General features: G+C 34.6%; 14 protein-coding genes across 15 annotated transcripts; 3 read left to right on the top strand and 11 right to left on the bottom strand.

Annotated features, from left to right (window-relative positions):
• Positions 1 to 21643: 21643 nt before the first annotated feature.
• Positions 21644 to 26930, bottom strand: LOC132608950 (aldose reductase-like). 2 transcript variants are annotated; one of them, XM_060322768.1, is made up of 8 exons: positions 26592 to 26926; positions 24787 to 24837; positions 24216 to 24289; positions 24017 to 24104; positions 23727 to 23933; positions 23577 to 23648; positions 22794 to 23030; positions 21644 to 21981 (listed from the first exon to the last, which is right to left on the bottom strand). In XM_060322768.1, exons 1-8 carry the CDS (start codon positions 26730 to 26732, stop codon positions 21892 to 21894), a joined length of 960 nt encoding a protein of 319 aa, XP_060178751.1. In that variant the 5' UTR covers positions 26733 to 26926; the 3' UTR covers positions 21644 to 21891. The 2 variants fall into 2 exon arrangements, with proteins under 2 accessions (XP_060178751.1, XP_060178752.1); XM_060322769.1 differs by lacking the exon at positions 24787 to 24837 and having other exon boundaries at positions 26592 to 26930.
• A 7935-nt stretch (positions 26931 to 34865) lies between these two features.
• On the bottom strand, positions 34866 to 36091 carry LOC132609395 (extensin-2-like). The gene has a single exon (XM_060323368.1). The coding sequence runs from the start codon at positions 35853 to 35855 to the stop codon at positions 35313 to 35315; it is 543 nt and encodes a 180-aa protein (XP_060179351.1). The 5' UTR covers positions 35856 to 36091; the 3' UTR covers positions 34866 to 35312.
• Positions 36092 to 37053: 962 nt separating this feature from the next.
• LOC132609394 (uncharacterized) lies at positions 37054 to 38543 on the bottom strand. The gene is made up of 2 exons (XM_060323367.1): positions 38341 to 38543; positions 37054 to 37819 (listed from the first exon to the last, which is right to left on the bottom strand). The coding sequence occupies exons 1-2, from the start codon at positions 38488 to 38490 to the stop codon at positions 37238 to 37240; spliced, it is 732 nt and encodes a 243-aa protein (XP_060179350.1). The 5' UTR covers positions 38491 to 38543; the 3' UTR covers positions 37054 to 37237.
• Positions 38544 to 50014: 11471 nt separating this feature from the next.
• LOC132610329 (signal recognition particle subunit SRP54 1-like) lies at positions 50015 to 51719 on the top strand. The gene has a single exon (XM_060324630.1). It carries the CDS (start codon positions 50067 to 50069, stop codon positions 51552 to 51554), a length of 1488 nt encoding a protein of 495 aa, XP_060180613.1. The 5' UTR covers positions 50015 to 50066; the 3' UTR covers positions 51555 to 51719.
• Positions 51720 to 62681: 10962 nt separating this feature from the next.
• On the bottom strand, positions 62682 to 63836 carry LOC132609583 (GATA transcription factor 16-like). The gene is made up of 3 exons (XM_060323641.1): positions 63552 to 63836; positions 63366 to 63470; positions 62682 to 63082 (listed from the first exon to the last, which is right to left on the bottom strand). The coding sequence occupies exons 1-3, from the start codon at positions 63570 to 63572 to the stop codon at positions 62846 to 62848; spliced, it is 363 nt and encodes a 120-aa protein (XP_060179624.1). The 5' UTR covers positions 63573 to 63836; the 3' UTR covers positions 62682 to 62845.
• A 2198-nt stretch (positions 63837 to 66034) lies between these two features.
• On the bottom strand, positions 66035 to 68580 carry LOC132611696 (uncharacterized). Its single transcript, XM_060326082.1, has 3 exons — positions 68168 to 68580; positions 67008 to 67388; positions 66035 to 66402 (listed from the first exon to the last, which is right to left on the bottom strand). Exons 1-3 carry the CDS (start codon positions 68565 to 68567, stop codon positions 66035 to 66037), a joined length of 1149 nt encoding a protein of 382 aa, XP_060182065.1. The 5' UTR covers positions 68568 to 68580.
• Positions 68581 to 72178: 3598 nt separating this feature from the next.
• Positions 72179 to 78033, bottom strand: LOC132609073 (protein FAR1-RELATED SEQUENCE 11-like). The gene is made up of 4 exons (XM_060322903.1): positions 77822 to 78033; positions 74705 to 75758; positions 73249 to 73692; positions 72179 to 73151 (listed from the first exon to the last, which is right to left on the bottom strand). Exons 2-4 carry the CDS (start codon positions 75671 to 75673, stop codon positions 72291 to 72293), a joined length of 2274 nt encoding a protein of 757 aa, XP_060178886.1. The 5' UTR covers positions 75674 to 75758; positions 77822 to 78033; the 3' UTR covers positions 72179 to 72290.
• Positions 78034 to 91765: 13732 nt separating this feature from the next.
• LOC132610479 (uncharacterized) lies at positions 91766 to 92829 on the top strand. The gene is made up of 2 exons (XM_060324793.1): positions 91766 to 92119; positions 92418 to 92829. Exons 1-2 carry the CDS (start codon positions 92036 to 92038, stop codon positions 92652 to 92654), a joined length of 321 nt encoding a protein of 106 aa, XP_060180776.1. The 5' UTR covers positions 91766 to 92035; the 3' UTR covers positions 92655 to 92829.
• Positions 92830 to 93575: 746 nt separating this feature from the next.
• Positions 93576 to 95555, bottom strand: LOC132610575 (uncharacterized). Its single transcript, XM_060324894.1, has 2 exons — positions 95228 to 95555; positions 93576 to 94333 (listed from the first exon to the last, which is right to left on the bottom strand). The coding sequence occupies exons 1-2, from the start codon at positions 95441 to 95443 to the stop codon at positions 93962 to 93964; spliced, it is 588 nt and encodes a 195-aa protein (XP_060180877.1). The 5' UTR covers positions 95444 to 95555; the 3' UTR covers positions 93576 to 93961.
• Positions 95556 to 100227: 4672 nt separating this feature from the next.
• Positions 100228 to 101179, top strand: LOC132609842 (uncharacterized). The gene has a single exon (XM_060324008.1). It carries the CDS (start codon positions 100391 to 100393, stop codon positions 100964 to 100966), a length of 576 nt encoding a protein of 191 aa, XP_060179991.1. The 5' UTR covers positions 100228 to 100390; the 3' UTR covers positions 100967 to 101179.
• Positions 101180 to 104662: 3483 nt separating this feature from the next.
• Positions 104663 to 106505, bottom strand: LOC132609707 (hydrolase 3-like). Its single transcript, XM_060323818.1, has 2 exons — positions 105934 to 106505; positions 104663 to 105313 (listed from the first exon to the last, which is right to left on the bottom strand). The coding sequence occupies exons 1-2, from the start codon at positions 106445 to 106447 to the stop codon at positions 104841 to 104843; spliced, it is 987 nt and encodes a 328-aa protein (XP_060179801.1). The 5' UTR covers positions 106448 to 106505; the 3' UTR covers positions 104663 to 104840.
• A 9586-nt stretch (positions 106506 to 116091) lies between these two features.
• LOC132610906 (2-hydroxyisoflavanone dehydratase-like) lies at positions 116092 to 116941 on the bottom strand. The gene has a single exon (XM_060325316.1). It carries the CDS (start codon positions 116753 to 116755, stop codon positions 116207 to 116209), a length of 549 nt encoding a protein of 182 aa, XP_060181299.1. The 5' UTR covers positions 116756 to 116941; the 3' UTR covers positions 116092 to 116206.
• A 1657-nt stretch (positions 116942 to 118598) lies between these two features.
• LOC132610905 (2-hydroxyisoflavanone dehydratase-like) lies at positions 118599 to 120294 on the bottom strand. Its single transcript, XM_060325315.1, has 2 exons — positions 119724 to 120294; positions 118599 to 119331 (listed from the first exon to the last, which is right to left on the bottom strand). The coding sequence occupies exons 1-2, from the start codon at positions 120198 to 120200 to the stop codon at positions 118858 to 118860; spliced, it is 951 nt and encodes a 316-aa protein (XP_060181298.1). The 5' UTR covers positions 120201 to 120294; the 3' UTR covers positions 118599 to 118857.
• A 10842-nt stretch (positions 120295 to 131136) lies between these two features.
• Positions 131137 to 132468, bottom strand: LOC132610160 (hydrolase 3-like). The gene has a single exon (XM_060324448.1). It carries the CDS (start codon positions 132318 to 132320, stop codon positions 131343 to 131345), a length of 978 nt encoding a protein of 325 aa, XP_060180431.1. The 5' UTR covers positions 132321 to 132468; the 3' UTR covers positions 131137 to 131342.
• Positions 132469 to 144179: the final 11711 nt, after the last annotated feature.

Below are 144179 nucleotides of genomic sequence, written 5' to 3'. Positions count from 1 at the left end.
GTTTTGTTGAACTTCAATTTATCCACCTTCTCACTACTCTTCTTATCTATGTTAGCCGTAGGTTGGATTCCTCCGGTCGTCCGGGATCTCAACGAATGGGTTACTGCTCTCCTCAGCCAACATGCCCATGACGATCGAACGTGGGGACACCTGTCACGTGGCCGATAGGTCGCCAAAACCACGGTAATGCCTGGCTTATATCCGTATTCATTGCATCTTCTACCCTTCTGTAACGTCTTCGATTTTCAGGTCTACCTAAGGGCTCGGTGGATCCAAGGCCGGAGTCGGCAGCAGAACCAGCAACGTCGGCACCCGAGTTCGATTCAGCGGGTGCATCCCGTATCCTTGCTGCTGCTGCCAAGAGAAAAAGGCCCTCGGACAAAGGGCAGAAACCAAAGAAAAGGGCGAGGAGCGTCGTTAGGACTTTAAGGGATGAAGCAGAGCCCGAGATCCTCGTTTGGAGTATTAGTGCGGCCCCTTCCGTGGCTCCCATTCCGGAGGAGGGCATCACCACTTCACCCCTTCCTTCCGCCGAGGAAGGACCTTCGGTTCCGGCATTACACACAGGTGCGGAAGAAATTCTTTACCCGACTCCTCTAAGGTCGATTGAATTCGTCGATATTTCAGGTGAAGCTTCTTCCGAAGAACCCACCTGCAAAGGACAAGAAGATCCCGAGGAGGGGGGGGGGCAGCTGCTGCCGAAGCTGGTCAAAGAACTGAGCCGGCCCCCGAGAGCGAAGCTCCCACGGCCATTGGCCCGTTGCCCGATTACGAGACTGCTGCAACTACGGAGACCCCTGCCTTTGCTGAAGCTACTGAGGCCGCTCCAAGTTCTCCAACTCCGGCTTCAAGGTCGGATGAGTTTGAGGACATGTTCTCGGGCACTCCTCTTGCAACCGGTGAAGCTGCTGGTTTCGGACATCTCCCGATCCCTTGAGCAACGAGTGCTGCTAATCGGACCACCGAGTTCGGTGCCAGGGATATCTTGGTCCGTACCTTTCCGGCCCCAAGTGTGGACCCGAGGAGGATAAGGTCAGCTGTGATCACCGTTCCCGAGGATTGCAGCTTTCTTTCTCGCCCGGTGGGCGTGGCGAGCTACCTGAGGCCCCTTGTCTCGGACTCGGACAAACGAAAGATGAACGGAGTCCCTTGGCAATGCCTCATCAACGAGGGTATGCACGCGGGCAATCGGGTAAGTTTGTCAACCATCCTTGCATGATTTCATTGAGAATTTTAATCTCATTTATTCAAGTTTTTGACTTCATTTGCAGAGTGTGGTGCTTGTCAACGAGGCTTTCGTCCGTGCCCAGCAAGAGGTGGACGATCTCAAGGGCCAGCTGGACGCTCAGAGCCGAGAGACGGAGAAATTTCTGCACCTTCTGCGGGTAAAGGAGGATGAGTTGAACCAAGCAGTTACTCTTTACAACCTCCGACCCGAACTCGATGCAACAAAGGCCGAAAATCGTCAATAAAAGAGTGAGCTGGCCGAGATGGTCGAATATAACCGATATCTCGAAGCGGACAAGATCGGCCTTAGCCGAGACAACGCTCACTTATCCTCAAGGCTTGGTGAGCTTGAAACCACCGTCACTCAACTCTGGGAGGAGCTGGACTCTGTCAAGTCCGATGTTACGAGCATCGCCGAGAGGCATCAACTGCTCGAATCTGAGAATGCCTGGTACAAAGAGCGTATGAGGGTGCTCGAAGAGAAGGCGGAGAAGAGGGCCCAGAAGGTCGATGCTGATGACACTCTCAAGGCCGAGCTCGAGTCGTACATTCAAATGCGAGGTGTCCTCGAAGAGGCTCGGGATGTTCTGGTGGCAAAGCTAGCTTGGGCCGACGCCGATTTGGAAGAAGCTCTAAAGAGCGTGGAGGCCGCCAAGGCCAATACTACTATTACTGTTGAATATGAAAAGTGGAAGTCTCGGAGGATCACCCTTGAGCAAGCCGAGCATGGCTTTGCGGATCTTCCGCCCCTGATCCTTGAAGCAAAAAGAATCGAGAAAGAGGCTAAGGGCGCCCTCGGGGCTGACTCCGACCACTCCGAGGGGACAGTGTCCGAGCACTCCGGATCCAGCCATACCGGATAGATTAAGGCTTGTACTTAGCTTTTTATTTTTTTTGTCTTTGCGGGAGTCCCCAATGTAAAATCCTTTGTATAAATAGAACATGCGTTTTTCTTGATTCTTTACTTTGTTTGAATGTTTGCTATGATTTTTGCCCGAATTGTCGGTCCATTTTAGGGTGTCATTATTTCTGACTGTGCCTAAATATCAACTTTTCTCTTCATCTGGTATATTTTGTCCGGGAATTCTATGGAGTTTTTGCCCGTGGGACTTATCTTATGCTTTGTGAATTCAGACGTCTCCGAATCACGTTGAAAATTTTTAGGGCCGATATTTTTCGGCTATTTTTTTTTATATAGGGCCGGTATTTCTCGGACACCTTAACCTTAGCCTTAGCTAAATTTTGATGATAAAGTCCCCGTTTGTGGGATTAACGACTTTGGCTCGGTTCACTATGACCTTGTTGGCTTTGTCGAATTTCGACCATAGTTCCCGGAATCGGGTATATGAATGAAGCAATGCCAAAATACGGCGACAATCATTGGGGTAAAGTGTTGTAACAGGGAGACATCCGAGATATCGTTATCCAAACTTTCGATAATTTTTGCATTGCAAGTATTTATATACATGAGAATGAATTTTCTCCTTCTGCTTTTGCCGTAGCAAATACTAAACGGACACGATTCATTCTGATCGTTTGGTCCTTACATCGAAACCTGCTGCAGAAGGTCCGGTCTTGGCTTTGCCGTAGAAAATATTGAGTGGACACGATTCATTCTGATCGTTTGGTCCTTACATCGAACCTAATAGAAAAGGTCCGGTTTTGATTTGTTGAGCTTCTCCGTTTTCCGTTGACAAGAGTAAACTTCGATATGGGTAGGCCTGTGCACAAATCGGTTCAATCCGAATTTCCGAACCGATACGAAACAATTCGGATAATTCAATTTGGATAATACAATTCGATTTCAATTTACAAATGCAATTGTAAAATATTACGGTTTAACGGTTCGGATACGGTTGGCTTCAATTATCAACCGAACCGATCCGAACAAACCGAATTTATATGCCACAAGTGACTAATATGACTAATTTGGTATATGTAATGTGGTGTTGGCGGATTTGTATGCTTGCACAAGTTTTCAAGCTCTTGTTTTGCTATTTATATGCTATTATGCTTGCAAGTTTATGATTTTTTTCTTGGTTAATATCTTGGTTATAAGGCTGCAAATTTAGGATCTCATGCTTTTTTGTTATGTTTACTCTAAAATTGAAATGAAATAGTTACTTGTTTAAATTTCGAATAAACCGAACAAATCGATTTGTGTAACCGAACCGAAATAATAAAAAACAAATCGAATTGAACCTAGAATGGATCGAGTTTGATTGAAAATTTTAGAAAGTTGAAATTCGAAATTTCAACTCGATAATGGCCAAAACTAAACCGAACCGATTCGTGCACAGGCCTAGATATGGGCGCAATAGTCCCCTAGCGCTTATCCGAGCAGCAAGATCGGGTAAGTGCTATTAAGTCCCCATTCGTAGGGTGTGACCCCGAGTTTTCGGGCATTTGTCCTTGTCTTCGTCGAGTAACACGTTGTACTTGTTGCCTCATTAAAAACCTTGTCGAAAAACCCATTTTTGGGACAAAACCGTACTAAGGAAAAGAGTGCAACACGTGTTTTCAGACCTAGATTCTAACTTTATCCGGTATTTGACCTCCTGCAAAAGAAAAAAGGTTAAAAGAAAAACACGGGGATTCCAAACCTTAGTAGTAGTATCTTTTCAGATGAGCCACATTCCAGTTATTGCGCAACCGTTGCCCGTCCATGGATTCCAACTGGTACGATCCGTTTCCCGTTATCTCGGTTATCTTGTACAGTCTTTCCCAGTCCGAACCTAGTTTTCCTTCGTTGGGATTCTTGGTGTTCAAGGTAACTTTCCGAAGCACCAAGTCCCCTACTTGGAAGTGCTGAAAATTGGCTCTCCGATTGTAGTACCTTTCCATTCTCTGTTTCTGGGCTGCAATACGGACCAACGCGTTTTCGCGGAGATCATCCGTGAGGTCGAATTTGACTCATCGGTGGTATAGCTGAAACGGAAAGTCGGTTCACCAACTTCTACGGGAATAAGGGCTTCGGCCCCGTAGACCAACGAGAAAGGAGTTTCCCCCGTGTTAGATTTCGATGTGGTTCTGTAAGCCTACAATACCTCCGGTAATATTTCTCTCCAGTGATGCTTTGATGCTTCGAGTCTTTTCCTCAGATTTTGGATTATTGTTTTGTTCGTGGATTCCGCCTTTCCGTTCGCACACGGGTGATATGGAGTTGATACAATTTTCTTGATCTTCAACCCTTCAAGAAAATCCCTGACTTTGCCGCCCACGAACTGAGGTTCATTATCACAAGTTATTTCGGCCGGGATGCCGAAACCACAGATGATGTGATCCCATATGAAGTCAATGACTTCCTTCTCTCTGATTTTTTCAAAGGCCTGCGCTTCAACCCATTTGGAGAAATAATCAGTCATAAACAAAATAAAACGGGCTTTACCTGGTGCCCAGGGTAATGGACCGACAATGTCCATTCCCCACTTCATGAAAGGCCAAGGTGACACCACCAAATGCAGCAACTCCCCGGGATGATGAATAATCGGAGCATGTCTCTGACACCCGTCACACTTCCTGACGAAATTTTTCGAATCCTCCTCCATCCGGTTCCAGTAGTAACCGGCTCTTATAATTTTTTGGACCAAGGCTTCTGAACCGGAGTGGTTGCCGCAAGTCCCCTCGTGGACTTCTCTTAAAACATACTCTGTTTCTCCAGGACCCAAACACTTGGCCAAGGGTCCGAAGAAAGATCGTCGATATAATTGGCCATCTACCAAGCAGAAACGCGCAGCTTTTGTCCTTAGCGACCGGGATTCTTTTGGGTCACTCGGGAGCTTTCCATCTCTTAAGTAATCGACGTACTTGTTGTGCCAATCCCAAGTTAAACCCGTTGTGTTTATTTCGGCATACCCGTTCTCTATCGTTGTATTCATCAAGCGCACCGTACCGGGGTTAATTTCTCCCCCTTCGAGCGAAGATCCCAAATTGGCCAATGCATCGGCTTCGCTGTTCTGCTCCCTTGGTATATGCTGCATGGTCCATTCTTTAAACCAGTGTAGTATCACTTGTATCTTCTCCAAATACCTTAGCATCCGTTCATCTTTGACCTCGCAGACGCCATTCACCTGGTTAACGACCAAAAGCGAGTCGCACTTTGCTTCAATTATTTCAGCCCCTATACTCCGGGCTAATTCCAAACCTGCAACCATAGCCTCATACTCGGCTTCATTGTTAGTCAATTTAACAGTTCTAATGGATTGTCGAACGGCATCCCCAGTCGGGGTTCTAAGGACGATTCTTAGCCCGGAACCTTTGAGGTTCGAGGCCCCGTCCGTGTGCAGTGACCAAATACCCGAGGCCTCCCCCGAGGTTAAAAAAAGTTCTTTCTCAACCTCGGGGACCATAGCCGGGGTGAAATCCACCACAAAATCGGCCAAGATCTGGGATTTGATGGTCGTTCTAGGTTTTTATTCAATATCGTATCCGCTAATTTCTACGGCCCATTTAGTTAGTCTAACCGATAATTCCGGTTTATGCATGATGTTTTTTAAGGGGTAAGCAGTCACTACACATATCGGATGGCACTGAAAGTAAGGCTTGAGCTTTCTAGAAGCACTTACCAATGCCAGTATCAATTTTTCCAAGTGGGGATAACGGGTCTCCGCATCCCCCAAAGTTCTACTTACATAATAAATAGGGAATTGCGTACCTGATTCTTCTCGGACCAAAACGCCACTTACCGCTACCTCGGACAAGTATCGCTTTAACTCTTGCAAAGCTCTTTGACACTCTGGTGTCCAAACGAAATCGTTCTTCTTCCTCAGTAAGGAGAAGAAACGATGACTCTTATCCGAGGACCTTGATATGAAGCGACTCAACGCCGCTATCCTTCCGGTGAGCCTCTACACTCCTTTGACATTATTGACTACCTCGATGGCCTTGATCTTGTCCGGGTTGATTTCGATCCCCCGGTTTGACACCATGAAACCCAAAATTTGATAGACCGGACACCGAAGGCACATTTTTCCGGGTTGAGCTTCATGTTATACTTGCGGAGTACATCGAAGGTTTCCTGCAAATGTTTCAAATGGTCCTCTGTTTCCAGGGACTTGACTACCATGTCGTCAATATAAACTTTTATTATTTTCCCTATTTGTTCTTCGAACATCCCATTAACTAGGCGTTGGTAAGTAGCACGGGCATTTTTTAGTCCAAAAGGCATGACATTATAACAGTAAGTCCCATATCGGGTAACAAAAGATGTTTTATCTTGATCCTCCGGGTGCATCCGAATTTGGTTATACCCGGAGTAGGCATCGAGAAAACTTAACATCTCATGCCCGGCCATCGCATCGATCATTCTATCGATGTGAGGCAACGGAAATGAATCCTTCGGACATGCTTTGTTTAGATCCTTGTAATCAACACACATTCCAAATTTATTACCTTTCTTCGGCACCACTACTACGTTAGCTAGCCAGTCCGGTTACTTTACCTCCCGGATAGAGCCTATGTTCAAAAGCTTTGTTACCTCGTCTTTCACGAAGGCGTGTTTTGCTTCTGCCATGGGCCTTCTCTTCTGCTTTACCGGGGGGAACCTCCCGTCCAAACTGAGCATGTGAGTTGTTACTTCCGGTGGTATACCTGTCATATCTATGTGGGACCAAGCAAAGAAATCGGCATTAGCTCGAAGAAATTCAATTAACTTGTTCCTGAGCTCCGAGGTTAACCCCGTGCCCAGGTATACCTTTCTGTCCGGTAAATACTCGAACAAGATGATCTGCTCCAGCTCCTCTACTGTTGACTTGGTTGCATCCGAGTCATCTGGCATGACGAATGATCTGGGTACACCAAAATCATCTTCTTCATACCCCGAATCTGACCCCGACTGCTTTGATTGCTATTTTGTGTCCTTTTCCCCGGTTGAATCTTCTTCCTTTCAATCCGATTTTTTGGGCTGAGGCGTCGCTTCCTCGACCGCGAACATCTCCCTTGCAGCGGGTTGTTCACCTCGGATGGTTTTTATCCCCTCCGGAGTCGGGAATTTTAGCAGCTGATGCAATGTCGACGGCACGACCCTCATGCTATGTATCCAGGGTCTTCCCAGTAATGCGTTATACTTCATATCTCCTTCGATTACATAGAACACCGTTTGCTAGATAGTGCCATTGATGTTTACCGACAATGAGATCTCCCCTTCGTGGTTTCGCTCGCCATGTTGAACCCGCTGAGTACCCGGGCTATCGGGACAATCTGATCGAGTAGCCTTAGCTGTTCGACCACTCTCCACCGGATGATGTTGGCCGAGCTACCTGGGTCAATCAAAATACGTTTAATTTGAGTTTTAAATATGAGAATAGATATTACCAATGCATCATTGTGCGGTTGAATGATGCCTTCTGCTTCCTCGTTGCTGAAAGAGATGGAACCCTCGGATATGTAATCCCGGCCGCATTTTTCACGCACAGCAAAGACCTTGGTTCGTTTCATCACCGGCCCTCGTGGGGTATTGGTGCCCCCAATTATCATGTTGATTATATGCTGCGGTTCTACTGGCTCGGCCCTTTTAGGGGTCTCCCTTTCCTTGTAGTGACCTTTGGCTCTTTCACTCAGCAATTATCGAAGATGGCCATTCTTCAGTAACCGGGCTACCTCCTCTCTTAACTGGCGACAATCCTCAGTTCTGTGTCCATGGGTTCCATGATATTCACACATCATGTTCGGGTCCCGCTGGCCCGGATCCGACTTTAGAGGTCTCGGCCATCTTACATCCGAAATACGGCTAATGGCCGATACGAGGTCCGAGGTGTTGACGTTGAAGTTGTACTCCGATATCCTCGGCGAATCTTTGTTGCTGGCAGAGCTTCCGGTATCACTCCTGAATGAGAGACCTCGACTGTTCGACGGACGCTCGACCCGTTTATCACCCCGACCGGAGAAATGGCTTTGGCCAACCCTGGATTTCTCCGACCTGAAGCTTGGTTTCTCCGAATGAGAATATGGCCGATACCTTTCCCTCGATGACCTCGCTTCCGGTTCGTAATTTTTCCTTGGTCTCTTAAAACTTTTGTTCATGTTTACTAGCCCCGAGGGAAGCTCGAGTTTGTCATCCTCCACCCGAATCTTCGACTCGTATCGGTTATGGACATCTGCCCACGTCACAGCCTCGTATTCCAGCAATCTTTCCTTTAATTTGAACGAAGTCGTCGAGCTCCGAACATTGAGCCCCTTTGTGAAAGCTTGTGCAGCCCATTCCTCCGGAACCGGGGGGAGCTCCATTCGTTCCCTTTGGAACCGGTTGACAAATTCACGCAGTAACTCATCGTCTCTTTGGGCTATACGGAAAATATCCGCCTTCCGAGCCTGCACCTTTTTGGCTCCAGCGTGTGCTTTTATGAACGCATTGGCGAACATTTCGAAAGAAGTGATTGAATGCTCGGGCAGATGGTCATACCAAGTCAATGCTCCTTTTGACAGAGTTTCCCCGAACTTTTTCAGCAACACGGATTCGATTTCATCCTCTTCCATATCATTGCCTTTTATAGCGCAGGCGTATGAGGTCATGTGTTCGTGAGGGTCCGTTGTGCCGTCATATTTTTGGATATCGGGCATTTTGAACCTTTTCGGGATCAATTTCGAAGCCGCACTCGGAGGAAAAGGCATTTGGATGTACCTCTTTGAATCCGGCCCTTTCAAAATAGGCGGAGCCCCCGGGAATTGATCCACCCGAGAGTTGTATGTCTCCACCCTTTTTTCGGTCGAGTCTACCCGTTTCGCCAACGTTACGAGCATTCTCAGGACCTCGGTGGATGAACCAGCTCCGGACCCATTGCTTTCAACCATCCGTGCCTTTTCTCTTCTAGGTTCAGCAACACCCTTCGCTTTCTCCGGGGTCGTTTTATCTCTTCCGTTTTGCAACTGGGCTATTGCGATTCCCTGTTCGGCAATCGACGCTCTCTGTTCCTGCAATATTTCTAAAATTAAACGTAAGTCAATATTATCATTCGGGGTATCCGGTTCTTTCCGGCCCTGTGTCCGGGACAAATAATTGAATTGTGAGTATTTAAAGGGTCAGTGGCCGGCTGGGCGGCATTCTCCTGGTCCACGGTGTTTTGTCGGTTGAGGCCCTCCCTCGAATTAACGGGGTTAGGGTCAGCGGGGTTTGGTAATCCTCGTGGCCCGCTGCCTTCATTTTCGGCTACGATCTCGTTGTTGTTGACGTGACCAGATTGCCCACTGTTAGCCATTTGGTCCGTTTTTTCAGAGACGAACAGAGGATGTTTTTGGTTTTGATGGGTAAGGTAGAGATCAAGATCAAATACCACTATTATCCTAGCCCCACGGTGGACGCCAAACTGTTTACCCCGAATTTGGATAATCAATTGAATTTATGAGTGAGGTATACGATATGTGGTTGTGCCTTAATCTATTTGATAGAGAAAAGAAATATACGAATATGCTATGAAGGAGCAACTGATAATTTGCGGTGTACTATAGGTTTTGTATCTACTAATATATGAATATTGTTTGATCAAGCAGATTTAAAAGATGAACACGATGATCCGAGCCAAAATCAGATGTTAGAGAGAGAAATTTTATATATCTTTCTATTACAAAATGTTCTTGGTATGAGAAAAACCAACCCCTCAAAAGTAGGGCAATGAGCCCTATTTATAGTATTGCCCCATGGGCTTCATACAACATGAGAAACTAAAAAATAAAGAAAAAACTCTGAAATGGGTTAGGTTGGCCGTACGGTCTGACACCTGTACGATTGGCAGTTGAGCATGGCAGGACGTTATCGACGCGTGGCAACTGCGTAACGGATCTCCCGGCCCAACGGCCACGATCAAACGGACTAACGGCCACGATCAAACGGAGGAACGACCATGATCAACTTGGCTATGGGAAAATCGGACCAAACAATGTTCTTCCCTTTCCTCGGTTCGAGCACTCCTCCGATCCAGAAAGTAAATCTCCATACCCGTGTTGATCTCTTTCTTCCCTCGGTCACCGGTCTCACCAGTCTAACATATATTCGATTTTTACCGTATACAGTTACATGTGCTTGCCAGTGCTAAATCATATTAGGGCCGGATCGGGTCATATGGTCCAATTTTTGTTAGGAGCGCATTGTTGTTGGGCTTTTATGGTCTCCTCTGTGCAAATAAATTGGGAAAAATTAATAAAATAGCCACTTTTCAGCCAGGTTTCGGAGTTCTATTTGTCGAACTTGATGAGTACATGTATCCAATAATAAGAAAATTTAAGTAATACCAGCAATGACGTAAAAACTAAGCATGTGACTCTTGAATTACATTTGAGGCACTTTGTCTAAACCTGAAACTTATATGTATTTATTTGGATAAAACAAGGAATTACATACACAAACATTAGATATTATACAACAGTTAAATCTCATATTACTATGATTTTTGTCTGGTTGGATATACGAAGAAACTCTGACACTAAAAATCAATAAGAATCTCAGGAGTACGTAAGGCCTCTTAAATTATGTAGACTTGACCTAAAATGAACGATATGACACCACATTAAGGTCTATAGGGGAAAAAGGCATGCAATGGCAAGAATGAGAAAAGTAACGAAAGGATGACTTTTGAATCGAGTGGATTTATTAGGGTAAACTGAAGATGGCGCAAAATAAGGGTATATGTAATAAGGCGGTGTTCCAGGCTGCAGAGAGCAGTCTTCGGGGCAAGAACGTCGGGCTGGTGGTGGAGGTGGCGGTGGACAGTTAATGACCGGTGCTGAGGGCGGAGGAGGAGATGGTGGAGGCGGGCATGGTGGTGGAAGTGGTGGCGATGGTGGAGGCGGGCATGGAAGAGGAGGTGATGGTGGTGGTGGAGATAAAATAGGTTGACATGGGTTCTCACAGGCTTCACACATTTCACAAGCTATTTGGTCTTCGGAAATTGCTGTGATTGTTGACATGGCTTGAATTTGGACAATGTTGAGCGAAAGGAGAAAAAGTAAATTGATGATGAAGAAATTGAGTTGAGAACTTGGAGGAGCTCCCATTTTGAGAAGCTAGGCCCTTAAACTTCAATGTATCAAATGGACAAGTACAATAGGTTGATGTAAAAAGTGGGGATATATATGAGAAAAATGCGTGTGGGGTTGATGGACCGGTGCATCTTACTGAACACCGCATTATTCTTAATCATTGAAGACCGCCCTATTCCTAGTCTTGCATCTTCGCTACCTAATAAAGTTAATAAAATTAGCAAAGACCATTTCAATCTAAGTGGTAAAAGAAAGTCATAAAACAAATTAGTAACGTTAGAGTTGAAATTTGGACGGTGAGTTACAAACTGAATGTCCCCAGAGAGCGCCGTGCCTGCTGGAAATTCCAGAAAACTTAAAGCTTCTTCGTACCTGCTACTTAATTACCGGTAAAAACTTGCAAGTCCCGGTGCAAGCCTCCTAGACAAACTGCCTACTTTGTCCTATATTATATTATATTCGGTTTGAGTTTAAGTTATATCTATAGTAAACAAAAGCGGAATCAGAATTTAAAGCTTATGATTTCGAGATTTTAGTTCTTTTAAGTTATTGTATTTTAAATTAATAATTTATACTTATTAATAAGATAAATATAGAATTTGTACCAAAGCTACTGAATTCGACCGAAGTGATCTATACTCTAGCTATTATTATCAGATCACCTAGCTAGAAGACATTTATATTAAAGGGACATCAGTACAGAAAGATTGTACCGAGTACATAAGGCAGACGTGAAACATAACAATAAGACATATCAATGAAAGAGATACGAATTAACTTGAAACCTTTGTATTGCCACTGAGGGCCATGATATGCATAACGATTATACTTATGTATGATGCTACTCTACAGGGATATATTATTTATATCGAGCCGCCCTTCGAAGCTAATAGCAACAGCGTAACCCTAACTGCTCGACTGGCTGTAGCTCGGTGGTAAATGCGTAACTGCCCAACCGACCGTAGCTCGGTGGTAAATGCATAACTGCCCAATGCCTGTAACATAACAAACATATACTGTAAAGAGGAAAGATAAGAATCAACCTGTAAACTTCGATCTTACCACTGAGCTGAAGGCCATAACGTGTATGGTACTACGACCTCCTACATATAACTGTGATATGTCTTATACATCTATAATGTTACTGTACTGATTACCTCATCATCGTAACGCCATCTGCCCAACTAATCAGGGGTAACTGCCCATCTGATTATCGCTCGATGGTAGAGCGTTATTCATGTATATGCATATGTTGCGGCGTGCAACAAGATCCAAATGTCTGTACTTATGTTACGGCGTGCAACCCGATCCAATAATGTGTATGTATGTTGCGGCGTGCAACCCGATCCAATTATGTGTATGTATGTTGTGGCGTGCAATCCGATCCAATTATCTGTACGTATGTTGCGACGTACAACCTGATCCAATTATCCCCTATAGGTACCCTTTATACACTTCCAGTGTTCATTCTTTATCTATTAATTTCTATGTAACCCTTAGTCTTGTAAACGTACTTCTAAATTGTTAGAACACCTTCCGAATTGACCCAACCTTAACTATTTCATAAATACGTCATGAGCTTTACTTTCTCATATCATATGCCCTATTAGGGATCTTATAACTAACATAGTAACTTTTATACTCCCGTGATGGTCACTACTTATCTGTTAACGTCAACATGGTTACCTGGAACTTACAATCTACAATTCCGAGTTCTTAAGATTCCTTCTGAAGTAACCTATTCTTATTCATCTCCTGATTATGCTACAAGACTTAATACCAACGTCATGTTTCTCATTAGGGACTTACGAACCCTCTGCCACACATGTTTCATAATGCATTTCTTAAGAGCATGATTCTGAACCTATCGGAGTGACGTAAGGACATTATACTTCCAGTCACATTATGAAGGACCGATATCAATATCATGAGTCTCAATAAAGCTTAAGATATGATTCGTATCATATTTGAAGAACATCGCTAAGTGTCGAACAACACTGATACCCTTAATTTTTAAGGATGGAGCTTTTGAAACAATACTCGTTTACATCTCAAATCATTTTAAAACATGCCAAAAGAAAGAAGGGTTAGCCTTAACATACTATCGTTTATCTTAAGCGTCTTTCCTATTTGACAACGCTCTATGACCTCTTTCATTATACTTCGTATACCATCCACGTCTTCATATTTATGGGAAACTCTAATTTCTTCATAACTACTTGGAACTCGACTCTATGAGTAAATGCTTGAGTGCACCAAATCTGGACATATACCATTTCTTAAAAGGCTTGCAGGACTTACAATATGAAGGCAACACATTCATAAACTCTAGACACTCATGGTTCATATAAGAAACAAACGACACACGTCGTGCCATAGCGGCGAGTCAAGAAATAGACTTATGTACCTTGAATCCGTCGTTTGAATGAGTACAACAAGTCAATCCTTCTGATAGACGAATAACCTTGATTGTTAAAACCCCAACTTTAACCTTTTTAATGACTCTTGAATTTCTTCCTCACAATCTGAAAAATCCATGACGTAAGAAGTTGGAATACACTTTGATCTTTGTCTCATTTGATCCCTAAAGTCGTAGCTTAAGATCTCCAATTTTCTCATGGTGCAAAAATGAATTTTTGGAGCCACGAAAATGGTCGTGCGTTTCCTCTTGACAGTGCCTGCACCCCAACTTAATCTTTGCTTACTAGACTTTAGAAAGTGGTTGTTGTGCTACTGAAAATTTCAGCTCAAGCAAAGCATCTTTTATTCTCCATTTCAAACACTTCTTCACACGTTCAAATAAAAACAAGTGGCAGCAACATTGCTGGACACATTTTTGCCTAGGAAACTAAGCAAACCAAATATTTTTTGACTATTATAGAACCCACTCTTCTATTATAGTAATAAAAAATAAAAAAATAAAAAAATTAAGGTAGGATGGACGTGAAAAATTAGGAGATAATTGCAAAAAAAAAAAAAAAATTAAGGTGGGGTCCACGTGAAGAAGTAGGAGACAATTGCAAAAAAAAAAAAGTAGGACATTTAAAGAATGATAATAAGTTCAGAAAATGGTAAAGGCACGCTTAGAGAAAATTTAAAGAAGAGAAATTCAAGAAAAAAGAAATAACGATTTAAATTGAACACAAAAACCGCTAAAGAAGTCATAAAACTAAAAGATTTAAAACTTACACCTTTGGGTAAGGATAAAAATGCACAAATTTTAGACACATACATCTCACACAAATAATGAGGAATAACATCAAGAAGACGAAATATAAACGGTCAAGAAACGTATGCACATATTTTCTTAAAATGATGAAGTTGGTCTATACTTTAAAATTTAAGACTACAACAGATGCTAACACATGAAAGCGCTTTTCAGTGTTGTTAAGTAGAAAGAGACGATGACATGAAACTCGGTAGGAGAAGGAGTATTTCAAATCTTTCAATTGGAGAACCAAACCAGGAAAGTCATATATGGGAGAAGCGGACTAAATAAAATAATTTATTGATATTTTCAATTAATTGAATTATAATACTTTCTATAATAAAAGTTCCATAATTATATTACTAAAAGGTACTCTCTCTGTCCTAATTTATGTGACATAATTTGACTAGGCAAGAAGTTTAAAAAAGAAAGGAAAGATCTTTGAAATTTGTGGTCTAAAACAAGTGATAGATATTTGTGTAGATTTAAATCATTTGATTAAAGGTAAAAATGAAAGTTTCAAGTTAAATGATTTCTAAACAATAAAATATATTATTTTTTTAGATAAACTAAAAAAAAATGTGATACTTATTTTTGTGTTGGGATCGTGCTTTTAGCACGATCTTTCATCATCTAGTATATTTATTTTTATCTAATACACCACCAAATGACCTTCCTTTTTAAGCTTATCACTTACAGCTAATTTTTCATTTTTCTATTGGGTGGACCCACTTATCCCTCTTTATAGTACCAATGTAAAAAAATAAAATGGACAATGTGCTCCATTTAAAACTATATTACCAAGCACAAGGGGTTTGTCCCCTTCATTTACACGTTGCAGCAATATTAGCATAATAACACGTATGAAGGCATTTGAAAATATTCCAAACTTACTCATCTATGGGCAGTAAATTATCCAGTGAAAAGATAAGACATATCTACTAAGTTTAAGCAATCTGTGGCTAAAATAATTTATTTACAACCTTATCATGGTAACTATTATACATGGTAGTAAAATAAAGACACCAATCAATTTAATAAGGTGATGAGCAAAAATATAAAACTTCTTGGTGGTGAAGTAGTCGGTAGAGATATCATATATTACTACATCGGAATAATATCTTATGGTATCGAGATAGTCAAATTTACGGGGTCTTACAATAATACTATCACAAACCGTCTATAAACTCATGAATAACTTTAATCTCTTCAACCTCATGTGGATTTACGACGACGCATCCTAACACCAAAATACGAGGTGTTACATCCTTCCTTCCTTAGGAACATTCGTCCTCGAATGTTGATTGTAACTCTGGACTCTAACACACATTTGTATATCTTAGGAATGTCTGATCTGAGAAAGACCTTGTGATTGCTTATCACTTTAGTCTTAGTCACACGAGTGGAGTGATCTCTTAACCTTGCTCTATTGCACAATCTAGAATGTGAAAGAAGGGTAACATTTCCTAAATATCCTGTAGCCTCTCAATTAAAGTGTGGCGCGCAACACACTATAAGTAGGACTCTACTAGACACAACTTCATAGTCATTTTTTCTTAAAATGAGAAAATATGTAATCTTGAAATTATAGGGGTGTTCATGGTCCGGTTTGACTCGGTTTTTGGTTAAAACCAAACCAAATCAAACAAATTAAGTCGGTTTTTTCTAATATTCAAACCAAACCAAACTATTAAAGTATAAATTCTATCGGTTTCGGTTTTGTCGGTTTTATCGGTTTGGTTCGGCTTTTGCGGGTTTTTTCGGATTTTAAGAATGTATTAATACAAAGAACCTTTGAATCAAATGGTAACTAAATACGGCTTTGATAGTGATCCATTCAAATCTAAGAATCTTCTTAATTAATTCATTAACTTTATTTAGGTATAGGCATATGGCTATGGGTATAGGAATTATAGAAGCATAACATTTACTTTTCATGATTGTAGTTACGTCCCTATATATAGCCTTTTGATATTACGCAGCCCCTCCGAAATTTTTGTTATCTAGATTCATCGTGTTTTTGAAGCATTGAGAAGAAAGCACAAAAGTTAAAACAAAAAATGATAAACAGAAAGACAAAGTCATCTATCAAATCTTTTTAAATTCCAATTGTGCCGTTTTCTTCCCTTTAATTTGTTACGGATAAAATGCTAGCCTATTAGTAATAATTCAGATGCCATGTAAATGAGGGAACCGTAAAACTGAATAAGGGAGAAATTCTATTTTACCTTTAGGAAATTTCTTTTTATTAGCTACACTTTTCTTACTAATTATTTGAATTTGTATTCTTCTTACTAATATATATATATATATATATACCGGTTTGGTTCGGATTTTTTTGGTTTAACACCAAACCAAATCAAATGTTATCGGTTTTTTAAAATTGAAAATCAAATCAAGTCAAACCAAGCCGGTTTTCGGTTTATCAAATCGATTTGATTCAGCTTACCGGTCGGATCGATTTTTCAGTCTCATTTAAACACCCCTATTTAAAAATAAAAAAAGTTACTTGCTACAACCTACCACAATTAAAATGTATTACATTAATTATATATATAATTTAAACTCCAGTTTATGTCACAGAGAATAGGTAGCGTAGAAGATGCAACACTAGGAATAGTGCGGTCTTCAGTAAGATGCACTAGTCCATCAACCCCACACGCATTTTTCTCATATATATCCCCACTTTTTACACCAACCTATTGTACTTGTCCATTTGATACATTGAAGTTTAAGGGCCTAGCTTCTCAAAATGGGAGCTCCTCCAAGTTCTCAATTCATTTTCTTCACCTTCAATTTTCTTCTTCTCCTTTCACTCAACAATGTCCAAATTCAAGCCATGTCAACAATCACAGCAATTTCCAAAGACCAAATAGCTTGTGAAATGTGTGAAGCCTGTGAGAACCCATGTCAACCTATTTTATCTCCTCCACCACCATCAGCTCCACTTCCGTGCCCGCCTCCACCATCACCACCACTTCCACCACCATCACCGCCTCCACCATCTCCTCCACCGCCTTCAGCACCGGTCATTAACTGTCCACCGCCACCTCCACCACCAGCCCGACGTTTTTGCCCTGAAGACTGCTCTCTACAGCCTCGAACACCGCCTTATTCCATATACCCTTATTTTTCACCACCTTCAGCTTACTCTAATAAATCCACTCGATTCAAAAGTCATCCTTTCGTTACTTTTCTCATTCTTGCCATTACATGCCTTTTTTCCCTATAGACCTTAAAACCTTCGGGCTAATTTAGCTTAAAGACACTATAAATATGGTGTCATATCGTTCGTTTTAGGTCAAAGTCTACATAATTTGAGATGCCTTATGTGCTCCTACGATTCTTATTGATTTTTAGTGTCAGAGTTTCTTCGTATATCCAACAAGACAAAAATCATAGTAATATGAGATTTAACTGTTGTATAACATCTAATATTTGTTTACGTAATTCCTTGTTTTATCCAAATAAATACATTATAAGTTTCAGGTTTAGACAATGTGCAGAGAGGAAGAAGAAATTAAGGGCAAGAAGTGGTGGATCAAAAAAGATGGTGTGTCAAATTGCCATACACAAAGAATGTGGATTCGGAGGACATCTCATATGCTTAATTCTAATAGAAAGTAGGAATAGTCTTCTTGTTCACTTTAGGTAGTGGAATTCAATAAAGTGCCTCAAGTGTAATTTAAAAGTCACATGCTTAGTTTTTACGTCATTGCTGGTATTACTTAAATTTTCTTATTATTGGATACATGTACTCATCTATTTTATAATGAAGCATTAGAATTAGTTTTTATTTCTTTTAGATTATTTTTTGGTTTTTGGTTTTGTTCATATGCGGGCTAGAAGTCCTACTGGGGCGTAAAACATTACATGCTAAATTAAAGGTGATTTCATTCTCTAGAAACTCAAAATCATAACCCAACCTATAAATCATTGATAATTCATTATGTTCATGTTTCAAAAGCTTCAATTATCGACATATCGGTTCTTTGCCAATCACACAATAAAAAAAACAGTGGGAAGGTTATGCTTCCAATAGTATCCTCCAGATCTCCACATAATCATTAAAAGTAAACTTAGTGGTCGTTTGGTTTGAGGTCAAAATAGTCCCGGGATTACAATCCCGGGACTAATTTATACCATCTGTTGGTATTATTTTATACCATCTGAAAGATGGTATAAAATAATATCAGTATAAGTGGGTTAAGAAGGTATAAGTTGAGTTATTCCAGCACTAATTTTTATATCACGTTTGGTACAAGGTATAAAATAATCTCGGGATAAATCTATACCTTATACCAAACGTGGTATAAAAATTAGTACCGGCATAACCCATGTTATACCTTAAACCAAACGACCACTTATAGTATTATAATATTTTCGGGTGATCTTGGAAAGTTGGAATAAAGATCAATTTTGAAAGTGTGATAAAAGCGCATCTAGAATAAGGATAAAGTTGATATAAATGATGTATATCTTCTTTTTTAACGGCATTGGGTACCCGTTTTAAAGCCAGACTAATTTAAATTTGTGTAAGACCTATTATATGGGGAAGTTCTTCCTACCAAAATTTTGTTCATTTTTGGGTCATACTTGAGACCTCTAATTAAGGGTCGAAGCAAATTTAAAATAACATGGGATAGTATTAAACTTTATTTTAAAATTTGAACCGTGGAGAAGAAAATTGTCAAGTGAAAAGATCTTGTCCTATATATTGCAGGAGAAAAGACTTCGCTTCCATTTATATTTATTGATGATCAAACTGTTAAGTTCCACATCGGTGGGATGAGGTAAATTTGGATTTCTTATATGTATTTGGGCAAACCTCCTTTCATGAGCTAATTTTTTGCATTGAGTTAGGCCCAAGATCCATTTCTTTACATGATATCAGAGTCAAACTCATTCCAATTTTTACAGATGTTGGGCAGCCATATTAATTTATCTACGCTCATATGTCCAGTCCTGGGCGTGAGGCGGGGTGTAAAGTCCCACATCGGTGAGATTTTACTATAAGAGAAAAAGGAAAATTCATCGAAGGAAAGAACAAACAAATTGAAGAAAAATTGTTAGTTTAATGGAAAAAGGAGGAGTATATTTTTGTGCAAAAGAGAAAGACGTTCCAGTTGTCTATTTATTCTTATTCCAATTTCGTGGCGGTCAGCCTGAGAATGTTGATAAAAAGGGTGGAAAAACTTACTTTTATAAATTTAGTGCACATATTTTATTTTATTTTGAAAATAAATCACGAGTAGTACTGTTATATTCTTTCTTCTCTTTTATTTCTTCCATGTCTTTTTTTTTCTCAGTTCATTTGTCATATCAAATTGATTCAAGCTTACCTTCTTCCGTTTTGTGTTAGATTAGGACACTGTAAATTTAGTGCTCTGTTATACTTTGTTACTATTCAATTGACTTTAATTACTCTGCTGTATTTAGTATGTAGTTAAGGAAGAATTATTAGGCAGAGAAATGTGAATAATGAAATGAGTTCGATTTTTGAAAAGTTGTAAAGATAATGTGAGATGGTTATACTTTTTAACTTTTGAGGCCTAACTAATTAAGTATTCATTCTCATTTATGCTCGACACACAATTTTCCTGCAATTATAGCTAGGAACAAAAACGAAGCTTTGAGCATTATACGTTCCAGCAGGGATCCGTCCAGTTCCTCCATTACCCCTTTAAAATTATGACATGTGTCCTTTTATTAATCTAACGGTTCAGATTTATTTGATCGTTTATTGCCCTTTGATTCCTATTTATATTTGTTGGGTCTTGTCTTTCCTTTGCCTTGTTTCTTGGAAGCCGAGGGCTTTCGGAAACAGTCTCCCTACCTCCAAGGTGGGGGTAAGGTCTGCGTACACTTTACCCTTTTCAGACCTCACATTATGGGATCCCATTGAATATGTTGTTGGTTCAGATTTATTTGGTTAATTAAAAGAGTTTAACCATGGTAAAAATTTGCTTTAATAAATCCTTTCTTTTCTCCCAAATCTTTCCAGAATAATCATCAACTTGAAGAAATCTTTCATTCTCCATTTCTCTATTTCCCTAATTGCTGCTCCCTTCCTTCTTCACATGTTGAAGAATGCCTCATATCCTTCTCTTCATCATAGTTTTCCACTTCCACATATTCATGCTCTTTGACTAAGTTTACATCGCAAATAGACATTAAAATTTTTAATAGATAAATCTTGAATAATCCAGAGAAATAGATGAAAGTGAGGTTGCTATGAAGGAGGGCTTTCAAAGAAGCCAGATTTGGAAGATATCCAAGACGGAAGAAAATTGATATGAAGAAGTTTAATTAAGCAAATCGTTCCATAAAAGTGACGAGAAAGAACTTTTTCGAAAAAGCAACTCGTATAGAAAATCCAAATTACAATTTCTGAAAGAAAAGGTAAAAACATCAATTGGAAAACAAACACATCACAAGAAAGAAGCCTCTGCGAATAATTATAAGAATTTGAAGTCCCAAATATCAACACCACCAATAAAAACCCAGAAATCCATAACCTTGCAAAAATGAATTTGAAGAGACTTCTTTAGGTAATGGTGAAATTAGTCTATAAAAAAAGTGAGAAGATATTTTACTTTAATTTAGAAAAACTATGCAGAGAAGAAAAGGATAATTCAAAGGCATAGTAAATAAGGGAGAGAAATGTTTACCACAGTTAAAACTCTTTTAATTAATCAAACAAATCTGAACCACTAGATTAATAAAAGGGCACATGTCATAATTTTAAAGCGGTAATGGAGGAACTGGACGGATCTCCTACCGGTAGGAGCCAAGTCCGATACATAGACATGCATGCATGGTGGGAAGCAGCTCCCCTCCAGTACAGGAGTGTCCAGTTTGTCCTGGGGGATTGATTTGCTGACATCTGGACACTTACAGATCTAAGGACCAGCAATTGTTTAACCAAAACAGCCACTTAAACCATGGTTAAACCACACATTAATGTTAGGCTTAATACCCAGATGGACCCTTAAACTTGACATGTTTTGTAAGATAAGCATATAAACTTATAAGGTGACCAGATAGACACTTAAACTTACTCAAAGTGTATTTTTCAATTTTTTCAGTTGTTTTGAAAACAAAAACTATATTTTTTAAACACTCACAATTTTCATGGCCAAACAAGCCCTAAATATATCACAAAATATTTTTTTTAAAATACAAAAATAAAGCAAACGCATATACATGAAACTATAAATGTGCACTTAAACCAATAAATACTCGCTAATCGCAATTTTATAACTTTCAATTAACTCGATTTTTTTTTTACACTTGAATAATTAAAAAACAATAACTTTAACCAATAAAAAACCTTAAAAAAAGACTTCAATTACAACTCTACTTCCTTTCAAACATGGTCCCAATAAAGAGCACCAGTTTCTTCAACAAAAGAGGACTCAATAATTTATTAGAGGGAGAATAAATTATACATATTACAAGAACGCAGTTGTAAACTAAAGGAAAACTCAGACTTCGTGGTCCCAAATATCTGCAACGCTTCTGAAAGGCCCATCAGTCTTGTTCACGAACAACTCTTCCCCATCTAGTACTCGCATCTGCACAAACGAAGAATAGTAACTTAGATAAATCCTGCATTTTTTCTATCAAGGTTCACGTATGGTCACCAAACTATATCCAATATATCATTAAGTTCACAAAACTCTCTTTTGCCATATTTCCATCATGGAAATTTACACACTACACACTACAAGTCTACAGCATTACTTTCATAAAAATAACTACTTTTTTGTAACATTACAATCAACCTTTACCCACCATAACTAAGTCCATGCTAATTTAGTCACAATGTCACTGGATTTTAACCATTATATTAGTAAAGTCAAAAAACTATTTTTGACTATACTAGAGAAGTCACAAATATCATCCACTACAATAGTGAATTCAACTTGACGGATAAGTTTTCTTCTTATAGTGAGTACTGTTATAGTAGGTCAAATTCAATTACTTAAATGTGACAACAAATAATTTTGTAACTTCTACTGTAAATGTAAAATTCAATAACTACATGGTAAATTAACAGTGCATTGACATATAACTTTCCTCAAAATTCAACACTTGATACAAGTGAAACCAACAGGCAACATTGTAGTATGATGCTTAAAATCTACTAGTCGGTTCAAAAAAGAATTAACTTGAATTAACTTTCTATATTTAGTAACAATTTAACTTTACATTTTTCAATTTTACCTTCTATGAAATGATTTATAGCCACATATTTCTTTAAGGCTTATTTTTTACCATAAGTTTCAAAAAGTTCTCTTTTTTCCTCAAACATTATATCCAGTCAAGCACTATCACATAAATTGAAATAAATTGGGATGGAAAGAGTAAATGACGAGAAAACTACCTGATCTGGGATATCAGAGATAGCTTTGAAATCTAGCTCTGGAATTTCCCATGAGAACACTTTAATGTTCTCTTTGATTCTTTCAGAATGATCGGATTTAGGAATTGTACTTGTTCCTCTTTGTAAAGCCCACCTCACAAGCACCTGCCCTGGGGTTTTATTTAGCTTTCCTGCTACCCTCTCCACTACCGGATGATGGACAAGATCAACTTCTCGTGAACCTAGAGGTGAATATGCCTGACATACATCGATAGTTAATGGAAATGCATTAGGTGGCACCAATATTGGCGGATGCAACCTTGTTTATTGGGTTAAACTGACTCAATAACTTCAGCACGTAGCATAAATATGCATGAAAAACTAGTAATTCTGAATGTACAATTTCAGAAGTGCAATAAAATCAATAAGAAGACCTTAAATGTTAAACTCATCAAAGTATTAAATTCTGAATTCCCCTCTAATTTTATGCTCCATGAAACATAACAGATGACAAAAGGTACATGTAGAATGGCTCATTCCACCACCTTTATATACCATTGGCCCTTTGTAGGCTCGAGCGAAATTATAAATAAACAAGATTATTAGGGGTTCAAGATTAGATATACAAGTACAGAGGTAAAGTATGACGTTTCTAGTCCATTACACTTAAGCTTGTTAGCTACCAAATCATGTGTAATTTCTTTTACTTCAAACTTTATTCTACAAAAGGAACATAACTTAGGTCCAATATCGATCCTCTTTACACTGTAAATATATGTCATGCACAGAGCTTCAGTTACTTACTGTGACGTGGATTTTATTCTTCTTGCAAGCCTCCAACATCTTTTCATTTCTCCATCCAGGGTGCATCTCCATCTGAGCACGGAAGATCACCATAAATACAAAGAAAAAGAAAGAGGACCATTAAGTGAAATACAAGAATATCTAACTAACCTGGCATACAGAAGGCACTATCTGGGCAATATCTAAGAGCTTATTAAGTTTTCTGACTGTGAAATTACATACTCCAATATCTCGTACTAGTTTGTCTGTCACTAACTTCTCCATTTCTCTCCAAACGCCTTCATAGTCAAAGTCGGACACCTCCCCTCCTTTGGGAGGTCTGCTCGCTCCGTCCTTTAGACGGAAGGGCCAATGGATCTTCAACATAATATGTTCAGATTCCTTAATTAGATTTCAAGACTACAACAAAATACCACAGAAAGACGGGATTGTGAAAGTACCAGGTAGAGATCAAGATAATCCTGTTGCAGTTCTTTGAGTGTCTTCATCAATGCGGGTCGAACTCTCTCTGGTGATAAATCAGTACACCTAGAACAACCAATAAAATCTCCTTATATCCACATATAATTTGTTTAAATGCACATTGAATGTAAAATACTACAAGGGATGCTAAATAAGTTAGCATAGTTTCTTTAATACCATAGTTTAGATGTCACAAACAAAGCTGATCTCTCAAGTCCTGCCTGTATAGCCGCCTGGATTCCATGACCAACCTATAAGAACAAAAAAGATGTAATTGTTAATGACAAATAAGACTGTTAAACATCTGTTTAAGCTGATAAAATTTCGTACTTGCATGTCGGTTTTGGAAACTTCAGTTCTGCAACATTCTAAACTATGTGTAGGACTAACAACATTCTAAACTATGTGTAGGACCTTACTGTAGGCAGATCCAGAATTTAATTTAAGCTCTATGAGTTTTAAGGTTTTTAACATTGAACACATTGTATTTCTAGAATTATGGGTTCAGGCCTACTATTTGTTGCCATTTTAGCACTTTTTACACACAAATTTATTTTTCGACTAAAATATACTGGGGTCAGATGAACCCAGCAGCAATACTCCATCCATCCTTGTTCATGAATCATAAGAAGCATTTGTAGGCCTCTTTTTCTATGTGCTTCTGCCTGCATGCTAAGCAACTTGTAGAGAAAAATATTACTTGGATATAGATCAACAACTTAAAAGAGAAATCACATATGAAAAGAACCTCATCTTGGATTCCGTACTCTGCCGCTGTGTCGACATGCCTGTAGCCAGCCTGCAGCGCCAGTCAGAGCATTCTCATTAAAAAAAAGTTTCCATGATCATCAAATTTGTAATCAAGTTATATTTAGATTACCACCTGAGAACCGTTCCTCTGGAAGTAGCTTTATGCCTTTTTTTTTCCCCTCATAAACCAATTATCTGAGAGATCCTAGACCATGTTTTTTCTTTCAAAGAACAGGTTCTCGGGAACATCTTATGAAATTTTCAATTATGGCCAGTTAAACTGAGACATTCCACTATGATGATGCCAAATGAAACCACTAGAAACCACTAAAAATTTAAGGAACGGAATAGATTGCCCATATATCAAAGTGACACAAAACATACTATCAATCCACATATTGGAATTCTGGGTTAACTCCACACATGAACCCACAAAAGCATGGTGTGGGACACTAGCAATCACTTAAAAAAATGTCAATGGATCATAAACGCCCTGAATTAAACAAGGGGACCAACTACCCAAACTAATAAAGATTGCATCCAAGGAAATATTCAGTGGCTGTAACTGTCCTAACATATGTATAGTTTAAAGAGTTCAGATATAATTCTAACATTATGTTATAGACATAATTTTAAATAAATATATAGACATAATTAAATAAATATTTGACATAATTTAAATAGATAAAAGCATGTTGTGTCTAACAACTAAAACTTTAGCTTTACACACTCCAAACTCCAAACACATTAACCCTAATTTCCTGCAGGGACTAAAATTTATGTTTTTATATAAAACTAGTACTCCCCTGTTTCAGTTTAGGTGTCTTAACATAAATATTAAGTTTGTGATGTTGAACTAACCCAGATAGATAAGAGAAAATAAAAAATACCCCTTTATCTCATAGTACTCTCTCAATACATAATCTAATGTTTTGAAATATTTAGGAACTCCTTAATCCCTAAAATCACACTATCACATACGTTTAAGACCACAAGTTAGAAGAGTATTTTGGTATACATACATCTTTCATTTAAAAGCACGAAATTCAAGAATCTTTCAAACTTTCTTAAACTTCATGTTTAGTCAAACAAATGGTGTGGTTTTGCTAGGGAGGAAAACATTTTCCGGAATATGTTTACCCATCATTTTTGGTAGGACAAACATTTTCTTTCAAAAAAAAAGTTCCTTAAAAATGATAAAAATGACTTCAAGGAAACCAAGTTCCCTAATGAAATTCCAATTATTATCTCCTCCCCACCCACCCCGCCCCCACCCCATCCCTTGACTATCCTACCCCGCCACCCCGAACCCCCACCCCCATAGTGTTGCTAGATCAGATATAAATGCAGTATTTTTAAATTTACTTACCAAACAATAGGTAAGAAACTCACTTATTTTCCAAGAAAACATTTTCCATCATACCAAACACACCCTAAAAAACATAAATGAAACAGAGGAGTATAAATAAGTGCTTACTCATTTTTTTCTTTTATGTTTTTAAAAAGAGTTTGAATTGATTGTCCTATCATATTTAGTTTTGAATTATTAATAAATCTTTTAGTAAAATTATCAGTTATGGTACAGTTCAGTCGAATCAAACAAGAAAATTGTTATTAAATGACTACAAACAATACAGTCAACCCAATCAACATTACTCCAACAACACAATACAATACATCTATACCATACAAAATGAAATTGTAAGTACCATCACTACACATGATAAATGATTTCAGAGAAACAATCCTTGTACCCAGCATAAATCAAGAAAACCAAAAAGAATAAGAGCAGAGAGCAAGTACCTTAACAATAGCAGTAAAAACATCGTCCCTGGCATTATGAGCTCTCCAAGTGCCCAAACCAATAGCAGGAATCCTGTGACCACTTAACAGCCCAAAATCCCCCACTTTCTCGCCTAGTTGGTCTATTGTCATCTGAGCCATCTTTTTCTTCTTGATTTACCTATCTAGTTTTCACTACTTGGGACTTTCAGCTCTATCTAGTTGTGGAAATTTATATGGCATGGGAAATGGAGAGGCTGAATTAAGGAAAGGTACACGTAACTTTGCATGTTGTGACACGTTCGCACTTGCTAGACGTTTTTGAGCGTCTTTGGACACGTTCGACCGCTCTCTTCTTGCCTTCTTTTTCTCTCTCTTTTTCTCTTTTCTAAACGGGAATGATCGAGAAATTTAATAGATGAGGAGAAGCTTCTCGAGAAAATGAACTGTGGGTACTTTTAAAGTGTTAGAATTAACAAATTATGATTCTGTTAATTAGCTGTGGTTAAAATTCAGAGTTATAATCTGGATAGCCAGGCAAATCGATTATTATATTCACTCAATTTTATTTTATCTTTAAAAGTCACTCAATTTTGCTCAATTGAATTCTATGGTCATTATGTAATTTTTCATACCTATTTAATAACGTGACAGTTATAAATTTTTAGAAAAAAAATATTAAAATATTAAAACATTAAAATCAATATTTAAATTTATTAGATCCAATTCATTCTAAATCCGACCCGCTAAATTAGTTGATTATATGAGAGATGCCTTTAAACTTTAATAACATTTAACTAGAAGAATCATAATGGTTCTTCAATTCTTAGACAAAAAAAAAACAGATAAATTATAGGTGTATTAACTTTGTTATTCCTTAATGGTTTCAATACGTACTTACTAACTTAGATCGTTCTTATTTTACTACTCCCTCCTTGCAAAAGTAAGCTTCATTCTCCTTTATCATATTCTTTACTCTTTTTACTATATTTTGTTCTAGTGTTAATGTTTGTGCTTGTAACGATCCGTTTGGTCGTTTTAGACATTTTACTCTTTTTTCTCAAAATACTTTTTCCGCAGTCTCTTTTTGGTATTTATGACTTGCAGGGATGGGTGGCGCGGTTCCCGAGGCTATCGGGCGAGTCTTGTTTGGTTTTGACGATTTTAGAGTATTCTAAGTTGAATAAGTGAGAAAGAGTTGACCAATAGTTGAGTTTTGGGAAATTGCATCCGAAATCGAATTCTGATAGTTTTATTAGGTCCGGAAGGTTATTTTTGACTTAGTTGAGCCTTTGGTTCGGGTCTCGAGACGTCCGTTTGGGTTTTGGGTTGTTGGTTGGAAATGTTGATTTTAGTTGGTTGGAGTTGACTTGGATCAACACCGGGTCAATGTAACCTCTTTCGGGAAATCCAAGTGCGCGAGTGACTTCGTAGCGTGATTTCTGATGAGTTAGCGTGTTTGGTTGTGTTCATGGGGTTCCGAATAAGTCTTGGGTGTTGGACCGGACTTAGTGAAAACCAGAATTTTTTGATGCTGGTGTGACCGCACTTGCGGGGTTTGGTCCGCAGGTGCGAGAAAACGTGGGTTTGGGGAGGGCCGCAACTGCGAACTCTTCCCCGCACCTGTGCATTTTGTACTTTAAGTAACGATCGCATCTGTGGCCTTTTCTCCACAGGTGCGAGCCAACACCTGAGAGGAAAGGTCCGCTGAAGTGGAAATAACAGAGATGAAACCCCTTTTCATTTTCAAAAAATGAACTTAGATTTCATGAATTCATATTTTGGGTTGAGAGCTCTTGTGGAGGCGATTTCAGGTGTTTTAGGCTTCAATTCTTCTTGGGGGTAAGATTCTAAGCTCCAAATTTGTATTTTCCGGTAGTCTAATTATTTATTTAACCTTGTAATTATATTGGGTTTGTGAAATTGAGGATTTTAGCCCTAAATCCTAAGAGAGGATTTTTCTTGAAATTAAAGATCAATTTGATGGCTTTTTAAATGGGGTTTTTTGGATTTAGACTAGTAAGGCTTTGGGTAAACCATTTTTCAATTAAAATTTCAGTTTTGCCCTTGTGTGCCCGGGTCACTTTTAAGGTCAATTTAGAGTTCAAATTAGAAGTATAGCAATATGGGTATCCTTAGATTCGTATACTAACGTAGAGTACTTATTTGATAGACTTTTATCGTTCTGAAGCTCTCTGCAAGGGGGAGGCGTTAGCTTGATTGTTCGTGACTCCCGCTCAGCCTTCGAGGTAGGTTATGACTTACCCTTGTTAGACTTCGATTGGAGAATCGTATGTAGATGGTAAATATTGACGAGGAAAAAATGACAGGCCTTCGGGTATGGTTGTGGTGATAAATCCGCTGGCTTGGTTTGGATGTATTATGTGGGCTTGTCGCCATGTTTGCTAATATGTTGTGATTGTTGATCGATTTACCTTATCACTTGATATCTCACTTATCTCATGAAACTGGGAGGTTTATATTAACGACTTGAGTTGTGTCAGCATTCATGACATGCATCTATTGGTTTCATGATTTTGCGATGTTGTTGATATTTGATTCCATGCATTGACATACCATCCATTTACATACATGATTAGTTACGATGGTGAGAAAGTGGTGATAGCCTGTGTGGCAATTGAAAAAAATGATAGCATGTGTGGCAATTGATAAGAATGATAGTCTGTGTGGCAATTGATAAGAATGATAGCCTGCGTGGCAATTGAAAAGAATGATAGCCTGTGTGGCAATTGGTAAGAATGATAGCCTGTGTGGCATTTGGTACATGGACTTCGCGAGTCCCCCATGGTTCATGACTTTGAGGCATAACCCTTAGTATGTGTGTACGATAGTGGAGAGTTGGCCTGTGTGGCACTGCATTGCATTAAATTCATTCATTTACTCATGAATGCTTACTTGGCGTTTGATATACTCATTCTGAACTTATACTTAAAGTATGCTTTTGTGACTGTACTTGATTTCCTTATCTGTTTACTTGTTGATTTCTTCTAATTGACTAGATGGCCTATGCCCATACTGCGCATGGGTCAAACACTTTGAATCATAGTGTATTTATGTATATCTAGTTGTGTTTAGATAGTGATAATATATATATATATATATATATGTTCAAAATACGATTAATATAACATTGTAGTTTGTGCTTTGTATTTAAAATTTTATTATATTCGTGTTTGCTACGAAAATTTATTAATACTTTTTAAAAGAGAAGATATGTTTAAAAGAAAACTATTTTTCTCTCTTTGAGATAAAACAATAGCAATATTTAAGCATCAGTTGATATTTTCAATTTTAATTTGATTAATTTAAAGGTGTAAAATACTTATTATTTTTTATCAAATTTTGATTTGGATAATTCTAATTCTAATTATTAAATTAATTTTATATGTTAAAAACAAAACAAAGTAGAAATTGATTTTCTATTTAAACGAAGAAATGCTATTTTTTAATTTTTGTTAAATATTCTCGGTTTAGTTCATTTTACTTGTTATGTTGTTTTTGCATGTTTTTTTAAGGAAACGTGAATTAGAATTATAATTTGACTAATTTACCTTATTCATTATTTGATCTTCATTTGATATTAATCTCTTTTCACATTTATTAGAGTAAGAATAAAAATAAAAAAATAATTAAAATTCTATCTTATTTTAAAATATAAATATTTTAAGTATATTTATTTGAGTAAACATAACAAATAAATGACATGGCGGAATAACAAATATAACAATTAAATATTTTGAAGAAAAGTAATAATATGGGGTCCATGTTTTTTGCTGTGCAATAATTTCATTTGCTTCCACTAATGGGTTAACATGGCAATGAATCCACTATTATTGACTTGATGGGGATACTTTGGGAATTATATGAATATTATTTGATTTTTTAATAAATGGGGTGCACGTTTTTTTTTTTACATTGCTTTTTTTTTTTTTTTTTTTTTTTAATATGGGTTTCACTTTTTTTTTCATGAGTTTGGAGAGGGTGGGGTCCGCTTTTTTTAAAAAAAAATATTGCTTGGCGTTTTAAGTATGGGGTCCACCTTTATTTTTTAAGAGTGACTGATGACGAAGCATGGGTAAACCGATGCTTCTATATAGTAGAAAAATATAAATATAATAAAGTATTTCTATCTACTTTTTTGAAGAGTTGGTAATATAAAGTATAAAATGTCATTTTTTTGCCCTTAAATAAAAAAATGGGTGGGGCCACAAAGGATTTTTTTGCCCTTAAATAAAAAAGTGGGACCGAACACGGACGACGATCTTGCCTCTATAAACCGGCTCTTCTATATAGTAATAAAGTAATACATATATTATGTTCAAAACATGATTAATATAACATTGTAGTTTGTGCTCCCTATCCAAAATTTTATTATATTAGTATTTGCTACGAATACAAAGTTGGCAAAAATTTATTAATACTTTTTAAAAGAGAAGACTTATTTAAAAGGAAACTATTTTTCTCTCTTTGAGATAAAACAATAGCAATATTTAAGCATCAGTTGATACTTTGAATTTTGATTCGATTAATTTAAAGGTGTAAAATATTCTATTGTTAATGTATGTAGATTGGACCTAAACAATACCTATTATTTTTTATCAAATTTTGATTTGGATAATTTTAATTCAAATTATTATATTAATTTTACATGTTTAAAATGAAACAAAGTAGAGATTTGACTTTCTATTTAAACGAAGACCTATTATTTTTTAATTTTTGGTGAATATTCTTGGTTTAGCTCATTTTACTTGTCATGTTGTCTTTTGCATGTTTTTTTTAAGAAAATGTCAATTAGAATTATAATTGACTAATTTACCTTATTTATTATTTGATCTCCATTTAATATTATTTTTTATTTTACAACATTAATCTTTTTTCACATTTATTAGAGTAAGGAATAAATGGAAAAGTAATTAAATTCTATTTTATTTTAATATATAAATATTTTAAGTATGTTGCTTTACAATAATTTCATTTGCTCCCACTAATGGGTCGATACGCATGTGACAATGAATCCATCATTATTGATTTAATGAGATACTTTGGAAATTACATGAATATTGTTTGATTTTTTAATATGGGATGCATTTTTTTTTACATTGTTTATTTTTTTAATATGAGATTCATTTTTTTTAATATTGCTTGATTTTGTTAATATGGAATCCGCTTTTTTTTTCCCGTGAGTTTGGAGATGGTGCGTTCCACTTTTTTTTTTTTTTTTTTTTTTAATATTGGTTGGTTTTTAGTATGGAGTCCACATTTTTTTTTTTATTTTTTATAAATATTGGTTGGTGAAAAGTATGAGGCAACACTTTTTTTTTATTGGAACGGACGACGAAAAAGTTGGGCCAAGTGGCTCTTCTATATATTATATTGTTAATATGAAATCTATTTTTTTTTTCGTGAGTTTGGAGATGGTGAGTTGCATTTTTTTTTTCTTATAAATATTGGTTGTTGAAAAGTATGGGGCAACACTTTTTTTTTTATTGGAACGGACCACGAAAAAGTTGGGCCAAGTGGCTCTTTTTTTTTTTTTTTTTTTTTTTAATTTTTTTACACACAACAAACAAACTTTTATTAGAAATGACGACGGACCAGAGAACAGCAACGAGCAATAATTCAAAATGCAGACTCATAGGGCTTATGGTGGAACACCAAAATGCCGGACTAGTTCAGAATTTGCACATAGATGTTACAAATTCAAAAGACACAAATGGGACATCTAAGTCCTTTATTCTGACAAAATATGGAAAACATAACCAGACGACAACAGACTCTAAAACAAAAACAACAGACGACCCTCGGGACAACACTACTCCTTTTCTTCTTTCTGTTCCTCTTTCCAGCAGCCCTTCAGAACGGATGTGGGGGATCCACAGTAAGGAGTCCTAGTGAGCCAAGTGGCTCTTCTATATAGTTATAAAATGTTTATTTTAAGGAAAGAATTGATCTTGCTCCTTTCTCTTGCCATACTTTACTTAGAGAACTGCAGGTCTCTTTTTTAGATTATGAAATCCATGTTTGCTTATACATTGACTTATTATGGGATTTCCTTTGTTTTTGTCGTTCTCATGGCAATCAGTAAATGCTTAGTTCAAGTGTTACTTTTCAATTGGAATTTTACAACAATTAGTGGAAAAGATAACATTTTGTTTTCAAGATTTCATGCAGTTCCTGCATAGAAATTCTGGGAGAGGAACAGTAACGAAGGGAAGAAAGATTTCTCTTGCTGGTTTGCTATGTATATTGCCTAATATCAACGATTGCAGTATCAGTCTCTTCGACTCAATTTTAATCTGTTCGATTTTTCTTAATTGGGAAAAAATTGGGAATCTAACCATTGCGAACATACGTACTATAGAACTTTTCGTCTCAGATTAACGAACACCTCTACGAAGTCCTATATGAAATTCTGAACTAGAATATTGAAGAAATATATATATGAGGGAATCCTGGAAGAGTTGCTATAACAATATGAAGATGATGGAGTATTTAATTTGAAAAGACTCTGATTTGAGGTGGAACTTAATCAATTTTTGGAGACTTGGACAGTGAAGATAATGGAACTTAAAGAAAGAAAATGAAAATGAAAAAAAAAATGAAACGAGACATTTCCGATTTTTGTCGTCGGATAAAGAAAAACAGAGACCAAAATGGAGCAAGATTCTATCCCGTCAATAAGGAAACAATAAAGTATAGATGGTACTTTAGTTTAACCGTGGTTTAAGTGGCTGTTTTGGTTAAACAATTGCTGACCCTTAGTAAGTGTCCAGATGTCAGCAAATCAGTCCCCAACTGGACAAACTGGACACTCCCTGTACTGGAAGGGAGCTGCTTCCTGCATGGTGCATGTTAATAAGAATCAACTCTACTCTAAAATAGAGTATTACCCATTTATACGCTTACAAAATGAAGTTTCATGAGTTATCTCGAATTAAGTCACATGCTCACCACCACTTATGCAGCCATATGAATTTCTTTGAGTTTCAACATTTCACACATTAGTCGGGTCCCTGACTAAAGTTGACCACATGCAGGACAAGTATCGGATTCCAACGATATTTCAGAAATTTAGTTTACCTTTATGCAAAGATTTATAGTCATACAAAATATATGTGATCCATTTTACACCACAAGTTTTAAAGTGTTTCCAAGGAGCACGGATGAGGCGAAGCATCATTCTCTATTTTCTTAAACTCCGTGCCCAGTCAAATGGGTTCACATAAATTGAAACGAAGGGAGTATTACATTGGCAAGGACCAACAAATTCAATTTTGACATTCCTGAAGATAGGAGAATACCATAGTTATTTGGTTAAGACCGCACAGTTTTTTCCACAAGGTCTCACACAATTAACAGTATCTGACACCTTATAAGTAGTTTTTTTTTCTTTTCAGCTACCAATATCGAATTTCGTTCCCACACACCTAACAATAACGTAACATATGAGGTACACCAATTTACGAGGCCATCTTCTTGCCAAGTTATATCTATTCTCCTTGCTAAGTCATTCTTTGGTGAGTGTTTCATAGTCGTGATCCCTTGTTTGAATAAGATGTACCTATTTTCAGGAGCGGAGCTAAGTTGGGCCAAGGGGGTTCATCCGAAACCTCTTCGGTGAAAAATTACACCTATATATATAAGGTCAAAATTATTATTTTTTATATATGTTAGACGTTGAACCCTTTGACTTCTTCGTATGTGATTACATTTTTATATTTTTCGAACCACTTAGTAAACTAAAGCCCGGTTATGAGCCCATTCCTCAATTTCAGAAATATGCATGGATAATAGAGGAGAACACGAATTACGAGCCCATTCCTCAATTTCAGAAAATGCGAATCACGAGTCATCTTTCATATGCAGAAAAAGGAAAAAAATAAGAAGAGGTCATAAGTCTTATGGCATATGAAAGTGAAACGTCGCACACATACAAAAACCAAACGCGAATCTCTATAGGCCCTCCACGCTGTCCCAAGAAAAGTTTACTGTGCACCACATGATTCTTATTTCTTAAGCTTCCTCAACCACATCGGTAACTCTCGTACCACTGTCATAACATCTAGCACTTCATTTCTTCCTTTATATGAACAAAATCCGCGCGCCAATTAACAAACATGGCCGATTGATAATGACACAATATTGAATTCGACTTGAACTATATATACGCGCATACTTGGACCATATACTAACTCACTCGAAATGCTAAATTTGCGTATATACGTTGGCAGAAGAAATGAAATACTTTTAATTGAACATCTTAAAACACGTATATAATTAGGATAATCAGAAATCTTAGAGAGTAGGAAAAGTACATGTTACGATAAGAAAAATTGTAGTACTATCAACAAACATGTGTAACAAGAAATTAAGAATTTGACTCATGAGTAAGAGTACTTAGAGTTAGAGCCATATTATTCTCCAACCACATGTGCAAAAGAAAACTGGGAGACTGTTCCTCCTATCATGTAGGATCATATAATCACACATTCTTAAATTTGTGTGGCAATTTGATGGGCCAGTTAATTATTTGTCCACCACCTCTTGTTCCTCCTCTGTATCCGAGTATCTCATGGCCTTCTTCTTGCTGCCTGAACATTGTCTATTATAAACCTGAAATACATATTCTGATTGGATAAAAAGGAATTACAAAACAAATACAAATGTTATACAAGTATACACCAGTTAAGTTTAATGCTATATAATAGTACTTGTTTATGGTCAAAGAAACAAGAAAATGACCACGGAAAGAATGATTAAAGGATGATGGTTCTTGAATTGAACTGATTTGGATATAGCTGTATTAGATGGAGGAGGGTTGTAATAATAGAAAGGGAAATACGGTACAATGGGGTTTGGAGGTGGAGGGGCTGAGTATAAAGAAGGGTCCATCGGAGGATAGTAGTAATTACTATCACCGCCACCACCACTGCCACCGCCATTATTAGGCGGTGGAAAAGTAGGCTGTGAAGGTGGAGGGAGTGAGCAGCCTTCCGTGCAGGAGCTTGGCGGTGATGGTGGTGGTGGACAATTATAACCTGATGATGCAGGTGGAGGTGGAGAAGGCGGCGGAGGTGATGGTGGTGGTGGTGATAAAATGGGCTGACATGGGTTGTCACATGAGGAGCACATTGTGCATGATATTTGATCTTTGGCCATAGCTGTGATTGTCGACATGGCAAGAGTTAATTGGACATTGAATGAAAAAAGAAGCAAAATGAGACTGCTGAAAACTAGAAATTGAGAATGCAAGGGAGCCCCCATGTTGAGAAGATAATATGATACTAGGGAAATGAACTTAATGTACAAGTTAAGAGCAAGAAGTAAAGGCAAAGTTGTTCATGGCACTACAAAAGAAAAGAGTTGCGTGGAAAGTAGAGGAGAAAGATTGGAAAGAGATAATATTGAGGGGCTAAAAAAGGGTGAGATAGATAATGAAAACAATGGGTGTGGGGTTGATAGATGGAGGAGTGCAGGTGTATTGATGACCGCACCATTCTAGAGTTTTATCTTCTAGGCCACCACTTCTCTATATGACAAAAATAATGGCCATTGCAGTTTTTAAAGAGTAGGATTTAAGTTATCTATATATAGTGATAACGTAAAGGTCTTTTTCCAGCTTTAGGTACCATTTTTATCAGGTTATAGTAATTCTTATAATAGAGATTTACCTCGTTAACTACTGTATAAGTGACTTTATTGTGTAAATACTTTATACATTGTCAATACATGGAACACAAAATTCATGTTAATATGGGGCATTTGTAAGGGAGACTGGCACTGGGGCCGGATAGGAGATTTCCAGCAAGTAATTAGGTGCCATATTTGCTTTACACTAGCTTAGTAGTTAGCAAATCACCAACACCAACTCTTTGAAGTTACAAGATGAACCACAGTGCCACAGTGACAAGAAGTTTAAATATATGATTGTTAGTTGGGCATCTAAACGCATATATACTATTAACCTTAACCAAATGAAGCTCCTTCGTTTTAGACGATGCTCCAAGTATATTATCTGTTCAAGTTCTTACTTATAGCCGGAGTCTGGACCCGCATGGAAGGGAGAGGGGTCACCCTCACCATACCCTGTTGGAACCCGTTAACTTCAATTATATATACCTTGAAAACCAATTATACATCTATTGTCAATCGTTTTTAAGGTTTTAGAAAATAGTTGGCGTTGCTTTTTCCTACTTTGTTTTGACAGGGACAGGGCGACTGAAGGCAAATATTCCACAAATTATTTGTGTATGTTGAAGACTATATCTTACTAATAGTATAATATTGGAGATGGCCGAAAAACCTCTAAAAGTAGGATGCTTGAGAACAAATACTCTGTAACACAACATTTAAACAGAGCATACAACGAAACAAAAAGGAACTCAAAACTATACGCAAAGTAGATGTAACCTACATATCACAATCAACTCAAGCGGGCATGAAACAAAAGAAAACCACTGACTTCGAAGTAAATGCTGTATAGTATTATTAAGCGATGGTGTCTCTTCCTCAAAATCAACAGAAACCTTTCCTTGAAGTTAAACGAAGACATCGTGACATTACCATTTACAAACAGGGTCATGGTGTCTGTTTCTTACAAAAGAAAAACAACATCAACAACTATAAACCAAAGACCCTAAGATGGATCACCAGTTTTCGCCACGAAGCTGTCTAAGAATCCTACCTTGAGGCGAATCAGGGTCACCTCTCATAGCATTCTCTTTCCATATCTCCACAGCTCTCATAAGGGTCTCTTCAGCAGTAGCCAATTGCTCCGGCCTCCACACCGTAACACCACCATCTGGTGCTGGATAAAACGCAATGCCAGCGCCAGGTGGCGCATCGGTCGCCCTCGTAATCGGTTTCCTCGTATCAGCCATCTCCATTTCCGCCAATGGAGATGGCTTATGGTGCTTAAAATACTCCCTATCATCTTCTAATTGCGCTCTCCCGTCTCTCTCTTCGTCGGGCCATGGTATGCCATCCAATCCAATGCAGTTGACGTCTTTAAATGATTCTTTATTATTGGTAGTGATAGTATTAGAGTACTGTCGCTTTTGTTGTGTCAAAGGGTCTATAGGTTGGTTTACGCCGGTGCTTTCGATCTTTTGAGATGAGCCGATTGGTGATTTGGGTGGTGTAAACGCTTCATTGTCTTTACTAGGCTTGATATTGGGTTGTTTCCTTTCGTTTTCTGCAAACTTCACTGATTCTTCTAAGTCATCTCCCTGAAAATACAACATACTAGTAACTTATTATTTCAAATAAATTGTGGACACTACAATTAGATGTGACAGAGTTATCTCATCTATAAAAAACCATCTAACCTGTTCAAGTTTGAACGTCATGGGTTATAACATGTTTGTTAACTTAATCCAACCAATTGAATCGAAATGACCAATCAAACTATTTGTTCAAAATAGGTCAAGATAGAGTAACCCCAACTTAATATGTCAAATTTGATTTATCAGAAGTCATGTAAATTTGAATAAACTTGCACTAGTAATTTAAGAAAATATTCCCATTCACACATTTTTTCCTCGAAAAACAAAATAAAAAATTTACAAAATTACAGAGTCCTGTTGCGTGGATTTAGTTATAACTTGCAATAATGACCTAAGTAAACTTTGGACGATTTGAATCATAACCCATCTTTTTATTAAGTTAACCTGTTTTGATTGTCAGATTCCATCAGAACTTCAATACGTGCATAGTTTATACAGTGAATTTTGCTAGGTAAGTTACTTACTTCAAGAGGTCCAGAATGGACGGCAGGATCAGCTGTTCGACCTGTAGATGAGGAAAATCTGTATGGAAAGTACTCAGCACTCTTATGAGATTGTGCAAATAGAAGTCGATGAAGTTTTGTAGCTGAAGATACTGCGAATCTTGTTTGCATTTTTGAGCTTTATGTATATGCAAGATTAAAACTTTTTAACAATCGTATGTATTTTGGGAATGTTATATAAGCAACTAAGAACTTGTCACGTCCGACACTGTTTGTATTTGTTTGTGCCAGATGTCGTGTCAACTTTTCTAGACGTGTCTAGAGCTTCTAGTGACTTCTGGTCACTTCTGCTTCGTGTCACTTACTCCACTTTTGTCTTCCAGAATTGCCTTGAAAACTAGTACAAGATACAATTTTCTAATATTTAAAAATTGTTCTGGTCAATTAGAAGAAAAGAAGATCATTAATGAACACTAAGCAATTAATAGTAGCAGTGACGAAGCAAAAATAAGATAAGGTGAAAAAATAATTTTGGGTCAGAAAACGAAATTAAGAGCAAATTACAGATCATTGGTTCACTCTAGAGTTTGAAATTCTGATGTTCTCTAAACCCGTCTCCCGTGTTGTGCTAGAATAGGAGGATTCCAACCATTTAAATTCTCAGTGACCGCATATATGAGAACATTTGTGCCCTTATTTAGACGGGAATTGAAAATGTGCCCAGAGTGAAAAAAAACGTATATTGAACAAATTTTAAAATAAGTCCTCCTCAAGATATCACGTTACACATTGGCAAAAACAGTCCACTATATACATCCACATGACCACATCCTGTATGTTCCTTTTATCGGAGGAGCATATCTGGAGATATAAATTAATGCAATTAGAACGTTTTTTCGTTTTTGATATAACAAGGTAATTAATCCGCGCTTCGCGCGGTTTCTTATTTCGTTTATAAATTTTGCCAGTATAGAAGAGACAACTTTTGTAGTTCTAAAAATAACAGATAATAATATTTGCAAAGAAAAAAAATTAAGGAAACAAAACACATGAAGAAATAAAACACAAAAGTAAATTGAAATGAAATAAAGAATTGCCAACCTTTTTGTAGTTTTGTAAAGTTCTCGAAGGATATTTCGTTGCTATTTAAATTATGCTCATAAATCTTATATATATATATATATATATATATATATATAATTGCAGGACAACGGCCGGGTGATGTGGCATTCTGTTAGGCTAGAAATTCTATTTATCTTTATTCTCAATTTTTTGCCTTTATTCTATGCTTTAAAGTATCAATTAATTAATTAGTAAAAAAAGTTAAACGATGTATCCATTTGGAGTAGTTGTGTGACTTGTGTCCAGATTTTTAAACGTCGCCTTCCCTTTTTTTTTTTTTTTTGCCTTTATTCTATATTTTAATTTAATGTATCAATTAATTAGTAATAAAAGTTAAATGATGTATCCGTTTGGAATATTTGTGTCCAAATTTTAAAACATTGCCTCCTCTTAGTTAGTTATTACCGAATTAATCCCACCTAATACCCACTTGGTTTTCACAATGGAATGTCATTACTGCATTGCTTTCATCGCCATCCATTTCCACTACCCATTACTTCCAATATTGAAAAGACTTGTTCCATTTGTGAGTTCCCTTCTCAAGATGATCCCAACACTTAAACAAGAAGTTGTCAAACACCATCATATATTCGTCTTCAAATATGAGAGATGAATGGTTTGTTTATTTACAAACTGATAATTAACTTCCATGTTTGCATCAAGAGCGGTATCACCCATGTTGTAGTAAAGGCGGAATAGCATTGGAAACGGCACCGGAAAGAGGCATTAGAAAGGGCACAGGAGAGACGCACCGAAAACGACTGCTGTAATTAGGGAGATTGCGGAGTTTTTCCCATCAATTGTTGAGATTCCTCGGATGCCGTTGGAATTGAAACAATGTTCCCACACTTGGAGGACACATTCATATCAAATCATTTATGGGAAAAAAAAAACACTAACGAACATTTACAAAGGTACTTATTGAAAGGCCTGTTTTAACTCTTGCCCCTTCCAAATAAGCATATACAGTCAAACCTCTCTATAATAGCTGGTTGAGTCCGAAATTTTTCAGCTGTTATAGAGAATGACTGTTATACACCTATAACAACATTACATTTAAATAATACTTTGCTGTTATAGGCAAAAAAAATGCATAAAATCAAATTTTCATTTTTAATTGTCAAATTCTAAGCTTAATCTCACTTTGTATAACGGAGGAGAATCGTTTAATGATGAAAATATATATATTCATATGATATTTTTTTGTCATAAATAGTGTATTAAATGATCAAATATTTGGTCAAAATTTCTACTCTTATTATTGGTAATCATAGATATTCTATTTTTATAAAGATGGTTAATTATTATATTACCAAAAAAAGAATATAGCTGTTGTATGGGGGGTAATTTTACAAAGAATGTACTACTATAAAGTTGGTTGTTGCTGTTATAGGTGAAATGCTGTTATACAGAAGTAAAATATAACATAAAAAATCGGTTCCGAAAAATCTTAGCTGTTATAGAGAATTGTTGTTATATGCGCGTGCCGTTATAGAGAGATCTGACTGTACTGCATCAAGTTTGCTACCACTGAGACTATGCTAGCTCATTACTTTGCATGAACTGCTGCTAAGAAAAATGTTAAAATTTTCCTCAGTTATCCCTTTTATTGATCACTAGAATGTGAGAGCTTTGGCGGTTAATAGATTCATCGATCTCATTTGTCAAAAGGTTCACTTATTTTTTTCACTTTGTTGAAGCACACATATAATGAGAGATGAATGGTTTATTTAATTACAAACTGATAAAGCTGATTTTAATTTGTCAAATTAGAGATGTAACATCTATATATTGATCCAAAGACTTTTAGTTAAGTATTCACAGACAAATTAGAGATGGAAGCGATAACATCTATATATTGATCTAGACTTTTAGTTAGGTGTTCAACACAAAATTGATACATCGGAATAACAGAGAACTCTAAAATTTAAATGAGATTAATCATGTCAGGCTAAGAATAAAAGAAACGACAAACCAAGAAAAAGAAAGTATAAGTAAGTGTTAGGATTGTATATGAATTTACTTTCTCAAGAAAAAAGAAGCGCAATAGCAAGGGGAAGCATGGATGATACGGGGCCAAAAAATATAAACATAAACTGATTCTATGAGTTTTTGCCATAGTTATATCAAGGGAGGTTATGACCATTTGAGAAATCATTAAAAAAACCTGAGAAAGCATCCTGCAGTCAAATTGTGAAAATAAAGGACATATAGAGTTTAATTTTTTTTGCTCTTTATTAAGCCAATTATTAATTTATGTTTCGATTTTTAACAGCTCTTTCCTTTTTGGGTATGATTCTGAGTATTTTCAATATCCTATGATGTGCATGTATGATGTCCCTCCATTATTTTTTTTCTCTTCAGTTTTTTTAATATAGGATTTGATAAGAGGAACTAATTAAGAAAAGAAAGCATCCCTTTTTAAAATTCTTGATTTTGCAGAAGCATGAGAATTTCGCAGAAGAAATCAGAGGATAAAAATTGAGGATTTGACTGGTGTTTTTTCCATATTTATTTTCTCTACCGAACAAGAAGATTTTAAAGAAAATAGTGAAGAGGCTATGCAAAGGTATTATTCTACACAACTGTTTTTTAAGCTTCCATTGAATATGTTTATTTAGTAGGCTTCAGATTTCATGTGTCTCAGACATTGATGTAATTTTGAAAAGAAGACTTGACACTATCTTCCTAATGACCAAGTTTGTTGTGCACAATAAAGCGAGATGATTGTTTATTATGAATTAGTTGGGCAAGACAATCGTTACATATAAGCTACTCGAGTATTCTACTATTGTACAACTACAAATTAGAGTAATGCTTTAATCCAGATTAGCTTTTCTTTTCATAATCATATACATATACAACAATAATAATATATTCAGTGTGATTTCACAAGTGGATCTGAAAAGAATAGAGTGTGCGCAGACCTTATCCCTACCTAGGGAGGTAGATCGAAAGACCCTTTGCTCAAGAGAAAGATTGACAAAAAAAGTACTCAAGAATCAATGAAAGCAAAGCAGCCATAGCAAAATATTATAGATAAGCATTATGAAGAAAAGTGATAGTAACTACAACAAACTAATACAATAATCGAAGTACAGGAGACAAAAAATAATAACAGAAATATATAACAAGGACAAATGTTACAATCACAGAAAATATAGAAGATTAAGAAACTGAAGACTAATATTTTATATCATTCATTGAAGGTACTTGACTATGTGACTATGCTAAATATTTTAATTTTATGTTGGATTATCTCAACATTTCTAATTTTCACGAGAATCTGCCTTTCATTATTTTCAACATTAATTTTTAGTTAGAATATTCTCATCATTTATAAATTTTACATGAATTTGTTTTTTGTTATTTTTAATATTCAAATATTGAAAAAGGATCAGTCGCAAAATCAATGAAATCATTCACGACCGGGCGAAGCGCGGACTAATTTTCTGGTATATAATAAAACTGTGCAAATAACGCATTGCAATTATCTCTCATTAGTTAATATCTTTGAAAGATACAGATTTGATTAATTATCCCTTCTTAATTATATAATTTTTAATGCATTGACGATCGGTGAGAGAATTGTATTAACAAACAATTTATGGGAGCTTCAAATTCATACTAAAATTGTCCCTTTAAACTTATACCCAATATTTTTATTTCATTTCCTCTTTGTAAAGAAAAAAGAGAGAGATATAAGAAGTAAACCAAAGGATTTTCAATACGTTTAGTCTTTTTTTTTTAATTTTGGTTTCCCATCCGGTATTCGGTACCCTCATTGGGGCCTGACTAATCCAGATTCGTACCGGGTAGTCCCACAATGGGCAACCCCTATTAGAGTAAGGCATGCTCTCGAAACTAGATTCACTCGTTCTTGTCTCCAGCGATTAACCTATTCCAGAGCAGTCTGGTGATTAGCCTATCCCGCACTCCCTAACAATGGTGACTCCATACCCAAAGGGGTTCGAACTCAAGACCTTGATTAAGAATGTATTAGTACCAGTCACTACACCACAATCATTGATCAATGCATGAATATAACAATTAGCATGATCAAAAGTTTGACTATTTACTTAAATCTTGAGAGTATTTTTTGTAATTAATGCAAGTCAAGATATACATTCTTTCTCGCAAGTCAAGATATACATTCTTTCTCGTTTTTTTTGTTTTTTTAAATTCCTCTGTGAGTTCCTCTATCTTTTTTTGTCTTCTCTTTGTTCGATACTTCTTGTCACATGTTATTGTTGTTAATTGACTTTAACTTTTCACTGCTTTATCATTTGTTATTACGTATGACGTTCCGCTTACATCTATCTCAAATATCGCCTCTAACTTTTGGTTTTTGATTAGATTTTCTTTCATATTTACTTTGTCATGCTAGAAGTGTCAGTTCTATCAAATATTAATAACATGAGGAACTTATCGGATTAATTATAGAGTACTATAAAATTTTAAGCATATTTTTTATTCTGTATTACACCATATTGACATTCTTAATTCCTTATTATGAATGCTCTTGGTCTAAATAAACTTTTAGGAGTAATACTACATTATAATCAATTGATATTGTATAATCCAGCCAACTATCCAAATTCAATGAAATCATTAATGTCAATCACTAATGAATTTTAATATATAAAAAATAATGTAATATTTTGTTTTGAGGATATCACTCCTAAAAGCGAAGAGGAAGAAACATTTCATCCATAAAAAACTGAATTAATTTCTTTTACGTTTTTTCTCCACCTTGACCACTTCAAATTTCTCATTGGCTGCCGCTGCATAAACAACTTGACATCACCATCCTTCATAATTTAGATGTCATCTTGATATGTCTCTCTTAACTTCTGATCCTGGATTATGAAATATAATATCTGTATCCAAAAATAAAAAAGACAAACTCAACTCTCTAAATTATTGTATAGGCATAAATGAAAGAACGCCAACCATAACTTACATATTAAAATTTGAGGGTTATGAAGATAAAATGCATGAAAATTAAGAATAATATTAAATATAAAAATTATGGAGATTTAAGAAATAAGATTTATGGACACTATTAAGTGTAGAAGTTATGGAGAGAAGTGATTATATTATGAAGGTAAAAATTTTAAAATAAGACAAATTAAAAAAATATATAGAGAAAAGTAAATTAAAAAAAGGAAGAAAAAGATATGACTCAAGAGAGATGCTTACCTATATCTATTTCATAAGTAACATATACGTATCCAACCTTTATTCGCAATTTGATACATGATATATATTATATGTTACCATGCCACCTATGTTACCAGACCCCACTTTGTGGGATTTTCACTGGGTATGTTGTTGTTATAATATATATATTTAGTCCGTAAAAATACATAGGAAATAGGTTTCTGTAGCATCTCTCTATACCTCTTTTTGTTATGGCTTTTAAGCTTTTGTATGTTCTTCGCTTTTGATTTTTCATTCTAATAACGCCCAATTTCAAAATCTACATCTCCAAATTTATACTACAAAAGTTTAAAAAATCTACTTCTTTCTCCTAATATTTACTATTACCATTTCAAAACACCAATACTTTTGACAATTGAGAGAAAGATTACACAAGTAGATTAAAAAGGAAGAAGGAAAAGAATTAATCAGTTACAAAAAGTGAAACTGTGAAACTATGAGAAATAAAAACGAAACTCACCAATTTTTTGTGTGAAATCCCTATTCAACCAACATTGCTTTTTCTTTTACATTGTTGATGACGGGGGCAAGGATTCACAATTAACACAATACCAAATCTACCACAAATATAATTTGCCAAGGTTTTAAGTTTGTGAGATGTGGATATGGAGAAAAGATAACCATGTAGGAAGAAAATGTTTGAAGGTGATAATTTATAGGTATCATGATTATATTGATTTGTAACTGATGTTAAATTAAAGAGGTAAAATAATAATAGTAATAAAGATTTTAATGTGTCAATAAGCATTATCTTTTCCGTTACTAACTTTTAGTTACTAAGCCTTATTTCTTTCCTCCAAATTCTTAAGCTTTTACTGTTGTATATTGATGATATAGAGTATTTAATACCATAATTGAATGGACAATTAAGTACATACAGTAGAAGGAAAAAAGCAGCACACTTCTTTCGCATATTTGGAACAAAAAGCAAAGAAAAATACAAAAAAAAAGGAGAAAAAAGGAGAAAAAAGATAAATGTCAATGGAGGCCATAAAGATATGTCACATAGAATTTTCTATGCCTAGCTTTATAATATATACTAGTTTATTGTATGCGCTTTACGCGTGATCAAAACGCATACCTCATTTGACAATAAACATTATAGAAAAAATTGGACGTAGCTACGAACTTCATCATTAATCAGTTGCTAAATTGCTTGTAGCTATTTCTTTTTAATTCGTTATTAATCGTCGCTAAATAGAATTAGCAATGAATTTTACCTTTTAACGTTCCGTCAATAATTCATATTTATTTAGTAGTGAAATAACTTAATATATAGAAGAATATTGAGAGTTTTCATTTGTTAGAATAAGTGTAACAAAAAAATAATGACAATTTTGTTTAAAATATATTTTGTTTTATACTATTTCATCCTTGTTACTTTAAATTTGAAATTTACCAATTTGACATTGAACATTATACTACAATCGAATTTGCTTAATTTCTAGTTTCTTTCACCACTAATAATTTTTCTTATTTAAGAAATCTATATACTTAATAATTTTGTGAATTTGAAAAATAAATTTACTAATGTGATGAATTTGAAAAAGAATAAAATTGAATTCAATGACAGATTTTATTCAGAATTTGTTAGTCACTAATTTCTAATTTTTTATAGTGATTTTACAAGGGTGCTAAAATTTGTGACCCTATTCTATTCAACCATAGTAATCACACGGGCATCTGAGTTTGAGAATTTAAAAATAAAATAAAAAAGGGAAACTTACATAAATGACTACATTTTGGGGGTTATTTTTTAGGTATAGCTACACTTTAGTTGATTACATTTCGTAACTACAGTAGATTGTATTCGTGCGCTACAGTAGATTGTATTCAAAATTCGGATTGTATTCAAAATTCAGCTGTGTTAGATTTTGGTATATTCAAGTTAAATTTCGTTGTATTCAAGTCAAATTTTGATGTATTCAAGATAGATTTATTTAACTAAGTTGTATTCAAGTCAAATGTATTCGACTCAAACGTATTCATTTGTAGCTACTTTTACACTGTATTCACTTTATTGTATTTAAAATTAATTGTATATAAAAAAAATATCCTTCAAAATATAAGAAACAAAAATACACCCAAACACATTTTTACACTAAAAATTAACAAATACACTAAAATACTGAATACAAGAAATAAAATACACCCCAAACACTGGATCGTATGCTAAAAAATTAATGAATACACTCAAAGAAACACTTCTTCCTTCCCCTAAAACCCTGCAATTTTCTACTGGTCGAATTTCCCTAAACCCACAGCCACTTGAAGGGCAATTACCATTCCCCTTCTTCTCAGATGGCAGTGGACAAGAACAAGCTTGATGAAGAATCTTTAAGTCTACGCTTCTACAAAATTGTTCTAAGTTGGGACTACCTTCGTCTCATCAAAGAATCCGATGTAATTTCACTATCGTCTCATCAAAGAATCAGATGATTTTACCCCCTCTTTGTATATATGTGGGTCTTAATACCTTACATTATATGTATTTAGCGGACGAACAAGAAGCCGTCGCCGTCAGTGAGGGAGAAGAGAAAGAAGCCGTCCCCGGAGGATGCTCGCCGGAGAAGATGACCGGAGCTCGTTCGCCGGAGCTCCGGCGGCTGAGAGCAGAAGGAGCAGACGCAGTAAGATTAGAAAAATATAATAATAATAATAATAATAATAATAATAATAATAATAAGAGAGTATTCTACTTTAAATATATATGTAGCTATTAATTGTATTTATCATACTACTCTTAGCTATAAGATGTAATTAATCTAAACTATAGCTACTAAATATAAATATGTACCATAATTAGTTATGCCATGTAGATTTCCCAATAAAAAAAATCTCTTCTTTAATTCACTATTTCAGAGCATTAATGATGCATAGTTACCGTGCGACATAAAATTTCTTCCTAAATAGTAGGAGCTTTTATATATTTCAAATAAGGAAAACAAATATTTTAGTTGATGTCAACGAAGAAAATTAATTAGGGTAAATTTCAGAGACCTCCCATGAGGTTTGGCTTCGTAACACTAACCTCCTCTCTAATTTCTAAAAAAATAAAAAGTATTTCAAAGACTGATAACTTGATATAAAAGCGAAATATTAAATTCCTTGGCATGTTTATCTGTTATGCCATCTCTGCAAATTAAAGCTGTAAGTGACCTATTTTTTTCCTCAAAGAAAAAGTAGATATATTTCTTAAACAAATTGGATGGAGTTAGAATATATCTAATAGAATATCATTCTCTAACAATTTTACCTCAGATAATCATAAAGCGATGACGAAAATAAATAAATTACGTACCTTACCCGATAATTGGATTTATTGACGGATTTTGCAAAGATTGAAGAAAATAGCATGCCATATTTAATGTTAAAGTAGGTCTATAGACCGTAAGTTACTTTTTATTGAATTTGTTGTGGTTCACTTACATTTTTTCATTTACTAAATGATAATTAAAATTTTAAAATTATGAGCTGAAGTTAAAGGAGTAATCACAAGTCAATGCGAGAACATCACTGATTCATCGTTTAGGCATATAAATCAATGCAAGGACACATGAACTAGATATCTAGTTGTTATTTTTTATTGGAAAAAGCTAAAATGAATAACAAAAATTTTATGTGCAAGAACTGCAGGTTGCTACGTAATAAACTAAAACGAAATATCAATTCCTTTATTTTTATTTTTTTAGTTTTTTTAGAAATTAGAGAGGAGGTTTACATTTAAGTGGCAGATAAGGGTAGTTTCGGAACTTTATGAACAATATATCGTTTAAATTAGTTTCGTTACAAAAATATTAAAATAGGGGAAGTGAACGTAATTTCTCAAATCACAAGGGAGATTAGTGTTACAAAGTTAAACCTCAGGGGAGGTCTTTGAAATTAACCCAATTAATTAATATGGGAGGTGATATAGTTAGGTTACATAGTCCAAGTAGGATAGAATTTATGTAAGGTAAAAACTTAGTTTACTTTAAAGTCTTAAATATTATAAATTAGTTCAAATAAGAAATTTAATAAGGTAAACTAATTAAATAATAATTTCAGGAAAATAATAAATGACTATTTTACGTGCTTTTAATATAACTTTAGTGTTAGCGCTTTGCGCGTGTACTTATATCTTGAGTATACATTAAGAAAATTAAATTAATATTATTGAATAATATGTTTGGGCTATAAGATAATTAAAAAGAGTGTAAATTCTTGAAATGATTAATGTTGATCATATTTAGCTAGATCAACAATGGAAAAGAAATATTGGCCATTCAGAAATCCTCAGACATATAATGCAAACACTAATAGGATATAATTTTAAAATTAAATATTGATTGAAAATATTATTCAAATATTACATACGTTTATTCGAGTTCCATTTATAAATAATATTTACTAACTTAATCTAATTATTCATATACCGAAAAATTAAATTTTAATCTACTTCATTCGTCGGGAAAATCGCTTGTTTGGTCCAACTTCTCGATCAAAAAATTTCATCAAAAACACAAGAAATTATCAAAAGAGGAGAATCAGTTATCAATTGTTGATTTTTAGCTAACTTACACAATTAGAGCAATTGATATAGACAAATCATCTTACACTTATATCATAGATTTTCGAAAGTAGCAAACATGCCAACACAAGTTCTCAAAGTATTGATGTGGAGCAATGCAATCTACACAAATCTTAAGGTCTTCTTCTTGTCAGTTCTGACCCTGATAAGAATTAATGAAAAATAATATTTAATTATGTAATTCATATATAATATTAAAAGTTATTAAGTAAAAGAAAAAGAAAGGCACGAAGGAAGATACATGATGATGAATGCAAGAAGCACTTGAATCAAAACTAAAATAAAAAGACAAACAAGAAACGAAGAAGTAGAAGAAAGCGCATGTTTCCCTCAAATATGATCCAAAATACTACTTAAATAGAATTGTAGAAACCTTTTTTTATATAGGGTAAATTTTTAATTGAGTTTAAAATATATTAGGATTTCTTACCTAGTTCTAATAAGGATAGATTAAATAACCAAAATTTTAGCTAATTTTCTCATAAGAAGTAACAAATTTCAAAGACTTCCCAAAAAAAAAAAAAAAAAAATTTGAAAAATATCAATATTGAAACGGAAAAAAAAAACGTTGGTGTGGTATTGTAGTCTTTTTATCCGCCTTTTTATTTCTGGCCCACGAAAACGAGGGTAGGGTTCGATTTCCTGACCCGGTCCACCAGCAAAGAGCGGCGCTCTTCTTCCTTGTCGCCAAAGAAATATCCTCATCCCTTATAAGACAAATCATCGAACAAATTTTCCTTCCCAAATCTGTAAACCTAAATTCAATCGCCATTCACAAAGTCTTAAGTTGCTCCAAAATTCCCGTGTCTTCTTCTTGTGGATCTTGATCAAGATGGTGTTAGCACAATTAGGGGGGAGCATCTCGCGTGCTCTCCAGCAGATGAGCAATGCCACAATCATTGATGAAAAAGTCCTCAACGAATGCCTCAATGAAATCACACGTGCTCTTCTTCAGGCCGATGTTCAATTCAAACTTGTCCGTGATATGACAACGAATATCAAGAAGATTGTTAATCTTGAGGATCTTGCCGCTGGACATGACAAGCGTAGGATCATCCAACAGGCTGTGTTTAATGAGCTGTGCAAGATATTGGATCCTGGGAAGCCTGCATTTACACTGAAAAGGGGGAAACCTAGTGTTGTAATGTTTGTTGGTTTGCAAGGGTCTGGAAAGACTACAACATGTACAAAATATGCTTATCACCACCAGAAAAAGGGTTGGAAGCCGGCTCTAGTGTGCGCAGATACCTTCAGAGCTAGCGCTTTCGATCAATTGAAGCAGAATGCAACTAAAGCCAAAATTCCTTTTTATGGAAGCTGTACAGAATCAGACCCAGTGAAAATAGCTGTGGACGGTGTGGAAACATTTAAGAAGGAAAATTGTGATCTAATAATTGTGGACACCAGTGGGCGCCACAAACAAGAAGCAGCTCTTTTTGAAGAACTGCGACAAGTTTCTGAAGCAACGAAACCGGATCTCGTGATATTTGTTATGGATAGTAGTATCGGACAAGCTGCTTTTGACCAAGCTCAAGCATTTCGACAAAGTGTTGCAGTTGGAGCCGTGATTATTACTAAGATGGATGGCCATGCTAAAGGAGGTGGCGCCCTAAGTGCAGTTGCTGCAACTAAAAGTCCGGTCATATTTATTGGAACTGGTGAACACATGGACGAGTTTGAAGTTTTTGATGTTAAACCATTTGTCAGTCGTCTTTTAGGCATGGGTGACTTGTCTGGATTGGTGAACAAGATACAGGATGTGGTCCCAATGGATCAACAGCTTGAGCTTCTTCAGAAGCTATCCGAAGGACAGTTTACCTTGAGGATTATGTACGAGCAATTTCAGAACATGCTTAAATTGGGTCCCCTTGGGCAGGTCTTCTCAATTGTACCGGGATTTAGTTCAGAGATGATGCCACAAGGTCGTGAAAAGGAAAGTCAGGCAAAATTTAAACGGTATATGACAATGATGGACTCCATAACTGACGAAGAATTGGACAGTACTAACCCAAAAATTATGACTGAATCTCGAATCATGCGTATAGCTAGGGGATCTGGCCGCCTAGTGCATGAGGTGATGGAGATGTTGGAAGAATACAAACGACTTGCCAAGTTTTTCAGCAAGAGGAAGGGTCTTAGGATTCCAAAGAAGGGAGATATGAGCTCCCTGTCCAGAAACATGAATGCACAAAACATGATCCAAGTCCTTCTCCCTCATATGTTGAAGCAGATGGGTGGCATGGGTGGTTTGCAGAACATAACGAAGCATATGGGTTCCACCAAGGACATGATGGGTATGTTTGGTGGTGGAGGAGAGTAATAACGTGATCACAATCAAAGTATACTTTATGGGTTAAATGTAAAGGCTAGTTACATTATCAATCTATAGGTGCTGGAAAAAGCGTATGACCAGATCTCTGTCATTCCCTATCTTTCAAATTTTTGGAATCAGATGCATGTGGTGAATTTAGGATAGAAGGCTAGTAGATAGTCTCGTTTTCCGTTCTTATTAGTAGTCGCATTATCGTAATATAATTTCTGTTATTATCTGTTATCTCCTGTGTTTTGATTATCCTGTGTTATCTGTGTCGCTTGCATTATTTCATTTCATATCGCTTTGGTTCTCTTAACCTTATCTGACTTCTTTTTATGTTTTTATTGAGCCGAGGGTCTTTCGGAAACAGCCGTCCTACCTTGGTAGGAGTAAGGTCTGCGTACACTCTACCCTCCCCAGACCCCAGGATGTGAGATTTCACTGGGTTGTTGTTGTTGTTGTATGCATGTGGTGAATTTAGTTGATTTAGAAATGAAACGTGGTATGATTTTGCTGAAAAGAAAAAAAAAAGTCTTTTTATCCAAGTTAAACATTAACTCATTAATTATTATTTTTTTGATTATTTAGGACTTTACAACAAAGAATAAGGACTTCTAAACGTAAAAGGAGTTTTAAGTGCACACTTTATTATATTTTCCGATGTATTCTCTTTCAGTTAATTTCTTAAACAAAAAAAAAAAAACTTTAATGAAAAATGTATAAACAATTAATGGGTTATAATTCTACATTTTACAAGGAATAAGGACTTCTACCGTAAAAGGAAATCTAAGATGCATGTTCAAATAAGGAAGGATTGTTCAAATAAAAAGAATTTAAAATACAAAATTTAGTTGATTTCGAAATCCTAAATATTAGGGAAATTATTATTTTAAATATTATTGGGAAAATAGTAAATGACAGTTTTGTCTATTAAAGAGTCATTTAATGAAGGGCAAAAAGTTCAATCAACATTTCTAAGACCCTTAGTGCTTTTAATATAGTATAGATTGACTCTTTACCCTGTTTGTTTTTAATTGTAGGATTAAATATTAAGGAAAGGGAGTTTCACAACACAATCATGAGTTCGCAACTTAAATGACCAAAAAAGTGGCGGTAAGGATCAAAATAACGCAATAAAAAAAAAAGTTATCAAAATAACCTTTGCGCACTAAATCAGTACGCAATAGGATCAAACTGCAAATTTACAGTTAAGTCCTATTGCGCACTAAAATAGGGGTTATATTTTTTTGGTACAATTTTAAAGTTTTGAAATTTCACGTTTTTTTTTATACTTTGACCAAAGATTAGTCAGGTTTCAAAACGCCGAATATCAATATTTTATATGAAACCTGATATCTTTTTCTGCGAACAATAATGTATGCTCAATACATCAAGTATACGTAAATGTTTGGATCGTCGTTTTAAGGGTTGTAAAGTGCCCCGAAGTAAGTTTTGTTTGTTTCAATCTTGTTATCTAAAGGTTTTAGTGTTTTATTTATAATTAGTTTAGGATGTCACGCGAGTTAGTTATAAACGATAACAAAGAATAAAATAATATTTATCATTAAGAAATAGATATGCAAAGGTATACTATTATCCAGTTTTGTGGTTATGGGATCTGGCAAAATATAGTTTTCCGCGAATGAGAATTAATCTTCTATAGATATAGGAACCAGTTAGTAATTTTTCCTTCCTCTCTCTCTCTCTCTCTCTCTCTCTTTCTCTCTCTCTCCCCCTTTCTCTCAACGGCAAGTTTACAACCCCCCACCCCTCCCTACCCCACCCACCCCTACCTTCCTGGCAGCGAACCCCCCCAGGTACGCAGCCCTCTCCCCCTTCTAACGCCGGCGGGTGTAGGGCATTTTTCCGGCCAGATCTCCTTCTTTTCTCTCCTCCTCTCTTCTTTCCTCTTTTCTTTTCTTTTCTTTTCTTTTTTGCCTCTTGTCTTGTCGTTTCTGCACCTGGAAACCCCCGCTAGTAGGTTTCCGGCCGAGTCAGCGGGTTCCGGCGGTGAATAGTATTTCCGGCGGTGAACAGTAGCTCTGGCGGCGAACATGTTTTTTTATATTTCTTTTCACCTGGAGTTGGTACCTCTGGTGGCTCATATTAATTCTTGTGTCCTTTAACCTTGTTAAATCTTGCCTGCTACATATTCTTGACTCTTGACGTTACATTTTTGCCTTTATTCCTTTAGTTTATAGTGCTATCTTTCTTGTTGTAGTAACTTGACTTGCATATAATCTTTTGATAACTGTGCTTTAGTATTGATTCTTGTTTGTTTTAGATAAATCTTTGATTTGCTTTTATTTCCCTTAGTGGCTTTAGTGAGCAATGGTAGACTAAGGTCAAGTTCTCGGTCGGGGACGAGTACTAAGGTGAGAGGGGGTAAGTGGGGTCAGGGAGCGTCTAGGTTGAGAGTAGGGTCCTGGAACATTGGGACTTTGACGAGGAAGTCCATAGAGCTGGTTAAGATTCTTAAGAAGAGAAGGATTAATATAGCTTGCATCCAAAAGAGCAAATGGGTAGGATCTAAAGCTAAGGATGTGGACGAGTTATGGTTCTCGGGTAAGTCAATTTATAGGAATGGGGTAGGCATTTTAGTAGATAGTGAGCTAAGGGACCAGGCCGTAGAGGTTAGGAGGGCCAATGACCGAATGATGGAGGTTAAGTTAGTTGTAGAAGGGTTTACCTTGAACATTATTAGTGCTTACGTGCCACAAGCAGGCTTGGACGAGGAGGAGAAGAGGCACTTTTGAGAGGATTTGGATGAAATGGTAGGAGGTATACCGCCCACCGAAAAGTTATTCATAGGAAGAGATTTCAATGGACACATCGGCTCAACCTCGGGGGGTTATGATGATGAGCATAGAGGTTTCAGCTTAGGGTTCAGGAATGGAGGAGGAGTCTCACTTCTGGATTTCGCTAAAGCTTTTGGATTAGTGGTAGCCAACTCGAGTTTCCCAAAGAGGGAACAACACTTGGTAACCTTTCGTAGTTCAACGGCTGCAACGCAGATAGACTTTTTGCTCCTTAAAAAGGAGGATAAAGGTCTTTGTAAAGACTGCAAGGTCATTCCAAGTGAGAACCTTACGACCCAACATAAGATTTTGGTGATGGATTTGGGGATTATGAGGAAGAAGAAGAGGGTCATGGATGACCGGCCAAGGATCAGGTGGGGGAGTCTGACTTTGTCGAGTGCCCAGGAGATGGGGTAGAAGTTGATGGCTATGGGGGCTTGGGAGAGTAGGGGGACGCGAGTAATATGTGGGATAGGACGGCGAGCTGCTTTAGGGAAGCAGCTAGAGATGTTCTGGGAGTCTTGAGAGGTCATCGTGGTGGGCGACGAGGGGACTGGTGGTGGAATGGAGAAGTCCAGGGGAAGGTGGAAGCAAAGAAGGTGGCGTACGCGAGGTTGGTAGACAACAAAGACGATGAGGAGAAGCGGACGAATAGGGAAAGGTATAAGATTGCGAGAAAGAAAGCGAAGTTGGCAGTTTCGGCGGCAAAAACAGCAGCTTTTAAATGTCTATATGAAAAATTAGTGGACAAAAACGGGGATATGAAGTTGTTCAGGCTAGCCAAGGTGAGGGATAGAAAGGCACGGGACCTGGATCGAGTAAAATATGTTAAGGACGAGGATGACAAAGTATTGGTGGAGGAAGCTCTCATTAGACAAAGATGGCAGTCATACTTCCAAAAACTCTTGAACGAGGAAGGTGATAGAGACATTGTGTTGGGAGATTTGGAGTACTCTGAGAGGCGTCGCGATTTTGGGTATTGTAGGAGTATAAAAGTGGAGGAGGTTAAGGGTGTTGTTCGCAGGATGCGCAGGGGAAGAGCTACCGGTCCTGATGAGATCCCTGAGGAGTTTTGGAAAAGTGCGGGCAGGGCAGGTTTAGAGTGTTTGACTGGATTGTTTAATGTTATTTTTAAGACGGCGAAGATGCCTGAGGAATGGAGGTGAAGTATGATGGTTCCTTTGTATAAGAACAAGGGTAATATTCAAAGTTGCAACAACTATAGAGGGATCAATTGCTGCTAAGCCACACTATGAAAGTGTTAGAAAAGATGGTGGAGATGAGGGTGAGAAGAGGCATGTCCATTTCAGAGAACCAGTTCAGATTCATGTCGGGACGCTCGACTACAGAATCCATATCTTGTAAGGAGACTAGTGGAGTAGTATAGGAAGAGGAAGAAGGACCTGCACATGATTTTCATCGACCTAGAAAAAGCTTACGACAAAGTGCCAAGAGAGGTTTTATAGAGATGCTTGGAGGCCAGAGGTGTACCTGTAGCGTACATTAGGGCGATCAAGGACATGTATGAGAGAGCCAAGACCAGGGTAAGGATAGTGGGAAAAGACTCGGAACACTTCCCAGTGGAGATGGGGTTACACCAGGGATCATCTCTTAGCCCATTTTTATTTGCCTTAGTGATGGACTGTCTGACGCGACGAATTCAAGGTGAGGTGCCACGGTGTATGTTATTTGCGGATGATATAGTCTTGATTGACGAGACACGCAGCGGAATGAACCCCAAGCTGGAGGTTTGGAGGCAAACTCTGGAGTCTAAAGGGTTCAAGTTGAGTAGGACCAAGACAGAGTACATGGAGTGCAAGTTCAATGACGTGACACATGAGCCTGGCACGGAAGTGAGGCTTGGTACCCAGGCTATCCTAAAGAAAGGAAGTTTCAAATATCTTGGGTCTATTATACAAGAAAATGGGGATATTGACGATGATGTCTCACATCGTATTGGTGCAGGGTGGATGAAACAGAGGCTTGCTTCAGGAGTGCTGTGTGATAAGAAGGTGCCATCAAAACTTAAAGGCAGATCCTACAAAGTGGTTGTGAGACCGACTTTGTTGTACGGGGCAGAGTGCTGGGCAGTCAAGAGCTCTCACATCCAAAAAATGAAATTTGTAGAAATGAGAATGCTGCGATGGATGTGTGGGCACACTAGGCGAGATAGGATTAGGAATGATGATATCCGGGATAAGGTTAGAGTAGCATCAGTTGAGGATAAGATGAGGGAAGCGAGGCTGAGATAGTTTAGGCATGTGAGGAGGAGAGGCACAGATGCCCCAGTATGGAGGTGTGAGAGATTAGCTATGGATGATTTCAGAAGAGGTAGGGGTAGGCCGAAAAAGTATTGGGAGAGGTGCTGAGACAGGACATGGCGCAGGTTTAGCTTACCGAGGACATGACCTTAGATAGGAGGTTTTGGAGGACCCAGATTAGGGTAGAAGGCTAGTAGGTAGTCGCGGTTTCGATCTGTAGTCTGTTGTCGTTTGTTTCTTTCTACTATATTGTCACGACCCAGCTCCGTGGGCCGCGACTGATGTCCTATTTGGACACCCCAAACAGACTTACATATTAATCATCTCAAACAGATTGAAAATAAACATTGTCTTAAGCGGTCACACGTGCAACAATATTACATCAAAGTCAGAAGAAACGGCGGAATACACATCGCCGAATATATACACACATATACAAACATACAGGCCATTTAGGCCGCATCAAAATCTGATAGATTGGCGGAATGTACATCGCCAGATCTGTCTCAGATACATTTCAAACACAACCATATATGTACATATATATCAGAAGCCGACTAGGCTATCAAATGGCACAACGGCCCAAAACATATACAAATGCACGCCGACGAGGCTGCCATGGCGAGTGGGATCATACAAACACACCTGAACAGAAGTATACACAACCCACATATACGTCTACAGACCTCTAAACAGACCAACCGAATCATATGGCGGGACAGGGCCCCGCCGTACCCCTGAACAAATACATACATATGTAGCGAACGAAGATATATACCAAAATGTAGGCTCTGGAATAAGAGGAGCACTCCAAATAGCAAAAGAGGGTGTCCTAAACTGGTGGATCACCAAACTGTGCGTCTGTACCTGCGGGCATGAAACGCAGCCCCCCCGAAGAAAGGGGGTCAGTACGAAATATGTACTGAGTATGCAAAGCAGAAGATACAGAAAACAAACCTGAGTCATAAACGAAATAGAAGTACAGAACATAAGTGCAAACCCAAAATATCAAAATGTTTACTCTCAAAATATAAGTCATGCATAGGGCACAGAGAATATGGTCGCCCGCCCGTCGATGGCGCCATAACACAGCATAACACCAGAAGGTTTCAAATCTCCGTATCCCCGTCACATATCATCACAACATATCATAAGCCATATCACATCATAACTCCATAAACGGAACCCGGCCCTATGGTGAGGTCTCGGGAACCGTAACATAGCATACTGCCGAATATATCATAGTGCGCACGATCACAAAACCGGCCCGGGAACCGGCGAACGATATCATAATAATGGGCACGAGCAGAGTAGTGCGGAAACTAATGCAATTTACATATCAAAACATTTATGAAACTGGACATAATCATATGACAACCCGTTAGGCAAACTAGTCCGGACAACTGATCAATACAGAGTTCATCTCACAAAAGTACTTCTGAAATCGTATTCATAGTTCAAAATGTAAATCAGAATATCATGGAGTAATCAAAACATTATTCTTTAATAGCCAAAGTCATAAGCAAAAGTCTCTTTTCGATATCGAACAAAGTTAAGTCAATTAGGGCAACGAAGGAGACTCGGGGCTAGAGGGCCCACCTCGGTCCAAGTCGAGGCGACGTACAAATTTTACAGACATTTGACCTTATGGAATCAACCATGAAAGCTTAGGGGTGATTCGATCATGTTTACGAAAGTTACGAATGTTTGAACGTTCTTTTCAACAAAGCATAAGTTTCTAATTCAATTTCACTGAATATAATAGTGCTAAAAGTAAACTCGAATTTCTATGAATAGAATGATCCTCGAGGTTCAAACTCAAACCTAGTACATCTAGGACATGCCAAGAGAAGAAAAGCAAAGCTTTACATACCTTATTCGCTCCTTACGCCTCCCCAAATTCAAATCCCGTTTCGTCCAAAATCTACATTTGGTCACATTTACCAAATATTAATCATAAGGTTTAAAAGTTCAATCTTAACCAATACTTGTCTACAGAAATTTGGGCAGCATCTCCCCTATACATACAACATCCCCGAGATTCAACTCGACTCAAATAGCAACAACCATATCAACAACAATTCCAACAACATCCACAATCGACTAGAAACGCAATTTAACATAAATAGTCTTCTTTTCCAAATAATGCAACAACTTCCAATTCAACTTTGCACTTTCAAGTCAATATCAATATTTCCATATTCATACACTAATTTAAGATCATTCAAACATAGGCCAAGAATATTCCAAGCCATATATCCAATATTCAACAATTCCATCAATTCCATATTCCATCCAAAATTCTTACATATACAACAAAACCATCACAACACATTTTCTACTTTCAAATTCATACTCAACAACAACAATCCACACTTTAACAACTTCATTTCCATAATATCATAAAATCATACTAAAATGACATAATCTTCTACAATCAATTTCAATGCCAACTTAACCCATTTAACCTTCATTTACACTATAAGGATCACAACAACACAACCAACATATTAAACAAAATTAGTTCATTTCCATTTTAACTTCCATATACCACACGGCCAACACCTATATTTCCAACTTCAACCAAATTCATTCAACTTTCATTTCCAATATAAATTTCACCATAACCACAACTAGAATACAACATAAAATTCAACTCATCATATTCATACAACATTACACACACACGGCTACATGCCTACACACACACCCACTTTGTAAACTTCCATATTTCCATAATTTCTACTCATTTCCACATACTACAACACAAACAAACCTTCATAACATAAGAAAAAGGAATTAATTCTTACCTTTTTCTACAATCTTCTTCACTTGACCAAGTTGTCAACTTGATGACACAAGTGCCCTTTCTTCCAAAATAACTACACCAAGTTGTAAAGGACCCTTGAATTAGTGGAAATATCACAAGAAAATAATTTTTGGAGGAAGATTTCAAAGAGGCAAAAATTAAGGGCATGGCCGAATGGCCTTGTCTCTTCGCTCTTATTGTTCTTGTTTCTCTCTTTCTCAATTTTCTTGAAGTTTCTAAATGAGGTATGACTCATTAATTAATCCTTTATATTAATTATCACATGGATAATTAATAAAATCATGGGCTTGGGCCATGTTGGCCGGCCACCCCTCACAAATTTGGGCCTCATTTTCCTTTTTATTTTTTTTGGGCCTAACCGGGGTTGGTCCCGAGTTGGGCCTAGCCCACTGACCTTTCGACCTTAAAACGTTCATATCTCCTTGTACCGACGTCACCTGGGAACCCACGACCTATGGTTGGAAAGCTAACTCAATTATCTACAACTTCTATTTCTTGGTAGTTTTCCAAATTCCAAACTTATGATACCGTTTTTGCCCCTCAAAGTCAGGTCACCCGAAAACGTTTTCTTAAAAATATCCGTTTGGAGGGTTTCCACTTTGATTTGGCCCAAGGGTCCTTCATGAGTTGTGTTTAACTTTACATATGTGATTCATATGATTTTTCAGATGTTCCAAAAAAAATCTTGACGTGTGGGCCCCACCTCAGCCTACAAACAATCCGACGTTCAAAAATACGGGATATAACATATATGTTGTTTCTTGTACTTCGATTATCTTATTTATCTGTGGTAGTTACTGCTCCCTTTTTTAGATTGCTCTATTTTGATTTATTCGTTTTCTTTAGTTTTATTTGCATTTTGCTTTGAACTGCTTGTGCTTATCTAACCTTTCTCGTTGTGTTTTCTCTTGAGCCGAGGGTCTTTCGGAAACAGCCTCTCTATCTTCCGAAATAGGGGTAAGGTCTGCGTACACTTTACCCTCCTCAGACCCCATATTGTGGGATTTCACTAGGTGTGTTGTTGTTGTTGTATTAAGAAATAGATACGCAAAAAATATACTTAATTTTACTTAAATCAAATTGTTTCCTCAATGCTCCCACGTAGGTCTGATCCCTGGTGGTTGGGATAAAAAAAAGAGATGGCTAAACCACCAAGCCAAGTTTGTGAAAGTGACAATGTAGACATTTTTTATTATTTATAAAGTTCACTAATGCCATCTAACTTCTTTTCATAAATTGAATTCTGAACCTTGAAATTGACATTCAAAATCTCATTACCATGGGATTACCATCTTCAAATATATTTTTTATCACTAGAGTTTTACTAAAGATGAATGAAAATTGTGCACCAATTTGGGGAAAAATTCTAATTGAATGGGAAAAAAGAGGTTTGCGCGGCTAGATCTCAGAAAAATACACGAAATCAAAAAAAAAAAATCGCGTAAATCGGATGTCCGAGCGCAAAGTTATGACCATTTAAAGTTTTACGAATTTACAACTATTTTTTTCTCCCCGTACTCATTATTTGATAATTTTATCTTATTTTTATAACTACTTAAGTCTACTGGAAATTTACAACCAATTTACTGCGTTATTCAATTTTTTTTAATAACGCTTAAATCAAAATTGCGCTATAAAATAAAACACTTAAACCTAAAGATAACAAGTTTCCAAGCAAACAAAACTTATTTCGGGGTACTTTACAACCCCCTAAAACGACGATCCAAACGTTTACGTATACTTGATGTATTGAGCCTACATTATTGTTTGCAGAAAAAGATATCCGGCGTTTTGAAATATGACTAATCTTTGGTCAAAGTATGGAAAAAAACGTGAAATTTCAAAACTTTAAAATTGTATAAAAAAAAATATAACTCCATAGAACTTAACTGTAAATTTACAGTTTGATCCTATTACGCAATAATTTAATGCGCAAAGGTTACTTTGGTAACTTTTTTTTTAATTGCGATATTTTGATCCCTACAATCACTTTTTCAGTCATTTAAGTTGCGGGACTCCCATCATCAGCACTAATTGACTGCCTCTACTAGTAACTTTCATGGCACAATCCCATTAATCATTTCCATTTTGCTAACCGCTACCATTACATAACAATTACTACTTGCAGCTCGATCGTAACTAATTCTTTTGTTTTTCACCTGATATCTGAAAACTCTACGTTGCAGCTCATTCCCACGTTGATGGTAACATGTTCTCTAACAAAGACAATCGAGACTAAAATTCTAGATCTTGGTTAAGGATGAAGATTGACTGGACGACCACCACTATTACTTTTCACCAAGTCTAACTTTTAGGGTGTGGTTCATGAAAAACCAAGTTATACAATGCCATGTAAATTAATACTCTCAAATATATCGTGAATGTAATACTTAAAATTAATATATTTGACTTCTATATTTATTAATTTTTTCATTAAATAAATTATTCATATTCAGCTTTTGAGCAAATAAATAATCTTAGTTATTCAATATTTAAATTTAGACGTAACATTTTAATTTCCAGAATCTTCATGAACTAGAAAAGGCGTAAAAGTAAAATTCTTTCTTTCTGAGGCACAAGCTGACAATGATAATAAATGTGATAAATACTTCCCCTATCTCAAATTATTTATTGTGATTATCTTTTACATGTTCGTTAAAAAATATTAATTATAAGAGAATTTTAACTATTTTACCCTTCATACATATTTGAATAATCATAATATCACCCCATAATTGAGGTGTTTGTAGTCTTCAAGTATAATAACTATTAAGTGTAAAGTGAAAAGAAAAAAAATTGTCTTGAAATTTTAAAACGACAAATAATTTGAGACTAACTATTTTCAAAAAGCACGATAAATATTTTGAGACGGAGAGAGTAGCACCGAATTAAATGATTTTGATACACAGTTACGGCTGCTTTACACAAAATCACCCTAGAGCAGTAATCACTGGTTGTCCGTAATGATGCATTTGACACCAACCAAAATTGAATTTCTTTTTAAATGTTGTGAAATTACATGATGTTGATAGTAGAGTTCCAAGTTTATGGGCGTTGAATTCAATTCTCAGCTGGATTTCTACTTCTGGATGCCATTTTGAAATTGAATTTTTCCCTGGAGTCGAGAAATTAATGTAGTCTATCTAACAGATGTATTCAGAACTAAAAGATCCACGACAGAAAGTACAAGTAACACGACAAAATTCCAAAAATCAAAATCAAATTCTAGATTCAAAACACAAGGAAAAAAAAGAAGTCAAGATTACTACGTTCTCCTCTACTGCTCCTTCATGAGGCATTACAGCTGAAACTCAAAATAATAAATAATAAAAAAAAATAACATTTGATCAAAATGGGTCAATTAATTAGTAAGAATACAAGGGTTACTGCTAATACTAGGACTTGGGGTTAGAATAGTAATTTCTTAACAGATCCACAGGAAAGAGCCATCAAAAGTATCGCCGCTTGTTCTTCTTCTCTTAATTTGCCACCCAATGCCATCAATTTCATTTTCAATGACTGTCCAATTTCTTTACTGTTTTTCACTTCACTAATTTTCTTCTTCTTCTTCTTCTTGCCCTTGTCAAGACCTAAAAGCTGCCTCCTCCTCTTGTTGTATTTGATCCCACATGCGTTACACATCGACTAAAATACAACCCCCCCAAAAAAAATAAAAAAAAATTAGAACTTTGATGAGGTAGCTGACACAAGAAAAAAAATGGTCGATAAAATTTTATTAAAAATATAATTAAGTAAGTAAAAGTGTTCTCTCTAAAAACAACATAGTGTCAGAAGAGATCTAGAATCGAATCTAACCGCTACCCATTATAAAAAAAAATTCCACGTGTTTGGCCATCAAAAAAAAGAATCAAGCTCGTACGCGAGTTGATCACACATTTCTAATCGATTTTGATCTAAGAATTTTTACCTTGGGGCCTGCTGGACCACTTCTCCAAAGAGGGGTTCTTGTGGTATGACAACCACTGCAAGATTTGATCTTGTTAGTACTATTCATTTCCTCTGCTTGTGATCTCTGAAAAATAATCAAAAAAAAAAAAGTTTGAGATCAGTGATCAGAAACAGAAAAACCAAAAAGTTGTGAATCATCACTCACCTTTACGTCCTTCAGATCCATCACTAGAAACTCAACTCTGAAAAAAATGTCCTAACAAATGGTAATGGAAATGACAATCCGGGGGGGAAAAGAAGCAAATATTTTAAATAAAAGAACTTTAGAGACTGAAGGCGGGAGAAAAATGGTGAAAGATTTGTACCGTTAATGTGGAATTTAGTGAACTAAAACAGAAAGACAATAGAGTCTAGTGGTAGTAGGTTGGAATGGCTAAAAAAATAAGGGCAAAGGAAGCTAAAACGGCAAAATCTGGTGGACACTAGTCAGCAGGACACGACATCATAGTTAACTCTAGATTCGAGTTTTGCTATTACTTTAATACCCTTGTGATTCCAACAATTTCCTTTCAATCAAATCTCAGCCGTACAATTCTTATATGATCCTATGTTGAGGGTTGTGTGTTGGAAATACACGTAAGTGTAATTCTAGCAAAATGCAAAACCATTGGGCATGCCACTAAGTTGCTCTTAATTTGGTAGTTTCTGGAGTTCATAAAGAATTACAATCGGATGGGAGTTGTCACCTGATCATCAGTTTTATAAGCTCAATACTGTCTACTGATGGAACTTCATTTTGTAATGCTAAAAAAATGGAAGGGTAGGTTATAACATTTTTTTTTTTTTATAATTGTTGGAAATTAAGTTTTGATAATTAATAATACGCAGCTTAATTGGTCCTACTAGTTGGTTCTTATATAGTGTCTACACTTAATCGTAGTAGGGAAGGGACTTAAGGGCATGGGCGGAGCCACCTTCGGCGAAGGGTGGTCAGGTGCACATCTTTCGTCGAAAAATTACGCGGTATACATAGATTAAATGTTAGCTACAATGAGTATCTATTCAATTTTGCACACCCTTAACACAAGTAAGAAGAAAATTTGCATATCCTCCATCAAATTCCTGACTCCGCCACTGCTTAGAGGTAGGATTCACTTCTTCACGAGATAATTGTTTATTTCGTGCATGCTGAGTTGCTGACCTAGCAATCGCCTAATTAATAGAATTTGATAGATCTTTTACTTGCTAACTTAAAAGACCAAGCGTGTAAGCAAGTAAAGCTCTAGTTGAAATATTATTCTCAGATCTTTTACAACCTTTCATATATATCTCTAATTTATACTGCTGATTGGTGTTATATATTGTTTGAGATTGTCTTCTTGCAAATTATTAATAACATTTTAGAGAACACAAAGCAAGAAGCAACTCCGATAACCACAAGAGATCAAACTGAAGAACCGAGTTCAAGTAATTGAGTTGATTTCAGTTTATCTAGATCTTGTAATAGGTGTTTCTAATTGACCTTATTCGCTTATTAAAGAATCACTATTGTGACAATCGATGATCAAACGAGTGCAAAACTGCAAACAAATGGCAAATTACATGTTATTAGCATTTTAAAGGCAATTAAATAGACAATACAAAACTAATCATTTGGTAAAAGCACTTGATTTGGACAAAACATTAAGGCCTGTTTGGAAAGCCACCCAGGTAATTGGAATGGGCTGTATGTAATTGGATATAATTACACAGTTTGGTCTATTTGTTTGACCAAGTAATTACACAATTAGGTGGGAATTGGGTGTAATTGAGTGGGTGTAATTGAGAGGGTGTAATTATGAAGATCAAATACATTCCAAAAAAGTGCACATATCCAAATCATCATAAGTTCGAGAAATAAGCTACTAACGGCCCTCGAATTACGGAGAAATATTAGGAGAGAAGAATCAAGGGAATAAACACATCTTGTACCCACAATATTCATCAATAAAATCTCTGTTTCTTCAAATAAAAAAAAAAACCGCTAGCAGAAGTTTTTCTTTAATGTAAATCATAATCTGTTTGCATTTTTTCAAATACAATACAAATGGTCATCTCCAAAACTACAGGTTTAAACAAAAATAATGAAGTTGAATTAATATTACACAATAGATAGGATTTCGGGGGGTATTTCTGTTAATGGTGTGTTCGGTGTGAAGGAAACATTTTCGAAAAAATAAGTCATTTTCTGAGGATGAGTTTCTTCCCTTGTGTTTTTGTGCTCGATAGTCCATCGTAGAATGTGTTTAAAGGAAAAATAAAGTTTCTTCTAAAAATGTTTTCCGACAAATTATTTTTCCTTAATTTGAATTTTAGAAGCAGCGAGTTGCATCAATTCACACACTCTGTCGACTGTTGACAATTGGCATCCACTAGCACACAACAATAATACATAAAGCTTTATAAAATCTACCATAGTATTAATAGCAGTAAGTAATTTTGTCAAAGCAAATGTACCGTTGCTCATAATTAAATAGCTACAATCGAACCATAGTCATTAATGTAACATAGTTATTAATCTATTTTAGCTGTGAGGCTCAAATCGAGTTAGCAACATTATATCTAATCATCCAACAGCAAGGACATCATTGGGAGAAAAAACACATGCTAATAGGAACATGCTAATACAAATATTTGCCTAGATTTGCTTCACCATTTTAACTTGCCTTTATGTTTCTGGGCCAAAACCTTGAAAAGATGGGCCAGACAGGCAAATATACCGGCTAAGAAGCACATAAACCATGACAATGTAAATAATGCACAGTCCTTGAATGTTTGCTTGACAAGTTGAGCCCTGTCTGAGATGAGCAATGCTCTGTAAACGGCTTCAGTTACAGCATATGCTGAGATTGGATCATATTCATCTGCCAATAATCCATATTCTGTCACGCAAACTATATCATATATTCCATTAGTCTCTGAGGCACCAAGAAAAGCGCATATCTTCAATCGGCAATCTATTCGATCCTCGGTTGATAGCTTGTCTCCATGAGTCAAAATCAATGTGGGGTTCCCATCTGCAACAAGAAATGAATGCCCGAGTCTAAGTTTTATATACTGATAGTATTAAAAAAACATTTTAATATAACAAATGGACATAGTAACGTGAAAATAAGCCAAGTAACCATCTAAAACAGATTAAATTACAACGTTAATTGGGTTATCACTTGATATAAATTAAACAAAAAAGGGTCAAATTAATGTCCTTAAAGTTTGAGAAATTCACAAAATTTGCCCTTCTTTAATAGTTTGGTCTAACCATATCCTTGCCGTTACTTAATTGGGCAAAAAATGCCCTTATCTCACACAAAAATTAACAGAATACCAGTAAGGACATATTTGGACCTTGACGCATACATTAATATCATATTTGGTCCAATATAGTTCCTAACTGCCATGATGCAACAACTTGTGTAGTTGTATTTATGAAGCAATTTGGTTAAATTGTAGTGAATTTTCTAACCAATTAAGGCATCACATTGGACATTATGAACCATTTTTAAGTAACTCGACGTTCCATCTTATACAGTTTAAATTAGAAGTTCTAGATAAAGACATAACAATCATAATATCGTAAACAAGAAAATTCATATTTGAGGAATAGTGAATAATTAGAACTCACTGGATTTGTTGAGTGCAGGAGAGCAGAAGAGTTGCTTTAATGCATCCAAAGGCTTAAAATCACCCATTCTGAGAGACTTGTATATTTCAGAAGCATTAGCTACCAGCATAACACAATTGACTTTTCTCTTTATGAACATTGAAGAAGAAGTATCCTCCAATTCACTATCTAGCATTGGGAAAAGTACATGATCTTCTGGTCTTAAGCATAGCTTCTTATGATGGACTCCATCATCAGCCATCCATTCTTTCAATTCTTGAAGAGCCTGATCTATTCTATCATAATCGAAACCCCTCGTATCGTAAATGCAGAATCCATTTCGTGTTGATCTCAGCACATTGTGCTCCTCCATCATTAAACTCGTGTAAGCACAATCATTTCCTATGATTATGGAAACTAGTCAAATTATGATGAATTCTCATAACATAGTAAATAAATAAATTAGAAATTTGAAATGATAAGTAGGTACGTACTACATTGGCACCTGGTGGTTTGGTACATGGTACATGTAGATTAAGTCATGTGTTTTCGACTTTTAGTGCATGTATATTGAAGTCTTGGACTTATATGGGGTTTATGGAATATTAGAACGAAATAAGACAAAATAAGCACAAATTCTTCTGTTTTATTTTATATGATGGTGTTTAATTGACATAAATTTTAAGAAAGAAAGACTCTTGACACATCAAAAGTATTAAACATGACATGATTCCTATGACTATAAATGCACGTCTTTAGGGATATTGTGAAAAGTGTAAAGAATTTTCAAATATAAAAATGTATCATTCTTTCTGAAACAAATTAAAAAAAAATGTCATATAAAATGAAACATATGGAGTAATATAAGATTCTAAGAAGCGATTCTAACTAGTTGTCTTTTACGGTCTCAAATGTTCTATGATAGTTACTCCCTCCATTCTCTTTTACTTATTCAGTATACTAAAAAAGAAAAACTTTTTATTTTACACTTTAGAGAGTGCAAAATGCAAATTAATTATTGGAGTATTAAAAATCAAATTTAGATTTTCAAAGTAACAATAATAAGAATAATTTAGTAAATTAGACACTTCATTAATTAATGCTTCTTAAGGAGAATGCAAAATGAAAAATGGACAAGTAACAAAGAACGCAGTAGAAGAAATGCTACATTAACTACGTACCTGAAGAAGTCTGAGCAAAAGGGATGAGACCAGAGCGACCAAGAACACTATACATAAGGTTGACAAGTGAACTTTTGCCAGCATTATGAAAACCAACCAACAGTATAGTATTCACAGGTGGAATATCCATATCTTCTTTCTTACATCCACCAATTGACACCCAAAAATCACCTGCTTTATAAGACATTAGATTTTGCCTAAGCTCATCAAGACTCTCTGTGGACATCAAATATAGCCTCTCCAGTTCTCTAAGGACTTTAAGTATAGGTGTCATTTTTGACAAATTTGACATATCAAACTTGAATTTTACACACTCATCAAATTTTGCTGATGATCTCCACCAATAATACATAGCTTTACTTTCTTCATCGTGTTGAGTAACAAAAATTTCGTCCCTCATAGTAGTAGCACTGTTTTTTCCCTCTCTTTACTATATTTTGTGTGAGGCTACAGGAGCTAATTTGCATGGCTATTTAAAGTAGTGCTTGTGAGTACTTGCTACAAATAATTACAAGAAATTGTATGTACCACAAGTGACGTAGTGTTTGTTTGCTAGCATTGTTTTTCACCACAACGGTTATACTCATTTCGCTCTACGGGAAATTTCTAAGCAACTTCAAGTAACAGTACAGTATAAAGTTTTTTCCGACATTTATATACCCATAACATGTACGTATATAAGAGTTCAAGTAGAAAAGACTTTTCATTCTTTTTGTGCGTTTAAAGATGATTCCTTAATTTTCTTGTAATAACTTCTTTTGTAAATATATAAATCATTTTTTTAAAGTGATAATAATAGTTTTGGCGGCCCCATCGGTTATTGGTAAATTCTTGTTTTGGTGCTTGTACTATTTTAAATACATGTAATCTTTAATTAATTGAAATGTTTGTTTTTAGTCCCTTTATGTGGGAAGTAGAGAATGCTATAAATTTACAACTACAATAAAGTATTTCCACCACACTGATTTTGGCCACAATGTTCCAAATGGGGGTAGCACAACAAGTTAACAAGAGTATGAAGGTTATTTATAGGATGTCATTGCTACTCGTCCCTCCCAAATCTCTCATCAATTCAATTTTAGTTTTTTCCCAACACAAGAAAAATAGTCTTTTTTACAGGTGTGACCACATTTGGGTCAAATGGGTGTGTTCATTTTGTAGCTCTCAACTACACAATTCAATTAGTTGAAGGTTAAATGTACCTCCTCAAATATTACAAGGACCAAAAATCACAATTTACCAATAACTAGGGACTGAGAGTGCTTTTCGCCCCTTTTTTTTAAAACTATAATTAAAATAATATTATGAAAAATCGTAATTGAAAGAAAATTTGTTTTGAGACTTCAATTTAGTTTTCCATAAGGTCGGAAACTGACTCACGAATTTGATTTTGATCTCGTGCTCTCTTGGTGACTTTTCTTCAGTCTATAATGAAAGACGGTCAGAGACAATTTTGTGGCACCATTTACTTCCTTCACGTGTTCCTATATATCCTTTGTGGATGTACAATTTTTTCTTGTCCACCATATCCTCAACTATTTGTTCATTATGCTGTCTATGTATTATCAAATTCACTCTTCTATTCACATTCAGGTTGCAAGTATATTTTCTCAAGGATTTTCACTTTTATGAACCGGCGGTGTAAATATTATTTACACCGATGGTATAAAAGTTGATTATATTGTGAGTGCATACAACACAACCTAAATCCTTACTCAAATGCCTTTAAGAAATACCCTATAGCAACAAAACTGCAAAATACAATTGAATGTACGTTGTAATCTCAGAAAGGTTGATCAGGCAACAGTTAAGTGAGTGCACCATGCACACATTAGCTTTAGCTTGCACTATACTACATATAGATGGTTAGAATTTTTTTGAAAAGATGATCCATTTATACTCATGCAGAAATGCAGGGTAAAGCTGCATACAAAAGACTCTTGTGATCCGGCCCTTCTCTAGACGTCGCGCATAGCGGGAGCTTAGCGCACCGGGCTGCCCCTTGATGCATTTATACTATACCATAAAAGAATAATGAGTGTACTAAATTAAGTCGTAAAAATTTTCGGTTGAGCGGCGCCAAATTTGTAACTTCCCCAAATTAAAATCTTAGATCCGTTTTTGTCTAATTAGCCTTTTCCAGTTTTGAGCATGAGCTACTGGGGCCAGATGCGGGAATATGGTGGGGACGAAAACTGTAGAGAGCACTAGATAAAGGTGAAAAGATGGATAAAGTAGTTAAAGAATAAATTCCTTGGATCCATTATCGTCATGTAAAGAAATGTTTAGAAAAGGAATTGTTTTAATGTCAAGCACAAGCATCGTCTCCATTAAGAAAATTGAGATTCCTGTAGCCCATTGTGACTCTCCAACTAAAACTTTGTTGTGTCACAGAACTCATGAAATGAAAGACCCAAAGTCGTTGTTTGATAGAAATTTTAATGCAACATCCTAAAATCCAAATTCAATCAGTTTTGGCAGATACAAACGAAGAAACTGTCACTGACGTGAAAGTCTAAATAGAGCTGCTTTTATTCTTCAGTGCTTGTCTTATGTTAAACCTGGCCGCTAGGGGCAGAGCAACAGTATTAAGTATGGGTACGGATGAACCAATAGCTTTTGCTTAGACCCTATTAGGGTTCAATCCTTCAAGGCTCGTTAGAACACTCTTCAACCTGCTCATGGCTAGATTAGATAACCACTAAATAAGTATAAATATTTAATTGCGAACCTAGTAATTAAAACGAGCAATACGTTCAGTGGCAAGTTCAGAACTCATAGCTTAATGTCCAAAATTACTAATGAAGCTACAGTAAAACTGTGATGAAGGCAGCCAATTATTATTGAAGACACAGTAATACTATGATGAAGGCAGCTAAATTTGAAGGAGAATATAGGCAGCACTTGGCGAGTAATAAGTGTAATAGTAATATATTATTCCTTCTTACTCAAGAGACATTGATAAAATGCATGGATAGGTTAAAGAGGATTTGCGTAAGGAGTAACCTTTCGGCTATGTGAAACTTTGCTTCAAAATTCCTCCAACTTTACCTTTTCATGTCACCACCAACGACCCAACTTAACCATCTTTATAAACATTTATTCCCTTCAAGCCAAAAGGGCCATATATAAAAGTTCACCCACTTCTTGATTTCCTTCAAACCAACACCCTAGTCCTCCTTTGGTGTTCTAATATAATGGCTACTGACAAAGCAACCTATGAAGTTTCTGAAACCTACAACAGTAATGGCAGCCAACAGCAGTGTGATGATGGTGAGACGAGGCAACAAGATCACACCAATGCTTGCAGGGCCGAGTACCGGCTTTTGGGCAAGGCATTGGCACATAGAGCTGTATTTGGTTCAGGCAGCCGCCGAGGAAGAGCCAGAAAGGTCAAGAACATGAACGATCTTAAGACATCGCCCAGCAGGCTAAGCAAAGTTTCCTTAGCTGATGAAGCTCAAAATTACTAGAATTTTATGTTCCATTTCATCACATTATGGCATCCCTAGTACCAGTTTAACCATTAGTATTGTGTCCTATAGCTCTTGTAAATATAATGTTGTTTCAACCAGAATACAAGTATTAAATCAAAATCTACACTTGATATGCCTCAGAATAGATCTCCAACTAGAGGAATTTAGACCTGTGTATTCACACATTAGTCAACTTGTACCATTGAACATTTATAGAAACAGACACAGAATGCCATGGTCACAGGATGAAGGTAAAAAAAAACCACATGTATCTTGCAGCAGTTGGATTTCAACTAAAAACCAAAATTATATCATCTAACCTTGCTCTTTGTATTCCTGTTGAGGCGTGAGAATCATAGTGCTACATCTTAAATGCTTCTTTTTTCTTCTTTTAGGAGTTGAGGTTGGTAGTGCAGAAATAATAACGCGTCATTAATTGGTTCCTGAAAAAAAGACCTTAATTTGTTTACAAAGAAGAATTTTGGTCAGAAAGTGTGTTCCATCCATGTTGGAGTCGATTTTCTGGGTGACAAAATTTAAAGGTGTAAAAGATTTGCATTTAGAGGAGAAACTTCAGTCTATGAACAGAGTGGATAATACATATGCCTACTTCCTCGAAGGGCTAGCTCCATTTCATAACATTTCGACTATAAAAAGCCAAGTCTATCTCCATTCAAATCTTCATCTTCCATCATTGGACAATCATTTGCATCATGGTCATACTGCCCACAACATGGAATGGAAAAACGCCTCCTCTTCCCGTAAAGATACAGTCCATCTCTGGATCCTCTTTCTTTCAACTTTCCCGAATTTATACACTCATGAGGGTTGCCTGTGAAACTCTGACCAATGCCTTCAGAATCCTCAACTTCTGCAAGAATCAGGGAGTCTGATGGGCTCTCATATGCAATAGCATTACCCCCATCGGATGCTGTAGGAAACCCTTTAATGCGAGATATAACTGTAGAAACTTCATCACAAACAACATTGAGGCGTTCTTCGGTTTCAACTGATTCAGTAATCAGTGTCGAAATCATGGACTGCAATAACTGAACTTTTCCCATATTATCACTTGGTAGAGTAAAAAGGGTGGGCTTAGCCAAAGATGAGGTCAACTCACGCCAGCGAATGGGCAGATATTGGTCTGGAATGTGAAAACAGTTGTTAGTTGACAGAATACGAAGCACGTGCCTACAGAGAATACCAGTAAACTCAAAATTATGGCAGCTACAGCTAATGAACTCATCATGCGGAACCCAGAGTACTTTGTAAGCCCCATCTATTTCCTTATGGTGTCTCACGACGAAGTAACTTTCATCGACCATCAGTGATGCATATTGTGGTGCCAAAACAAGCTCCTCTTGTAGTTTTGAGAAGGCATATGGTGTAAGAATAGTTGCAGCATGAGACTCTATTGGTGAACCTGTTTTCAGGGGAACCTTCTGAACATTTCTCTGTACCATATGTTTTGCTCCTGCTTGATCTTTAGCATCTACAACCCGAGCAACCTGCAATATGTACAGTTATCAGCAAACGAATTGAAGAAGAATTAAATGAGTAATAAATAAACTGGCTAAGAACAAAAGATAAGTGTGAATCTCACACCTGCTCCACAAAATTATCAAGTGCAGATTGAGCACTCAAAAACCTCTGGATATAAGTATTTATTGTCTCTGACTGAATTGTACTTGTCATTCCAGCAAAGAAGAAAGATCTCAAAAAAGGTAGCGCCCAGTATGAACGTAAAGCATATAGACTGACAATGTGTTTATTTCCATCCAGCCGGTAGGTTTCAACCATCTCATTCCATTCCACTTCGTATTCCTCAATCGAATGTAAATTATAGAGGCGATGGAACTCTGCCTTCCAGTTATCATATTGGGATCCGAGAAGTGTTGAAAACCAATCTGAAAACCTAGAAATTATATTCCAAATGCAAAATGCATGTTTTACTCTTGGCATTTCAGTGGCAATTGCTTCTTTGAGCCACAAATTTTGATCAGTCAAAATGGTTCCTGGAGCCTTGCCGTTCATGAAGCCCAAGAATGTCTAGCACCAATTTTAGAGAAACAAAGCAAAACAAGAGAGATTTCATATTAGCGTGGAACCACAGAAGTTGCAAGCTATGGATAGAAAGATGCATCTCAAAGATATCTGCAGTTGTTATAGCTAAGCTAGTAGCATATGCATACCAGAATAGAACTGAGATGGCTAGACCTGATGTAACAAACAAATATACAAACAAAAGATGATAAGGAGAGGGGAAGATTGGTAAAAAGAAATAAAAGTAGTGAGGGTTTTGTCTCATTAAACAGAAAACAAGAAATTCAAGGAAAGATCACAAAGAGAATAATCATTCGGATAAGGCGAGTGAAGCAAATTATAAAGCCCAAGCAGACAAAAAGACAATAAGTTATTAAGCAAGAGATCTTCCAATTAGCTGCAGCCAGCAAAATACACTTTTTCTTATAGATTGTAACATATCTTGTGTATGTATCAGCTGCAAAAATCCTGTGCACCAATCATAGTTACGCCTGCAAGATACTCTTACTTATGATTTTTTAGTTTTTGGGTACAGCCGAACACACTCTATTCATCTTCCATTTCTGATGCCTCAGAACTATTTGGCAACTTAAATATGATCTTTTATACTTCAAGAATCAAACAACAAAACTCAACTTTAGACTCTGATCTAATGAACTTCTTTGTTAATAGACTTTGCACACTACTTGCAAAACTTAGTTCAATAATTTCCTCTACAACCAGTTTACACAGTTATTCGAAGTAGCTCAATAACATATGAACAGATGGATAATTCTTTTTTCCTTTTAACATATGAAGTATAGTAAGTAAGAGAAAGGAATAAACTCCACTTTTTTGCACTAGTTTCATCAGTATTTTCTGGGCACTCTCGTGGACTCCTATTGTTAGGCACACGATAGGCATTTCAAGAACTTGAAGCGTTTTGGGTGCTGAAAAATTAAGTAGGTTTAAAGAAATTCAAGACTTCATAAATGGGATTGGTATAGTGGTATAGCAACATGATAACACGGCTTCATACCTTCAATGCCCAGGAGAAAGACTGCAAATTTTCATCTCGAAGGAGTACACAACCAAAGAAACAATGACTACCATGGTTATCCACTCCGATCCATATCCCAAGAAGCATATCATAGGCATCCAAGCGGTGAGTACTGTCAAATACTATGGCATCACCAAACGCCTCAAACAACCTCATCGATGAAGCATAAGACCAAGTAATATGCTCCAACCTGTTATTACAATCTATCTTGTAGTCATATTTGAAGTTAGGGTCTTTGTCTTTCATCTCCTTGCACATCTTGAGAAGGTCAATAGGGTCATTATCCTGGTCCACATTCCTAAAAGATTGTAGCAAGTTTCTGACATCAACCTCTGTGAAGGGTAAACAACCCAACTTAACTCCCTTCTCTAGCTCCATCAACCTCAGCATTTGCTGAACTGACATCCCAGCTTTCGCAAACATGCAAATGCGACTCTTGTCATCAGGAGACATGGTGCAGTAGGCAGGAATAAGCTGCAACTCAGTTGACTTTAAAAGTTCATGGTTATGAACATTGCTGAAACCTGTAATCCGCCATTCGGGGACATTAACATCTGCTCTTTTAACAATTCTCATGAATGCCTGGCATCCACAACGTGATGATTTACGATTCCTTTGCAGCTTGCCATCTTCTGAAGGCTTTAGCTGTGGATAGCCACCACGATGACATGTAAAATCTCTTCTTGTAATCCCCCTACCAACTCCATCCTTCCCCCGTGTACGATGACGTCTGATTGAGAAGCCACATTGTTTTGCAAAGCTACAGTAAAATTCATATGCAGCATCCTGTGATACAAATCTCTGGCCAATGAAAGGGACAAGGTTCACGGACGTTTGTCGTGATAAGATTGTGTCCTCAGGAATCTCCTCGACAGTGCCAATATCATCCTGAGATGAATCTGTCCCATTTTCAGATATTTCTTTTGCTATGTTTGTTATCTCGGGCATTTCCCAATTCTAGAAAAGTCGGATTACTGATGATAACACCATCTTCACATGCTATATGCGGTCAATAATGCACAATCACTGCGAGCTGTATAAAACATCCAATGTTGCAGAGAGAAAGGGAAAGAAGCAAAGAAAAGATAGGATCAGAAGGCAAAACACAAATCTGGACAAAATAAAAGAGTCGTAAAAGGACTTATATTAACACTTCTCACCAATACAAGCATTGTTACAGGACAGCAGGCTTCAATTTATCAAATTCTGTGAATATCAACTATAGGTACATAGATCCTTCATTTGCCTTGATATATCCATATTTAAAGGTACTTCGTGAGGATTTTTCAGAATACAATGAAAATAGTCATAAAGAAAAAACTACACGTATCAATATACTTAGCCATAACCGAGTCCGTGTAACATAGATTATACCCTGCGGGACTTGTTAGGGAGACAAAACAAATTAGCTTTTTAGGAGAAGCAACTAGGGGTGTCCAAAAATCGGTTTATCGGTATCGGGTTATGGGGTTAACGGGTTTTAAACGGTTTTGTAAATTTTTTTATTGGTCTATTGGTTCGGTTTCCGGTTTTGAAATTTTAGTTAATGGTTATACCGAGAACCCAATAAGATTATATTAATAGTAACATTTTATCCCTAATTATATTAGCAGCTTTAGATTTTAAATACAAACTCGATTTCCTAAATTTTAAATACAAACTCAATTTCCTAAATTCTTACTTTCGTTCCAGGATCACTCTTTGGTTCTTTCAAACTAGGGCTCTCGACTCTCTGCATGCTGCCTCTCTCAACCAGGAAAAAAAAAAAACAAGTTTGTTTTAGCAATAACGTCTTTGAATTTGCTTCTGCTTCTGCTTGTAATTTGTGTAGACTTTATGCATGAACGTAGTGTATATATAAAAAATTGAAAATAAAGAGAAAGCAAAAAAATTAGAGCATTTCCTCATTGGTTAAACCAAAAACTAATTTATTATTGGTTTGGTTATTGATTTAGCATGTTTACAAACCAAACCGGTAATACACAAAACCGGACCGAACAGACCGATAGGCATTCCTAGAAGCAGCAGCAGCAGCAACAACAACAACATACCCAGTGCAATCCCATAAGTGGGGTCTAGGGAGGGTAGAGTGTACGCAGACCTTACCCTCAGCTCAAGTAAAGCATAAACACAACATATATGAAAACACACGCAGTAAAAATAGCAGGATAGTAAGAAAACAGAAGCAGAAGAGACAACGAGTAATAATAGAAAACTAAGAATAAAAACACGCGAATACTAAAAATGACGAAAGTAATACTAATACTAATACTAATAGTAAGGAAAAGCATAATTTAGAGTGCTTTTAAAGGCGCAATTAATTCGCTATAAATACTCGATTTAAGGTATTGTTGACAATCCTTGCATTGCAACCGATGATCAGGTCTATCCCTTCTAAGAGGAGAAAAACTACCGAAATTAATTGCTTCTATCATTTTGAGTAAATTAGTACTTCTTAAAGTAAAATAACAAATGAATGCCGCGAATTTTGCCCATTCAAGTCTCTAAAGTAAATACACCAATATCTCAAATTCCAGTAAAATAAATCAGATATCAGAAAAGTAAATTTTCCCAAATAATCAGCACAGCACATAAAATATATATATATATATATATCTGATCCCATAGATCAGCTACAATAACAAATGGTATATTAGCAATGTTAGCTCCTCGACTATCGATAAATTCTAGTTTTGGCCCTTGTGATTTCTTGTTAAGCACATTTAACCTTCAATTAATTGATATGTACACTTTTGATCTCTCAAGGCTCAAACTATGGATCTTCACGAATTCAACAAATTATTAAGTGCTAAATCATTTCATTATCGATGTATTGTGTTAAAATTTGTTAAGTTACTCCATATATGTGGGTGATATACAGTTCTAGAAATAAGAGAAATATCACATATTTCTTATATGAAGGAATCAAAAACACATATTTTAGTTAATATAAAGGTTAAAGATGCTTAGGAAAATATTACAAAGACCAAAACCAGAATTCATCAATAACTGAGGGACCAAAAGTCCAATTCTCCCATAACAAATTAAGCTTCAAATAACCACACACTAAGAGAAATAGAAAAAGACGAAAAAGACCTTGGCTTGAAGAAGTTGCCGGAGAAGTTGAACACGAACGCCGGTGAGAACCACGTGGCAGAGATGGAGTAACTGTTAATCGACTGAGAGCAACTGTGAGATTTGAGTAAAGCCAAGTTTACCCTTGTAGTCCTCTTTTATATGTTAGGGTAGAAATGTAATTGTATAGCCTTATCTCCTGCACGTGATCTACTCCGCCAGATAAAAGGAATATTTTGGCTTAATGCATATGCAGGGGATGACACTTTTGTAACCCAAAAAAAAAAAAAAAAAATTGGGAACTAAACTAACCTATTAAAAAAAAACAAATTAGGTTTTACGCACACATTTTATGCGTGAAAGGGCTAAAGTGTACATTTGTATTTTGGCCCTTTCACGCACGGAATTTGTGCGTGAAACCCGTTCCTAAACCCCCCCGCCTCACTTTTATTCTCTGGAAATCAAACTCAAAATTAAGGTTTTTTGCGTACTTTGACCGAAGATTAGTTACATTTCAAAACACCGGAATATAAATATTTTATATAGAACTTAATATTTTTTTTAGTGTACAATAATATCGGCTCATTACATCAAGTATACATATACATTTGGATCGTCGTTTTAGGAGTTGTAAAGTGTTCCGAAGTACGTTTGAAAACTTGTTATATTTAGGTTTAAGTGTCATATTTTATAGGGTTTCGATTAATCTTTTTTGCTTTACTCCCAAAGCTATGAAAATCCTTTTTTGGTTCAAGACGAGAGGTTCATAATAATTGAAAAATATTTCATTCCATTAGCAACGAAATACATCATTAAATTACAATAGACTTAAAAAAAAAAATAAGTTCTAGACACTCTTCTATTTCCAGATGTGCTGCCACCACGGGAGTTTTGCCCACATGAACGCTTATCACGACCAAATTGCTTACATGTCGAGCACTTGCGAGAGTAAGTATTTTCGCTAACATCCATTTGATTGTGATAACGGGTTAGCTTGTTTTTTCCCAATTTACGGATATGGTTCTTGTTCGCAATCATAGAAAACGGCGCGGCTGGCCAATAAGCTTGATCACTAAGGGGACAGAATTGGCTGGAATATGCTTTAAGGTATTTTACGACCTTATATTCCTCCGCCATATAATCAGTTCCATTTCTGGCCATTCTCTCAAAGCACTTGACTGAATGAGAATATGGCATGTGGTACGTTTGCCACTTACCACAAGTGCATGATTGTGTACGCTCAGTAACGATATGTTTGTTTCCTCCTTTGCCGTCGCAATAACCCATTCTAACTTCATACACTCGTTGAACGACGTCATACTCGGTCATTTGGTGGCCCTCTGCCTTTCTTTTACGGTGCTCCATCTTTTTATAGGGCTTTGGCATCCATGTTCTCTCGTTGGCTAATATAGCTCTTGCCTGCCTTATCTTATCCGTAAATCGCTCCACGATACAGGTAGTCCTCGAGTAGATTTGAGGAGTCCATTGAAAGACTCTGAGTTCTTCGATGTGAGTATGCCCCATCTCCTTCTTCCATCAGCATAAATCGTCCATTTTTCAACTTCTAATTTCATCAACCAAACATATGTCTCTTCACTCACTTCCTTTAGCAGCTCCTGCAACCCATTTTCTTTGTTGATGCTGCATCGCCCCCCCCCCCCCCCCCCCAACATTAATTTGTTTACAGTGTCATTTGCAAACTTTGTTTGCAAATTAGCCTTTAAGTGCCTTAAGCAATATCGATGGCATCGTCAAGGCATATGTGTCATATCGGATTGTCATAAAGGCATATTGCACAATATGCGTACTCTGGATGGGTGGCAGAGTAACATGAGTTTGTAGATGAGTCAAGAACATCCCCCATGTATCGTTGCTCTCGTTGGCGGCAATTACGAAAGCAAGAGGGAATATTGACCCATTGGCATCCATACCTACTACAATTAGGAGCTTAATGTCATATCGGCCATATACATGGGTCCCATCTATCGATATCACATCCCGGCAGTGAGCAAAACCATCAATACTTGGTTTGAATGCCCAAAAGACGAAGTCAAAAATTCTGCCCTCTAAAAGCCGCCACTGTACAACAGTGCCAGGATTAGCATGTGGTAGAGCCGCCATATACCCCGGCAACGCCTGAAAAAAGGATTCCCAAGTTCCAAAGATCGTTTCAAAAGCACGTCTATGCCCGAGAAATCTCTTTCTCTTGCTTACAATTTTACCATATTTTAAGTAGACCATGCCAATACAAGTTTTGATAGACATCCTGCATAAGTTTAAACAAACAACAGTTAGCAATGATATTTTAATTGCTATAAGATATATAATGTAAACGGTCAGATAAGTTACCTTGGAGTTTTCTCAATGTGTTTAAGTAACACATGAGCAATCATATTTATATCTAGATTAAAATGATCAGCTCGACTTTGTCCCATATCACAAGTGTGCTTCGGGTGGAATTTTGTGATTTCCCATAGACCATCTGGCTTAGCAATTCCCCAAAGCAACCACCGACAGCCTTGAGTATGTCGCTTACAAATCAGCCTCCATACCGATCTGTTTGAGTCATCAACCTTAAACTCCCTCATATCCTTTACACAATACATTCTGATAGCCCGTTGCAACATCTTTTTTTATGTGAACTGCATTCCCTTTACAATGACGCATTCATCCGTGATAGGATTTTTTGGTTCAATCCACGTTTTTTGGTGACTTTGATAATCATCTCTTGTGAAGACAAATGCATCCTCACGACCTTGTAGACTGTCAAGATATGGAATATAGTCAGAATGCCACTGCATTGGGCTGTCAGGAATTGGGTTTTCCGCCATCGGAGGTGGTATATGGTGGTGAGTTGGTTCTGGTTGGTTCTGGGGAGTAAAATACGTATCTTCTTCATCCCCGTCACTATCTTCATCATCGGTTATCTCTGCATTATTAGCTGGTTCATCGCCATCACTCTCTGATATATCCACATAACTTGGACAATCAGCGTCATCTAAGAAAGGCCTCCTCCTACACGATAGATTGCATATGTTAAATTTCAAAAAAAAAAAAAAAAAAATATATATATATATATATATATATATATATATATATATATATATATATATATATATATAAGTATGTATGTATGTATATGTATGTATGTATGTATGTATATATTAATTATTTAGCATCTAGGTGATGAACCTACACATATTGATTATGAGCATGGTGTGGAGAGTGATCAACTCCACCAAACTGAGAGGACTGCCTTTCATCCACAAGTGGTACCACTGGCGAGTTTTGACAATAACCAGCTGCACCGAACTGGAAATTATTATAATAATCAGCTCCACTAAACTGAGAATTATTGTAATAATCAGCTCCACTGGACTGAGAGTTCTGATAATAATGACTTGCTCCACTAAATTGAGAAGACTGCCCAATATTACTCGTATCAGGTCTATAACCCCTACAAAGATTTAAAAATAGTTATTTACCAATACATACAATAAACAGGTGCTACTGCACAAAATAATAATATAAGAATGCATATTTACCAAGTTTGATTTAATTGTTGGGTGAGATTTTCCAGCGGCACCTGGCCACTCAAAATACCCCCGTAAGACATAAAATCTCCATACGTGTTAGCTTGACTGGGTTGTTCTTGCGGAACCTCTCTGGGTATCATTTCAACATATATCCAGAACATTAAGGGTAACTAAATATTTTAATTCTTCTGGCGCATTCAAATGATCCCTTAAAGAATCATCATCATTGATATAATGCCTACTATAAAGCATTATACCATTGGAAATTGATTGTGGATATCTGCCTGTTATAGAGATTTCATACTCATCTGTACTAACCTTCATTTTTTCATATATGTAAGTGACTAGTGATTCATAAGACATTTCAACTGGACATTTAACATGAACGTTTGGTCTTTTATTGTAACGAAATGTACTATTGTCATCAAGGATAATACCATCTCAATGTATTGAAACCTTAACTGGTGGAATATCTTGAGCCATTTTTTGTAGGAACTTAAGATAGGTTTTTTTTAATGACTTAAGAGACTTAAACTTATGAAATGGATGAGTTTTTACCTCGTCCAACATTCTTCTTAAATAGATTCATATTCACCCCTATTGTGCATAAGAACATTGCGTAATATGAATTTAATTCAAATAAACGGTAAAAAATGCAGCATTGTGTTGTCAAATCGGTCCTTTAGGTGTCATAAAAAAGCTGAAATTGGCATGCATAATGTGTTGTCAAATCATGTCCTATTGCGTACAAGAACATTGCGTAATATGAATTTAATTCAAATAAACGATAAAAAATGCATCATTGTGTTGTCAAATCGGTCCTTTAGGTGTCATAAAAAAACTGAAATTGGCATGCATGATGTGTTGTCAAATCATGTCCTATTGCGCACATGAACATTGCGTAATATGAATTTAATTCAAATAAACGGTAAAAAATGCAGCATTGTGTTGTCAAATCAGTCCTTTAGGTGTCATAAAAAAACTGAAATTGGCATGCATGATGTGTTGTCGAACCATGTCCTATTGCGCAAAAGAACATTGCGTAATATGAATTTAATTCAAATTAACGGAAAAAAATGCAGCATAGTGTTGTCAAATCAGTCCTTTAGGTGTCATAAAAAAGCTGAAATTGGCATGCATGATGTGTTGTCAAATCATGTCCCATTGCGCACAAGAACATTGCGTAATATGAATTTAATTCAAATAAACGGTAAAAAAATGCATGACTATATATAACATGACTGACAAACAACTAGTATTCACTTTTAAAACGAGTTATCATGACATTCTACAACCAATTTGGAGTTCTTGATTCTATTACATGTTTTACCCCAGCAAAAATATTTGAAGCAATGGGTAGGACATGGGAACTAGATGATGATGATTTTCATTACTCAAATAACCCTAACAAAATATTCAATCAAGAATACAATAAAACAATGAGAGAGGAGTGGAATTGGCGTGTTAGGGAGACTGAAGCACTAGAGCAAAAGTTAGCTTCAATAGGGCTTAAACGCCCAAAAAAACGTGCTATGTCAATGCCTCGCGGAACTCCACAAGAGTTTAATTTTGCTCTTAATCGTTTTCGTGAAGAGAACAATCGGATGTAAATACGTTACCATAGGGTAGAATATGGTATACATGGTAGCACAAGATTTAGATCCAAGTGGGATTCGGACTGTGAAATGTCCGATGAAGATTAATATTTTTCTTGTAATAAGGTAAGCAGGTAGGGTCATAAAGACCCTCCTCCCCACCCCCACCCCCCGAGGGTACTTGGGGGTTTGCAACTATATAAGTAGCCCTTTCTTTTATTATTAGATTACACCATATTCAATGTCGAGTAGTAGAAACTCAGCTTGGTCTTTACTCCTTCGAAAAGAACCAAATAGTAGTGATGGTGAGAGTTCAAATCATAGCAGTTTTTCGAGTGATCCAGTGATTTTCAACTAGTCGAGCTAAATCTGCACCTTCTTGTAGAGCGTAATGATGATTTCTGCAGTGTGAAATATTCAGATCTGCGAGAATATTATTGCGGTTTACGCCAAGAATGGTCACATCGGATTGCCGAATCAGAACGTCTTGGTCGTGACTTGGAAAATCTCAACGCTCCAATCCCAACAAGGTACTCACTAACCATGCCTCGAGTAGGTCCAGCAACTTGCGAGATGGTCGTACAAAGGATTAGAAAAGAAAACAACAGAATGCTGGCAAAACGTTGTAGATTTTACATGCTAAAGTTGGCTGAAGAACAAGCATCATCAACCGGTAGAGAACTAACATCTCCTAAAAAAAAATGTGTGTTAAGAGACCGCCAATATCATTCTGAGGACGATATTGAGGACTTCTATTCTGATGACGATTAGGGTCTATTTAGGCTCACTGTCTTGGATTATGGGTCATTTAAGTTTCGGACTAAGGCTGTTAATTTGTATTTTTATTTTATGATGAAGTCATAAATTTGAATTAGTTTGGCATGTTTTTAATTCTTCAATGTTTATTGTTAAAGTCTATTATTAATTGACAATTTCACAAAAAAAACACAAATAAATTAGTACATAAAGGGTGCGGATTACATTATAGGGAAAAAGGTACAACTTGTAAAAAGCATAATCCATAGAAATATTAAACTTAATAAACAAAATACATGTAAATAATCAACAACAACAACATAGCACAAATAATATTCCACAATTTAAGTTTTTCTTTCAAAGTTATTGTCTCGTGTTGAGCCTCTCTAAGTTTAGCCTTCAGAAAATTTCATTTTTTTTCGGAATCGGTGAGCAACACCTCCAAACCTTCAATTTTTTCTTCAGCTTCCACAAGCTTAAATTCCGGGTCCAACTTAGCGGTATCTATAGAGATACATGAAGTCGCGGTATCTCTATCCAAAATTGAATTTTTAAACTTCGCCGCCACCGTTTTATCCACGTGAATGTTATCTTCCCACCGAAAGTATTTGCAACCACCCATATCCTATAAACATTATAAGAAAATCAGTTTTTTAAAGTAAAACATATGGATAACGTGAAGAAAAAAAAACACTAAAAAATGTAAAAACACTTACTTCGGGCACTTTACAACGTCAAAAACGACGACCCGGATTATCTTGGGTCTTTGATGTTTTGAGACATGTTTTTGGAAGTGCAAAAGTGTGTTGAAAGGGTAAAGATGGAGGAAATGAAAGATGAGAGAGTGCATGCGGTGGGTAGGGGTTTTTAGGGAAGGGTTTCAAGCACAGATTCTGTGCGTGAAAGGGCGAAAATTTAAATGTACATTTTGGCCCTTTTACACACAGAATCTGTGTGTGAAGCCTAGTTTGGTTTTTTTTTTTTAATGGGTTAGTTTGGTTCCAAAAAAAAATTTTTGGGTTACAAAAGTGCCAGACTCGCATATGCAACCCTTGAACTTGTTCCTTTTTTCTATTTTGACATCTCAACTAAGTATCGTTCCTATTGAACCCTTTAATTCGTCCTCAAATGTATCTATCAAACACAATCTGACTTACATAGTATTCTATCTTCAATGTAGCAACATGCCAATATATATTTTAATTTAATTATGTCATCTTATAACTAAGATTAGTAGCAATTGAAAGGGAAAAAAAAAGTAAGCGCTAAATTAAGCTTGCAGTGGAAGAGCAGAACCAGCAGAAACAGACACATTCATGACCTAAAGAATAGCTTACCACACGTCTAAAATATTACTTCACCTTCATTATCATAATTTAATTTTTGCTTCTAATAAAAATCAGATTTAGAAGGTTTGATAGATATACTTGAGGACGGATTCAAGAATTTAATAGGAATAACACTTAATTGAGGTGCCAAAATAGAAAAAAAAAAAAAAAAAGGACAAGTTTAGGGGGTTGCATATGCATTAAGCCTTTTAGTAATAAGGATTAAGGGTGTGTTTGGTATGAAGGAAAATGTTACTTATTTTCCTAAATAAGTAAATAAATATTGTTCCAAGAGTATTTATATATAACAACAACATACCCAGTGTAATGTCATAAATGGGCTTTAGGAGAGTAGGATGTATGCAGATTTTACCTTTACCATTGGTGGGCAGAGAGGTTGTTTCCGCTAGACCCTTGGCTCAAAAGAAACGTAACCAATGCAGGAATGTAGGAAAGAAAAGAGACAACAGAATAGCAAATGTGCAAAACAAATGTAGTAACAGTGTCAATACACACTAGCAACTAAAAAAAAAAAAAAGAAACTATGCGACTACATGAATCATACAACTAATTAAGGGTGTGTTTGGTATGGAGGAAAATGTGTTCTTGAAAATAAGTGTATTTCTACTTATTTTCTCGTGTTCGGTTGGGTAATGAAAAATAAGTGAATTTCTTACTTATTTTCCCATGTTCGATGGGTTGTTAGAAAATATTTTTCGAAAAATACCACCCATGGCCCACCAACCCCACCACCCCATACCACACCAAGTGAATATCTTATCCACCCCACGACCCCCACCTCCCAACTACTACGCTCCACCTACCCCACACCAAATTTAATCACGCAAACTTTTCATTTTATAAATTTTTTATAAGAGTAAAATTGCATATGAAGTAGAAAATTCGAGGGAGGGGGGGGGGGGGGGAAGGGGTGGGTCGGTGGGTGGGTTTAGAAAACAAAAAAAGAATTTTTGTTTTGTGGGGTGGGGGGGGGCACAGGAGGGTGGGGGATGGGTGGTGTAGAAAATTAAAAAAAAAAATTAGGGTGGGGGGAGGGTAATGGTGGGGTGGGGGTGCTGGAGGGGTGGTGGGTGGTGGGTGGGGAAGGGTGCATGGGGTTGTTGGGGTTTGGTTGTTAGGGGGTGGTAGGGTGGTTGGTGAAATGCCAATTGTTGACTTGTTTTCCTTACTTTGATTAGGGAAGTCATTTTCTCATTTTTGAGAAACTTGTTTTCCAAAAATTTTGACCAATTGAACATGAAACAATTGAAAAACATTTTCCGGAAAATGTTTTCCTTCATACCGAACACACCCTAAAAGTACGACAACACTATCTTACCTACTAACCTTCTACCTTAATCGTCAACCTCAATATCTTTTCATATAATTAAGAAAAATATTATGCATGTGGGATGGGGTACTAGGGAGTTGTGGTTCGGGAGTGGCGGGGAGATGGGATGGTCAAGAGGTGGAAATTGGGAGCGTTGGAGGGGAGACAATGAGGTTGAAATGTCATTTATGAAACTTATCTTCCAACTTTCATTTGAAAAGTCATTTTTCTCATTTTAAGAAACTTATTTTTCTAGAAAAATATTTTTCTAAATATTTTAACTACAAACACGAAAATATTCAAGAGGCACACCCTAATGTGTGCCTCTTGAATTATCAGCCTAATGATGTCTCAGTATTTACCGTTTTCTTTTTGAAGATTCTCCAGTTCTTTTCTTGCCAAACATTGTATGACTTGCTAATGTCATTTTATAAATCTCAGCTTAAACATTTTTTTTTTTACTTTTGTATGCCTAATTTTCATTGTTTTTCTATCAAGTCCCGCTTTAAAATCTTCTCCATATAGCAGTAGAAAATGCACATTCAAACAGTAGATGGTCAGTATCTTCAACCATGGAATCACGCAAAAAACATATCATTTCAGTGACAATATATACTCCATTGTACTAACATGTCCCTTGTGAGTCTCTCTTATAAGCAGCTAATTACTGAACAAAATTCCATGTTGGTGCTCCCTGACAATAACAAACTAGCTTCCTCGATTTTACTATTGGTAATGGATCACCTCTCAGCTTTCCACAATAGCTTTGATGGAGAAAATGTTTATAGTTGCATGTCATTTCTATATGATATTTTTAATTCTATCTCCATTATACTTTGAAGTTATTCATGCCTTCGCCATTTAAAATTGCTCTCTATTATACTTCAGTAAAGTCTACGTTTGAGCAAAACGATTTTCTCAGGATAAGGGTATGAATACCAAAATATAACGGAAGTAAAATATACATGTTATCGGTAAAAAGGTAATTTACATACACACAATATATATATAATTAGGGACAAAGACATTACACCAGAGTAAGGGCTCATTTATTTTCATTAAGATTAAGACGTCTGAATCTGAATATACATCTGAATGATTAAGATGTTGTCTCTAGAGCTGAACACTGAATGATTTAGATTGTTTGTTTTCTAAACATTTGAATGTGCATAATGTATTTATTTAAACACAACAAATATACAATTAAAAAAAAAATCGAAACTAAAAAATAGAAAATAAATACAAATTTAATAAAATAAAAATATTATTTGAACAAAAAAAAACATTTATGTTTGCTAGTAATGATGAAGATATTTGTAGTGATGGTGGGTGGGGGTTTTGGGGGAGGGGTAGGAGGGGTTGGTAGGTGGGGTGGGGTATGGTGGTGGTGGTGGGGGTGGGGTGGTGGTTAGGGGTAAGGTAGGTGGGTGGTGAATGTGGTGGGGTGGTGGTGGTGCGTGGGTTTGTGGAGTGGGGGTGGTGTTGGTGGTGAGTGGGGGGTAGGGTTGGGGTGTGAGTAGTGGTGGGTGGGGGTGGTGTTGGTGGTGAGTGGGGGGTAGGGTTGGGGTGTGAGTAGTGGTGGGTGGGTTATGGGGTGGGTAGTGGTGGGGGCGGGTAGGTGGGTGGCGGTGGGGGGTAAGTAGGGGGTGGGTGGTGGGAGTGAGGGGATGGGGGGAGATGGAGTCGGTGGTAAAAATTATCCATACAAAATATTTTTTAATGATATTAAGACTTTGTTCAAGATCTTAATGATTAAAACTTATTCAGACCAAATAAGTGTTTAGATCTTAACGTAAACAAATGCACTTAATAGTTTAAACTCTGAACCATTTAGATTCAGACCTCCATTAAGTGCAAATAAATGAGGCCTAAATTTACCAAAAAAAAAGATCTTCTTAATTTCTTGAAGAAAAACTCTTATTTTGAATCAAATTGAAAAAAGTTAAAAAAAACTTACTCCCTCCGGATAAAAAAAAAAAGTGTCCACTTAGCTTTTTTTTCTTGGATAAAAAAAAGTGTCCACTTATCAAATCAAGAAAGAATTAAACTTATTTTTTTAGATTTGCTCTTATTAAGTGTTATATGATCAAATCCCAATGACTATTTAATTAGGGATAGTTTAGTCAAACTATCTATTTATATCTAGGAATTAGTATTTTCTTAAAGGGTGTTTAAATAACTAAGTGAACTTTTTTTTTATCCACCGGGAGTACTACTTAAAAAACGGAAAAAATAAATAGTGGAGATGAAGAGTTGTCTTGGGAACTATAATTGGTGTTGGAAATACTAAAAAGCTAGCACCAAGGAAGGGTAAATCTATGGAGACCTGAGCGTCTTTTGACCAAAATGAGTGGGTTGACAATTTTTTTCCACACAACCGGGTGAAAAACTTTTACATTATCATTATGTTTGAATCAATTATAATACACTACTCCTTCCGGATCAAAAAAAGAGTCAACTTATTAAGCCATTTACACATCTTTTAAGAAAATACTAACTCCTAAATAAAAATAAATTATTTGACTAAACTACCCCTAATTAAATAGACATTGTGATTTGATCATATAACACTTAATAGGGGTAAATATGGAAAAACAAGGTTAATTCTTTCTTGATTTGCTAAGTGGACTCCTTTTTTTATCCAAAAAAAAAAGCCTAAGTGGACTGATCCGGAGGGACTATATTATTTTGGAGTTAATTTTAGGGAAAACAACACAAAATACACGTAAAATGTAAAATATTTACCCACCCATATCTCCTCCTAAATTAATTTTGCTTCTTACCCAACCGATCGAAAATATTTACCCAAGTACCCTTTCGCCCGAAACTCTTCCTTCATGATACCATCGCAGTATATTTATATATCATGATGGTATCATGTAGGACTAAGAGAAGGAATGAAGCAGTCCTCTATGATATCGCCTCAGTATATTTATGTACCATGATGGTATCACGAAGGATTGAGGAGTGTCTCATTGAAGGACTGAAGCAGTCCTCCACGATACCATCACAATATATGTATATAAGATGATGATATCGTTGATGTTTTTATGAGAAAAGTGTGTCTTTTGAATAATGAACATGATACTATCTCAGTATATTTATATACCATATTGGTATCATAATTTTAGGGGCATTTCAGATAAATAGTTTCAGGAGCATGAAAGTAAGAGGAGTATGGGCGGATAATTATTTTGTTTTCAGGGGGCAACGACGTTCTTCAGTCCTTCAATGAGACACTCCTAAGTCCTCTGAAATACCATCGTGGTACATAAACATACTGAGATAGTAGTATCACGTAGGACTGGTTCAGTCCTTCTTTTATTCCTCCATGATACCATCATGATATATAAATATATTGCGATAGTATCATGGAGGAAGGGGTTTTGGGCGAGGCGTACTCGGGTAAATATTTTCGGCTAGTTGGGTCAGAAGTGAAATTAGTTTTGAGGGGGCATGGGGCAGGTAAATATTTTGCATTTTAGGGGTGTGTCGTTTAATATTTTGTTAATTGTTTATAGTTAAAATATGAAAAAGAGTAAATATATATATATATATATATATATATATATATATATATATATATATATATATATATATATATATATATAAATCCCCGAACGTATTGGAATTGGCTTAAATTTGCCCTCCTTCCACTAATGGAATGCAATTGCCCTTAACGTTATATTTTAGGTTAAAAATGTTCCTCATTCTACGTATTAGTCCTCAATTGCCCTTGATGGTAAAGAATGTCCTTTATTTTAATGGAATTATAAGATGAAATATATGTGAGCTTTAATTAAATGGGTGATACATGATTTATTTGTCCACATGAAAATTAGAACCAACCCAGAAATAATCGACCCATCCGAATTTATTTATTCGATAATTGTTGAGGTTGAATTTATACCATTGTTAAAGGATGAAACAGTTGAGTTGAATTCTAAGTTCAAATATTTATTGCCAGATTAATTAGATCATTTTGAATTTGGGATTTTAAGGTATTTATGATCCAAAGCATCATTTTTACAAGGAATCCAACAAGGCATTCGAATTGTAACTGTCTTGTTTTGTTGAGCTCTCAACTTGTTTTCATTTGAAGTCCGTTGGTTGTTGAAATTGATGGTTTCTAGCTTACTGAAGTCGACTCCACCATTGCTGAATTCAAATAATTCTAGCTATTTAGGATTAACCGGATGGTCGGGTTATTTATGGTTGGAGCCACATGAACCAATAAATCAGTGTGCCCTATCTAATTAAAGCTTCATGTATGTCATCTCATGCTTTTGTTGAAAGGAAGGGCATTACCAACCTGAAAATTAAAGTTTAGAGTAGTTAGTGGGACTATAGGTGGAAGGAGGGAAAAATATAAGCATTTCCAATAACATTAGGGGCATTTTGACCCTTTTCGTTAAAATATTATAAGTTAAATGACAATGATATTTTGTATAATTTTTTTCTCATGTGGCGTGTACACAGTGGCAAATTATGATGTCCTGATGACATGTCATTTTTGGCGACCAAGAGTTTAACTTTCTAGTGAACACATATTTTAGTAACTTTATTGCTATAAAAACTAATTTTATGACTTTGATGTTACAAATTGTTTTGTTCATAAGCAAAACAAAAACCAAAATGCTTAAAAAAAATAATCAATTTTCTCCGAGTAAATCTAAAAAATCCTAACACTTATAGAAATAAACAAAACCAAATTAATATCAAACCATTTTCCAATCTAAACTGGACAAACTAGTTATTTTGGAAATTATAAATTTATAATACATGAGATATAATTCGGATAATAATACAGGACAGTGAAACTAAAGAAGACACTTTCTTTAACATATAATACATGTAAAATTTGTGTGTAAGAATAATTTAAATTCAAAAATATTAAGATTTTATCAATAGAACAAGTACGTTGCTTTACATTTATGTGTTTTTTAAATCATTTTAGGCACTCTTATTCGCCTATCGCTAATCTACAAATGTTCTGTGGATATTATTTATGTAGAATATACAAAAACCACAACCAATTTTTACCAATAATTTCGAGTTTTTCGTTGGTATTAATTTCTATTTAGAAAAAAATGAAACTGAGCTAAAACTTCGTGACTATGTTCAGTGAATATTGTGCATGGAAATCTCTTATAGTCATGCCTATTAATCATCACTTTGGATACCCTTTGTGTAAGTAGAATAATTATGGACTTCTCTTATCATGGCCAGCCAAAATTAATTATGATTTCTTTTAAGGTGACAAGATCGATAACATCGAGGTTGGCACGACATATAAATCCCAGGCACCATAATTTTGAAATGTCCATCTAATTAATTATAGCACCATAGTACGAAATAGTCATAAAACCCCCTATTTAAAAAATGCTGCAAGAGAAAAATAAAGTGTCATCGAGTACTGGGAGACCACCATTACAGAATCTAATCTGAAAAAATAATAAAAACAAGCTCATTACAGCTAAAGTTCTGTTCCATTTACAGGTGCCTCACTTTTTTCTACAAAAAAAGTTAAGTACTATAGGATAGAAAGAAAGAAGGAGAATCCTCTTATTCCTATTACAATAATACCATTTCACATTCCCAAATGTATTTTTGAACTTCTGTATAGCCTCTTGGCAAGTTTACATTTTGCTCTCTTTTATAGTATACTAATATATAGTCTAAGACCAGATATGGAAGAGTTTCGGCCGAGTTTCCAGTGCTCTGGCGACCGGAGACTGGAGATCGTAAGCGGAAAGGGGTTCTGCAACAACCAGGTATGCAGGAGTGCATGTTCAACTGAACCTGGTATTTTTTATACTAACCAAATATAAAGTATATATACATGTGCAAGTTTTAGATTTCGAACCCATAATTTTGAAGAACTTTATATGTTGATCCTAAGTTTAAATTTTAGATTCGCCTCTCCTGGCAAAGCTAAGGGGTGCAAGAGGTGTATAATGTACGGTCAAGTTTTTTGTTTAAATGCTAGTAATGTAATAAATGCTGAAACTCGTGCCTCCTTATATTTTGAATTCTCTTACTAAAAATTCTGGCTCGGTTATTGTTTGCTAGGTAAGTAGGGCTCGGTCACCGGATCTGGCAGGAGTAACGAGCAAGGGAACGTGGCCGAGCCAGGTGGCACCAGCGTCTTCAAATAAGCCATGGGGATTCAATGATCCAGAAATGAAGAGACGAAAGAGAATAGCAAAGTATAAAGTGTACACTATTGAAGGGAAGGTCAAAACTTCTATTAGGAATGGACTAAGGTGGTTCAAGAATAAATGCTCAGAAATCATACATGGTTATTAATTACTCTGTAGCTACTCATGTTACTGTACAAGGTGTTTTTCTTCTTCTTTTTTTGTCTCTTCTAATTTCTCAAAATGATCTGCTTGTGAGTTCTGAATCAAGTTGTAAGAAACAGAGAAAGGTGGAAAACATAGAGATGATCAGGTGAAATTCTAATTTGTTTAGTACTTAGAAAGTTTTTTGTTTCATTTTTCAAATTAAATTCTAATTTGTTTGCATGTCATTTAATCATGTCTAACAATTGAGATTAATTTCTCCCTTACAAGCTTTAAGTACATTTGTTGTTCTGACTTTCCATGCCTTTTTTGCTTATCAAATCTATGAAATTGATTTATCCTTTTCAAGCTATGAAGCCATCAATTTCAGGGGTCTTTTGCTCTTTTTTTTTTTTTTTTTTTTTTTTTGTCAAACAGTTTACATTTACCACATTGAAGATCTTTACACCCAATTTGGGCTAAAATTGCTGTGTATTCGCAATATCTGAACCTGACAATGAATAAGATTTTGATTTGGCACCTTTTTTTAATCCTTATAACTGGTTTGGAGCTTCAAGTTGACCAAACTGGTGATCGATATGGAAGATCAAATGCAGCTCTGATTTTGGCCTTAAATTCGTTTGCTAGGTTATAAGCGAAACTGATGAAGTTGCATTTCCTAGATTTCACCTACATCTAAGAATGAGTACTGACAGTATTATTAATTTACATAATGCTACTTTCTCATGAAAAGTCAGCAGATACAGTATTACTTTTTACATCAAATCGTATTCATTTATCATGATTAAGTGACATATTAGTAATTAGCTATGATTTAGTGATAGATATATGAAGACATGTGTCATGTATTGATTGGGTTACTACAAACACCAAGTAAGGGAGAGTAAAAAGTGGTAGACGAAGAAATAGAAGTACAACATGTGTATCTTAATAACAAAAAAAATCTCTTAGATTCAGATACATATTCTTTAATTACAATGTAATACATTGTCTTATCCATAGCACATTTAGAACAAACATAATGAAAGGATTCAAATGTTTCGGATTTTCTTTCTTTTTTTTCTTTCACTAGTTTCTTTGTTCCAAAGAGAGAGCAAGTAACGTAGCAAAAAACCTGTTCCCTTGGAACTAATCAGTAAAGATCTAAGAGACATTAGAGCAAATTAAAAGGCAGTGACATTTCTACACTAGTACTTAATTATGAAATATGCCTTAGCTAAAAGTAATCAATTATACTAGGAGTACTACAAAATGAATGAAATGAATTTGATCGTTACGTTCATGCTTTTATGTGTTTGATTAAGTGTGCGATCACTGTTGACGCCTCATTTGTTCGTAAAATTGAGCAATGAAATTCTCTGCCTTGGCATCAATCATCTCGTCTGCTCCAATTGTATCAAATACATGGTCAGGATCTTCCTCTTCCTCATCGTCACTCTTCTCACCGTAGAGTTCTTGTAAATTATTTGCCGAAGCATATTGACTAATGGTGCCAGCAGAGGACGTTGAGGGCGAGGGAGAGGAAAAAATTTCACAGCATTCTACAGGCAGCGATAGAGATTTCACCGGGGGTGGCGGGTGAGGACTCGGTGGTGATTGGTTGTCTTGGAGATGTAAAGGCCTCATTGAGCCCACCAACTTCTTCCAGTTTTCCCCCTTTGAATCCGCAGTGGGCACCGCTTCCTGCAGTATTCAGAATTTAAAATCAATGGATAAGTATACGTCTACTATAATCAGACCTCTCTATAACAGTCCTCTTCTTTAATTTTACTATAACAGTCAAGTTCTTTTGGAATAGATGTTTCATGTTATGTTATATTATATGTTCTTTATAACAACATTTTGTTATAACAATCAAAATATATCTAGACAAATGACATCGTTATAGAGATACAACAACAACAACAACATTTACATAACCAGTGAAATCCTACAATGTGGGGTCTGGGGAGGGTAAAATGCACGCAGACCTTACCCCTACCCACAATGTGGGGTCTGGGGAGGGTAAAATGCACGCAGACCTTACCCCTACCTTGGAAGGTAAGGAGGCTGTTTCTGAAAAGACCCTTGGCTCAAGAGAAAGCATGAAAAAAAAAAAGTCAGATGAGGAAAAACATTTTAAAGCAGTATGAAAATGAAAATAACGAAAGCGAAAAACCATGATAAAATAATCTGGAAAAAAAAGGAAGCAGTAGCTACCACAGAAAAATAAGATAATCGAAGTATAAAAAATAACAGATAGTAGCATAAATCAAATGACAAAAATTATAGGGAAAAATTGCGACTAACAGGCGTCGTTGTAGAGAAATTTGACTATATATGTACAAACATACTTTTAATTTTTTATTTATAAAAGCTAAAAATTCATTGTTCCTCTTTTGTCTACCAGGAAGGTGATTCGATCATTATACCAAAATGACTTATACATACGTACCTATAAAAAGAATTGATAAATTTTATGTAAATGAAAGCCAACAAATCAAAATTCATCTTCCTTTTATAAGAAAGGCGATAGGCAGACAGAATCAGAATGAATAGTCATCGTAAAAGAGAAAATGAAACCTATGCATGGGCTACCTGAGAAAATTTCTGTTGCTTTAGATCGAGGGAACGACGACGAAGCTTGAGTGACGCAGCTTTGATAAAGCTAAAAGCACCCTGCTTTTTCTTCTCCTTGACAATTAATTGTCGTTGATTGACAATGTTGTCATCAACTGAAGATTTATTATTATTGTTGGTGGTGGTGGTGGTGGTTGTGGTGGTGATTGTGGAGCTGACTACCTCTTCCGTCATTCTTTGGAGGAGAATGTTCCACGAAAAAATGGCTACGCTCTGTCGAACGATGGTTGCACCTAATCTGCCCTCCCTGCAATGCAGGGCGAGTTGTTAAGAGAGACGTTGCGAAGAAATGAGGTTTCTTTTGCTGTATATATAAGAGAAGCTATAAAAAAAAGGGAAGGTAGAATTTGTATGTTTGGAGTTGATTCTTTGTTGGACAGTTACGGTATAACTATATAACCACCTCAGGTTATTTGTGCGGTTCACAACCCAGGTTGGATGTTGAAACATACAAGTACTAGAATGCCCATTACCATGCACGTACATCTTTAATAGTTTATGATAGTAATAACCAAATTGAAAGGGAAGAAGAGTTAAATTATCAGTTTAGTTTATACTACTGTAGTTTTAGCATGTTCATTCGAAGAAATTGCGAATTGTCCTTCATATAGACGGGTCTTTAATCTTTCCCTTCAAATGGGCTGGTCTTTAATTTTTGTCCTTTAAAAATAGAATTTATTCCTAGTGGCATAAGTTCTATAGCCATACGAGATAAACTTATGCTCCCTCAAAAAAGTTGTTTATTATGAGGGACAAAGTTAAGACCAACACAAAATAGGGACATAAGTGCCAATGACCCAGTTAATTCCATTTTCTTTTTCCATCTTTCTTTTGGGCTTTTCGTTTGTGGATGTAGAATTGAATGGTGAATTTGGGCCTGTAGACCAAACATATTGCACCTTTATATGGTCGTCCCAAGAGGCCTAACTGGTGATCCTTTTTTCATTTTCTGGCAATCTCAATTCATTAATTGAAAATGGAGAATGAAGACATCCTAATGGTCCAAAAATAACCAAAATGATGGCTAATTTATTTTGATTTTATGATGTGTTCCTGAATATTGATGATTTTCCCAGGAAGCTACAGTACAGGTACATGCTTGGCGATTCACATTATTATGATAGGGGTGTACATGGACCGGGTTGGTTCGGATTTTTTAAACACCAAACTAAACCAATTGCGTCGGGTTTTTAAATTTATACACCAAACCAAACCAATAAAATTCGGGTTTGTCAACCTTGGGTTTTCTCGGGTTATTCGGTTTTCTCGGATTTTTCGGGGTTTTTTTTTCGGAATAGTCTTGATACAAAAGATATAACTTTTACTTCAAATATTTATTTAGTCCTAGTAAGATACAACTATATAATTAAGGTGTTTCTTAAGAAAATAACACAAAATGTGAGAAGAGTGATGACGTTGTATTAAAATATTCAACAAAAGCTAATAAAATCAGTTAAAATAAATATTGCTAATTAACAAGCCATAAAGAAAATGATCATAATCTAAAAATACTAAGTCATGCTAAAATAAGTACGGCTAAATAAGTATTAATTACATGACAAAGAAAAAAAAACTTAAGTTATGTATTTTCACTCTCTAAATCAATTATGCAAAACTAAATAATAGATATCCAACATTATTGTCATTTCTAGTGGTAAACTGAATTTCTTTTGTTAGCATTAGTGTTGAGTTGGTTTTGGCTTGGACTTTATTTGAGTTACTAACATCCATAGGATATAAAACTTATTGGCATTCAAAATTCTAATTTCAAGCTTGAATAATATGATAATAGATAAAATCTACGAAAAAATTTAAGAAATATTTATAAATTACGTTACAAATAAATATTTTTATGTATAAAATAATTTAGAAATTGAATACAAGTAATGTCGGGTTGGTTTGGTTCGGTTTGACTTTTTTAGTTAAAACCAAACCAAACCAATTATGATCGGGTTTTTTTTTTCAACACTAAACCAAGTCAAACCAAACCACTAGTCGGGTTTTTTTCTCGGTTTAACTCGATTTAGCGGTTTGGTGCGGTTTGTCGGTTTACTTTGTACACCCCTAATTATGAGTAAAACAGTAGTAGAGAAACATCTGTGACCAACCAAGACATAGTTGTCATGTGGTGGCAGTACAACCTTAATTTTTTTAGTAGGTTTGGTTTTGTTCATAAGGGAATTGTTAGTTGAAGGTGGGAGGCCACTGAAAATGGGAACGGAATATGGAAGGCTTCGACTAGTAGGGCTACTAGTCTACTACTCTCTCCAACCAACTGTATTATTGTGTCCTGTGATATTTTTACTTGGTCCATCCCTTAAATACTACTCTCTCCATCCTAATAATATGACAGTGTTTGACTACATGGGAAATAGAAGAATTTCCTTTTTATATGCTTGTGATATAAAATACACTTCAGACACTGTTTGAGTATAAACATTTTTTTTTTTTTTTGGAACTCCAAGGAAATTGACTGTCACTATCCTTTGGGTGTGCACTAGGTAACCTGCTCATTATGCAATAGCTTGCGAACTACACAGGAGATGTAAGCCGCAATAGACAAACCCAGCGCAACGAGCTTTGACTGAGAAAGCTGGTGGCTAGGGTAATCAATCCCAAGGTTCTCAAGTAAGAAAGCACTCACCCCACTCACTCAGCCAACCCTTGGGGATAGTATAACTAATCTTATTAAGGGTGAAATGATAACTTTAAAGTTAAATTAGTTTTAAATATAAAAATATAACATTTTTTTTGATGAACTAAAAAATTATGCTAAATGAACTGGGACAAAGAAAATAGTACATTACACGCATTCACAATTTAAACTCTAAATAGGAAGTTAAACAGCTAGTTTAATCAATAGTCACATTTCTCCGAATTCAAAACAATATTTATTGTGTTTAAAATTTATATACATAGAAAAAAAACTTTTATACCATCAGACTATAAATAATTAATTATTCGTAATAAGTGAAAGTCCCTCAAAATAAAGCAACAATTCATTATAACAAGTTAAATTATACCGTTTTCACTGTTAGCGCATATAATTAATTACTCAAAATCCTATTTTTTTTTCGTGTTTTACACTTTAATTAATAGTCAACAAGTGAGAACAGCTTTCGATGGTCAAGAGTCATTGACAATCGAACCAATTACTCCCGTCCACTATTCTAAAAATAGACTTTTACTTTTACTTATCCACTTTCATATATTAACAGAAAAATAATTTGTTTTTCTTGATTTGCCCTTAATATTAATTACTCAATCCAAATTATTTTTCAAATCCCATTAATATGAGTATCATGATAAAATATACACTTCATTTATTATTTCTTAAGGAGCATATAAAAGTCCATATATAATAAACAAGTAAAAGTGAACGGAGGGAGTACATTGTGATCCGAATGGTGGCTTCGCCCTAATTAAGCTGTCACTGCATGTAGAAAACGTTATTTTATATAATCATCTCCATATTGTCCCTCCAACAACCCAAAATCAGTATACTTCATTTTCTACTTTTGATCTAGAAAATTGTATATTCAACTTTTTCAACAAATCATATTAGATCTATTGGTGTTTGTTATCTGCATCATGTTGCTAATTGTATTTCTCGGAACCTTCATTTGACCACTTAGATTCGCGTTCATCACATTCTATTTTATTTTCTTTCAATCAATCGCCGCTAGCATTCCTCGTTATGCTCCACGTCTACAAGACAACAATAATACTAGCATATGATTAAATTATATTCCCTCCGTTCACTTTTACTTGTTTATTATTTATATTTACTTGTTTATTATTTTATAAATAGATTTTCACTTTTACTTGTCTATTTTCACATATCAAGAGAAAAATAATTTATTTTTCCTGTTTTGCCCTTAGCATTAAATACACATTCCAAATTATTTTCCAAATCCAATGCAATTATACATCAATTAATATGAATTTAATGGTAAAATATGCACTTCATTTATTATTTCTTAAAAAGTGTGTGAAGTCTATAGTGGACAAGTAAAAGTGAACGGAGGGAGTACTATAGATGAACAAAAAAAGAATATTTTTACCAGCTTGTTTTCGACAAATTTTTAGAACAAATTAGAGAATTGTGTCTTTTAAACACAACAATGGTGAACAATAGTAGGGGTGGAACTAGAATGTCACGTACACTACTAAAAAATTACTATTTTCTCACTTAAATGTCCCACTGAAAATTTAGTGGTTATTCCACTAAACGTCGGTGGTAAATAAATAGTACTCCCTCCGTCTCAATTTATGTGGCACTTTTCGCTTTTCGAGAGTCAATTTGACTAAACTTTGAAGCTAAATTGGATTAGATTAACTTAAGATTTTAAGATTAAAATTTATATATTTGAAAACTACATGATAAGTACTATAATTTGCAATTTTTCTCATATCAATTTGGTGAAAAAATACATCTTAAAATGTTGATCAAAATTCATGCAGTTTGAATCTTGGAAAACGAAAAGTACCACATAAATTGAGACAGAAGGAGTAGTGTTTTAACACGGAAAATCAAAGAGCATATAATTTTCGTCTACAAGACAACAATAATACCAGCATATAATTTTAGTCTCGAGACCTTTTACCTTTTTTTTTTCATCATGTGAGAGTTGGAATTAGTTTCTATATATCTACTTCTATCCATTTCCTTATCTTTTTATTCCGTCCAGAAAAAAGAATGGCAGATTAATCAAAGAGCCCAATGTACAAACAAAAAGAAAACGCATGCTGTCTCTACGGGCTCTTTCTAATTCAAGCACCTAGCATTAGACAAAACTTTAGCTGGCACAACTTGGATATTAAACTTTCCAACCTAAAAATTCCATCAAACAGAAACACAAACAGCTTGCAACTGTGCGTGTCCAAATTATTTTCATGCATAAATACATTTACTTCCCCTCAAACCGCGTTATTGCTTTGAGTTTATTCTCAATTTCTCAAATTTTGCCATGTCAGTCTATATATAGCTTCTACCTCTCCCCCTGCCAAACCATAACCAAAACAAAACAAAAAACGAGACTTTTTCTCTTTGTGTGCTCCTCTGCCATCTACATTTATTTCAATTTTAGAGTACTACTTTTTGTGTTTTACTAATTAACCATGGAAGAGAAGTCGAAAATGCAGAAGAAGAAATCATTGGTTGCTCGTAGAGCATGGAACATTCTCCGTTTGGCCTTATTATGGGCAAGAAAAGGTGGCATTTTCAAGAAAAGGATCCTTATGAATCTTCATATGCTTCCCAAATACATTAAAAACCTTCATCATACCAACAATTACGGTGCACTACATTATGGGGAGCGTGAGCTTTCCTTTGATGACACCCCTATCTTTCACGTCAAGATGCATCGTCCTGCTTCCTTGCGTTTCAAGATGCCTAATATCCCTTGCATCAAACCTCAAGTCGATTTTGACTTTGACTTTGACTTTGACAACGATCATGATCAGAGTGACGATGAAATGTACCATGGTAATGAGGACGATGATGATGTTGTTCCTAGGAAAGGTTTCTTGAATGGAGCGGATGATTATTGTGAAGAGAATGAAATAATTAATGCTGGTCCTGGTGACGAAGCTATTGATATGAAGGCTGAGGAGTTTATTGCAAAGTTCTATGAACAAATAAAGATGCAAAGACAAATATCATATTTACAATACCATGAGACGACCGCTAATTAATGGTACAAATTGATGGCCGGAGAGTTTGCAGATGCTAATTCCACTCTTTATTATCCACTAATTCCCATTCTTTTTGCTATCATACTCTTGTTTCAACTTCATAGTACTAGTATTCTTTTTGTATAGGAGGAGTAGCGGCATTTTTTGTATATTGAAAGAGGTATTCGATACATTCGACTCTGCAAAATGAAAGCTCAAAATTTTCCTTTAAGATATACCATATAGTATTTCATATGAGTACCATTTTGGGTCTGAATTGGACAAATTAAATGTGAAAAACATTGCCATTCTCAAAATAATAATTTAAGACAAATTAAAGTTACCATTAGAAAAGCAAACGTAATGGTATCATCAGAGTGAAGGAGAGAAATAAAGCACATTATTTGCCCCTATCAATAAGATGATAAACTCCGATTATAGATTAAGTTTTCCAATTCTTCACTTTTTTTTTTTTTTTTTAAATTCTGTACTAATAAATCCAAATTACTTGTTTAATTGATCTTTACGTTAGAACAGAGAGAGATAAACCCGAAAATGGCCTAAGGAGATAATTGTGACTTCAAGTTAAGTACTCACTTATAATTTCTTTTGTTCACTTCCTTAAAAAAGGGTTATTTTCATTTTTGGCCCATCGGCCAAAATTAATTATGGGTGGCAGCAAAAATATACATAACATATACACTGATTATGTGTATGTCATGTATATTATATGTATATTTTGTATATAATATGTATATTACATGTATATTTATATTTAATATACAAAGCCTATATATGTACTGACTATTATTGTTTGGAGCAGTCATTGCCCCTATCAATTTGTACGTTTGGTCCTCAAGTAGAGTTCTGCGAATGTCTTTAGGATGCAATCAAATCGAAAAATCTGGCCATGTTATGCACAAAGAAAGTGCGCGTTTGGCCATAAAACTTATTCACTTTTTTTCGGAGTTATATTCCGGAATACTAAAAACAAGAAAAACTTGTTTTTCAAAAAATTTTAACTTTTCTCACCTTTTTACACTACATTTTACCAAAAACTACAATTTTAAAAATTATGATCAACTCCAACTTTAAAAATTTCAAAAAGAGTGAAAAAGTTTTTGATATTTATGGCTAAACGGGCCCAAAATTCAATTCATGTGCTTTTCACCGGATTTGGCTCGCCTCTGCTTCCTCCATTCACGCTTAAAAGAGTGAAAAGTGTCTATTTTGTCGATCAATGGTCCAGATTTAATTATTTTAACCATTCGTCTGACTATAGTTAAAAACAATTAAGTTAACATTTAATTGGGAATTCCCACGAGTTTTGGGCCAAAAACATCCTTAATCTATACCCCAAACCTAGACTACATCCTTAAAATATCCTTCTTAGCCTAAAACATCCTCCAAGTATTTAAAAGTTAACAACTTTCATCCTTCTGTTAGTAATTATCTAAAAACTAACGGATCCAACAAAAATACCTACAGTACATGTGACTCTCAGTAAAACTCCATAAATCAGCTTTGAGTACCAATTCTCTACATCAAATCTTCAGAAACTATTTCGAAGAATTTCCTTATTGGCCAAAAGGAAGATCATCTGTTTCCTTGCTCTTTCATTTTCCTTCAAGAAGCTTTGATAATTTAAAAAAGAAAGCAGAAAAAATAAGAGAAAAGTCATACTACGTTTTGTTCTTCACATGTAATCCCTTTTAGAATTTGAATAAGAAAAATATTATGAAATAATTTTCATGTATTGACGTCTATGCACCATTTCAATTATCTTCAGTAAATCAAGTCACGCCTTCGTCTTCATTCTGAGATACGTCGAAAATAATATATTGAATTTTTCTGGACTTGGTTTAGCATTATGCAGAACGTTTTATTAACAAATTTTTATCATTTATTTTTCATGTGATTTGATATGATCATATCAAAGAATTACCAGTCAAAATGTGTTTCTCCTCAATTGAATTTGCAAGAAGTGGTGCTTGCTGGAGACTTCCATTTCTAGTAATGGAGTATGAAACTCGAATACCAAACATTAAAATCAGAATTTTGGTCACCTCACTATGAGATTGCCCCGAAAAAATATTGATCTAACTACAATTTGGTTTTGGAGAAGGTGAAGATGGTGTGAAATTGAGCTCCAGCTTCTTTCAATTGGTAAAGGAGAAGAAGAGCAGATCATATCTCCTCACACCTTCCTAACATTTTTTTTAATTTCAGCAAATAGTGGTGTCAGAGCTTTTTAATTTATTTTTTTCGGGAGCTTTTTACAGTAAGTATAGGAATTATGGAGGAATTTTTTGCTGAGAGTCGCGTGAGCTGCACATGTTTTTTTGGGATCCATTAGTTTCTTGACAATTTCTAACAGAAGGATGGAAGTTGTTAACCTTTAAATACTTGGAGGATGTTTTCTGCTAAGAAGGATACTTTAAGGATGTAGTCTAAGTTTAGAGTATAGTTTAAGGATGTTTTGGCCCAAAACTCGAATTCCCACCATAACTTCAATCCCTTCCATAAAAGCTCCTTCGTCTCATTTGGGTTTGCATCATTAACCTTCTATAAGACCTTTCACCACAGTGAAGAAATGATAATTTGTGCAAATTGATGGTACCGAATTGACTCCAATCCCATATTGCACCACCATCACAATTTGAGATTAAGAAATTAGAACTGCAGCAACTATATAGGAGTCACTAATTGTCTGCTTTTATAGGGGAAAGATAGCCATTATTGGAGTCGATAAAATCCAATTAATTTTTCTAACGCGGAACTCTGAAACAAGAAGATGAAAGAACTTGATCCAATCGACATAAAGTCTCCGGAAAAGAAGGAGATGAGTATGATTGTATCAGTTCTATTTTTTTGCAATCAAATGAAACACTGAAAGAATAACTGTGTCTTTGAAGAGAACTTCGAATATCAATGAAGGTATGCACATGTACTGAAGGATTAACTCTCTCTCTTTGAAGAGAACTTCAAATATAAATGGAGGTAACTGAACTAAGACACAATATCCTGCAGAATTGAAACTACAAATTATTTTACACTGGAGGAAGGCTTTGGGACAATTTCAAAGATTGCCATGATTTGCAAATTTTTTTGGCATGGTTTTGCTGGGAAAATGGAAAGTTAACTATAGTCAGCCGAATGGGTTAAAATAATTAAATCTGGACCATTGATTAACAAAATAGACACTTCTCACTCTTTTAAGCGTGTAATGGAGGAAGCGGGGGGATGCCTACTGGAGGGGAGCCGGATCCCTTTTCACCAAGAATAATTTGACTTAAACATTCAATTATACTCCTAAAGATAAGTTTTTATGGCCACATAAATATTATATATGATATATTTAAGATCATAAGATTCAAAAGTCAATAAACTATGCAAATGTTATGGTATATTTACAACCATTAGTTTCAAAAGTCTTGCTTCCTTTCTTAATTTTCATGTAAGATATACCACATAAATTAAGAAGAAGAAATTATAAAGATATTTAAAGTAGGAAACATGAATGAAAAATGAAGGATTTGGGTAATACTACAAAAGTATATAAAGGAAGCACCAAGCGACTGTATAGAAAAAGAGTTCAAATCAAATTTTGCAAGCTAAAACTTTTATGAATAAAGACCTGCAATAGAGATTAAGATGACAAAAGTTGAAGCAGCCATACAAGTAACTCGATCGAGGGCTAGTGGGAAAAGTTTGAGATTCAGTGCATAATGAGTTGTTCATTTACTTTTCTCCACTTAAATACAACGTTTTAGTCAAAGACAAAGTTTAAACTTGTAAAGATGCACCTAATCTACACATCGATGCGTTTTTACCACTAGACCAAAGCCTTATTAGAGTACACGTAACACAATCTACAATAGTTAAAACTTAAAACTCATGATCGCTTATGTTGGATGAAAGAAGCAAAGTGTTTTATTAAATCTTTAGCTTTCTCAGCTTCGGGATCCTCTATAAAGAAGCAATGTTCTTCTCCTTCAACTTCAAAGAACTCCAACTCACCATTCCACCCACTTCTCTTCACACCTTCAACAAATCGAACCATAATTTCTCTTGGAACCAATACATCATTCTGAGCTATACCCATAAACAACCTCGAGCAGCCCAGGTCCAATAGTCTTGGAGCCTTTTCAGCAAGTGGATTAATCATTGGGCTATCAATTGGTGATAATCCAGATTCCAATTCTGGACATATGGTGACCCACATATTATAAGCTAAATTACCCTGATAATCGATGTTCTCCTCTGGCATCAAAAAGAAGGGACAAGCAAGAATGGAACCCAAGATTTTAACATTTCCATTTAAGCTTTCTGTACCAGCTCTCATAGCCATGTGATAAACTATATTACCTGTTAGAAAAATTATAATAACAATCCAAGTGAGAAAGAAAGACTTTTAAGGCGTGAAAATAACTTTCTTTAAAAAACAAAAGTAGAAAACCACTTCAAAATCAGGGGCGAAATTAGGCTCTAACATAAACGTTCGGGAAAAATCAGTAGATGTGGTCCAAATCCAATATATATATATATATATATATATATATATATATATATATATATATGTTAAGAAATTCACTAAGTATGTACAAAGGTAAAATTGTGATGTTACACTTGAGGTCACTATCCTCAATCTAAAATTCATAAAGTTCAAATTTTGAATCCGTCTCTTTTCAGATTACAACAGAATCACCTTAAGCCGTAATCTAAGTTAAGTTTTAAACAAAACATTTTAATTCGAATCATGTAGTTCTAAATTAAAATATGTATGATACATCAAAAATGTCCTTTAAACTTTATGATTCTAAACCGGTCATGTCACATGTATAAGAAAATGTCATCAAGAACAAAATAAAAATATTGAAATGTAAAGCTTATCAAAAATAAAAATTAAACAGACTAAAAAGAAAAATTAAATAGTATAAAATTTGATACGGAAGGAGTACAAAGTACAAACTACTTAACAATATTACCTCCAGCACTTTCCCCAGCAATGAACACCTTGTTAAAATCACCATAGCTAGTTAACCATGAGTCTTTGTTAGGATTAGTGGAGTTGTTATTCTCACTATGAGAAGCAACCCACTGAAGCGCAGTCCAGCAATCTTCGTACAATATCGCCAAATCATTCTCCGGGGCTAGCCTGTACTCTACAGACACACCAATTGCATTTGATTCAGAAACCAAGTGGTTGAGAAAACGGTGCACCTTATTGAAGAAAGCCGATCCAAGAACAAGTCCACCACCATGATAAAATACTAATACAGGAAGTTTCTCATTAGAAGTATTTTTTGGAAGGTAAAGTCTAGCGGAAACATGAGATGAAATGGTGATGTCTTTAGAGGAGACACCCGTGACCGGATCTTCTTGTGACGGGGGAACGTAGAACACGTTAAAATATTCGTAGAAACGTTCAACGCGGCCGTTTTTGTAGAGTCGGAAAGTAGGATAGAGATCAGTGACTACCTCGTTATCGTTTGTAGCCATGGCAAGCAGAGAAACGAGATACTTTTTTGATATTTTGCTTGCTTTGTGTTTCCAATTTATATATTGTGTATACAAGGGATATTTACGTTTGAATAAAGTACCAAAAATTTTATATGCTACTTCTCTTCTTTTTCATTTTACTTGTTCGACACGAAAATTTAAATTTAAACTATAAAGAAAACCTTAAAATTTTATGATTTTAAATTAAAAATATGCATTATATTCAAAAAATACAGTTTAAATTTTATAGTGTACGTTGAATATGAAGTTATTCTTATGATAGTGTATTAATTAGTAATAGGATCATTTCGGGGAAGGGTATGAGTTCACTTGCACACATGCTTTCCTCTGTAGATCACATATAACAATGCTACACCTCTTTCGAATGATTTAAATATGTATACACCCAAGTCTAAAACTTTTTATGACGCCAATGGATATAGGGTGCACCTCTACAAGAGAGGATGAATGTTTACTTTCCTATATATGTCCATCTTGTATTTTAATGGAAAAGGCGTAAATATACCTCTCAACTTTGCGATTTAGAGTAGATATACTTCCGTTATAAAAGTTGTGTCAATATACCCCTGCCGTCACAAATGGTGAAAGTATATCTTTTTTGCCGACGATTTTTTTTTATAAATCATTTAGTTTATTTTTTAATTAAAAAAAATACCACGTGACTTTAAAAAAAGTCAACTCATCTTTTTTTTTTTGAGTAGACATATTTTTCTAAAGCCGCATCATTTTTTTTTCTGGTGGGTTGGGTCTGCTTCGTTTAAAAAAATGGGTAGACTTATTTGTTTTAAAACCACAAAGATATTTTTTTAAACGAACCAGACCCGACCCACCAGAAAAAATTTACCATGTGGCATCAGAAAGTATGTCTACTCAAAAAAAAAAATGAGTAGACTTTTTTTTTAAAGCCACATGACATTTTCTTAATTAAAAAATAAGCTAAATGATTTTTTAAAAAAATCCTGTTAGCAAAAAGAGTATATTTGCACTATTTGTGTAAGGGCAGGGTTATATTTGCATCATTTTGTAACGGCAAAGGTATATATACACCACTACTTTAGCGGGAGGTATATCTGCTCTAAATCGCAAAGCTGTGGGATATATTTGCACCTTTGCTCTATTTTAATTTAGTACTGTAGTACTTTTTCTTTGTTTTTCTTGTTATGTTTGTGTTTCAAAATCCCAAGTAAAGGATGTTGCATATATCTATATATATATAAGTGTGGAAGAGGGACTAACACAGTTGTGACTGCTTGTACCAAAAGATTTAAAAAATTGTACACGCAATGACTGTTTGTACCAAAAGCTATATAACTTGTACGCTTTAATCAACTACTTTTTTATCCCACGTGGACATATGTCATAGTATTTAATATTTATTCCCTTCTCTTGTATAGACGTATGCACTTCAATTTTAATTCTCCAACACGTTTATTTCCTCCGTGCACTTTTACTTGTTCACTTTTGACTTTTCACGTTCTTGCTGAATATTTATTCTCTTCTCATGTATAGACGTATGCAGTTCAATTTTAATTCTCCTACACAAATTTATTTACACTTTTACTTGTTCACTTTTGACTTTTCATGTTCTTTAAGAATTAATAAATCCCACGTGAACATATGTCATAGTACTGAATATTTTTTCTCTTCTCATGTATACACGTATGCACTTCAATTTTAATTCTCTGACACATTTATTTCCTTTGTGCACTTTTACTTGTTCACTTTTGACTTTTCACGTTCTTGCTGAATATTTAATCTCTTCTCATGTATATATGTATGCAATTCAATTTTAATTCTCCGACATATTTATTTCCTCCTTGCACTTTTGCTTGTTCACTTTTGACTTTTCACATTCTTTAAGAATTAATAAATGAAGTACTCCCTCCGTCCCATATTACTTGACCACATTACTTGACTTTTCTCGTTCTTTAAGAATTAATAAATGAAGTAATCCCTTCGTCCCACATTACTTGGCCACATTACTATACTTGACTTTTCACATTCTTTAAGAATTAATAAATGAAGTACTCCCTTTGTCCCATATTACTTGGCCACATTACTATACTTGACTTTTCACATTCTTTAAGAATTAATAAATGAAGTACTCCCTTCGTCCCATATTACTTGGCCACATTACTAAAAATATATGTCTATTTTTTTATTCTATATTTTTCTTATTATATATAAACGCCCAAGGTAGACGAACACAACAACAATAAGTTGTACAAATAACAACTGAAATTGTACTCTAAGCAGGGACTAACATGTGTACATTTCAGAAGTTGAACATTAATTCTACCTTTTATGTGTTTACTTTTTAAGTCCCCACGAGTCTGCAGTGTCTTAATTGTCCTTTCATTTCCTTCATTTGGCATATACTCCCTCTGTCTCAATTTAAGTGTCTACATTTGACTAGACACAACGTTTAAGAAATAAAGATAGACTTTCAAATCTTGTGGTTCTAAATTAAAAATGTGTATAATATAATAAAATATCCTTTGAATCACATGATTATAAACTTGACATGTAGGATATTTGAATTGTCAATTTACTAAATATAAAAAGAGGCGGATGTCACACCCCATTTTAACCGGGTTAGATTTAAGGAGTATGACGTATTGGTGATTCCTATTTATTTTGTTTTAAGGAGTCGCCACCTAATTAATTTAACGGTGAATTAGGACACCTAGAGGTTAACTAAGGCAAAGTTAAAACTAAACCTTAATTAATAGTCTGCTTAACCAGTGTGATTCTAGGTAAGGGCTCTATATTATCCTAAAGGGAAGGGGTTAGGCATCCTTTAGAATCCGCTAAATACGGTTATCCGACCAAACTTGGGTTAATTAATTTAGATTAAATATAATGCTTAAATCGTAAGAAAAATAAGTTGTAAATGTTATTAAGGTTTTAAAGAAAAACATAATGATGTTATTTAAACTAGCTTGAAGAAATATATAGTAGTCCACTTAAAAAATAAAACTTATAAATGTTGCTGAGTTTAAAATAATAATTTTATTGTAAAACGAGAGTTGCAAAAATATAATAATTTGTATATAGATAAAAGCTTTTTAAGAGAAAGCCTAGCCAATTTGACTTAAAATAAAATGATATTATATGAGTATAGTGATGTAGGAAATCTAAACTCATTATGAAAATAATGTAAATGAGACTTTAAAATTTAATTGGTTAGATATGCTTACTTAATCTAAACTATTTTATAAATAGGATGCAAAAGGTGATGAGCTTTTCTTTCTCTTTTTTATTAACTTATTAATTATGCTTAGCTAAAATGATGTGGGATTGATTCGAGTTTGAAGAATTATTTATAAAATAATATTCGAGTTTATATTTGCATATTAATGACGTTTTGAAATTAAGATAATAAAATATAACTCCTTTAATTCAAAAAATATGAATTTTATACTGTCAACTATTCTAATAAGTATTATAGATTCTATAAATAACTTTAATGTGGAGAGAAGAAAATGAAACTTATGGGATTAATTGTTAATCTTCCTTAAACTAACTACCCATTATTAAACTAAACCTGCTAATTAGTTAGGATTTATCTAAACTAATAAACAAAAAAAAAACAACAAAAGGTTAGTTGAATAATACAAATTGATATGCAAAAATAAATAAAATAAAAGAGCAAATATAATTCCAATGGGATTCAGCCCATTTTTGGGGCTGCTACGATTCACGGACTACTGGGCTTCGGCCCAGAATTGCCCTTTCTTTAGGATGGGCTGCGGACAGGGATGGTTTGATGAAGAGATCTCGTTGGGCTTTTAGCCCGACACCGAATGCGGAGGAAGAACGAGTCTCTCGGACTCGTATGCGATGTTCATGCATAAGATTGAAAGCAAAGTATTAGCATACGATCAATCGATAACGCTAAACATGTAAGATGTAAACTCAAACAAATAAACATGTTATATACATACTGTGTATATTTAGGTATATTTGACGTATACCTTATGTATACGTAGGTATATAACTTCACGGTTTTAACAACATTAGAGCATTTAAAGCACACATTCTGCCCAGTAGTGGCAGTGCACATTGCAAGGCGAAAATTATAAGAAATATTAAGGCAAACGACATCTGCGTGGCAGTGGCTGTAAGTGAAGAAGGAAATGAGGATATGGACTACTCATTAGCACAAGGAGGCAGATTAAATGCAGCTCAAGTATTCACCATGACAGGTAGAGTGAAAGCCAAAACGGAAGCACTTTAGACAAGTAGTAGTAAGTGAAAAGAAAAAGGGCATGGATGTAGGATGCACCTGGGCAATCAGTGAGTATAATAGACAATGAAAGGCTTCAAAGACTTAAGGTTCAGTATCCGGGTTTAGTTCAAATAGAGCATCCCGCATTTATCGACGACATGATAACCTTACTTATTAAGAGGAAAGTAACTAAATCCAGATGGGTGTATCAGTATACGCAAGTGCCGACAAAGGTCGAGTTCAAGACAGTAGAAATATCGACATATTTTCTAAAACAAGCCAACTAGCAGGCAAATGGATGCAGAAGTCAGGGGGAGATGGCAATGCAGGCTGCTAAGGCTAAAATATACACATGACCCAACAGGCACAACACCTATAATCGCAAATATAAAAAAAAGAAACAGCTTGGACCAAACTGTGAATATTAGGAACAGATAATGTGCTGGTTTTGAATATTAGGAACAGATGAATACAGGACCAAATTACTGGATGGACTGAAACTTATTTATTGGCCCTATTCTAACATTAATAGGTCCAAACAGCCTGAACTATAATGGAACAATGAGCCTATACCCAGAACACACAAGAAGTTAAGTTAAGAAAAACAGATTGGACTACGACTGGTCTCACTAGGCTGCACTATACATGACACCATGACTAACTTAAGATACTTCCATTACCAAATATGATCAATCATAAGAACTATCATATAATGAAATTAGGTTCAGCAGACAAACAAACAGATACGAGAGAATGCTATAATTAGGATAGACTAACAAAAACCGCTAAGCTGCCATTAGTACGCCTATTGCCCACATAACAGGAAATAATTGATAAACAACTAACCACACCTAATTAGGCATATTGGCATATAACAGTAAATGGATCAGTAGATAACTAGCTAAAGTATACTTAACTAAACATATGTAGACAGCAAAACAAACAAATTCACAAACACACACAAAAAAAGATTAAAATACAAGGAGGGATTCAGACAAACAAAATCATTCATATCACATTGACAACATAAACGAACAAATTAATCATAAGGCAAAAAAGCATGCCGGATGCATAGGGTTAGATGGGCACAGAGCTTCTAATTATGTCGTAACCATATAACAAAGGCCTATCAGGCAATCCATTGAAGCAAAAGAAACAGATTACTAGAAATCGTCTTGACATGATTATTTTCATATAAGACATACTGATCATACTGAAAAAGAAAAATGAAACCCGACCTAATACATGGTGGCTAACAGAACTGGGCATAGATCCCAGGCTTGAGACCAAATCAAATCAGCAATCAATACCAACATGTCATATATTCATTTTTCATCGCATCCAAACCCAGGCAGACTATATTCATGACATAATAAATTATTTGAACAGATAGAGTAGAAGAAATATGACGCCGACCTGTTGTGGGTGCAGCGAATTGAGGCGTCTGGTCTCGAATCTACACTCGAGACTTCAAATCTACCGCAAAACACTATGAATCACGATTTGTATACCCTGAATCCGAATAGATGTCAAAGGCAAAACAGAGCAAACGATGTGGATTTTGACTCGATATTGGATAATACTAAAAGTAAACTAATGTCGTCTGTGGGGGAAGTTTACTTGTGACTCGAAAGCCTGTCGAAAAATAGCGATTTGGGGGATTTTCAGAATTCGTTTTTTTTGTCCAAAAAAAAGCCCCCTGAAACACAATCCATAGAATCTATTTTATAGCGTGATTCGTTAGGTTTTTTTTTCATTTTTTTTAGAGAGATGAGCGTGGTGTGGTGACAGTGGTATGGGTGTGTCAGACGCGTGGGGGAGATAGAGAGGTGTGGGGGTGTCAGAGGTATGGTGGGAGTGGCGTCAGACGCGTGGTGTAGTGGAGTGATGGGTGTGACAGAGGTGTCGGAGGCGAGTGGGATGTCGGTGGTGAAGTGGGGATCACGTGGTGAAGTGGGGGTATGGGGTAGTGATGGAGGATAGATGGTTGCTGGTGATGGAGGTGGGTGGCGACGGAGATGGGAGATGACGACGAGAGAGGGAGGCGGAGGAAGGTGGGGGGAGGTGAAGCGGCGGTGATGAGGTGGGAAAGAAAGGGTTTCCCCTCATTTTCACTGAAATGGGTCAGACCCGGTTCATTTACGGACCGGGTCAATTTTTAGACCGGGTATTAAAAATGGGCTAATGAATTAAAAATATGGACTGGTCTAAAAATTGAGATAAAAAATATGATCTAGTCCAAAAAATGTTAGGAGTTAATCGGACTTTGATTTGAGGTCCGGTAAGTCAAAATACGGACCGAGTGCAAGAAATAGTTTGGCTTTTAAATTTGAATAAAAGACCCATTTTAATTAATGATATACCGAGGGTGACAAAATATTACTTAATACCAAAAAAAATGTGTGATTATTAGACTCGGGTAATAAGATCATATGGTGTTATAATAGCCGTGTAATAATATATATTATTTTTTCTTCAAAAATCCGCACTAAAATAAATACTTTTTATTTAATTATGCAAAGATAAATGCGATGCGTGCGCGTAAGCTGGTAAAATGCCGAAATGCTAAAAATTGTGAATAATAATAATAGTAATAAATAATAATAATAATAATAATAATAATAATAATAATAATAATAATAATAATAATAACTGTAATAGAATAATGAAGTGACGGTATTGATAAGAGGCTAATAATTATAGTAAAATATATATGTTTTTTTTTTTTAATTTTTCTAAAAATATTAAAAGCGTAAGTAGGTATTTTGGAGGAGAGGCGGGACAAAATTGGGTGTCAACAGCGGACATAACCAAAATAAGACAATTTTTATTTATTTAACAACAAACGTCCAAGGTGGACGGACACAACAACAATAAGTTATACAAAAAGCAACTGAAATTGTACTCTAAGCCAGGACTAACATGTGTACATTTCAGATGTTTAACATTAATACTACCTATTGTGTGTTTACTTTTTAAGTCTCCACGTGTCCGCAGTGTCTCAATTGTCCTTTCATTTCCGTCAGTTGGCATATACTCCCTCTGTCTCAATTTAAGTGTATACGTTTGACTAGACACGAAGTTTAAGAAATAAAGATAGACTTTTGAAACTTGTGGTTCTAAATTAAAAGTGTGTAGAATATAATAAAATATCTTTTGAATCTTGTGATTATAAACTTGACATGTAGGATATTTGAATTGCCAACTTACTAAATATAAAAAAGGCGGACATAACCAAAATAAGACAAATTTTAACAACAATTGAGAAATTAAGGGAAAAAATAAGAGGAAAGGAAAAAAAAATATAGAGACTCGCTAAGGAGAATCGCAGTATCCTTTGCAAAATATACAAATCATAAAGACTAACTAAAGTGAATAACCAAATTAATCATGTTGGATCCCGTGCATCGCACTGGCATAGTTTGCTAGTAGTCAATAGGTTTAACTAATCATCCGAACATTTTCTTAACTAAATTTCAAAAGTATAATGGAGTACTTAATGGTACGAATCTAAATGTTAAACCCGTCAAATCTAAATTTTTGAACTATCTATTTATAACAGTGCATGCATTTTCTTGAAGTCTTTAATCATCCCCTGATTAATGATAAAATAGAAATATTAGAACTAAAGTATGCTAAATATGAAGAGGAAATACTATTTCCTTCTGAAATAGATTAAAAAAAGATCTTGTTATAACAATTACAGTAGTAAATCGAAACGAAGAAAAAATTAAATAATTTACATTTAGTACTTGAACATCAATCATGAAGTTGTTCTTGACTTCTTGTAGTAAAGGAAGTCCTTCGTCTGTCTTATCAATTTCATTATTTAGCCCCTGCCTTTAATGTATTTAATTAATTGCATGATTGCCAAATCTTCTTCTTTTTTTGTTCTTTATTTGACAATTGATGCTTTTCCTTGTCAAACACACTCAAACCTACCTCTCACTTTCAACTTTCTTCCTCTTTCATTAATAATTTTGTCTTCTTTTGCATGTCTTACTGGAAATTTCGGTCTGTCTACACATGGGTTTGGTTGGTGAGCCCAAAGAATAGTCCTTAATAATTTTGTTAGTAATTTTAGAGATAATGCAGTGATATTAGGTAGGAGTGACATTAGTATTATGATATTTTTTTAAAAGGTATTTATAAAAATCTTAATCACCACGGAAGAAAACAAGGGAACAAAGTTTAGAAATCAGTCGCTGAAAATAACAGATATTCATTGTGCTACCTAGCTACCACGTAAAAAATATTGATTTAAAGAGATCTCGTTTGATTTGATTTAAATATAATAAGTAATATCCCCTCCGGTCCAATTTATGTAAAGGTGTTTGACTGAACACGAGATTTTATGTGGCTATAAGCAGTGGCGGAACTAAAATTTTCACTAAGGGGTTCAAAATATGTAGAAGTGAACACACAAAGAAGTCAAAGGAGGTTCAATATCTACTAAATATACATAAAAAATAATTTTAATCATGTATAACAGTGTATTTTTTGCCGAAGGGGGTTCTGATTGGCTATACCTGGCTCCGCCCCTGGCTATAAGTTAATACAATTTAAGAAATAAAAGAAGATTTTTTTTTAAAATTTGTGGTTTAAAATAAGATATGAGTATTTGTGTGGATATACATTATCTCATTAAGGGTAAAATGAGTATTTTATAGTTAAAATCGTTATCAAAACGTGTCATTGATTTTGGGACCAACTAAAAATGAGAAAGTATCCATAAATCTGAACGGATAGGAGGGAGTAACATTATCGTGGTATTGGGAAATATGCACGCACTTCGATCTAACATATATATTAAGTAGACACTCTTTTTAAATCGGAGGGAGTACTATATATGATACCATCTCCTACTAACATTAAAGATTACTCCATATGTATATTTTGTGTATGACATTGTTTCCTTTTAGTATATTTACATTGTTTCCTTCTAGTATATTTTAAATGAAGGTCGCTATATTTTGCTTATACTGAATTTTGCTCATACTGTATATTCCACGAAAATATATTTATGGAATATATTTGAGACCTAATGAGATCGCTTTCAAAAACCGACAAGCCTTTTGCAACCTGGGCTTGAGATCGGTTTTTATCGAACACCGACCTTATGGGGTCGCTATTTTTTATCGAATTTCACAGTTTTTTTAGTAGTGATACTGTCAAATTTAACGGTGTTGTTTTCCTGAATATTTTTTAACTATTATAGTAAAATGTTATTATAGAGAACATATAATATAGGAGTAATTAACATATGAAAAATCAGTCCCAAAATAAACTTGACAGTTATAGTGGAAAATTATAATAGAGAGTGACTCGTAGAAAGCTCAGATTGTAGTAGGCATGAACCAGTTGGAACTTCCAAAAGAACGTTCGTTACAAATAAGGAACTTTAGAACAAATAAACTTTGACATCATGATCTTCTTAACATTTCATAAAATCGACATAGCCAAGAAAATGTAATGAATCATCTCAATTATTGGAGACTAAAAAACAGTCACACACAATACTTTGTGATAAAATTAGCCATTTCCTTTATCAAATCTATGGCCTTTTCTTTCTCAGGATCAAATATCTGAAAGCAATGATCTTCTCCTTCAACATCAATCAATACAATTTCCCCTTTCCACTCACTTTTCTTCACAGCTTCAACATACTTAATACCTATATTTCTCAGCTCATCTTTCTCTGCAACATACACCAAAATATTCGAACACCCTAATCCTGATAAACTTTGAGCTTTTTCAACAAAAGGATTAATTCTTGGATCATCAACTCCATCCTCAGCTGTTGGATTCACAAACTCCCAAATCCTACTAAGCAAACTATCTTCCTTAAAATCACTCGATGTTAAAAAATATGAAAAACAAAGTATGGAGCCCAATATTTTAATTCCCCCATTCAAGCTTTCGGATCCAGATCTGAGAGCTAAATGGTGAACTATGTTACCTCCAGCGCTATCACCCCCAATTAGTAACTGTCGGTGAAAATACAATAAATTACAGTTAAAAATAAAATGTAAAAAAGTAAATAAATAAACAAACATTTAGGCGCGGATATCTCGCTATCTTTTTAACTACACATCAGCTTCACTTTTATTATGCACACTACAATATTTTCTCACACATTTCTCATACACAATACTCCCTCCTTTCCAATTTATACGACAGTCTTTCCGTCACTTTTCTATATTTAGCAACAATATAACTCTAAAATTCTCATTTTACCCTTAATGAAAAAATTTATAACCACAAAAATTTCTTTAACCTGTTTAGACCTCAAATTCAAGAGTCTTTCTTTCTTTGTTAAACTTCGTACTCAATAAATCACCCTCATATAAATTGGGGAGGGGGAGCGGGGCGAGTACAATATTTCTAATGCACAATATAATATAATATTTTTCATTACACAACTCATGAAAGAAACAAAACACCTCTATATGTGTGGAATTCTTACCTTCTCAAAGTCACCATGGTTAACTAAACATGGTTCCTTTTCGAACCACTCTCCGTCCTAATTTAAGTGTCTCAATTTGACTGAACGCAAAGTTTAATGAACAAAAAGAGATTTTTGAATTTTGTGATACTAAATTAAAGAGGTGTTTAAGGTACTAAAATATTCTTTAATTTTGTGATTTTAAACTTGTTATATAAGATATTTGAATTGTCAATTCACTAAATATAGAAAAAGACATGTATTAAAAAAATAAAGAAATAATTTCAAAGACCTCCCCTCACGTTTGCTTTAATCAGTGACCTCTATTATGATTTACAATATTTTAAATTTAAAACTAAAATGTACATTTATACTTTTTTCCTCTTTCATTAATGATTTTGTCTTCTTTTGCATGTCTTACTGGAAATTTCGGTCTGTCTATTGTGACCTCAAAGAATAGTCCTTAATAATTTTGTTAGTAATTTTAGAGTTAATAATGTTTTAGTTAGGAGTGACATTAGTATTATGCAATTTTTTAAAAGCTAAGGTGTTATAAAAATATTAATCACCATGGAATAAATTAACAGAGTTTAGTAATCAGTCACTGACTAACATATATTATATGTGCTACCTACCACATAATATTGATAATGAAGAGATCCCGTTTGATTTGATTTAAATATAATAAGTACTACTCCCTCCGGTCCAATTTATGTAAATGTGTTTGAGAAAACATGGAGTTTGCTTTTAAAATTTGTAGTCTAAATATTTACGTGACTATAAATTATCTCGTTAAGAATAAAATAGATATATTATAGTTAAAATTATTACTAGAACGTGTCAACCTTTTTAGAACCGACTAAAAAGAAAAGACATAAATTGAAACGGAAGGAGTAACATTATTGTGGTATTGGAGATAAATATTGACGCACTTCGATCTAACGTATACTACTCCTACTATATACTGATATCTCCTACTAACATTAGAAATTACTCCATATGCATATTTAATGTGTATGGCATTATTTCCTTTTAGTATATTTTAAAATGAAAAACGTTTATTATGAAATTTGTTGCATGACTTTGCAATCTTGAGACATGGAGACATCAATCATTCGTTCCAAAATTGTCGCAAAAATTCAAGATAAAAGACGAAGATACATGTATAATACTAAACTACGTTGTCATCTATAAAAAATATTTATTTTATTTCTACTTGTTAGCCGAGTCCGGTGTCTTAAATAGGAAAAAATTATTAGCAATCGGAATTACCAACTTGTACTAAAAGGAAAATACGAAAAGATTCAAGAACACCAGGAATACAATCAAGTTTCACTATAACAATGTCATTTGTCTAGATATATTTTGGTTGTTATAGCAAAATATTGTTAAAGAGAACACATAATATAACATAACATGAAAAATTAGTTTAAAAAAAAGCTTGACTATTATAATTAAAAATGATTATAGAGAATGACTCTTGTAGAAAACTCGGATTGTAGTAGCATGAATCAGTTGGAACTTGGAACTTCCAGAAGAACGTTCAATTACAAGTAAGGAACTCTAGAATAAATGATATTCCATACTACTAAAAAAGGGTACGTAATCAAATAAACTTTGACATGATGATCTTCTTAACTTTTCCTAAAATGGACATTGCCAAGAAAATGTAATGAATCATCCCAATTATTAAAGAGTAAAAAACAGTCGCACTCAATACTTTTTGATAAAATTAGCCATTCCCTTAATCAAATCTTTGGCCTTTTCTTTCTCAGGATCAAAAATCTGAAAGCAGTGATCTTCTCCTTCAACATCAATCAATTCAATTTCCCCTTTCCACTCACTTTTTTTCACAGCTTCAACATACTTAATCCCTATATTTCTCAGCTCATCTTTCTCTGCAACACATACCAAAATGTTTGAACAACCTAATCCTGATAAACTTTGAGCTTTTTCAACAAATGGATTAATTCTTGGATCATCAACTCCATCCTCAGCTGTTGGATTCACAAACTCCCAAATCCTACTAGGCAAACTATCTTCCTTAAAATCACTCGATGTTAAAAAATATGGAAAACATAGTATAGAACCCAATATTTTAATTCCTCCATTCAAGCTTTCGGATCCAGATCTGAGAGCTAAATTGTGAACTATGTTACCTCCAGCACTATCACCCCCAATTAGTACCTGTTGGAAAATTATACAAAAAACGCAAACATTATATGAAGAAGAATTTAAAGATAAATGCTTGACAATATGAACAATGAACACAACATTAAAGGCTTGAAACACGTGTGAAACGCTTTCTTAAAAATGATATTTGCTCTCTCTCATGTGAAATTGTTATGAGATTGTATTTTCGGGACAAGAAGACACGTATTCGCGTAGAACTTCAAAGTTGGTTTTTGCTGTAAATTAATTAACGATGAATTTTTTCTCTCTCAAAAGCAAGACCAATTTGACTTAAATAAACAACAGCAGTTAAGAAATTTTGAAAGACAATCCTCGTTAAAAAGACATCTTTTTCTTTAAAACTCTTTGTTTATAATCTATAGTTAAACAAAAAATTCCAACACTACCTTCTCAAAATTACCATGGTTAACTAACCACGGTTCCTTCTCGAACCCGGGTTTATCACCAACATGTGACCCGACCCATTGAAGTGCGGTCCAAGAATCTTCATACGCTACCGGAAGAAGATGTTCTGGAGCAAGACGGTACTCTACTGAAACAGCAATAACATTAGCTTCGGAAACTATAAGGTTAAGGTAACGGTGGTCGAGAAAAGAGAAAGCAGATTCAAGACAAAATCCACCACCATGATAGTATACTAAGATTGGTAGTTTTCGGTTTGTAGTGTTTGTGAGTTTTGGTAGGTAAATTCTGGCTTTGATTTCTGGTGAAATGTTTATGTCTTTTGAGGCAACGCCAGTGGTAGGGTCTAAAGGTGATGGTGGAACGATAGGTGAGCCAAACATACGTTCAACATGGCCATTTTTGTAGACACGAAGGAGTGGAGAGAAATCAACTGTTACTTCGTTATCGCTAGAATCCATGGTGTATTAGTGATTCTAATGTGTGATTTTGAGGTGAAAAGGAGATATATAAACAAGACTTTTGTCCACAATTCTTCTAGTTGTGTCTTTTTATAATGTTACTACTTAATATAAGAGCCGATCGGCTCTTTTGGTCGTCCTCATAGGGACTAAATCGGAATTATAGTGATTGATTTGAATTATCTTATGAATTTCACATGGCGGCTGTTGTAATTGATTTTGTTGTCATCATTCATTTTTTGAGTACTACTCTTGGGTGGGTTTTTGTTACGGGCCCTTTATTAAGGTTTCTTCTTTCTAAAGTATATTGGGCCTTTTCCTAATACTACTTTCGTCCTAATTTATGTTGCATCTTTTGAATTTTGAGATTCAAATGATTTTTTTGTTGATTATATTTTTTCATATATCCTTTTAAATATTTTAAATTATAAATTATTGTGACTTATAGTACTCTTTACGTAGTTTTTAAATATGTAAATTTTATTTTAAAAAAAAAACTTAAAATTTCATGTCCGAATTTACGGTCAAACTAAAAAGATTTAACTCTCGAAATTCTAACCATGCCGCATAAATTTGGACAGAGGGAGTAGTGTATTTAAAAGTTACATTTACTCTAAAATATATAGTAATATTTTTACATAATCAAGAAGTTATTAATTTTTTTCTCTAAATTTACTCTTATTTTAGTAAATGAGTTTTTACATATTCAAGAAATCATATTAAATAGGTACTACTTAATTAAAAGTAGTTTAGTGAAAGCCCCCCTTATTTTTTAGGGGTGAGTGGATTTCTTAATAGGTATGTCCAAACTAAAAACACCATATAATATAGACGGGAGCGAGTACCTTTTAGACTATTTTTTCCTCATATATTTTGGTAAAACTTCGACAATCTTGGAGCCAATATTTTTTTTCCAAGTGAAGCATTTATTAAGTCATGCTTTACATTTAAATATGTCTCACGTCATATGTTTCTTTCCATATTTTTTCACTTTATTTGTGTTAAACTTCCAAAATCTTAATTTTATAGTGATCATATATGCTTAGATCCGTTACAGAATTATTTTCAGGTATAATTTCAATATTTTGTTACTTTATCAGAAAACTTGAATTATTATTTATTACCACCAAGGATGTGGTGCAGTGGATGGGGTTGCTCTGCTCTTAACCTAGAGGTCTTGGGTTAGAGCCCCTGGGTATGGAAAAATCCTCGGTAGGGGAGCTCCCCTCCCCCCCCCCCCCCCCCCGAATGGATCCTACGGCGCGAATCTGTTATAGTCGGGCTCCAACGTGTGTTACCGAACGTCAGATAGGAAACCAACTTTTTTTATTATTATTAATGTTTTATAAGTTCATTAGGTTAATCTGTGTGTGTAAAGATTCTAAACTAAGGTTATTTAAATTGATTTTAGAAGATGAAAATATGAATCTTTTGCTAATACATGTGAAAATAAAATACATTATTAAAATCTTAAATGAGTTCAAGATAAACATAAATGAGTTTGAAGTAATAATTCCATAAACCGTGAGAGTTAGAATATTAAAAGAGTAAAATGAAGTTTTCATTTCATATATGGGAAACATATATACTTATCTGAAATTTTAATTATTATGTGAGATTGTTACTTTATGTGTTTTGAAGCTTGTATTTTATATACCACTAATTTTTTTATGTACCTTATTTTAGGGATTTCTTTAAAGATCAAAGTCTACTCTTTTATCAGTCTAATAAAAAAATTAGGACATATTTGAAATTACTTAGGATATTTTTCATGAATAAGTGTTATTTTTGCTGAGTTGGACTGCCACGTAGATGTTTTTTTAACGTTGGGGTGTTTTTTCTTATGCCTTAACGCGCCTCCAAGCGGTGTAGTCACCTGCTTGGACAGGTCAACTTTTAAGGGTGAGAATATTTCACTTTTAAAATTCTCAGGAGGGTAATAGGACTCTGGTAGAGATTTGGTGTGTAGTTGGAATATCGGTCAAATGTTGAGGGCTCATTTGGCCATTTTCTCACACAAAAATTCTTTCTTTTCATAGAATTTGTATTAACCTTTTTTCCCTATGAAATGGTTAGTACAACGACTTTTAGTAGGTTAACTTAGAGTGTATAGAATACTTCAATAATTAATAAAATAAGCATCTTTTGAAAAAAGAAGACAAGAACCTTTAAAGTTTTATTTTAAATTCTTTCAATTATATTTGGGATAAAGAAGAGGAAAAAGGAGAAGAGGTTAAAACCTTCCAGAAATTTGGTGATTCTACGGATTATATTTTCATTATGAACCAAGTATGATTCTTATATAATTAGTTCTTTTATTCTAACTATCTTTTTCTGAATTGAACAATAAAAAATTTAGGGACAATTTTATATGTCGCCTTTGAAATATCTATAATGTCTTACAAATATTAAAAATAAAAATTATTGAATGGTATCATATAGTGTTGAAAACAAAAATAATGTTATTAGTCATGCTCGGATTGTCTTCAAAATCTCTTGTTTGATTAGCTAAAATTATTTTTTAAATAATAAAGTATATACAAAAAACTAAATTACATTGATTCGTGAGGTACATTTTAATGAATAAAGGTTATTTCTTGAATTTCTTCTAAAACTAAGATTAAAAATTATACTTAACTAGCACAAATTCTAGATACATAAAATAATGAGTGAAATTAGTAAACACCAAAAGAGATCTATTTTATATTTTTTTAAAAATCACACGCTCACAAATTCATAAAAGTATGAAAATATTTTTCAATCTATGATCTTCGCCAAGTTGTTAATTATCATACTAAATCATGTTAGTTTATAGAATATCGAATCATTTGTGTCCATTTGGAATTTGCTAATTTTCCTACTTAGTTTCTTCCTCCTACGTAAAATTTTCTTTAAAAACTATTCAATTATATGACGGAGAAACATTAATAATTATTAAAACTTATCAATAAGATATGATTTACTTGCAATTACATTAAATCAATTATATGGTAAACAAAATATGACACATATTATACTTATTTAATGAAATTTACTATTTTTATATTCAAAATTTGGGCCCGGGCTTAGCACGGACCTCCCGTAACTAGTATTATTTATGTATATTAAGTGAATTTGCTTACACAAGTGGAGTATATGATTTGGGCTCAACACTCGTACAATCTGGTTTGAGATGATCAAAGTTTTGAGCAGTTACAAATTTAAGGTGTACTGGAATCTACCACCTACAGAAAGAATAAAGTGCAATACAGATGATGCAAGTAGGGGCAATCCATGCCGAAGTTCTTACAGTTTCTGTTTGAGAGATGATAGAGGGGATTTGATCTATGCTCAAGCTCAGCAGATTCATGACACAACCAATAATGAGGCTGAAGCAACAGCTATTCAGGAGGCTTTGAGGTACTTCAAAACCAGACAGATACATCAACTGATTGTGGAAACTAATTCATTGGGGCTACTACAGATGATACAAAGACAATGGAAACATCCATGGTAACTTTCTAATGTAGTTGAGGAGATTCAAAATACATTGGAGGAATTACAAGGGCATACTGTGCATGAATACAAGAAGGCAATCAGTTAGCAGATTTTTTAGCAAACTATGCACTGGGGAACACAGGACTGCTGCAGATCAATTCTTTTGCAGATATACCAACACATGGAAGGAGAATACTCAACATGGTCACACAGTACCACTCATCCGCTCCATCCTAGTTATTTTTTCAAATTTGTTAGGATGTTTTGTTCTTTCTTTTCCTTTCTACATTTATTTTCTGTTGAACTTGATTACATATAATAAAATCTTCTGCTATGATAAATCCTAGCAGGACAAAATTTGCTTTAACAAAAAAAGTATATGATTTGGGCAAATTTATTGAGTTTTTCCTGACCCTTAACTTCTATGATGGATTTAATCCGGAGTAAAACAATGGATGTTTGGATATTTAGAGGCCCACAGTCAGGGGCGGAGCCACATTGGCTCCAGGGGTTCGAACCCCCTTGACGAAAAATTATAGTGTATTTTCAAAGTTAAATTATTTGTTATGTATATATAGTAGATGTTGAACCCCCTGACTTCTTCGTGTATTTACCTTTTAGAATTTTTGAACCCCTGGATGAAAATTCTGGCTCCGCCACTGTCCACAGTAACCTCTCCCAACACAGACAATGACACAAAACAATGCCACTCAAGTGTTGATCATGGACCACAATGGGAACACGATATAAGAAAATATTTCTTGGGCCTTCCGTCCTCATTCGTTATGGTTGAGCGCAAAATTTAACAAATAAAAAGAAAATTTTAAATTTTTGTGATATTAAATTAAAGAGGCGTGTAATGATTTTTATTTAAAATAATTTTGTAATTTTAAACTTGCTATATTTTAATTGTTAATTTACTAAATATAGAATAAATCATTCTTTTCGATATAGAATAAATCAATTCTTTTCGAAACGTATTAAAAAATAAATCGTCACTTCGTTGTCGCCGAGTCCATGGTATATTAGTGATTCTATTGTTTATGAGGTGCAAACTAAAGGAGATATTTAAACGAAAACTCTTGTCCCAATTGCTGTTCTTTTGTCACGTTGGGAAGTGTTGATCGTGGACTGGAATGGGAACACGATATAAAATCATTTAATATTAGGATATGAGTAATATTGCTTTACATGTGCTGGGGAGGTTGAAATTAATGCGGAAAGATAATGCTCCATTCTCACCGGATTTTGAAGTGAAAATTAATTGCTTACTTGCCATAAAGCTTATTACCAAGGAAAATACACAATATACTTTTGGTGTTATTAGTTTTTCATAATATTATTATTAAATATTATAAGTACTTATTATAAGTGAACAAAATTATTTTTAGAGGAAGATAAGCAAATATGTAGATTTCCTAGTGAACGAAAGACATAAAACATGCAAAGAATTTGTTAATCTGTGAAGATACGTCCAAAGAAAATCTACGTATCAGGAAAGTGTTGATCATTAATAGAATGGGAACACGATATAAAATTATATTTTTAATAGTAAGGAAATATTTCTTATTATTTTATTAAATAGGATAGAAGAAATATTGCCTTCCATGTGCCGGGAAGGTTGAAGCTAATATAGAGAAAACTATTGAAAGTAATGATAGTGTTAAAATAAAACAAATGGTGATGCCAAATTCTAAGATGCGATCGAGTAAATCAATGAGATGAGTTAAAAATTATGAAGTTTTAGATTCAAATTAACTTTAGCAAAACCAAAAATATTAAGTGGTAACTTTTTTCATTTATTCAAATTTTATAAAGTTACTAGATGTATGAGACTATGAAGGATAATATATGTGTGCTAGTCACTCCTAGATGCTTCGACATTACGATTATACTCCATATATATATATATATTTACACTATATAGAAGAGCCGGTTGGGCTCCCCTTTCGTCGTCCGTTTGTGGGCCCAACCAGACTCATATATATTAAATAAATGGTGGGCCCATATATTATTTATTATTAAAAAAATGGTGAGCTCATATATTATTTATTATTAAAAAAAAAACAACAACTCATATTAAAAATAAAATTGTGACCATATATATTAAACAATAACTCATATTAAAAAAAAATTGTGGACCCCATATTAAACACCAACCAGTAATAAAAAAAAAATAGAACCCACCACATTCAAACTCATGGGGAAAAAAAGTGGACCTCATATTAACAAAATCAAACAATATTAAAAAAACAAACAATGTTAAAAAAAAGTGCTTAGAAAAACAAACAATTAAATCAATAATCAATAACTCATATTAAAAAAAAATTATGGGCCCCATATTAAACACCAACCATTAAGGAGAATCCACCACATTCAAACTCATGGGGGAAAAAAAGTGGATCTCATATTAACAAAATCAAGCAATATTAAAAAAAAAAAAGTGAATTCCATATTAAAAAAACAAACAATGTTAAAAAAAATGCTTAGAAAATCAAACAATTAAATCAATAATGATGAATTTATTGCCATATGCGTATCAACCTATTAGCGGGAGTAAATGAAATTATTGTACAACAACATAAAAAAAAAAAACTCATATTAAAAAAAAAAAAAATAGAACCCGGCACATGCAAACTCATGGGAAAAAAAGTAGAACCCACCACATTCAAACTCATGGGGGTAAACAAAGTGGATCCCATATTAACAAAATCAAGCAACATTAAAAAAAAGTGAATTCCATATTAAAAAAACAAATAATGTTAAAAAAAAAGTGCTTAGAAAATCAAAAAATTAAATCCATAATGATGGATTCATTACCACATGCGTATCAACCCATTAGAGGGAGCAAATGAAATTATTGTACAGCAACATACTTAAAATATAAAAGTGCTTAGAAAATCAAACAATTAAATCAATAATGATGGATTTATTGCCACATGCGTATCAACCCATTAGTGAGAGCAAATGAAATTATTGTATAACAACATACTTAAAATACTTATATATTAAAATACTTATATATTAAAATAAGATAAAATTTAATTACTTTTTCATTTTTTTCCTTACTCTAATAAATGTGAAAAGAGATTAATGTCATAAAAGGAAAAATAATATTAAATGGAGATCAAATAATTAATAAGGTAAATTAGTGAAATTCTAATTCTAATTGACGTTTCCTTAAAAAATTGTGTAAAAAATAACGTGACAAGTAAAATGGTCTCATGCTTCGTCGTCCGTTAAGCATTTAAAAAAAAACGTGTGGTCCCCATATTAAACACCAACCAATATTAAAAAATAAAAAAAATACCAACCAATTAAGCATTAAAAAAAAGTGTGGTCCCCATATTAAAGATCAACCAATATTAAAAAATAAAAGAAAAAAAACGCCAACCAATATTAAAAAAAAAAAAGGAAGTAAATTAAGTGGAACCCACCATCTCCAAACTCACGGGGAAAAAAAAAGGTGGACTCCATATTAACAAAATCAAGCAATATAAAAAAAAGTGAACCCCTTATTAAAAAAAATATAATGTTAAAAAAAAAGTACAGACTTTGTATTCGGAGCAAACACTAATATAATAAAATTTTAGATACGGAGCACAAACTACAATATTATATTAATTGTGTTTTGAACATAGTATATGTATATATATTATATGCATAAAAATAATACAAACTAATAATGTTAAAAAAAAAGTGCACCCCTTAAAGGGAGGACCCCATATTAAACGACATCAAGCAATATAAAAAAAAAGTAAACCCCATATTAATAAAATCAAGCAATATTAAAAAAAAATGAACCTCATATTAAAAAAATAAATAATGTCAAAAAAAAAGTGCAGACTTTGTATTCATAGTAAACACTAATATAATAAAATTTTAGATACGGAGTACAAACTACAATGTTATATTAATCCTGTTTTGAACATAGTGTGTGTATATATATATATATATATGTGCAAAATAATAGTGCAAATTAATAATGTCCAAAAAAAGATGCACTCCATATTAAAAAATCAAACAATATTCATGTAATTTCCAAAGTATCTCATTAAGTCAAATGAGCTAAAGCGAGAATATTTACATTCTTTTAAATAGAAAATCAATTTCTACTTTGTTTCGTTTTAAACATGTAAAGGTAATTTAATAATTTGAATTAGAATTATCCAAATCCAAATTTGATAAAAAATAATAAGTATTTTACACTTTTAAATTAATCAAATTAAAATTGAAAGTATCAACTGATGCTTAAATATTACTATTATTTTATTTCAAAAAGAGGAAAATGGTTTCCTTTTAAACAACTCTTTTCTTTTAAAAAATATTAATAAATTTGCGGATTTTGTATTCGTAGCAAACATTAATATAATAAAATTTTAGATACAAAGCACAAACTATAATGTTATATTAATCGTGTTTTGAACATAATATATATATATATATATATATATATATATATAATCATTATTCAAAGATAACTACATACACATAAATACACTATAATCCAAAGTATTGGGCCCGTGCGCAGTACGGGCATAGGTCATCTAGTATATATATATGCATGGGTTGGAGTTTGGATGTGGTTTCGTCGTTCACCTCCAACTCATGTGGAAAAAAAAAATGTGGACTTCATATTAAAAAATAGCAATATCAAAAAAAAAAAAAAAAAAAAACGTGGATCCCATATTAAAAAATCAAGCAATATCCATTTAATTCTCAAAGTATTCCCCATTAAATCAATAATGGTGATTAATTTTTCAAAACTAGTTCTGAATATATTATTATCAACCTTCATTTTTTAAAAGTTACTATTACAACTGATTACATTTTGTTGTTCCATAGGTGATATCTTACCTAACCAACTGTAATTCTATAATCAAATTAATTGAATATTGTTACAACTGGAAAAAAAATGTGGACCCATATTAAAAAATCAAGCAATATTCATGTAATTCTCAAAGTATCCCCCATTAAGTCAATAATGGTGATTAATTTTTCAAAAGTAATTCTGAATATATTATTATCAAGCTTCATTTTTTAAAAGTTACTATTACAACTGATTACATTTTATAGTTCCATGAGTGATATCTTACCTCACCAACTGTAATTTTATAATCAAATTAATTGAATATTGTTACAACTGATAAAATAAATTACTTGGATGTTTATTGCAGTACTGTTTAATATCCTAAAAAGAAACTAAGATGGGTATTACATTTTCCAATGTCTTAAGTTTCTAATTATATACGGAGCACCATAATAGCCAAAATAATTTATTAGTACATATTTATGATAGGTTAAGTAAAAAAAAAAAAAAATAGGATAGAAATCTTATACCGCATCTATGCTCATGTTATATGACACAATATACATAATCACCATATGTATAAAAAGTTTCACGTTTTAGCCTAGGGGAATGATAGTTCAAATGACGTTTCCGTATTTAGAAGTAGTTAAAAATTCAATAAGTTTTGAAATTCTGGTTCAAATTTGATTAACGCGTAGTTTAAAAGTGTCTATTAGCCTGTTTCTTAAATAAAGTCATATAAACTTAAACAAAGAAATAACATCATGGTACAAATTATTGAACCCGTGCTCCCAAAATTTCTATATTTACATACGTGACTTTCAAGAAATGTTGTAGAATATATCAATTCTTTTTATAATTGCATAAAAATAAAATTATAAATATATGTTGAATAAAATTATAAATATATGTTGGGCCCGTGCTGGTACGGGCTCTGGTATCTAGTATATATATATATATATATATATATGATTAGAGTTGACAAACAAACAAAACCAGCAATATATTTGTTAGTATCAAATAAAAATCTAAATGGGGCGTGGCCAAGTGGTAAGGCAACGAGTTTTGAACATTTAGGGGTAGAGCACTGTTTCGGTGTGGGCCGCGAGAGCTGTATCAAATCGAGACAAACTCTGAATACTAGATATGACCTCAAAATAACAGAGGTTAAGATCGGCTAGTGAGATGATGGGTTTCTTTTGTTCCCTCCGGGCGATCGGAAAAGAAAGAAATGGTTAATATATAAAAATAAACGTGATGATGGACCACACTAGCAGAACCAAAAACAGATTTGTACATGTCACCATGTCGGTAGCCGTTGGGGTTTATTCCCCAAAAGATGAATGACATTTAATAGTCAAGCATTATTAATTAATTCATAAAACATCTAAAACTGATACGTAAGAGATGACATCATCGTATGGCTAATATACTCCACCCGTTTCAATTTATTTGAACTTTTTCGAGATATGAGCGTCAAACTTTATAACTTTGACAGTAAATTTCGATAATGTTTTTTAAATTTGTAAAAATAAAATTTATATTTTTAGAAACTACATAAAAAGTACTATAAGTGATGATAATTTATAATCCAAGTAATTACGAAAAAATGTAAGAAAAATGAGTTCAAAGAGCCACCTCGTAGACTGCCAAATAATAATAGATTCACATAAATTGAAACAGAGAGTATTGTTTATTCCCTACAAGACAAGATATTTCTACAAAATAATCCTGTAAGGTTTGTCTTTAATGTCCCAGCTCCTCGAGAAAACTCTATTTCCATCTTACAAGGTCGTCAATATTGACTAGGAGAATTTTATAGCTAATATAGAAAGTAATGGAGAAAGATACAGTCGCGCACCCAATTCTGACATTAGACTCGAGGATTGGGGGTTGTTGAAATGAGACGAAAGAGGAGAAAAATGGAAAAACAGGAAAAGAATGAGTATCAGTCTAGGAATAAGTGGATTCAGAATTTAAAAATTACAGGTGCCACTACTTTATATATGTAGTATACTTATCATTAGCTACGAAAAAAGGATGGGTTAGATTGATTAGTACTTTTGGGTTAACCTAATTAGGTCTTTTATTTGCAAATAAATAAATGAATTCCACGGTCTCATATGATTTAAATTTTATTCTAGAAGAAAACAAAAATCAAACACGATGATTCATTAAAGAACGTCTCCAATTAAATTATTTACTACAGTATCATAGTTTCTGCTTTCTACGTACTCTTTGTTTGATTAGATTACTTTACTTTCAATATTCGTTGCGTTGTAAAAGTTTCAAATTTTCAACCTATGAGAATCAATTCAGAACGTCTATTAATCATTACAGAGGTGAAGCTGAGAGGAGGAAGAAATGAAGAACAATTGAAATGAAAGTTTTGATCTCATTATTAATTTACACTAATCATGTCGTGGAATTCACAAAACTAATATAATAACTTGTGTATTGCATAAGTAAAATTCTCATCGATCTTTCTTACTCCGTAACTCAGGTTTTGTGATACTATATACTAAAGAACCTTATTTCTTGCTTAGCTACTTGGATTCTTAAGTGGAATTAGTCACCAAATGTTTTTCCGATTATTTACATTGTGTGGCAAGGGAAAAGAAAAACAAAAGGGAGAAGTTGCAGAATGAAAGGAAATGATTTCATGATCTCCTGTAATAGTTAGAATTTGAATACAAGAAAATTACATATTTTTATAAAAAAATTCCCGATTTTCTTTGTACTTGCTTAAAATCATGTTTTATTATGCAAATCGATCCGAGACAGAAATAAAGATGCAAGAGAAAGCAAACAACAATGTCACAAATCCAACAAGCTGACGTAACAAACTTTGGGTATCATTGGCGATGGACAAAAGCTGCATAACACTTCATCATACGTTTAGCTTCTTCAGATTCAGGTTTATAAATCTGAAAAGAATGTCCTTCATCAATCTCAACAAACTCCAATTCTCCATTCCACCCACTCTTATTCACCCCTTCAACAAATCGACCCCCAATTTCTATTGGAATTACATAGTCTTTTTTTCCCATACATAACAAAAGTCTTGAACAACCTAGCCCTGATAACGATGGAGCCTTTTCAGAAAATGGGTTAATTAATGGACTATCAATTGGGGATAATAATCCAGACTCTAATGGCGGACAAATATTAACCCAAATCTTATAAGCCAACCCCTCTTCATCAATATCTATATTTCGAATTAAGAAATAAGGATAAGCAAGAATTGATCCAGTAACTTTCACCTCATTATTCAAGCTTTCTTTGCCAGCCCTCATAGTCATATGGTACACTATATTGCCACCAGCACTGTCCCCAACTAAAAACAATTCACTAAAATCACCATAATTTGTTAACCATGAGTCTCTATTATTAATACTGGAGGAGTACTTTTCATTAGCATGCGAAGCGACCCATTGAAGTGCATTCCAACAATCTTCGTAAATAGTTGGTACATCAACTTCTGGGGCTAAGCGGTAATCTACAGAAACAACAATGACGTTTAACTCAGAAGCTAAAGAGTTAACATAACGGTGAATCCAAATAAAGAAGGCGGATTCGATGCAAAGTCCACCACCGTGGTAATGCACTAAGACGGGGAGTTTTTGGGCATCGGTGGTGTTTTCAGGTAGGTAGAGTCTGGCGGATACGTGGGGTGAGATAGTAACGTCTTTGGAAAAGACACCGTTTGATGGGTTTTCTGGTGAAGGGGGAACGTAAAAAGAACCATGCACGTCGTAGAAACGCTCAATGCGGCCGCTTTTGTATAGCCGGAAGTAGTCGTCCACTTCTTTGACTATCTCGTCAGAAGCCATGGTAGTAAGAGAGAATGCTGAAAAGTCCTTTTAAACATAATGCACCATGTTTGCGCAAACCTTTTAAAAGGAAAAAGTAAACTTAGATTAAACTAAAATAATGAGAGCTAAGTATGGGTAGAAACAGACAAATTATAAAAGTTAAACTTAGCATGGTCACTAACTGTTTGGTAGCAGAAAGCGTCTTGAAATTCATATTATGGAACGACGGATACTGGTGTGCGTTCGGTTTTATTCGGTTTGATTATTTCAGGTTCGGTTTTTTTAAGGTGAACACCAAACATCGAACCAAACTAGTTCGGTTCGGTTCGGTTCTTTCGGTTTCGGTTTTTTAAAGTTCGGCGGTTTCGGTTTTTTCAATTCGGTTTTTTTAATATAATATTAGAAGCGATTCCATTGACACTAATTCATATTCTCAAAAGCAATAAAACATAAAACTGAAAATTGAAATCAAAATCAAACAAACAGGATACACCAGAACAGAAAACTATAATCATGACATAGGATTACTAGGTGTTATATACGTACCGTAAGAATAATTAAGAAAACACATAAAAGAAATACATTAATCCTAAAGAGACATCCTAGTTACCTTTCTTTGTTAAAGATATTTGATTTTTTCAATTGAAGTGGAAAATCAGGGATATAAATGCAAAAGAGGACTTATTAAAATTGAGTTTTTTTTGCTTTAAACTTAATGGGCCTGGACTATTTTAATTTTTTTTGATAATGTATTAAATTTTGGTGCGCGTTCGGTTTTATCAAACTTCGGTTCGGCTATTTCGGTTTCGGTTTTTTTACGATGGACACCAAACACCGAACCAAACCAATTCGGTTCGGCTCGATTTGTTGAAGTTTCGATTCGGTTCAATTCGGTTTTTCAATTTCCGGTAGTTATGCCCAGCCCTATACTAAAGGACTGAGCCACTTGATAGACAAATTATTAGACATCATGCATGATATTGATGGTGAATTATTAATATCGTGAGGATATTGTCCTTATACCAATTAAAATATACCCCATCCTCCTCACTAACCCCTAGCAATTTCATCATGTTTTGGTTATTATAGGTAGACTTTTGACGTGATTTTGTGTGAAAACTTTATATAATATAAGCTTTTCGAAATCCAAAAATGTTTATTTTCGTTAAGATTTTGAGAGAAAATAAGCGTCTTTGTGGAGTAACAAATAACAGCTGTTTTTCAAAAGTTAAAAAAATTAATTTTTTCAAAAGTAATTTTTCGAAAGATACTTTTGAAAAAAATATACTTAGAAACTCTTTTAAAAGTTTGGTCAAACATTAATTGCTGCTCAAAAGTGCTTTTTAAACTGATTAGCGAACTCCTTCTCACCAGAAAATATTTTTTTAAAAAATATACTTTTTAAAATAAGGTGATTAGAAGCTTGGTCAAATAAGCTATAGATGAGATTTAGTTAGCCACACTACTAAAAACAAGCTATTTACCTACGCGGGTTACCGAGGGACAAATTTGATGTCACTATTCCGAGGTACTTTGCCACGGCGTCCCTCGGAAAAGTCAAATATTTTAATTTTTAATTATTTTTTAAAGATACCGAGGGACATCGCTCGGTAAACTATTTGACTTTTTTAAAGTCAACATTTAATTGACTATACCGAGGGACTCTATCGATACATAATAAAAAAATAAATTAAAATTTCTGAGAAAGACCCTCGGTAATATAAATATAAATATTTTGAATTTCTTTTTTCCTGTACCGAGGGACACCATCAGTATGTTAATAAAAAATAAATGAAAATTAAATAAAATGTACCGAGGGAGTTTCTCGATAGAGTAGATATAATTATTTTGAGTTTTCTTTTTGAAATTACCAAGGGACATCTCTTGGTAAAAATGTTACACCCCGCACTTTCAGAGCATGAGCATATCACGTACTTCACCGTTGTAATGGAGCATTGGAGACGTCAATGAAGTTTTGAAGGTACAAGTCATGGAAAGTACGTGACAATAAAATAAAGGATGAATTATGATCTCGTAAGTCGTAACCAGGAAGGACAACCTTGAGACACAAGAACATGACCATTATTAAGTATCATAAATGATAAATATCATGTATCGGGAGTTTTGGAAGATTCCGGGACCAAGCAAATCAAAGAAAATAAGTTTGTCGAAAATTTGAAAAAAGTTGGCAGAATTAAGGACAGAATTTTGGGTCATCTTTGGAGGGATATATCTCCAGGCATATTAGGAGTTTTAAGGTGTTTCAAAAGCCTAAAATGAAGTTCGTCGAGTCTAGTTTTCAATGCAATAAACCGCTCATCGATACGACGTCGGAATAGAGAATTATGAACGTTACAAATTCGGCTGACAAAGCAGAAACGCGTGCTACAGTACCGACTTGCTGCAGCACTGCTACAGTAAATTTGACCCTTATAAAAAGGGTAAGAACCCTCTTTTTTCACCAGATTTTAGCCCAGATTTTCCCAGAAAATTCTAGAAAATTTGAAGAGGGAGTGAGGGAATCAAAAAGTAAGCAATTTTCAAGTGACGGAGTATTAATCGAAGTTCGGATAAACGCGTAGATGTGATTCTAGTATGGTTTTGCGGCGGATTCAAGGTGGATAGTGAAGATATCGTTGTTTTAACAAAAACAAGGTATGAATATCTCCTTAGTAATATTACTTTTGGTTTATTTACGAAGATAGAGTGATGAAATGATTGTATAATAAAGTTGTTGGTTGAGAAATTGGACAAACATCGCGTGGAATGTTTTATGAAATATTTTGGTATTGATGATGATGTTGTTGATGTTGGTGCTGTTGTAGTTGTTGTTTTGTTGGTATTGTGATTTCGGGCTAGGCATATAAACAGGGGAGGTGCTGCCCGAATTTAAGCAGATTATAAATGGATTTATTTGAAGGACTAAGACAAGCGTATAACGATGAGTCTAACGATTGTGTGAATCCTCTTAAATGTAGACTCACGAATTCGGACGAATAAGTGTGGATAATTGGAGGTTGAACAAGTATGTTAAGGCTAGTCCCTTTCTTCTAAAGGCATGGTTCCTTTCTTCTGAATCCAATAGGTGTTTTCCAGATGTCCCATGATCCCTTTCTTGATAATCCATAAATGTTTTCCAAAATGTCCCTATTTTTCCGAGTCAAAGATTTATGATTCTATAAGCTTTTATGACAACAACAACAGACATGTTTTTACAATGTTAATGACGTTGCTAAAGATGAGAATGTTTCTATGATGATTACGACGATGATGATGATTTCATGTTTAAAAGTCTCAAGCTTATGATTTCAATATACCCTTCTATGCTAAGGTGTACTGGAATCTACCACCTACAGAAAGAATAAAGTGCAATACAGATGGTGCAAGTAGGGGCAATCCATGCAGAAGTTCTTACAGTTTCTGTTTGAGAGATGATAGAGGGGATTTGATCTATGCTCAAGCTCAGCAGATTCATGACACAACAAATAATGAGGTTGAAGCAACAGCTATTCAGGAGGCTTTGAGGTACTTCATAACCAGACAGATACATCAACTGATTGTGGAAACTAATTCATTGGGGCTACTACAGATGATACAAAGACAATGGAAACATCCATGATAACTTTCTAATGTAGTTGAGGAGATTCAAAATACATTGGAGGAATTACAAGGGGATATTGTGCATGTATACAAGAAGACAATCAGTTAGCAGATTTTTTAGCAAACTATGCACTGGGGAACACAAGACTGCTGCAGATCAATTCTTTTGCAGATATACCAACACATGGAAGGAGAATACTCAACATGGTCAAAGCTCAAATTTCAAATTTGAGGATCAAGACTAGAAGAATCACACAGTACCACTCATCCGCTCCATCCTAGTTACACTACAATAAATGTGATATTTAGCTACGAAATTATTAGCGACAACACAAAATTCGTCACTAATTGTTTAATTTTCGTGACAAAAGTTACATTTCGTATTTAAATACATGGATCACAGGCTTTTAGTGACGAAACACAAAATTTCGTAGCAAACGTTTTGTCCGCTAAACTTTCCCGCCAAAAACTGAATTGGCGCCATTTATTGAGTAACATTAGCCACGAATTTCAAGTTATTGGTGACGCATTATTTTGTCACTAATAGTTCACTCAATTATTGACAAATCATTATTTGTCTTAAAATTAGTTACGTTTTGGACACGAAATAATTTCGTCACCAAAAATATGTTGTTACAATAGCGACAAATTGTATTTTGTAGTTAAAAAATTGTAAGCTTTAGCCATAAAATTTTGTATTTAATGGTGGCCTTTAAATTTTGTCACTAATAGTAAATAACTAGTGACACTCATTTTATTGTCTCTAATTAATATGCGATTTAGTGACATCAAAATTTTGTCACAAAATATGCAATGTCTTAAATAGCGACGAGTTCAAATTTGTAGTTGAATAATTCAACTATTTGCTACGAAATAATATTCGTAGCTAAATATAATATGATCTTTGGCTACGATTATTTATGGTTATAGGTAACAACTGACAAATATTTTTCAACCGCTCTTCATAGGAAATGACAAGATGAAATTATAGAATGGTGTGGTAATGCCCAACTACACCTTATGAAAATGCAAATGTCAATATATAATATAATGTGAGCCGGGTTCGTGAATCCACAAACAGAATCTATACAAGGATAAGGTCGACTTGCGAGCCTAGACATTGCAAAGATGTTGAATGTTATGTGGATCTTCATTAACTATTTATTATTAACATGAAAATTGGAAGGAAAAAAAAAAACTAAAATTGAAAGCACCAATGAAATAAATTAAGCAACTAAGTTGCAGTTTGACCATGAATATTTTTTACCATTTTTCGGAGTTAAATTTTTGAAAATTTCGTAAGCAGAATTTGAAAAACATCAAAAATTTGTTTTCACTCTTTTCACACCAAATCACTCACAAAAATTCAAAAACAACTCCAATTTGTCTTCAATAGCCAAACACAATTCCAATTTCCAAATACCATTTTTCAATTTGAAAACAAAAGTTATGTTTTTAAATATTCACAACTTTCATGGCCAAACGGGTCCTATGATTTGAAATACATATATTATGATAAGACACTATAATTGTAAAAAAAAAAAAAAAAAAGTATACCCCCATAAATGTGCCTGGACAAAGCCTAAATACAAACCACCCACACTGGACGACAGTGTTTTAAAAGGCGTGGGGCATGAAGCGGGGCGTTTTACTTAGCACGGGACGAACGTAAGTCCCGAGGCATGCGGCGTAAGCCCATGAATCTTTAATTTTAATTAATAACGTAGTACATAATATAATAACAAAAAATTATAAAAAATGCATTAATAATTTTAAAAAATTAAAACCATGATTAAAGAAACTCGTAGAAAACAAAACTTCTAACATGATTTTACAAGTATAAATAATGCAATGATATAAAATCTTGAATGAAAATTAATTCTAACATCTTAACTTTCAAACAATAAAATAATCACAATTTCTTAAATTGTATTACTATCATACTATGCAATTTACCTTCCTAATAGAAAATAATCAATAAACTTTATAGTATTATAATTAAAATACCACTCCTTCATGAATAAAAATAAAATTACCAACAAGGGTTGTGGTACAGTGGCTTGTACTACTCTATTCTTAACCAAGAGGTCTCGAGTTCGAGCCCCCTTGGGTACGGAGTCGTCATTGTTAGGGAGTGCTTTGCCCCCCAAAGTGGGATTACTCGGCACGAATTCGGATTTAGTTGGGCCTCAATGCAGGTACCGGACGCCGGATGAGAAACCAAAAAGAAAAAAATTACTTTCAAATAGTGAAAATAATAAAAATATGATAATTTGAGACATAGGACAAAACATGAAGACCAATGATAATTGAAGATGTAAAATTCTGTTATGTATTTGTAAAAGAAATGCTAAGTGATATTCACCCTCACGATAGTCTCAAATAGTAAATATACAATATTAGGCTTGTTATTTGAGTTACTCCCAATCTTGATGAAAAACTAGTTACGCATCATTCATTTATTAGATATTATGAGGGTCAATAGTGTTCACTAAAGAATTTGACACATAATTTATATAAGAACTGTTAGGCGAGCCCTGAGCGTTAGGTGTTAGGTGCGTTTAGGGCTTATGGTCGGGCACTTAAATTGTAAGTCTCACAAAACTAAGCCCCACATGTGATCTCAAGGCATTTTGCTTGTGCCTCGCCCTGGATCAAGCTCCAAAATAACCTTTTAGAACATTGTTGGATGACCCCTCACCTACGGCCTTGCTTATGGTCTTACTTGCATAAGCTTCTAACCCAAGGCTATATATCACACGGGTTAATTATTTAGTATTCCAATCTTATAATATTCAGATGTGTATTCAAATTTAAGCATATAAATTTCAATGCACATCTAAATTTTAATCAATGAAAAAGGACCTAAATTACCCTTGAACTATTGAATTTGATGAAAAAAATACCCTCCATCCACCTTTGGGGCCTAAAATACCCTTATCGTTAACCTTTGGGGCCTAAAATACCCTTATTTTTAAGGACCCATTTCATTTATTACGCGGCACCCTTTGATTGGTTGACAATTTAATTAACTTAAACTAATTAATCTCCCCATCTAACCCGATCCAACAAATAAAACCTGACCCACCCCAATTAAATCCTCATTCCACCATATCAAAAAAAAAAAAAAACATACAAACCCAGGTCATTACAAACCATATAAAAAAAAAACCCACAAACCAATTCCATTACAAATCGTGAACTCAAAGAGAACAAACCATAATTTCTACTCAAATTTGACATGTTAAGCTCAGTAATGTCCACATTCATAACGTTTACTAAAACCTTACTTCATATGGTACACGGGTATGGTAATTGGCTTCAAATAATTTAGATAAAAAATGAACCATCATAATTGAAGCACCAGAATTCATGATTTGTAAAATGAACCATCATAATTACCATATCCGTGTACCATATGAAGTAAGGTTTTAGTAAACATTATGAATGTGGACATCACTGAGCTTAAAATGTCAAAATTTGAATAGAAATTATGGCTTGTTCTCTTTGAGTTCACGATTTGTAATGAAATGGGTTCGTGGATTTTTTTTTAATATGATTTATAATGACCTGGGTTCGTATGTTTTTTTTTTTTGATAAGGTGTAATGGGGATTTAATTGGGGTAGGTCCGGTTTTATTTGTTGGATCAGGTTAAATGGGGGATTAATTAGTTTAAGTTAATTAAATTGTCAACCAATCAAAGGGCACCACGTAATAAATGAAATGTGTCCGTTAAAAATAAAGGTATTTTAGGCCCCAAAGGTTAACGTCAGGGGTATTTTAGGCCCCAAAGGTTAACCTCAATGATATTTTAGGCCCCAAAGGTGGATGGAGGGTATTTTTGCACCAAATTCAATAGTTCAAGGATATTTTAGGTCCTTTTCCGTTTAATCAATTACAACCACATGAGGTCTTATAATGGTCTAAATCGATCTGAATGATTAAAACTTATAACAAAGTCTTATTTCATTAAAATGCAATCCATTAAAAGATTTCTATAAAGATGAACATTTAACTACCACTCAATTCAATTTATACGCTAACCACTACTACCCACAACTCCTCAGCCTTAACTGTTATCACTATCACTAATCACCACAAATAGTTGTCACCATCACTAGTCATCATTTATAACCGAAGTAATCACTAGGTTTGCCCTTCAAATGGAGTGGTCTTTAATTTTTTTTTCCCCTTCAAATGGGTTGGTCTTTAATTTTTGCCCTTCAAAATCAAACTTATGCCTAGCAGGGCATAAGTTCTTTAAGAGAGCTAACATAACTTGTGGATATTATGATGCATAACTTACGCTCCTCCAGGCATAAGTCGATTTTGAAGTGCAAGAATTAAAGACCACATATTTGAAGGGCAATATTTAAAGACCAACACAAAAGCAACATTTAAAGACCAACACAAAATAGGGACAAAGTGCAAATGACCCTTTATAACCATCATCATCAACCACCATTATAACAATCAACAATCACTACATGCATCACACCATCAATCTTATCACTATATATCATCAAACACATCTATTAGTCGTCACAACCACAACTAGCTATCACTATCATCTACCACGATTATCAGTTGTCATCAGTAACTGCCACCATCAACCAACATTGTTAATTACTATTGTCATCCACCATTACTAGCTAACTACATACCCACCACCACCCCAATTGGCACCTACAGTCACTACCACTATTTTCCATCGCCACTACCAACCACCATATAATTTTTTAAAAGATATCTTATTAATATAACATCGATTTATTAGTGGAGTATTTTATATGAATTTTATATTTGTTAATTTTAAAATAAAGATAAGTTTCATATATTCTGATATTATGAAAATTAAACAATCTTAATAAAACATTTTAGTACAAATCTCTAGAGACTAGTTATTTTCAAATGTGATGAAAAATTCGAATATGATCGATCAATAAAGATAAAAAAAAATATATCTAGTGAAATATTTGATGATAGAAATTATGAGTGTAGCTCGGTCACATTGTTTGATTTTTTAAAAAAGTTTTGTGCCAAAAAGTTTGGTCATATTCTATCACTATATTTGATAAGAATAATTGCTTATTTATTTGTATATATATATATTCGCAAGAAACAATCCTGTCATGAAATTTATCAATTAATTTTCTATTTCATTTATTTGAGATTTTTATCTACTCATATTACGATTATCATCATATAAGCCTGATGCGAATACACAAAATCCATCACATGAAATTTGTTCTCATTGCATCACATTTTGTCCAAAAAATTTCCTGAGTTAAAAAGTGTTGAAATAATTGATAACACAAAATAAAGAGGTAGAAATATAATCTTAATACTAAATGGGAAATCATTAGTCATAAGAGAATTTTTACCCGAAATTATTGGAGGCAAAGTGAAATAACAAAACTTGACTTTCAATTTTTTTTGCCTTCCCTCCAATATTTTAGTGTAAAATTTTCTCTCCCCCCCATTTTCTCCCTATAACCCACCCACACCCACCCACAAAATACACTTGAATATAGCTCAATGACAAAAAAACGGAAATCATTACGGTAGGAGAAGCATTTAATACGATAGAACTATCATTCTTCAACATTCTTTTTCTTGTAAATGTTTCATCTCAAATTCTCTTTTAATCTCGATTAATTAGGTGAATTGTTGATAGCTCTCTTTTTGTCTTCTTCGAGGTTCAAAGTTCAATCTTGTCGTCAAACTTTGCCATCGCCAGCATAGTTAAATCTAACGAGCCTTAGGTTTGGTTTTATCTTTCGTCTGTTTTTATTCATTATATTTTCATTTTTTTTTTTTGTATTTACTTTGTGCATCTAGTCTTTTGCTCTAGATCACGTTCAATTCTATGTTAATTCTTATAGTACATATATCAGTCTATTATGATTGATGTTGTAAATTTTGATGGATTAATTTAACGGAGTGACTGTTGAAATAGTATCTATTTATATTTACCCAGAAGAAGGCCGCTATGCTTTATAATTCTAACGGAATCTTCTATTTTTATTAGTACTTGTTAAAGATTACAGGAATATGCACAATAGAGTAACCAATACTTATGAGTACGATGACTATTACAATCACTAATTATTACTTATTAGATTTAGTATTGAAATTTTAAGATATATTTTGTTTAAATCATGATATCAAATGGTATACAACAAATTAAGTGTTTTCTTCTGTTTACACAGGTACATGAAAGTGAAATTGATTCAGGAATAAAGTTATTAGATAAGTGAAGCTACGTCGGCGCATGAGAAAGCAACACATCTTTTGTCTGTTTTATTGTATCAATATTCATGTATTTCAATTAGACTTTTTATGTTAATTATAGTTCTTTTTTGTAAATTACACTATATATGGTTTTGTATGATATTTTAGTATTACATTTATTTTTCAATTTTCATTGTTGTAATGTTTGATTTATAAGCTAACTTTAAAAACCGAAATTGACGTGTAATTACTAAGAAACTACATTTAACCATAGATTTTAGTTAGTGTGATTACAAATTGTTAAGTATACACAATTTCTCAAACAATTTTATCAGTAAAATCTTTAATCTTTTGATGATGATTGTTTAGACATTTGAAGACAGTCACATTTTTGTCGCAAAAAAAGCTTCTTTATCTACAGTAAATCATATTGCTACATCATAATTTGCCACAAATTGGTTGCATTTAGTGACAAGAAAATATTGTCCCAAAATGGCCTTATTAATATCATAATTATATTTTTAACAACAAATTAACATAATATTTGGTGACAATCGAAATTGTCCCTAATTGATACAATGTCTAGTGACGAATTAGTCTTATCACTAATAGCAACATTTTTAACGTCGCAAAAATAATTTTCAACTACGATTTTTGTCTTTTAAGACAAAAAAATCTGTCACTAATATAAGGATTTAGAGATGAAATTTTCATCTGTACATAAAGCATATACCTTTTAGTGACGTAATTGCATTCCTTTAACTACAAATTTTGCATAGCTTTAAGGACAATTGACATCGTCATTAATTAAAATTGTAATTAGTGACAAATTATATTTGTCTGTATTAAGACATTTTTAGCGACGACATGATGCTTTTAACTATAAAATTAATTCTTTTTTATGACAAATAAGTTCATCACAGATACTACGCATTTGGGGACGAAAAAAGATTTCGTAGTTGATAAAACTTTATTTAGCAACGAAACACTAAATTGTCTTTATATACTTTTAGCGACCCGCCTTTAGGGACTAATTATCGACGAAAATTTTTTCATCTCACAAAGTTTTTTGTGACGAAATATGATTCTTGAGTGACAAAATGATTTGTCACTGATAATCAAATTTGCTGTAGTGTTATTTTTTCAAATTTGTTAGGATGTTTTGTTCTTTCTTTTCCTTTCTACATTTATTTTCTGTTGAACTTGATTACTTATAATAAAATCCTCTGCTATGATAAATCCTAGCAGGACAAAAATTGCTTTAAAAAAAAAGTATATGATTTGGGCAAATTTATTGAGTTTTTCCGGACCCTTAACTTCTATGATGGATTTAATCCGGGATAAAACAATGGATGTTTGGATATTTAGAGGCCCACAGTAACCCCCTCCCAGCACAGACAATGACACAAAACAATGCCACTCACTAGTCTCGTTAAGAAGTGTTGATCATGGACCACAATAGGAACACGATGTAAGAAAATATTTTTTGGGCCTTCCGTCCTCATTCGTCATGATTGAGCACAAAGTTTAACAACAACAACAACCCAGTGAAATCCCACGTCGTGAGGTCTGGGGAGGGTAGAGTGTACGCAGACCTGATTCCTACCAAGGTAGGACGGCTGTTTCCGAAAGACCCCCGGCTCAATAAAAGCATAAAAGAAATAAAAAGAAATTTTTAAATTTTTTGTGATATTAAATTAAAGAGGCGTGTAATGATTTTTATTTAAAATAATTTTGTAATTTTAAACTTGCTATATTTTAATTGTTAATTTACTAAATATAGAATAAATTATTCTTTTCGAAACGTATTAAAAAATAAATCGTCACTTCGTTGTCGCCGAGTCCATGGTATATTAGTGATTCTATTGTTTATGAGGTGCAAACTAAAGGAGATATTTAAACGAAAACTCTTGTCTCAATTGCTGTTCTTTTGTCACGTTGGGAAGTGTTGATCGTGGACTAGAATGGGAACACGATATAAAATCATTTAATATTAAAATTTTTACTCATTGTAACTTCTTTTAAGACCTAATTATTAATAT

The sequence above is a fragment of the Lycium barbarum genome, chromosome 9 (assembly GCF_019175385.1).
Source record: "Lycium barbarum isolate Lr01 chromosome 9, ASM1917538v2, whole genome shotgun sequence".
NCBI classification, from domain to species: domain Eukaryota; kingdom Viridiplantae; phylum Streptophyta; class Magnoliopsida; order Solanales; family Solanaceae; genus Lycium; species Lycium barbarum.
Note: the sequence above shows the minus strand (reverse complement) of the source record. Positions and strands in the feature narration are given on the sequence as shown.

What these genes read in the sequence shown, in the direction of transcription:
- LOC132608950 (XM_060322768.1), bottom strand. Translation starts at nt 26,732, where the DNA reads ATGGCTCAGATGACAATAGACCAACTAGGCGAGAAAGTGGGGGATTTT. An exon ending in TTTTTACTGCTATTGTTAAG is followed by an intron (nt 24,838 to 26,591) that starts GTACTTGCTCTC and finishes CTGGCGCTGCAG; the next exon opens with GCTGGCTACAGGCATGTCGA. An exon ending in AGTACGGAATCCAAGATGAG is followed by an intron (nt 24,290 to 24,786) that starts GTTCTTTTCATA and finishes TTGTTCTTATAG; the next exon opens with GTTGGTCATGGAATCCAGGC.
- LOC132609395 (XM_060323368.1), bottom strand. Translation starts at nt 35,855, where the DNA reads ATGGGGGCTCCCTTGCATTCTCAATTTCTAGTTTTCAGCAGTCTCATT.
- LOC132609394 (XM_060323367.1), bottom strand. Translation starts at nt 38,490, where the DNA reads ATGCAAACAAGATTCGCAGTATCTTCAGCTACAAAACTTCATCGACTT. An exon ending in TCCATTCTGGACCTCTTGAA is followed by an intron (nt 37,820 to 38,340) that starts GTAAGTAACTTA and finishes TTGTATTTTCAG; the next exon opens with GGAGATGACTTAGAAGAATC.
- LOC132610329 (XM_060324630.1), top strand. Translation starts at nt 50,067, where the DNA reads ATGGTGTTAGCACAATTAGGGGGGAGCATCTCGCGTGCTCTCCAGCAG.
- LOC132609583 (XM_060323641.1), bottom strand. Translation starts at nt 63,572, where the DNA reads ATGGATCTGAAGGACGTAAAG. An exon ending in TGGATCTGAAGGACGTAAAG is followed by an intron (nt 63,471 to 63,551) that starts GTGAGTGATGAT and finishes ATTATTTTTCAG; the next exon opens with AGATCACAAGCAGAGGAAAT. An exon ending in GTGGTCCAGCAGGCCCCAAG is followed by an intron (nt 63,083 to 63,365) that starts GTAAAAATTCTT and finishes GTTGTATTTTAG; the next exon opens with TCGATGTGTAACGCATGTGG.
- LOC132611696 (XM_060326082.1), bottom strand. Translation starts at nt 68,567, where the DNA reads ATGAGGGACGAAATTTTTGTTACTCAACACGATGAAGAAAGTAAAGCT. An exon ending in TTTTGCTCAGACTTCTTCAG is followed by an intron (nt 67,389 to 68,167) that starts GTACGTAGTTAA and finishes CCATAATCATAG; the next exon opens with GAAATGATTGTGCTTACACG. An exon ending in TCCTGCACTCAACAAATCCA is followed by an intron (nt 66,403 to 67,007) that starts GTGAGTTCTAAT and finishes TTCTTGTTGCAG; the next exon opens with ATGGGAACCCCACATTGATT.
- LOC132609073 (XM_060322903.1), bottom strand. Translation starts at nt 75,673, where the DNA reads ATGCCCGAGATAACAAACATAGCAAAAGAAATATCTGAAAATGGGACA. An exon ending in CTTTCTCCTGGGCATTGAAG is followed by an intron (nt 73,693 to 74,704) that starts GTATGAAGCCGT and finishes AATTGGTGCTAG; the next exon opens with ACATTCTTGGGCTTCATGAA. An exon ending in TTGATAATTTTGTGGAGCAG is followed by an intron (nt 73,152 to 73,248) that starts GTGTGAGATTCA and finishes TACATATTGCAG; the next exon opens with GTTGCTCGGGTTGTAGATGC.
- LOC132610479 (XM_060324793.1), top strand. Translation starts at nt 92,036, where the DNA reads ATGGAAGAGTTTCGGCCGAGTTTCCAGTGCTCTGGCGACCGGAGACTG. An exon ending in AGGGGTTCTGCAACAACCAG is followed by an intron (nt 92,120 to 92,417) that starts GTATGCAGGAGT and finishes ATTGTTTGCTAG; the next exon opens with GTAAGTAGGGCTCGGTCACC.
- LOC132610575 (XM_060324894.1), bottom strand. Translation starts at nt 95,443, where the DNA reads ATGACGGAAGAGGTAGTCAGCTCCACAATCACCACCACAACCACCACC. An exon ending in AGCAACAGAAATTTTCTCAG is followed by an intron (nt 94,334 to 95,227) that starts GTAGCCCATGCA and finishes TGAATACTGCAG; the next exon opens with GAAGCGGTGCCCACTGCGGA.
- LOC132609842 (XM_060324008.1), top strand. Translation starts at nt 100,391, where the DNA reads ATGGAAGAGAAGTCGAAAATGCAGAAGAAGAAATCATTGGTTGCTCGT.
- LOC132609707 (XM_060323818.1), bottom strand. Translation starts at nt 106,447, where the DNA reads ATGGCTACAAACGATAACGAGGTAGTCACTGATCTCTATCCTACTTTC. An exon ending in TGCTGGGGAAAGTGCTGGAG is followed by an intron (nt 105,314 to 105,933) that starts GTAATATTGTTA and finishes TTTTTCTAACAG; the next exon opens with GTAATATAGTTTATCACATG.
- LOC132610906 (XM_060325316.1), bottom strand. Translation starts at nt 116,755, where the DNA reads ATGTTTGTTTATTTATTTACTTTTTTACATTTTATTTTTAACTGTAAT.
- LOC132610905 (XM_060325315.1), bottom strand. Translation starts at nt 120,200, where the DNA reads ATGGATTCTAGCGATAACGAAGTAACAGTTGATTTCTCTCCACTCCTT. An exon ending in ACCATGGTAATTTTGAGAAG is followed by an intron (nt 119,332 to 119,723) that starts GTAGTGTTGGAA and finishes ATTTTCCAACAG; the next exon opens with GTACTAATTGGGGGTGATAG.
- LOC132610160 (XM_060324448.1), bottom strand. Translation starts at nt 132,320, where the DNA reads ATGGCTTCTGACGAGATAGTCAAAGAAGTGGACGACTACTTCCGGCTA.